The 144,179-nt window shown below is 33.0% G+C and overlaps 2 protein-coding genes and 1 pseudogene across 4 annotated transcripts; 2 read left to right on the top strand and 1 right to left on the bottom strand.

The window, feature by feature from the left end:
- Positions 1 to 24,832: 24,832 nt before the first annotated feature.
- LOC143231768 (polyubiquitin-C-like) lies at positions 24,833 to 29,229 on the top strand (annotated as a pseudogene). The gene is made up of 2 exons (XR_013017172.1): positions 24,833 to 25,114; positions 26,976 to 29,229. The product of XR_013017172.1 is annotated as a polyubiquitin-C-like (transcript).
- A 133-nt stretch (positions 29,230 to 29,362) lies between these two features.
- LOC143231770 (uncharacterized) lies at positions 29,363 to 99,338 on the top strand. 2 transcript variants are annotated; one of them, XM_076466412.1, is made up of 13 exons: positions 29,363 to 33,314; positions 35,761 to 35,871; positions 39,152 to 39,274; positions 57,490 to 57,560; positions 58,578 to 58,660; positions 67,581 to 67,633; positions 70,450 to 70,520; positions 74,171 to 74,379; positions 74,798 to 75,009; positions 86,752 to 86,889; positions 87,910 to 88,158; positions 91,757 to 92,097; positions 97,669 to 99,338. In XM_076466412.1, the coding sequence occupies exons 1-12, from the start codon at positions 33,204 to 33,206 to the stop codon at positions 92,018 to 92,020; spliced, it is 1,695 nt and encodes a 564-aa protein (XP_076322527.1). In that variant the 5' UTR covers positions 29,363 to 33,203; the 3' UTR covers positions 92,021 to 92,097; positions 97,669 to 99,338. The 2 variants fall into 2 exon arrangements, with proteins under 2 accessions (XP_076322527.1, XP_076322526.1); XM_076466411.1 differs by having other exon boundaries at positions 74,798 to 75,060.
- An 18,557-nt stretch (positions 99,339 to 117,895) lies between these two features.
- On the bottom strand, positions 117,896 to 127,369 carry LOC143231767 (lysosomal alpha-glucosidase-like). Its single transcript, XM_076466410.1, has 2 exons — positions 126,967 to 127,369; positions 117,896 to 120,968 (listed from the first exon to the last, which is right to left on the bottom strand). The coding sequence occupies exons 1-2, from the start codon at positions 127,176 to 127,178 to the stop codon at positions 118,406 to 118,408; spliced, it is 2,775 nt and encodes a 924-aa protein (XP_076322525.1). The 5' UTR covers positions 127,179 to 127,369; the 3' UTR covers positions 117,896 to 118,405.
- Positions 127,370 to 144,179: the final 16,810 nt, after the last annotated feature.

Here is a 144,179-nt window from a genome sequence, read left to right as displayed (position 1 = left end):
TTCAGGCATGGTGAAGAAGTTGCGACAATTACCCATGCCAAAATTTGGAAAACTAATAAAATATATCTTCGTTCTCTGTTTGTTTTTTGAATTTCGCGCAAAGCTACTCGAGGGCTGTCTGCGCTAGCCGTCCCTAATTTAGCAGTGTAAGACTAGAGGGAAGGCAGCTAGTCATCACCACCTACTGCCAACCCTTGGGCTACTCTTTTACCAACGAATAGTGGGATTGACCGTCACATTATTCGCCCCCACGGCTGAAAGGGCGAGCATGTTCGGTGCGAACAGGATTCGAACCCGCGATCCTCGGATTACGTGTCGAACGCCTTAACACGCTTGGTCATGCTGGACCCCTTCGTTCTCTAATGTGGGAAATTCATCAATAGATCAGTTATACTACATGTATATAGACTGTATATGTCTCAAATTTTCTGGTTTTACTTAAGTCTACGGATTTACAACGCTAAAATCAAAGGTTCTATCCCCTCAGTGAACTCTGCAGATAACCTGATGTTATCACACACACATACACATAAAATATTAATGTGTTACACTCAACCGGTCTATTCTAAAATAATGGATATTATTCATAGATAGCTAACGCGCATAAAAAAATAACCTTAATGGTCAAAACTCACGTAGGACAAAAAATTAAACGACTCTCAAATTAATAAATCGATCTTTCGGAAGGCAGATTATCCTTCTTGAAGGAAGAATTATGGACGAGTAACGTCGTATTTTGAAGTGTTTCTAGTCACAGACAATAATCATATATTTAAACAGAAAATGCGCAGCACCAATACTGTTTATTTTTATCAGTTATTCATCCAGAAAAGTCGTTTATAGTATTTTAAACTAAGCCTAAACCTAACCTGAATGCAAGGAGATATTGAAGTGACTTCATTCGACTCGTTTTCTGTCAAGTAATAAGTATTATAATGTAACATTTTACAGTTACTTGACACAGACAATTTACATATTTGAAGACCAATATTTTGCTTTAAAAAAATAAAGAGAATTTCGTAAATCCGAGTCTATTATAATTATTTTCGCGGCTGGGCGTGGCCTGGTGGTTAACATCGAGTTTCAAAACCTATTGCTTTCACGAAATGCACTTCGCACTTTGTAACCATTAGCTTGTTACAGAAATGACAATCAAATCCCACTATTCGATCAGGCAACAGTGGTTCAATCGTTGATGGCGGGTGCTGTTGACCAAGTGCTCACTATTTAGTCTAGCATTTCAAAGTAAAAGATGCGAGTTTCACAAACAAGCAGAGATTTCAGTCACCAGCTTTGAAGTTTGAACAGCAACTTTTAAATTCTTGTTTTCAATTTTTTCTCTCATTTCTAACTTGTGACAAAATGAAAAGTTACCTTTTTGTTTGTCATAACACGTTTGTGAAAACTTACAAAACCACAGAAACAGTGTGAGCTTGCAGAAGCAAACAATCCCCCCCCAATAAAAATCATGTTTCTCCTATGTAGCTCTAGGAGAGAAGATTTCGTCTATTTAATTTCTAACTAATATTTGTTTACGAAATCGGTTTCGAGACTTTTTCGCTATTTAAGTTTTTATGGAAACTGTCAGCATAAAATATCTCGGAGCCAAAGTAACAGTGTAAATCCATTTGTACATATATATGCTCACCATTTCAGCCGTGGGGGCGTTATAATGTGACGGTCAATCCCACTATTCGTTGGTAAAAGACTAGCCCAAGAGTTGGTAATGGGTGGTGATGACTAGCTGCCTTCCCTCTAGTCTTAAACTGTAAAATTAGGGACGGCTAGCGCAGATAACACTCGTGTAGCTTTGCGCGAAATTCAAAAACAAACAAATAAACAACATATATAAGTATATATATGTATATATATTAAAATGTTTTATTTTATCAGATAGAAACTCTTATCAGTCTAATAACGTTGAAGATAATCAAGTAGCCGAGTAAAAGTAAAAACTTTAAGAAGACATTAATTTTGGGTAATTAAACCTCTATACTCACAATCCCCATCTCTAATATGTTCGCCCTTTCATTCCTAGGGATGAAATAATGTAACGGACAATCTCACTCTTTGTTGGTACAGAATAGCCGAAGAGATAGCGGTGGGTTTTGTTTGCTCGCTGCCTTCCCTCTAGTTTCAAAGTTAATGAAGGTAGCCAAGCTGTGGCGTAAGTAATCGTAACTATAAATTTAAATCTAGGGGCCTAATTACTTTTTATACAGGGTGACACCTTTTGTAATTTTGGGCAAAATTGAATAACCACTGACTTCACTGACCCTCTGTTGGTATGACTGTCTGTGTCATTCTATCAGTTATACAATACGTGACAATCCCAAATCTTTAAGCGTTAAGCCATTATAGTTTGCTGCTTAAAAAATCAGATAACGTGGTATGTTTTAAAAGTTTCGTAAGCTTATGGAAACTCATTAAATCACAATTCATTGCACACGTGACTCGTTTGTTTCCACTTCATAGTTTCCCTATTCAAATGTTGTCGTTTTTATATAATATAAAAATAAAAAGCTTTTTTAGTCGTGTAAAGTTTCCATAACACTGCACAACAATGTTTTTGCTTCTTGAACACTGTTGGGTGGTTCCTTATAGATATTTGGCTGCTGATCACGAAAATCACATCCAAATTTGACCATCACGTACCGTTTCATCGAAATCTTCAGTTTTGCTACAATGGTAAAACGATATCAGGGCAACTGGAATCCGTCAATGCTTGCTGACTACTATTGGACACTGTGACGTGATGCACCGGACATTGAATACAAACGAAAATCAGGAGCAAAACACTTTTAATTATGTTGAACTTAATAGCGTATTAGAAACATAAACGCAATTAAATACGTTATTGCCAGTAAACAGTTAACTGTTTATTTCTCAGAGTTCCTACGTGATGAAGCAAAACCAAAATTGTTGTGCAGTGCAATCAATTAATATTTGTAATTGGTTCTGATTTCTCCCTTTCTACCTTGAAAATACAGTTAAATAAATATCACGTAACTGTAACGCATGACACGAATAAATAATAATAATAAATTAAACAAGACAACCTGATACGCTTCATATTGCTTCGGGTTGGAAACGAGTCTTTGGATAGAAAGATATTCTAAAGTTTATACAGATGTTGAACCTTGATGGTTCTTAAAAGCTGCTCAAGGGCTGGTAATTTTTACTGTGCGTTTGTTTGTTGTTAAGCAAATAGCTACACAATGGGCTATCTATGCCCTGCCTGTCGTGAATATCGAAACCCTATTTTTAGCGTTATAAGCATCAGAGCAATTTATACTATTGTTGTTTAAAAGGCTAAATATGTCTGTATGTAACTAAAAACCAGATAAGTGTTTTCTCAATCTTCGCCCCTCCTCTGGTAACACAACAGTGTATCTGTGGACATACAACGTTAGAAATCGGGGTTCGATACATGTGGTGGGCATGGCACTGATAGATAACCGACTGTGTAGTTTTATTCTTAATAACAATAAAACAAGCTATCGCTCTGTTAACAAATCAGACAACATTTAATATTACTTCTAATTCTTAAGTACACGTTTCTCTTAACAGAAACTGAAATTCAAACGCGTAAAAGAAAAGGCAGGGTCTATCCAAAAATACAACACTTGTATAACGATTGTTACTAAAATAAATATACATTAAGATATAAGTTGTTTTTGGCCAGACGAATCACGCTATGCTAAAGCGCCCTCTAAACATAATATACGTAAAAACGAAAAAAAAATGTTGAAGCCCCAGAATAAATCACTGATAACTGATGAAAAAAAGTGTTAACATAGTAACCTTAATGCCATTATTTCTGGTTTAAAGATAAGTTACTTATTAATGATTTACGATATTTGATTTTACGTATTTTCATTTTAAATACTGGTTTCTCTGTTCTTGTTTTGAACTCCAACAAAAAAGAAAAGTTCTGTTTGTGATTCGATTTATCGCCATGTTACACGAAAATCCATCCCGTCGTTAGAATCCCCGGACAACTCGAGAAATAAGAGAGAAAGAAACAAGATTACACTTTTATTTAGTGATCTGTAAATATATACGTGCATATTTAATGATTTGTAAATCACACGTATCTTTAGTGATCTGTAAATCACGTGCATTTTGAATGATCTGTAAATAACGTGTATCTTAGTGATCTGTAAATCACGCGCACTTTTAGTTATCTGTAAATAACATGTATATGTTAGTAATCTGTAAATAACGTGTATATGTTAGTAATCTGTAAATAACGTGTATATGTTAGTGATCTCTAAATAACGTGTATATTTTAGTGATCTGTAAATCTCGTGTATTTTAGTGATCTGTAAATAACGTGTATATGTTAGTGATCTCTAAATAACGTGTATATTTTAGTGATCTGTAAATCTCGTGTATTTTAGTGATCTGTAAATAACGTGTATATGTTAGTGATCTGTAAATAACGCGTATATGTTAGTGATATGTAAATAACGTGTACATGTTAGTGATCTGTAAATAACGTGTATATTTTGAGCTGTAATGAGTAAAGAGCAATTCCAACACCATACACATGATTTAAAACATTGCTTTACCTGCTTTACCATTACGAGAGATTAAGTAGCATTTTAGAATAGTTTAAACATAATTAGTAATTAATTGGTTAGTAAGTAGTATATAACGATATCTTTTAAATTAAGAGCTGAACAAGTTTGATACTTCTAACAATTAAAACGTGGTCTTGTGAACGTGAACTCTTATAACGGTTACAGTTATACCTCTTTCTTGTCTGACTGTATATACAGATTTGCTTGTTGTTTGTTTGAATTTTTGTCTTGACTTTCGTGCAAATTTACTCAAGGGCTATCTGCTATAGCTATCCCTGATAGGGAAGTGATAGACAAAAGCAAGGTAGCTAGTTAACATCACTCACTGCCAATTCTTGGGCTACTCTTTACCAATAAAAAGTGTTATTGCGTCAAGTGTTATTGACTGTCAAATTATAACGCTCGCAAGTCTGAGAGGGGGAATATGTTCGATGACTGGGATTCGAACCCGTGACCCTCAGATTGCAGACCGTGCATGCAGCTGGCACGTAGTACATAGAGACTTGCAAATTATTAAAGCAAGACCTGATGCAATACTAACAAATAAAACTGATTCTTTTCTATTACGTCATAAACATAATTTCTTAGTATATACGTAAAAACGGCTGCTTTGGGTTGAGAAAATTTTTATGTCGAGGAGCGAACAACGTTTCGACTTTTTTTAGTCATCGTTTCGAAGAAGGTCGAAACGTTATTCGCTCCTCTACATAAAATTTTTTTCATCCCAAACCAGCCGTTTTTACATATATACTTTTCTCTACAAGTGGGTTTTCTCGTCATCACTGATTGTAATTTCTTAGTGTTTAGGAAAAACACTCAATTTCAACAAATACATTAGTCCATCGAATAGTAGATTTTATAAGCATGTTACGATTTAAATCATAAGCTTTAATAATACAGACATTAAGATAAAAAAAACGTGTAATTGTCTATAATTTAACTTTTTCTCTCTACAACTTTCCTTTTAATATAAAAACTGAACAAATTTGAGTTAAAATCACTATCTTCTAATGTCAACATTGTTCCTTCTTTCGATTTAAACACACTCCATTCTCACTGAAGTTAGCAGTTTGTTTTCTTCTACTTACCAAATATTTACTTTGTGGAGTTCCTTTCTAATGATTTCACTTCCTCCAAAGTTTATCATACTTATAGAAATAACAAACTTCTATCAGTCTACTTTCCTCTGAGCTGGAAAAGACTAGTGTGTTCTGTTAAACGATAAGAAGATCCCATTTAATGAGAATTGAAGTAAATCTCCATAGATCTGTTCGTCAAGTTGTGGCCACTATTAATAACCTAAAAAATTGTACAAAAATTGTACTGCGAAAGAAATGGAAAGTAAAGCCTAATTAGCTTTGATTGTTTCAAAGGACTTTTGTATAAATGAAACAGTCAGTCTTCTATACCTCTTCATCGATATAGGTTCGTACAAAATAGGACTCTTTCGGTAACTAATGGGTCTCGTTGAAATTTCACGTGTCATAGGGCCACGGCTTTTCAAGGCTACCATCCAAAACAACAAAGGAAAATGGGTGAATTAGGATGTTGTTCTGGGTAAAATAGCACACTATGGAAACATAACAGCACATTATGGAAACATAACATACTTAACTTTGTAAATATTATTATTTATCTAAATATCCGTACTGAAACTGAGTTTCAGTTATTCCATTGCTTGGTTCCATGTGGGCCATGTTGGACCATTCATGCTTTTCACGTCATGTTTTATTTTTGTGGGGAGGGGCTGTTGTTTTTGTTGCAAAACTATGGCATGTGAAACGTTTTTTTTTTTTTTAATTTGCTTCTAAATATTTCAAATAATTACGAACATTTGGAAAAAAAAACTCTCTACATAAATTACTGCCAATCAGTTTTCATTATTCGGTTCCCAGAACTAACCTGAGATTTTATATCTCGAAATTAATTAACTTTAAATAACATATCAATAATAAATTAAGTTAAGAGTTGTACATATACACCACACAGCCAACAAGTCAGTTCGTCAAATTTCTACCCTGCCAGAGCTACCCCAGTCAACTCTAAGTGCTATTATTGTGAAGTAAAAACGTCTAGGAGTAACAACAGCTCAGCCACGAAGCGGTAGGCCACACAAGTTCACAGAACGGGACCACAGTGCTGAAGCGTGTAGCGTGTAAAAATCGTTTGTCCACAGTTGTAACACTTCCTACCGAGTTTCAAACTGCCTCTGGAAGCAACGTCAGCACAAGAACTATTTGTCGGGAGCTTCATGAAAGAGGTTTCCATGGTCGAGCAGCCACACACAAGCCTAAGATCACCTTGTACAATGTCAAGTGTCGGCTGGAGTGGTGTAAAGCACACCGCCATTGGACTCTGGAGCAGTGGAAGCACATTCTCTGGAGTGACGAATCATGCTTCACTATCTGGCAGTCTGACGGACGAATTTGGGTTTAGCAGATGCCAGGAGAACGCTACCTGTCTAAATGCATAGTGCCAACTGTAAAGTTTTGTGGAGGAGGAATAATGGTCTGGGGCTGTTTTTCATGGTGTGGGCTAGGCTCTGTAGTTCTAGTGAAGTGAAATCTTAATGCTACATCATACAATGACATTCTAGAGAATTGTGTGATTCCAACTTTGTGGCAACAATTTAAGGAAGGCCCTTTTTTGTTTCAGCATTACAACACCCCCGTGCACAAAGCGAGGTCCAATAAGACATTGTTTGCGGAGGTTTGTGTGGAAGAACTTAACTAGCCTGCACAGAGCCCTGACCTCAACCCCATCGAACACCTTTGGGATGAACTGGAACGCCGACTGCGATCCAGACCTTCTCGTTCGACATCTGTGCCCGACCTCACTAATGTTCTTATGGCTGAATAGGAGCAAATCCCTGCAGCCATGTTCTAAAGCCTAGTGAAAAGCCTTCCCAGAAAAGTGGAGGCTGTTATACCAGAAAGGGAGGACCAACTCCATATTAATGTCTATTGTTTTGGAATGAATTGTTCAACAAGCACATATTAGCGTGATAGACGGGTGTACACATACTTTTGACCATCTGGTGTACTCTTATGTTTTCTGAGTGACCACATAACATAGATGCCAAGCGATGAGTGGATTAGATTTGAGATCTAATGTGCGACCACCATATATGTCAGAGGACATTACCTCGGACATTTGTGACTTTGAAGTGCTTCTATGTAAATGAAAAGAACGGGTAGAACACTATTTTTTATTACGCCACCTATGTCTATTCTCGTACTCAGTGCTCTAAGAAACCTAATACAAGGTGAACACATTCTCGTATAACACTGTAGTTTCAAATCAATGATAACAAGAGACAATCTATGTATTGTTTATTCCATATTCAATCAGGTCATTTCTCGACCTTTCGATACATTTTAGAAGCATTGACGTCAGAAGAAAACAAAATTTGTGCAAAAAGCGCTTATAATAAAAGGAATGATAAATACAACATACAAACAGTCGTTTGTGTTTTGAATTTCACGCAAAGTTATATGAGGGCTATCTGCGCTAGCCATCCATAATTTAGCAGTGTAAAACTAGAGGGAAGACAGCTGGTCATCACCACCCACCGCCAATTCTTGGGCTACTCTTTTTACGAACGATTTATTGCAATTTTTGTAGATGAATTAAAGAAAATTATGAAGTTTTGCTTTTAAACAAAGGAATTTTGATATTTTCTCTTACTCTATAAAATTCAGAGTAAGGGACCAGAAAACATTCGATTATACAGTGCGCGTTGATAACGCAACGAAATAGAATACACGATGTTTTGGTTGTAAATTATGAACTTAATTACCAGCACAATATCTCTGTTTAAATAGCGACGACGTTTATTGATATTTAAGTATCGATAAGTAGTTGGAAAATAGATTATTTCGATCACGTTTAAAAAACAAATAATCGAAATCACGTTAGGTCATCAAATATATATGTCTATATAAAGAAATTCTTGAGAAGTAACGTTTATTGTAATCATTAGAATCTTTTCGACTAATTCTACGCCATAATACAGTGATTCCTTCAGTAACAAATCTCAGTGTGCATAATGGAGGGGCTGTCTGGCCTCATTCAAGTTGGAATTTAATGGTCCGCTGGTTTGCTAACAGCTTCGTTCCGTAGTTAGCGGATGAGTCAACAGTAATCTCTCGTGGCGTGATCACAACCAAATATATGATTTATCGAGACAGGGGGGAACCATTTACTGGCGACCTTTTGATGGCGTTAGGCTGAGAGCCACTAAGCCTCTCTTGTTCCGAGGAACTACAACAAATAGTGACTTGTAGCTGTCCCCGTCCTCAGGTGTCATCATCCACTACAACAGCCATTACTGCTATTCTGGAATGTCTCTCAAGCTGAGACTTATATCATTGGCTTACTATTTCCCAGACAATTCTCTTCTTTCTTCGCTTAACATTAAAATATTTTATTTGTGAAATAGCAGAGTCGTTATGGAGCTTAATGACTGTCAAATTTCTTTTAAATGTCCTTTCCCGTCCGCACAGAATATTTATGTCTCTTGAGATTTCATGAGAGACCAGTAATATGGATCGTTTACAATTCAGGATCTTTCTTCAATGTAATCTCCTTTACTGGTGTATCGGTAACAGAAGTCGAAGTGTTATAACCACGTGTTCATAACATGTCTTTAGTTTTCGAACCAAACAGAGTGCATAGCGTTGTGTAGATTTCAAATAGTTTTATATTAGCGAGGAGACCCTTGAGTATCTTTATTTTTGTTCATTATATAAACTCGTCGGTCACTCATTCATCACATGACCTGCTCCAGACCACAGAGTTTAAGTCAATACTGCTTCAATTTCTATGAACTGAGGTTTTTTTTTTGTTTTACGTTTTTATTTGGTTTGATTTGTTTTGAATTTCGCGCAAAGCTACACGATGGCTATCTGCGTAAGCCGTCCCTAATTTAGGGACTAGAGGGAAGGCAGCTAATCATAACCACCCACCGCCAACCCTTTTATCAACGAGTATTGGGACTGACCGTAACATTATAACGTCTTCACGGCTAAAAGAGAGAGCATGTTTTGTGTGACGGAGATTCGAACCCGCGACACTCGGATTACGAGTTGAGTGCCTTAACCACCTAGTCAGGCCGGACCGCCACTAGAGGAAGGTAATGTCTGCAATTTTCTTTTAAAAGGCGCATTTCTAATGTACTATTAAATAAAAACTTAGCCCTCTAGTGGCGGTCCGGCATGGCCAGGTGGTTAAGGCACTCAACTCGTAATCCGAGTGTCGCGGATTCGAATCCCGGTGGCACTAAACATGGTCGTCCTTTCAGCCGTTAGGGCGTTATAATGTTACAGTCAATCCCACTATTCGTTGGTAAAAGAGTAGCCCAAGAGTTGGCGGTGGTTGGCGATGACTAGCTGCCTTCTCTAGGGACGGCTAGCGCAGATAGTCCTCGAGTAGCTTTGCGCGAAATTCAAAACAAACAAACAAACAAACCTTCCTCTACGGAATTTGAAAATCGCTGGAAGAAATAAACTGAAATTGACTCTCTTTCATGTCACACCGTTTCGTCAGTTTCGCGTATCGCAGGTAAGTCGAAAATTATGGAATTTATCTGAATTAAGTTTATGTTTCCATGAAATCGTTTGTTTTATTGTCGTATATTTGACTGGATGTATTTTTCCTTAGTGAAGAAAACAAATACATTGGACATAAACTTTTCTTCGTTAGTTTCGAAGGAAGCCAAAAATTATATTTGATTAATTCCAATAACGTTTGTTGTTCAAAGATCAAATGAACATTTTCAAAACGTTATATAACCCTCATATTTTCTTTTTTTGCGAGATAATCAACATAAGATAAGATATCATACATAATATCAACATAATATTAAGATATCAACATAAAGTGGCCGGTAGCTTCCCCATACAACTTAAATTTTCTGATTGAACTTTGTCGTCAGAACACATTGCAAGTGAAAAGGATGAAACAATATCACTACACCAAAAAAAGGGATCTATCATACAGCTCTGTTTGAACGTTGTTAAAACGATATTACGTCATTTGACAACTTCGTGGATTTCTTTGCGTTTAGTATATGTTAATGAATGTTAGCTCGCGAACTAATATTAAAATGGCTAATTATAGGCTAAGACTAGTCTGCTCCTATTAATATTACCCTCGAAATCGGTCTTAGAAAGTCAAAGCGAGTATTATTTTATCGTTTTCGAATTTTGGCGCAAGATTACACAAGGATTATATGGTGTAGTGTGGTTTTTCTGTCACTTTCTTAGCGCACTCACCGTGGGTGAGTCAGAAACTGTAAATCGAATAAAAAAATCCATACATACATGATGAATAGACGCTCATAGCGCAACTGGTTTCAAAGTAAAGAACGTGATTTTGTATCATTGAGGTGTTAAACTTGAATTCTCGGCAATACAGTTCATGCACACTAGGCCACGCTCAGCCCAGGACTACGACATAGCTGTCGAAGTGATTGTGAGTTCCTTTAATATATATATATATTACAACGCGAACGTCATAGAAAACTACAGCAATGCCATTAAATCTGATGCTGAAATGTTGTAAAGCGACAACTAATTCGTTAAGCATGGACATAATGATATAATTTTAGAAGTAAAAATAAAAGAATGCTACATCGGTGTTAGTTTATATTAGAAGAGAAGGAATTACATCACGCGAGCTGTCACGCTGTCTAGTAAATTTTATGTGTATTACATTCAACCTAGCGTGAGGACATTCCGATAACCACTGAGTAACATGATCCGCTCTCCTTGTCTATGTATCAGCAGTTCAAGTCAGTATTTCGCCCACTTCTAACAGCAAAATAAAAGGCATAATTCATCAGAAAGTATTAACGAAATATTTTACACGGATGTATATCACGCTGGTTTTAATCTCCTATTAAATTATAAATCATACAGAAATATCCTCATAGAATTAAGTACTAGCACAGTAAAGATATGCACATCCGTCGTGGGTGAATATAGAGGTTTGCTTGCTTCATACCAAAATTATTTTGAATAGGCAAATAACCAAACCACGTTACAATCACAGCCGTTTTTATATGTTACTAAACGCAAAGCTGCACAAATAACTACGTGTGCTCTGCCCATCACAGGTGTAAAAACCCTGTTCCTAGTGGTATAAGTCTGCGGACATACCACTGTGCCACTGGGGGACCAATCACAGCTAATGTAAAGTCGCGGTGGAACGGAATGTATCAGAACTATATGTTAGGATTGTGTAACATTTCACAGATAATGTTATGCTCACGAAAATCCATAGCTTTTCGGATGGGTATATAACAGCCTGGTCCGAAACATGATATTTATGTATTTAAGTTGTAAAATAAAGAAGAAAATGTTGAAGTTGTAGATTCAGTGTTTCCAACAGGAGGATATCTCTCGTATTTAACTGTATTCGAAAACAAAGAAATGTGGATCAGTTTGAAAGACCATGGTCTTACTCAAAAAACCCCTGCAGCAAGTCCTACTCTAACCATTGCTAAGGTAAGAAAAGAGAAGCGTATTGGAACAGGTTAGAGTTCTCGAACATAAATGTCAGTAAGCCAAAGCCGTCTTCGTGTCTTTATAACGATACGTAAAGCTTGTATTTCTTCGTACTGAGCGTATCTGAAGAAGACAGACCAATGTTCTCTCGGAACACATAGCATGTTCCACATCAACAAAACTCTTCCTTACGCCTGTAAATCCTTTTCTGGCCACCTGTTAATATTTACCAGTGTACTGCCCATGAAAAATGACGGAGCAAGTACAACCACCCCCAACCCATAGTGCACCCTAACCTCACATTTCATTGCTAAGTGAAATAAACAGGCCCGGCATGGCCAGGTGGGTTAAGGCGTTCGACTCGTAATCTTAGGGTTGTGGGTTCGAATCCCTGTCACACCAAACATACTTGCCCTAATTATGTCTAAATTATGCGATAATTATTACATAAATAAATCTTCCTAGTCTGGCACTGAACAAAAGAAAACATTATTTTAGTTGTATTTAAACTAAAATATTAAGTTAAATTACGTTTACACAAATAATTAAATAAATTTGTTGTTCGTTTAACTGAACATTTTCTGTATTGTTTTGAGCTCGTAAGCGTTAACTCACAGTCGGACGTTTGCACTAATTTTTTCAGTCAGTGGTGAGCACAGGAAATACACTCTTGAATGTTGCAGTTATACAAACTTCACGGTGAAACCGTTGGGGGGTGTTGTGTTAATGATGTCTACATCCAATCGTGTTGCACCACACGAAACCGTTTGAGTAGGCCTACAAGCGACTTACGTATGATACCATCAATCAAGGAGCCTCACGCTCGTTAAGTCAGACTCCAAGACTCGACTGAGTCCGATAATATCCAATTAGATATTGACACGTTTTAGATATATCTCGTGCTTGTTATTCCACACCGATGAACTTTCCGCATGGTGACGCAGTGACGCTATAATACAAAGACGTTTATGGATTTGATTTTAGGTAATATAAAAACCAATTTGCCATTACCGGGGTTTATTAAAAGAACTATAATATGCCATAATCAGTTAAAACAAACGGCACTTGAAAGCTAAAAGAATCATATTAACATAATTCATAAAGAAACGAACAAAAGAATTTAATTTTAATTACTGAAGGAAAAGAAAACGTAAAAAGCGCATTTCGTTAATCATATCTAAAAATAATAATTTTATGTGGAAGTACAAAAAATTAGAAAAATATAGTATAGTCCAATATTCTGCATTACTTAACATTGTAAGATAATTGTAAACACCAAGAAACGACGGCCCGGCATGGCCAGGTGGGTTAAGGCGTTCGACTCGTAATCTGAAGGTCGCGTGTTCGAATCTCGATCCCACCAAACATGCTCGCCCTTTCAGCCGTGGGGGCGTTATAATGTTACGGTCAATCCCACATGCCAGGCCCATGATGAACGCTTCTAGTATTCCATTTAATCATTGTGTAATAATTATGAGCTATACGTAACAGTATTTCGATATAATAAGTGAGGCGTAACGTTTGGTTCGTAAAGAAATATTATTAACATAAACAAGGAATAGCTTGTGTGATCAGAGACCCTCCAGGAATATAACGTCTGATGCGCATAACTTTTAAAAATTAGAACGTTTATTAACTGTAAAATAAGTTTGTCGAAACCCTTACACATTCTAACTGCAACCAACCCCACTTCGGGCACTTTTACTCCGAGTAACATCATGCTCTGCCCGAGATGTTTGAGGAGGGGCTTGATTATCAATATTCTGATACAGGATATAGTAGTGCCCTTTAGGGGTGGAAATTCCTAGTCAGGGAGGTGTGTTATTAACTAGTTTCTCGTAGGTGTCTAGCGTAGGTTATCTTCAATGTTATTTTAAAACTGACCCGTTTGTGGGACTGAGAAATATGTGGTTTAACCTCGCGAATCATTATCTTGAATGAAAGAAGCAAAAAACCTGGGTTTGTAAAATTAATTCCTAGATACTGAAGTTGTTTCCTTGAAACCAAGCATAGCGTATAGGTTTTACAATGAAGAAAAGTGTTTTTGTATACTGTTAAATTGTTAGTGTCTTAACTGGACATTGTCCTATACTGCTTACCGTTGATGTAAGTTAATTCTCTCACTGAAAATGTCACTGAGAAGCGAGGTCAACAGTGTAGAAGAGACCTAGGAGTTTTGTTATCCTTATTTTTAGTGATGACCAACAATGTCATGTATAATTCATGTGCTTTTCGAAAGGTCAAACTGCTCATTCTCTCTTCAAATTTCAGCTAGTATTTTTCTCAAGTCTCTAGAGAAAATTACTCTCTGTCGTTTCACATAAGTAAACTCCTGAAACGTGTGATAGATAATTTATTGTTTTCGTCTAAAATTTTTCATCCAGTCGTTCCATTCAATTCATTCCACCAGTTATTGTGACCACTATTCTTACCTACAAAGTTATCAGTGAATCTAAGAGGTTTAGAATGCCACAAGGTGGAGCTGAAAGCAAAAATTAAGAAATCGAATATTAAAGCTACTTTCTTAACGAAATAATTTGATTAAACTAAATTTAAACAAAGTGTAATATTCTTTAAAGTGAAGTTCGCAACGTTAACACTTCTCCGTCAACAAACAAGCACAAAGTAGTTTCTACTGTCTTCAGTCCTATGGACAAAAGACGACAATTACATTTACTTAAAAACGCAATCAGATAATCAGTTGTTTTCAGATTTTGATAAAGTGCTCTGTCATTATGGTAAAATAAATTGTAATTTCTTTCTCTTTCGACTCCAAGACTTGAAACTCTCTAATATGATGAAACACACACAAATCTTCAGAATCTTCAAGTGATATACACGGTAAATCGAAAGATAAACAGGTTAAAATTCATTGACGTGTTCGTCTGTTTATGTTTCATGGTCGCTCATCTTTCTGCGACGTAGTATATACATATTTAAGGATATAAACGCAGAATAGTATTAGTTAATAATGAAATAGTTTCTAGTTAGTGAAGTTTCCTATACGTCGGTGTTCTTCTTTTGTTTACTATATTAAGTTCCATTTTTTTTTCTCAGTTTATCCATTATCAATTTCAAATATTTTGTTTGAATTAAATACAGTGAAGACGAGATAGAGTTTAGCTTTTTATTAATCTCAAAGCCACAAAATAGGTTGTCTGTGCTTTGCCCACCGCGGTATCGAAACTCGATTTTTAGTGTTGTACTTATTACTGAGCCACCAGAAGACTTTTTTAAATGAAGATCTATTTCATTCAAGGAAAAATAACTTGCGAGAATTTTCCGCATGTGTTGAAATATATATCTAACTGGTTGCTACTTATCACTGTATTTATTAGGTTTCTAAACAATCTAATTTATAATTATGATTAAAAAACAAAGATGAAAATAGAAACGTCAGTTAGTTCAACAACAGAAATATTTATTAATTCTAGACTAACTTACAAGTTCTTCTAAAATTCTCACTTTCCTCACCATTTCTTATTGGGTGAGAGGTTTCTAGATATGATGCCTTATTTTTGCATGCGCTGTTGGAACACTAACCGCAGATTTTAAAAGGTTTTAGCCCTTAGGCTTACCTGAGCCACCGGGAAACAAACGAATGCGAATAACCACCGAAAAAAAAACACAATAGTCTAGTAATTTCTCTAGTATTCACCATTCAGATATTTTTCGTTCCTTATATTTGATCAGTCTGAATTTGGAATATCATGTTCAGTGGATATTTTTCGAATGTAGATATTCGGTTTAATAAAGTGAGACAATGATTTTTTTATTTCTTTACTAAGTCACCAGAGAGCAGCACTATACGACTAAGACTTGCAGTAACCAAGAATAATATAATCACAAATGATGTGCTTTAACTCATCACTAGATAGCAGCACTATACGAATAGGAATGATATTAGTTGAGAAGAAAGACAAATATTGAGTGTAAATCTATTATTAGATGGCAGCACTATACAATAGAAGTTGCCTGAGTTAAGGCAATAATTATTAATGATTTAATGAAAGCCATTAAAATTTATCACTCATTAACTGTTATAAAGAGTGAAATTTCATCATTTCGGATACAACTTTTGTCTAGTTTAAGTCTCTTAAAATTACATAAGCCTAGAACTGTTTTATTGTTTTGAATATTTTTACTGTTTTGCAGTCATTCCTGTACGCTGAATCCGAAAATAATATTCATTTTTTTCTTTATGACTTTCATAGTTTCTACAAAACGTCATATGTACTTTTACATAATTGAATCATTTTCATAGAAATCGAGTCACTTTTTGTTATGTTTAAAATGTTGACAACCACTAGCTATAGATTTCTCTAGACCAATAACGACGTGAGGGTCTTGTCGATCGTTCTCGAACACAAACATGATAAAACAAAATGGTGGTTGTGGTAAACAAAATAATAATATAATCTAAGCAAGAGTTGTTGTTTTTTCTTCCCGATTTCTAGAAAATTCTTACATTATAGAAAAAAAATATTTTCAAAATCTGCGTAGCTCTGTTATTAAAACCAAAACAACTTTTATGAAGATCAAATTCGCAGGCTTTTATTAGTAGCCTTATATTGACTGTCCTACAAAACTATCATAAAATGTCAAACTATAATTTGGAGTTTGCGAACGTCAATAAGGTTCTAACATTTTGGAGATTCGGACCTTATGAGATTACTAAATCATATATAAAATTTATCAGGCTTCTGTGTCGCTATTTTACAAGGCTAAGTCTAACGAGCACTATCGATACACGATCAAAATGTTTTGTTTTTTTATCAAAATATGAGCATTTTGTTGATTCGTTACAATGCAGTATTGTTATAATTTATATATGACCTCACAATTCGCTACTGAGTATCAAAGGTTTGAAAAATACGTACAATTTCAAGCATAGTTCATAATTTAAATTCCATGTTGCAATTCCTATTTGAAATGAAAACTAAAAAAATAGAATTCCACACCTGAAGAGCTTCGAGTTTGTTCGATCCTCCATATTACCTCACATGGTAATATTTTACATTCGTTTCATTTACTATAGATTCCATGGGGTATATGAAGTTTATTTTACGTAAGTATAAAACGCGGCGCGGTATGGCCAGGTTAATTAAGGTGTTCGACTCCTAATCCGAGGGTCGCAAGTTCGAATCCCCGTCACACCAAACATGCTCACCTTTTCATTTCCTTTCTTCCCCACTTACGCCTTCAGTCTCGTGAAAGCCCTTCCAAAGATGAAGCAACATTTCAGCAGTTGTTTCCTTGACACCAACGATTCAACAGTTTATTGACCCTCTTTTACCCCCAATTTCCTGTTTAGTTGTAAAGTATATTATCTTGCTGATAACTGCTTTGGTCTCAATTATGTTTTTGCTTTTCTGTATTTTTCAGTACTGTCCTCACACCAAGCCATTTCTGATTTTTTTGTTCTTACTTTATCTAATTTGTTCTTTTGGATAATTAAAGTTTTACACCAGCATTTCCTTTTATGGAGTGTTGTTTTCTGTACAGTGCGAGGAAACAAAAATAATTTTTAAAATATGTAATAATAAAAACTAGATTTTATCATAGAAATAAATAAAATGAACCAAAATCACATTTAAATCGAGCGGATAACAATGTGAATTCGGTCACTGGAAGATAGACTAGGCCTTTCGGTCGTGGGAAAACAGATATACTTGTTCTATTCTCACTTCTTAGATCTTAAAACGATACGAACATTAAATTAGAAGATTTCATGAACTAATGAACAAATATTAAAATGATAATAGTAATAAGTTTATAAACTAGAACCTACAAACACTAAGTATGTTAAAGATATCAAGAATATATTTTAATTCGATTCTTAAGTTTCTAGCCAAGTTTCACACTGACATCCTTCACTATAACTTTGACTGAGTTTACAAAGAAAGATGTGGAATTTAAGTATACTAAAGAACGGCAAGTCGCATGTGAGAAACTAAAATATTCGTTCAAACAAGCACCCGTACTGACTCATTCAGATTTCAGTAAGAACTTACATTAATCCTAATTCATCAGGCTTTGCAGTAAGAACAGGTTTACCTTAGATATACCAGGTGGCACACGATCTTCTCTGTAGTGAACGATTGAAAAAAAAATTATTTATTAATAGCAAGAACACCCAGGAACAGAGTACAAAAACATGTAGATGTTATTGATATAGGAGATAATTTGTTATTAGTACAGATCATATCCTACTAAGTTGTGATTGATTGAATTTGTTACTACAATACAACAATTTTGAAGTTATGCAAGACACTTTAAGTGGGTTAAGATATGATATTACTAAAATAAGTGGAGTAAGAAAGGGTGACACAAACCATGAATTAATGTGGGATGTAGACACAGTTGTAAAATCAAGACACAAAGATATACAGTTACTGAAAAATATATAATGAATGCACAGCGTGAAAGTCCAATATGCTATGTAAGTTAGAAGGAATTAATTCTAATATCATTGTGCCTAAAAGTCGAAAAAATCAAGGCAGTGATTATATACCATGTTAGTCCAGTTACGACATACTTAATAATGCTAAAACCTACACAGAGATAAATTAAAGATCATATTAGATACCAGAAGAAAATATATAACATAATTCATGAACCTTCTTAGGATGTTCAGAACTAGCCCTCATTTGAAAATAGACTTGTTTGTTCCAAGAATCAAAGAATTTGAACACTAATAGCACGATTCAACTAGTCGTGATGGGTATATTTTATGTACTAGACACTTTATCGACTGATATTTTAGAAACAAATATATTTTAGTTTGTTCACATTATTTGGCAACATATGTTTTAAAAAATAATTTACCTGATCATAAAGCAAAAACAAGAATTAATCTTTTGAAAATCAGGTGGTAGGAAGACGTGAAATACACAGATTTATAAATCACAGATGTGGATTACTGGGAGTGAAAAAAGGAACGATAGCATACCACTTAGCAACCCATGGATAGGTAGGAAGTAAGATAAGAATGATGGCATATCATTCAGCAACCCATGGATTGGTAGGAAGTAAGATAAGAATGACGGCATATCATTCAGCAACCCATGGATTGCTAGGAAGTAAGATAAGAATGATGGCATATCACTTAGCAACCCATGGATTGGTAGGAAGATGTGGAATACACATAATTTATAAATCACAGATGTGGATTACTGGGAGTGCAAAAAGGAACGATGGCATATCACTCAGCAACCCATGGATTGGTAGGAAGTAAGATAAGAATGATGGCATATCACTTAGCAACCCATGGATTGGTAGGAAGATGTGGAATACACATAATTTATAAATCACAGATGTGGATTACTGGGAGTGCAAAAAGGAACGATGGCATATCACTCAGCAACCCATGGATTGCTAGGAAGTAAGATAAGAATGATGGCATATCACTCAACAACCCATGGATTGGTAGGAAGTAAGATAAGAATGATGGCATATCACTTAGCAACCCATGGATTGGTAGGAAGATGTGGAATACACATAATTTATAAATCACAGATGTGGATTACTGGGAGTGCAAAAGGAACGATGGCATATCATTCAGCAACCCATGTATTGGTAGGAAGTAAGATAAGAATGATGGCATATCACTCAGCAACCCATGGATTGGTAGGAAGTAAGATAAGAAAACTTGGGACAAACAAGTCCATTCCATAACTTGTACTCGCTCATAACAACACAGGTGACGAGTTAACCCCAGAAGTTTCTTTTTTCATATTACGTGGACGATATCTGACACTACGTATGTAAGAAACATTGGCATCTGTGGCGTTTAACTGTGCTTTGGGTGAAAATTACAAAGCTGATATGCTTACTTGCTTGTTCTTTGTGGGTATTTGGGTATGTTAGAATTTTAGATACCCAGGAAGGTCAGGTACAAAAGACCTCTTCCCCTACCCCTAACTTACATTTCAGCTTATGCTATGTTGTACTTGTAGTGCTTTTGGGTCAGAGTAACCCACAGTACTCTGACTCTTTTTCAGGCTAATGTCCATATATTGTCTTGAGTTACCTTTTTTTTTAATTTATGTATTTTTTAAAAATCTATTTACATATGTATATATATATACATATACATATGTAAATAGATTTTAAAAAAATACATAATACTCTTCAAATACTCTTCAAAAAAAGAAACGCAAAAGGCAAAATTTGAGACATTGTTAACCAGTTTATTCCGGGTAGTTCTGTATGACATGTGTGAAACTTTGCACATTCACTGCTGAACATCCAAAGTCTGCAAAGGCGAAGTCCACGCTTACTAGTTGAAGTTTAACGTCATTCAACGTCAATAACGAGTATGCTCCCCGTGAGCATCAATAACTGCTTGGCATCTCCTGCCCATGGAAGCGATGAGATGACGAATCACATTCTGTGAAATGGCTTTCCACTCAGCCTGCAAAGCTGCTGCAACTTGAGGTAGAGTCTGCGGTTGAGGTTGTGGCCGTCGCAGACGTCGTTCCAACTCGTGGCAAAGATGTTCGATGGGGTTTAAATCTGGTGAGCTGGAGGGCCAGAGAAGAACATTGATGTTGTGGTGTCTCAAGAAGATAGTGGTGAGTCGGGCTATGTGAGGACAGGCATTGTCATGTTGAAAAACGTCGTTGACGTTCACCATGATGGGTTGCACATGGGGCCTAAGAATCTCGTCGACGGTTGCGTACGGTCTGATCGGAAATCCAACGCAGCCCTGGTATGGTTGAGGCAGTAGACGTCGCAGTGGTGGTTCTATCCCGAAGGTGACGTAACCGGATGTAGCGATCTTGTGCGGGCGTGGTCACACGAGGTCTGCCAGATCGTGGACGGTCACAAGTTGATCCATGTTGTTGGTGACGATTCCATAGCCTTGTGATGGTGCTTGGGTGGACATTCACAGCTCTCGCAATATTTGATCGAGATTCGCCTGCTTCCAATCCATCAATGGCGTTGTTGCGTTGTGCTTCAGCCAGTTTTGGCGTAACTGTATTGCGTGTCGGTGGCTTAACACTGAGCTATGGAAACCGAAAACCAGTCACTTTTATAGGGATTTTGCACATGTTGCACTTGCAGAACATGCAGATCTCTCAAACAAGTTTATTGGACACGAATGCGTTTTGGCGAAAAATCCGATGTTTTCCTCCGTTTTCAAAGTTCACAACTTTTATTGTCATTTTGGTCTGACAATCAGTGCCTTAACACGTGTAACATCACATACTCTAAGCTTGTAACGTTATTGCATATATTTCTCTTTAAATTAACAAAAATATCCCTTTTGCGTTTCTTTTTTTGAAGAGTATATATATATTTAACAAATAAAAAAACTATGAATATTATACTAATTGTAAACGTCTAATGCATGGTGACCAGCTTGATTTATGTTTCTTAAATATATATTTATAGGAGAGAGGTACTTAGGACTATGTTCATCATGTACGTAGTATCTGTCGAGATCACACATTAAGTCATTTTAATACCAATTCTTATTAAAATAATTTAGTGCATTATACAAGAGTCTTACAGATATTGTTTCTATGTTTGCATACTTGTACATGAATGCGGATGAGGTATCACGTGGTACTTTATAGGCTGAGGTTAAAACCGAATTTTATATATTTTTTTGTAGTTTGTGTATTTTTGTGTTATGTTTATCCAGGCAGGAGATGCGTATTCTATAATGGGTCTAATATATATTTTGTAGATTTTTATTATATTATCAGGTGATGTGTCTTGACTTTCACTCGATTGGCTTCTTGCATAGTTTGCTCTTTTCCAGATTCTAGTCAGGATATTGTTAGTATGCTGTATCCACGTTTATTTGGCATCGTAAGTTAATCCTAAAAATGTAGCTGAAGTAGCAGTCAGTAAAAATGATCCGTTCATGTATAATTTAGGTGGATCTTCTTTTAGTTTACCTAATCTGGTGAATAGTATTACTTGGTTTTTCGGAATATTTATTTTTATTCTATATTTCTGGCAGTATTTTACTATATTATTCAGGACTGGTTGGAGGTTTGTTGCTGCTATTGAAGGAGTGGGGGCACTTTTCCAGACCGATACATTGTTAGCAAATTGTGACGCTAAACCTAAATTTAGGCCCGACAATGGCATATTACTCGCATACATGATAAATATGATAGGGCTAACTACCCCTCCCTGTGGGACTCCAGAGCCGATATGTTTCAATGAATGCAACTGGTATTTGATTTGGCAAATAAAAATTGGACACATATTGCTGAATGGCCACAGAAAAATGAAAAAAAAAAACACCACACTCTTAGTATACATTAAAAAGGCTAAAGGAAACATATATAGAAACTCTATGAATACAATACGTTTACTAGAAAAATAAAAAATAAGTAAAAATGGAACGATAAGGTAAAAAAAAAAAGACGGATTTAACAGATACTAAATCAATATGAGCACGTGCTATACGTAGAAACACACAACCCTCATAACAATGAGTAAATAGTAGATATTATATCTGATAATGTTGACGCAATAACCATAGATCAAAAAGCAAGGTCACAAGAAGCTGGCACAAGTGCAGAATTTAGTACAGAGCCAGTTAGTAATGACACAACAAGCAAACCAACACAGATGACTACTTTTATGGTAGCTTAAACACAACGTTTATGGTATGGACTTACTTACCTGAAAGGTTGGCAAACTTTCATCACAGTTTTGATGTAATGTGCAACTGATGGAAATATCTATGGTATTATTGAGTAAAAACTGGCCTCAACAGGTGTTAATTCTATAAAACAGACAGTTTGGCAATTTTGCAGATTTTGAGATAAGTCAAGAGAAAAATGAGACCGAGATAAAAGGTTTTTTTGAAACATTAAACACCTTTTTTATTATTATTATAAAAATATGTCTGTGGTTAGTAAAGAAACTTCTCTTTTTTGTACGTTAGCTTTACCGATGTTAACAGAAAAATACGATGCAAACTTTGAAATAACTTCAGTAAACTGGTGTAAAGGGAAATCTGAGAGGGAACAAAGTTTGAATTACAGTTAACCTAAGTATATTAACGTCCCAGAATGTTACGCTATCGCATAATAACTAAAACAGAAATGCGGTTCTCAAGCTCCTGACCTTAACATATAATTAACATGCTACGCAGTGTGCTGAGATACATTCAACAAAGTACCTAGTAAGCTCGCCAGGTGTGAAGGAGAAACTTGTATTAGGCTTAAGCCTAAGAATATCAAAGACAGCTCTCAAGAAAAATGTGAGTTTAAAGCTGAAGACGTCCTACTCATCTAGAACTTGTAACTGAGTGAAGAAACCTATTCAACTATTTTAAAATAGTGTGAATAAAGATATATTCATATACAAAATTATAGAGAGAGATTCAGTTCATGTGTTTTCAGAGCACCCTTTCTCCTCATTACTAGCGAGTAACAAACACTATAGTTAATAATCAAAACTTAGAAACAACTACGAAAACAGTAAATAGACAAGCCATAAACTTTGGAAACGTAAAGGAGACAATATCTTTCCACAATGTGTACTACCACGTGATAGAATGTCTGAAAACGCACGAGCATTTTCGCAACAAAACACGTGAAATTTACAGAATGCTAGTGAATTACAGGTATTCCTTACTTTCTGAATGACACCCAGATTAAGTTTTTAAAACTGCATTAAAAGTTTGTCTTCTAAAATTCTATCAGTGTTAGTTGAAATCTCTAGAAAACTAAAAACATACGAAAAAAGTTCAAAGTCTTTGGCAACATATATTTAAAAAGAGAATTGAAATGGACATTTTCAACGTAAGGGTACCTTATAAGTACACGGGCTTTGAGATAAACGGCTAAATCAGAGACATCTAGGTTCAGGTATGGCATTAATTTTGAACTACTTGACCAGAAAGAAGACAGTTAGCCGGCAACATCTTCCAACACAACAGATTTGTCCGTTTTTGTTTTGTTTTTTAGCCAAGTAACAGAAATATTTGGTGCTTTTATATGGCATTTATAGCTGAAAGCAGCCTAGCGTCTAAAATCCAAAACTTGTTACAGTCCAACACGCAAAGTGCTTCACCACTCCTGGCCCAAAATTCACTTACTGAATAAATTTCAAAGACCATTGCAGAGTACATGATGTAATTTTTTCTCTAACTATCGAATCGAATTCAACTGGAGAATTAATGTGAGCTTTATCCACGACACTCACAAACCAAATAAACACTCAAGGAGAGAGGTGGAAAGTCCACCATGTATCTGATCCTCTCAGCACACTTAATGAAAATATCGATCAGAAAATTTTGGTATGAATTTTGCACAAAGCTAGACGAGAGCTAGCTGATCCTCTCAGCACACTTAACGAAAATATCGATCAGAAAATTTTGGTATGAATTTTGCACAAAGCTAGACGAGAGCTGTCTGCGCTGGCCGTCCATAATTTAGCAGTGTAAGACTAGAAGAGAGGCAGTTAATCATCACCACCCACCCGCCAAATCCCGGTCACACCAAACATGCTCGCCCTTTCAGCCGTGGGGGCGTTTTAATTCGACGGTCAATCCCACTATTCGTTGGTAAAAGAGTAGCCCAAGAGTTGGCGGTGGGTGGTTATAACTAGTTGCCTTCCCTCTAGTCTTACACTGCTAAATTAGGGACGGTTAGCGCAGACAGCCCTCGAATAGCTTTGCTCGAAATTCAAAACAAACAAAGCAAGCCAAAAGAGCGATCAAAGAAAAAAACAAAAAAATCATATAAGATTAACTACTTTTAGTTTGTTTATCTGGCATCTAAATTACATAGTTTAAACTTTATTTGTAACCGCAATGAAATCTCTGATATTAACGCCTGTCCTTGAGAAATAAATATTTTAGTTTACTTGATGCACTCGAAGGTTATTATCTAACATTTAACGTTAGTGCAGTTTAGAACTAACCAATCAGAGAGACGTAAATGGGTGGTATAAATACTTTGTGACGCAGTTAACGAATATTTCGTAGCAAGTTCTTGTTAGTTGAGTTTTGGAGTTCTTGAGCAGAGCTTATAATACTAAGTGGTGAGTTAGTATTAAACAAAGTTATTAGTATTAATTAAGTATAAATGTTTTTTAACTTAAATTTATATTATTCTTGGAGGTTTTTAATGTACTTGCTTGGGGGAATAAGGGCGTTAATGGGTTTAGGGGTATAGCCTAATAATCTGTTAAGCCTAATCTGTGCATGAGGGTCAAATAAACCTGTTACTTTTATTAGTGTCGTATAATCTTTATGTATACTATAGATTAACTAGAAGTATGATTAATTTGAAAATATTCTTTTTTTTTCCATACAATCGCTTGAGTTCTTTTGCTATTCATAATAAATAAAATAAACTTCAAAAATGAAATAAGAATAATGCTGTATTATTACTTGTGTAGGATGTCTTTGTTACTGTAGTTGAAATATGTAAATTGAGTTTTATTTTTCCTTTTAAGTGCAACTTGTAATTATAGTCAGTAATTACATTTACACTTGTAGGTTGGTTAAATTTTTCTCGTATTTTTGATGTATACAACGGTATGTTATTGGACATGACTGGAAAAAATAGTTAATGAATAATGAAAGAGACAGTGAGTCATAATAAAAGAACTGACTTATTGAATGTAATGTGAAACACAAACTTAAATTGCCCTCTTAACTGATGTTTTCTCATCATAGGTAAGTTCAAATGATACTGTCTGTTATGTGGTAGCAGTGAATTAAGTTTGTGTGGGAAACTACCTGTGTAGGACAGTGTTGAGCTGTTGCATTGCTAAGAGTTCAGATATAGCCACACACACACACACACACACACACACACACACACACATGCTTGTAATTTTGAATTTATTTAGTTACCTAATAATTCACTTGGTATTTGGGGTTTGGGAGTGTTTAACGTGGTTATGTCTACAGGTTGCAGGATTGAGTCCTACTGTTAAATATTAATTTTTCAAGGATGGTTGGCCTTTGAAACATGTTGCTTTCATATGTTGTGAAGGTAGTAAATTTAAATGAATTAGGTCTAGTAGATCTGTTATTTTGGACTATAATGAATGTTGAAATTGTCGTGTTATCAAAACTTTTATCTGGCTTTGTGGTTGGATGGTCATTTAAATTTTCATCCCATAATATGAAAGGATTTACTTGTATAATATTGAAAAATTGAAGTTCACACTACTGAGCATGGAGTAAATATCTGGTAACTTGACATCTACAGTGGTTGAGATCACATGCAAAACTATAATGCTATACAGCTACATATGATAGCTTGATTATTCTTTTTTAGAATTTTGTTACTTTTTAAAGATCTTGAAATAGTTTTACAACTTTGTACTTACATTTTTTGACAACATAAAGCCTTGATAAAAAAAATGAATAAAAACCCTTACCCTTAATGCTTTCAAAAGCTGCACCTTTCTGTAGGGGTAACTGAAGGTTCTGTTTACCTCTGAAGAGGAAAGATGCAAATATTCTAGGACAAAATCTTAAAACAATGAAAACGTGCATGTACTTCTGTGCACATCAGGTTTTACTATAATAATGTCTTCATGTTCATTGTTTTAAGATTTTGTCCTAGAATACATTTATATGGATAAAGGATAATTTGATAGTTGTAATAGTATATGCATTATTTTATTGATTAAATTTATCAGTTATAATGCAATATAGTGCTAATTTTTTTATGGGTCTCAAAAGCAAAACTTTTCTATTGCTTGTTTTTGAAATGAGTTATTTGAAAAATAGGATTAATGTACTTAATGCTTTTTGTTTTGTAATTTGCATTACATATTTTCCTTGAAATATACAGAGGTAAGATATATACACTTATCTAAGTCTTACGACTTCCAGTTACTTTCTTAGTTCATATGTTAAGATTTTAAATGTTTTTGTTTTTAGACCATCATGCAGATATTTGTGAAGACCCTCACTGGAAAAACCATCACTTTGGAAGTGGAACCAAGCGACACAATAGAGAACGTAAAAGCAAAGATCCAAGACAAGGAAGGCATCCCACCTGACCAACAAAGACTGATTTTTGCTGGTAAACAACTGGAGGATGGTCGAACACTTTCGGACTACAACATCCAAAAAGAATCTACCCTACATCTAGTTCTGAGGCTGAGAGGAGGGATGCAAATTTTGTAAAACCCTCACTGGAAAACCATCACTTTGGAAGTGGAGCCAAGCGACACAATAGAGAACGTAAAAGCAAAGATCCAAGACAAGGAAGGCATCCCACCTGACCAACAAAGACTGATTTTTGCTGGTAAACAACTGGAGGATGGTCGAACACTTTCGGACTACAACATCCAAAAAGAATCTACCCTACATCTAGTTCTGAGGCTGAGAGGAGGGATGCAAATTTTTGTAAAAACCCTCACTGGAAAAACCATCACTTTGGAAGTGGAGCCAAGCGACACAATAGAGAACGTAAAAGCAAAGATCCAAGACAAGGAAGGCATCCCACCTGACCAACAAAGACTGATTTTTGCTGGTAAACAACTGGAGGATGGTCGAACACTTTCGGACTACAACATCCAAAAAGAATCTACCCTACATCTAGTTCTGAGGCTGAGAGGAGGGATGCAAATTTTTGTGAAAACCCTCACTGGAAAAACCATCACTTTGGAAGTGGAGCCAAGCGACACAATAGAGAACGTAAAAGCAAAGATCCAAGACAAGGAAGGCATCCCACCTGACCAACAAAGACTGATCTTTGCTGGTAAACAACTGGAGGATGGTCGAACACTTTCGGACTACAACATCCAAAAGAATCTACCCTACATCTAGTTCTGAGGCTGAGAGGAGGGATGCAAATTTTGTAAAACCCTCACTGGAAAAACCATCACTTTGGAAGTGGAGCCAAGCGACACAATAGAGAACGTAAAAGCAAAGATCCAAGACAAGGAAGGCATCCCACCTGACCAACAAAGACTGATCTTTGCTGGTAAACAACTGGAGGATGGTCGAACACTTTCTGACTACAACATCCAAAAAGAATCTACCCTACATCTAGTTCTGAGGCTGAGAGGAGGGATGCAAATTTTGTAAAACCCTCACTGGAAAACCATCACTTTGGAAGTGGAGCCAAGCGACACAATAGAGAATGTAAAAGCAAAGATCCAAGACAAGGAAGGCATCCCACCTGACCAACAAAGACTGAATTTTGCTGGTAAACAACTGGAGGATGGTCGAACACTTTGGGACTACAACATCCAAAAGAATCTACCCTACATCTAGTTCTGAGGCTGAGAGGAGGGATGCAAATTTTGTAAAACCCTCACTGGAAAACCATCACTTTGGAAGTGGAGCCAAGCGACACAATAGAGAACGTAAAGCAAAGATCCAAGACAAGGAAGGCATCCCACCTGACCAACAAAGACTGATTTTGCTGGTAAACAACTGGAGGATGGTCGAACACTTTCGGACTACAACATCCAAAAAGAATCTACCCTACATCTAGTTCTGAGGCTGAGAGGAGGGATGCAAATTTTTGTAAAAACCCTCACTGGAAAAACCATCACTTTGGAAGTGGAGCCAAGCGACACAATAGAGAACGTAAAAGCAAAGATCCAAGACAAGGAAGGCATCCCACCTGACCAACAAAGACTGATCTTTGCTGGTAAACAACTGGAGGATGGTCGAACACTTTCTGACTACAACATCCAAAAAGAATCTACCCTACATCTAGTTCTGAGGCTTAGAGGAGGGATGCAAATTTTTGTAAAAACCCTCACTGGAAAAACCATCACTTTGGAAGTGGAGCCAAGCGACACAATAGAGAACGTAAAAGCAAAGATCCAAGACAAGGAAGGCATCCCACCTGACCAACAAAGACTGATCTTTGCTGGTAAACAACTGGAGGATGGTCGGACACTTTCTGATTACAACATCCAAAAGGAGTCTACTTTGCATCTTGTCTTGAGACTGCGTGGTGGATCAAATTGATAAATTACAAAACCCTTTATGAAAAAAAAAAAGCTGTAATCTTAAAGCATGAAGTGTTAATTGAGCTTGCCATGTCGATTTTAGTTTGATATTTAGATTTAAATGCACTTTTATTATTTTTTATTTCAAATGTGAAATTGCAGTCGTTAAGGAAAATTTCTTTTGTATAGCTCTTGCAATCAATAAAGTAGTTCAGCATCTATGTGAGCACTGATTTTGAGTGTTGTAAAGGTTAACTTGTTAAATTACTTATGGACACTGAACGACATGGAAATACCTTTTGAAAATAAACCGCACTAGATTAGTTTCGTTTTTTACTGTGGTTGGCAGTCGAATTACAAGTCATGGTTAATGTGCTTGTCTCTCTGGAGAAATAACACTAGGATTGACTGCACATTACAATGCACCAGGGCTGAGAGGGGGCGAGTATGTTTGGTGTAGCAGGAATTCAAACCCGCGGTCATTAGATTACGACTCGGGCGCTTTTAACCATCTAACCATGCCAGGCCAAAAAAACCTAAGTACACTATTTCAATAACAAGACCTTACCCAATTTACGCCTTCTGTTTGTCACATATCTGGTCGAGTTTATACAAATGAAGTGGTTTAGAAAACGTTAAAATGTCAGGGAGTACTGCTACTATTCTTTTGCACAAGTTTTGTGTAACTGTTACAGGCGAGATAAAGTAATGGGTATATATCTGTTAAACGATTACTGGAATGTGAAAAGTGAACTTGATATGGCAAAATCAATGGTTTAACGTTAGAGGTAAAGATTTTAAATGTGTACAATCTGTATGAGAAGGAATGCACATCATTACAATTTTCCATATCATTGAAGTGGAATGACTGCATGTGGAATACATGGTAGGTTTGACAGTTAATCCAGCAGAGGTACCCCTCAGTAGTACAGCGGTATGTCGTACTCGCACTGGTGGAACCCGGGTTCTGGTACACGTGGTGGGTAGAGTAATCCGTTGTGGAACTTTGTGATTAATCCTAAGACAATCCAGCAGAAATTGTCCATTTATAAGCGGACACAAGGAACTGTATGGACTATAAAGTTGCGCTTAAAAGGTTGGACTCTTTAGGCAGGTGTTTTTAATCCAGCGTATTAATTTATTAGGCTTTTATTTTAAAGACTTTTCTTTAACAATAAAATATTTAAATAACCACAAGTAAATCGATTGTGGTATTCTGGGGTTAATAGTTGGGCGTTAGTGTTATCCAAATTACATATGTGGAGTTAACTGTCGTAAATCGAAATTTCTTTATCAAATTTAGGTGAAGATGGTTGTTTTAATTTGGTAAATATTTTCCAAAGCATTTACAACCATAAATCAACCTAAAGCACGTAGTTTTCAGCTCCGTCACACCACACTGCTAAAAAAATTGATTCGAAACGTTTTATGGTTAACTCCCTTTGGTTTCGTATTCTGGAGTTTTGAAGGCTTAGGTTTCTGTTTTATCGTGTATCAACAATCTGCAATGGCCTTGTTTGAAGATGTGATTGAGCTTAAGATATATCAGTTACATGGAACTATAACATTAAATAGAAATGTTATGTACATGTGAGGTCTGGAATTTGGGATGGTAGAAAGGGGTTAGATGCGAGTACGTCATCACAAATAAAAAGAACACATTCCTAAATATGAAAACTTGACAGAACTGCGTAAGGCGTGCGACTCGTAGGGTCGCGGGTTCGCGCCCGCATCGCGCTAAACATGCTCGCCCTCCCAGCCGTGGGAGCGTATAATGTGACGGTCAATCCCACTATTCGTTGGTAAAAGAGTTGGCGGTGAGTGGTGATGACTAGCTGCATTCCCTCTACACTGCTAAATTAGGGACGGCTAGCACAGATAGCCGCGACCCTCGGATTACGAATCACACGCCTTATGCGCTTTGCCATGCCAGGCCCCCCCAGCGCTCTAACCATTAGGCCATATGAAAATGAATATGTGAAATACCAAATATTATTAGTCACCATCTCCCAGTGATATTAAAACTTTCAGTTAAATTTATTTTTTCAAAACTATCTTTCATTTCGACTAATAATAAATATCAATATTTCCTTTGTATTCAAGAATATATCTATTATTAGGTTCTCTGTCACGTGGTGCTTAGTTTTTGGAATTCTGCCCACAGGTTTTTGAGGGGCTATCTGTATTAGCCGTCCGTGATGTTGGAGTGATAGACTAGAGAAAAATAGATAACATTACTCACTATCAACTCTTTAGCTACTCTTTTCAAAGGATATTTGAAAGTATGTTTGGTGTGAGGGGGATTTGAATCTGCGACCAGGTCGAACGCCCTAATGACAAATTGAACAAACAAGAAAGCCGAGTAACTTTTTGTATGGGTTAATTGTAACTACCAGAAGGAAGAATTTGTGATTTAGATGTGTGGCCACAAGCGTTATAGTTTGTCTATTTCTAGCGCAAGGTTACTCGGATTTTGTCTACTGCAGGGAATCGAATTTCTGATCTTAGCGTTCTAAATACGTGAACTTATCGCTGACTCCGTTTATTGTACAGGTATGACTGACCTTGGGTGTACACGCCCTTTTATTATTTTTCATAAGTTTTGATCAGGAATTTCACACTAATTTGTATTAAAGATTGAAAAAATTAGTACATTACCCATAGGGCCTCCTGGTGGCTCACCGATAAGTCTGAAGGCTTATAATATTGAAATTCAGGTTTTGGTTCCTGTACTTGGCATAACTCGGCATATTATGCAGCTTTATATTTATTATTTATATCTTTCATATAAAACCGTTTGCTTTCTGAAAAACAACAAAAACACTCTTTAGTTTATAAAGTCATCAGGTAAAGCTCAAATTCACAGCTCCAATGAGGTGGGGCCACCAAAGTATCTTACTTCGATCATTTGGACCCGGCATGGCAAGGTGGTTAAGGCATTCGAATCGTAATCTGAGGGTCGCGTGTTCGAATCCCGATCCCACCAAACATGTTGGCCCTTTCAGCCGTGGGGACGTTATAATGTAACGGTTAATCCCACTACCCGTTGCTAAAAGAGTAGCCCAAGAGTTGACGGTAGGTGGTGATGACTAGTGCTTTCCTTCTAGTCTTGCACTGTTAAATTAGGGACGGCTAGCGCATATAGCCCTCGTGTATTTTGCACGAAATTCAAAACAAACCAAACCTAAAATAACTAATATACATGCTCATAACAAGTTAACGATGCATGACGGTATCTATGGTTTCCTGAAATGGAGCTTAGTACACGTAATTCTACATATTAGTGTTTCTGCAAACAAGCAAATAAAAATACCCATTACAACGCATATGACAGTGTGGGTTCGATCGAATCCATATATTTGTGATGTAAATAAATTATGTTTATACAGTTACAACACAGCTCATTATGGTATTTAACGATTTTTGCATACTATGCGTTCTTCTGATTAGGATTTTTTAGCTTGAAATAATTGTGGAATTTTATATTTATGTTTCAATTTATTTTGTCTTTTACAGTTACAATATAAATGAAGGACTATTAAAGCCTCACTTATAAGTAGTAATTCAAGTATTACTGCACAGAATTAAATTACACTTGAGAAATGAGTTTGTGTGTGTGTTTTTTTACAGCAAAGCCACATCGAGCTATCTGCTGAGCCCACTGAAGAGAATTCAATGTCTGATTTTAGTGTTGTGAATCCGCACACTTACAGTTGAATAGTACGAGCCAAAATTATTTGAATGTTCTTTGATTTATCAAAATAGAAGTTCCTCTGTGGGACAATAGTAAGCTTACGGACTTACAGTACTGAGATCCGTGTTTGATTCGATTCTCCATGGTAGAAACAGTAGATAACCCTATCTAATTTTTTATCTAAAACAAAAATAAAATAACTTGCTGCGTGAATTTTATTTCTGAAAACGATAATACTTTTACCATGTGCTATATTTAGCTCTGTTAAACATTATATAGATTTGCTCCACCAGATACCGCTGTTAAATTCCCTGCAAAAATGTTTTGATCGCTTGAGTTTTTAATTTTTGAGTTTATCAACAGTAGTATTTTAGAAGATGTTTTGCATTTATTGACTGTCATTTGGAATATATGTGATGAAGATTTGAAATGTTATTGTTTTATAAAAAGTAACGTAGCGACGTTAACACGTTTTTAAATAATGTAATTTAAATTAAAACGATGTCAAATCCAAGGAAATTTAGTGAGAAGATTGCGCTTCATACACAGAAGCAAGCAGAAGAAACTGCAGCGTTTGAACAGGTTATGCGGGAAGTTCTTGGAGCAAAAACGGTTTGTTAAGCCTTAAGTTTCATGATTCATTTACTTTTTTGTGGCAAATAAAAATTAGTAAACAACAATCACAAATATTCTTTTAAGATTTAAAATTTCGTATTATACTTATGTTGTATTGTAGAACATTAGTTTTGTATTTAATAACTCAGTATAAAGAATTAAGTAAGATTGTCATCAAGAGAATAAATCGGTTTAAGATCCATTATTTAAGTCATAATAAGAAGTTATGAATACAAGGATAGCTAAAGCGTTTCAGTTTTTTCAGAATTCCATAAGAATTCAGTAGTTGCGATCAGAAGTTCCACAGTCTTTTGATTTTCATAAGTTACACTACTATTCACTAGAGTATTTTTCAGTCTTGAACTTTTGAACTTCAAGTTAAAAGAGAAATATAAATTTTATATTTTATACATAGGGTAATTTATAAAAAGAATTATCTAAATTCATGAAGCTTAAACTGTTCAAAAGAAGTAACATTAGTTTTTGAGATACAGTTTAAGACTTTGTTGTTATAAATGTTTATAGGAAGTTAAGTTTTTCTAGATGACAAGAAAACCAATTGAAATAAAAATGCATCTCAGAAAGGTCAAAACATTGTTCTCTGCTCGTCAATAAAAATGTTAATACACATACCAGCTGTTCTGAGATACAAATTAAATTTTTATATCAGTATTAATATTATGCAATGAAGTGTGAATCCTTTTTTACAAACTTTACATTTGTTAATATGAATTATTATTTTATAAATGAAAAAGGCCACTCAGGTCAGAGTGCCAGACTAGAGAGCATCTATTAATGTATATACTAAATTTATAATTCAGTATGCTGCTTTTAATTCCTGTTGTAAAATTGATATATTTTTTTATTTTACAAACATCCATGTCTAAAACCTTTTTATAAGGTAAAATATGCTAAGGGTAAACATTTTGTTTGTAACTATTCAAATTATCAAAGTAAAACTTAACTCTTGGGTTTATCATTTTGTTTTTAATTCAGTGATTGTTTTTTTTTCTTCTTCAAGATCTTAGAAGAAGGTCGTAATATGTTTTGTGTTACTAGACACTGAGACAATATGCCAGATTCCATCATTGGAAACCATGTCTTGTTTTAAGGTCATAATCAAGTTAGAATTTGTATAAAATATAACAGTAATAATGACTAGTTCTGTAGCTGTTGAAGGCTAACCATAAGAATATAAATTTTAATGGTATTCTTTATTAAGGGTATTTGTAGAAAACATATAGAAATATGTTATTAAGAGACCAATCCAAAGAAAATGTTATCTGTATATGTCATAGAAATCTACATCAACATGCATAACTGAAAAGGCTAAATATAAAGTCATGATTGGCTTTTCTATCAGCGTTTTATAAAATTGCTATTGTTACTTTTGAAGATCAATCAAAATGTTTTTTTTTTAAATAGGGCTTGCTTTTAAGACATACATAAATTCAATTTTCATCAGGTGATAAATCTTATGTGTAGGGTCCTGAATTTAATAACTTGTACAATATTTTAATTTTCATAATGTTCTCAGATGTAACATTATACATATATTTTATTAAGACATGCATGTAACATGTAAGTTGACATTAAAAAGAAATTTAAATGGCACAGTATCTTAGATAATTCACAATGATGTTTATGATATACTTGCAGAAGTGTAAGAATTTTATATTATGTAATTACACAAGAGGAATCTATAAATGTGGTCTTGAAAAACATTTTATATTTATATTTATTTATTTATATTTTATTTATGTTTATCAAATCTAAAATTCAAGAGCCGAAGTGCATAAAGCTAAAAGTGCATTCTTTAAGAATTTTAATTCTGGCTTTTGGTGAAAATAGTTGAAATTCTGTTGAGGGTTCTAAGTTCCATGTTTAAGTGATCAAAGCTCCTATTGTAGGTTATATGTTTTTAATAAAGCTTATGTTTTTGTGGTCTTTGAAATCTCTAGCAGGTTTGTTTACTCTTTGTAAACTTCCTTAAATTTATGATCAGTGTGTTAACTTATTGACTGCATATTTTTAGTATTGAATTAATATAGTTTTAAAGAACATTTCTCTCTGTAACAGTTTGAAAAATTTTGATATTTTAGTATTATTAATATTACATTTAAATGTATTGTTAATTTTATATTTTGAATATAAATTAATAAAAAGTCATTTATTTAATGTTATTAGCAGAGAGTTGGGTGATTAATTGATGTAATTCATTATCTATGAGTGTGAGTTTTATCTGTTAGTGTTACATAGAATAAATAAACAAAATTATGATTGAATTAATAAATGTTGCATAATTTGTTACTGTGTTTGATTATTCTAACTATACAAGTAATTTAAATGTTGTCATTAGCATTTCTCTCTATTTTTGATTGATTCAATATTGATCAGCTTAATCATAACTTGATGAGTAAATAAAAGATTCTGATGTTTTCAGGTTGTTCATCAGAAACAACAGCTACTGATTAATCAGTCTCTTGGAGCTTATAGAGGAGGTTCTTTGCCAAATGTTAACCAGATAACCAGCACTGGCTGTGCTGAGCAGCAGGTAAGAAAAACAACAACAAAACAAATTCCAATAATTTGTTGTGCATTGTCTTTCATGTCAATATGTAACTGCATGATACATACACAACTACTGCTTGGAAGAACATTTGATAATTTGCAATAAACTGTGTAGATAAATATTCCAAAAGTTCAGCTATTGAATGTGTTTTTTATTATGTTGAAAGGAATTCACTTCAACTTTTATAGTAAATGGAGAAATGTATTGTGAATTCTTAAGTGGGGCTAAAGAAGTTTTTGTAACTTTGGCTTATAAAATTTTTATACCATCAGATCACTAAATGACGAACCAAAAGATAATAAATGAAATGATTCAACTGTTTTCCATAAAAATTTAATTATATTCATTTGCGGCCCAGCATGGCCAGGTAGGTCAAGGCATTCGACTCATAATCTGAGGGTCGCAGGCTCACATCCCCGTCGCATCAAACATGCTTGCTCTTTCAGCTGTGGGGTGTTATAATGTGATGGTCAATCCCATTATTCATTGGTAAGAGAGTAGCCCAAGAGTTGGCGGTGGGTGGTGATGACTAGCTACCTTCCCTTAGTCTCACAGTGCTAAATTAGGGACAGTTAATGTAGATAGCCCTCCTGTACCTTTGCATGAAATTAAACAAACAAACAAACAAACAATATTCATTTGCATAGTCTGATGTCATTAGCTGTCATTATATCTTGTGATTCTAATACTTGGGAGTTTAGGACAATCTGTGTCATGGTTGTGTCCTACAAGTCTTGATTTGTATAATGTCCTGTAATTGCAAAAAATGCTTCAGTAAGTTTGTTATGATAAAGACATGCAAAAAAAATCGGTGCACATTTATAAAAGAAATATAAAGCATGTTTCACAAGTATTTATAATTTGTTTTGTTAATGTTTATATTTTAATGGTTTTGACAACCAACATTGTAACAATGTAGAACAATTTATTTATAATAACATAAAATTATTTGCACCACAATTCCTGTGTGGAATGGAAGCAATACCTATAGATAGTGCATCAGGCACAGAATTCATCATGAAACTAATTACACAAACAGAATTTATAAGACTAATCAAAGCACTGAAGAACCCTGCACCAGGTAAAGATGGTATGAGAAATATTGTACCAAAAAAGGAATAAGTACAACATTTAACAGTCTTCTCTTCAGCCTTTCCTTAAATTCCAGATACCATTCCTCCTAATGGAAATCAGCTATAGTTAAAATCTTGCTGAAAACCAGTCTAGCCACCAACAATTATAGACCAACAGTATGGGCAATTTACTAGAGAAAATAATAACTCGTTTACTGTGGTATTTATATGAAAAAAAAAGTCTTGTGTCAGATATATGAGATGCGTCTTAGAAAAACAGATGGACAGCCTGTCATTTAGATAGGTGAACAGAATCAATAATTCAGTGATTCAACAAAAATCACCCTGTGATAAGCTTATTTCTTGATATTCAGCATTCATTTGACTAAATAAGGCCACCAAGGATTAAGTTATAAACTGCTTAACCTATAATAATGAGATTATTTCAAGCTTTCTATGAGACAGAATGGCCACGGTTAAAATTAATAAGTACATATCTGACCCAGTAACATTATCAGCAGGTGTGCTTCAAGAGGCAATATTAAACCCCCTCCTGTACATTCAGTTTGTTAATGACCATATCACTCCTAAAAGTAGCCTGTGCACACACACACACCTCTCAATAAGTTGATGATATTGTCATCTGGAGCATATCTCAAGAACCCCTGTTAAGAGTGTTGCAGACTGGTGTAATACATGGAGAGTAGCACTTAATACCTTTCCTGAAAGTTAAAATAAGAATGTATGACATAAAGTAAAATTTTCAAGGACAGTGAAATTTCTAGTAATTATATATAATAATAAACTAATCTGGGCAGACATCTTTATAATCATAATGACCAGCTCCTGTGAAAGAAGCCATTAGTTAAGGAAGATATAAGGTATAGTTGAAGGATGCCTGTCAGAAATAATAATGACAGTATACAAAGTGTACATATGCTCTGTAATATATTAATATGGTTACAGTTAACATCACTCATACCCAGTTTAGTATCATTCATAGAGCAAAAAACAAAGTGATTAGTATTTCAGCTCCCACATTACATGCCACGTATTTACCAGAAAATGTATAACAACAGTGGTGAGTAGACGTATTGAAAATTAAGAGTTGTACAGAACTGAGAAAACAATTACCATCACTAGCTGCCTTGCCCATAACCTGGTAATGATACCTTCCACTCCTAAACGTAATACATACCATAACTGATAATGTCTAATCAAACATGTCCGATTTTTCTTATAGCTTTGGGCAATGGTGGGGTAGGATATTTGGCACTCTACCAGTGAAGGTGGGATTTCTCGGCATACTTTAATTTCTTCCCACAACAAAATGGTTTGGATTCAGTGATACCACCTCTGAAAAGAACTGCATTATTGTATGCTTAAAGCAAAACTTCTTTTTGTTATTTTAAATAAGTTTAATGAGAGTATTTAATCAATTTATATAAAACCAGTGAATTAGACCTAAAAGTAATGAGTCAAGACAGTCAGTTCAGTTTTAGATATTGGTCTTACAAAGTAGGTTTAGTAACTTTTCAAACAGAAATGTATGTACTCTGCATCTCTACCCTCTCCCAGAAACAGTTCAAGCACCACTTCATATCACCTCCGTGAGTAAACACGAGCCACGTGTCTCGACAAACACACGTTCTTTATTTACAACCACCTTGTTGTGTTACAGCAATCAAAGTCTCAAGAAATAACTGTGTTGTTATCAAAACTCTCCTTCATTTATTTATTTTTAAATGTCCCCACATCTTCTTCTGATATCTTGAGGCAATCTCACGAGTGAGCTCAGTATAAGAACTTAAATGAAAAACAAAACAATCTTGCAATGATCCAAACTTCTGTTAAAGTTAGGTGCCACTTAATCTTGACTCAGTATAACGAAGAGAAATTAAAGTTTCTTATCTTCTCTGGTTATATTTCATTTCCCTTTGAGGAATGAGGTGTCTGTTAAGTTACTACAAGAGATGAATTGGATTGTTTGAGGGAAGTTAGATTAATGTAATTTTATCAGTTAAAAAAATAACTTATACTGTTTACACTTTTTTTTTGAGGTACGTAAACAGATTTGGTTATTATTTTCTCATATTTACTAATTTAATGGCATTTTGTCAGTGAAGTCTGACTATGGACGGTTTCTTAACCTAGAGGAAGAAATATTAAGAATATAAAATTTATTTCAGGGAGTAGCAATAAGGTTGGAAGATGGAAAGAAAGCTTATGATCCTCTAAGTGAAAGATTGGATGTAGACCGAACTAGGCAGTTTTCTACACAGCCATTAAGACAAATTGGAAATGATAAACAGGTATTTCAAAAAATGTTTTAATAATTCTTAAGCATTTCTGTACACAAATAATAATAAATTTAACCCGGTAATAAACCTTATCACAATACAGTGCGATTTCAACCAGTGGTTTTTTCGAAGTTATGGATCATACAATTGAAAATTTACTATAATACTATAATAGAATTGCACTGTTTAGTGGCATAATTTACAAATTATAAACTTTAAGCCATGTTTTAGTGCCAATTGTAGTTTTCAGATATATTTATTAATTGAGAAGAAAATTACACTTCACATATACTTTCTGATATCTATCAGTATTTTCTACATATTTCATTAATTCATGTACACAAACTTGCTGACATCTGTCAGTATTTTCTACATATTTCATTAATTCATGTACACATACTTGCTGACATCTATCAGTATTTTCTACATATTTCATTAAGTCATGTACACATACTTGCTGACATCTATCAGTATTTTCTACATATTTCATTAAGTCATGTACACATACTTGCTGACATCTGTCAGTATTTTCTACATATTTCATTAATTCATGTATACATACTTGCTGACATCTATCAGTATTTTCTACATATATCATTAATATCATTAATTCATGTACACAAACTTGCTGACATCTGTCAGTATTTTCTACATATTTCATTAATTCATGTACACATACTTGCTGACATCTATCAGTATTTTCTACATATTTCATTAAGTCATGTACACATACTTGCTGACATCTGTCAGTATTTTCTACATATTTCATTAATTCATGTACACATACTTGCTGACATCTGTCAGTATTTTCTACATATTTCATTAATTCATGTACACATACTTGCTGACATCTATCAGTATTTTCTACATATTTCATTAATTCATGTACACATACTTGCTGACATCTATCAGTATTTTCTACATATTTCATTAATTCATGTACACATACTTGCTGACATCTGTCAGTATTTTCTACATATTTCATTAATTCATGTATACATACTTGCTGACATCTATCAGTATTTTCTACATATATCATTAATATCATTAATTCATGTACACATACTTGCTGACATCTATCAGTATTTTCTACATATTTCATTAATTCATGTACACATACTTGCTGACATCTATCAGTATTTTCTGCATATTTCATTAATTCATGTACACATACTTGCTGACATCTGTCAGTATTTTCTACATATATCATTAATTCATGTACACATACTTACTGACATCTATCAGTATTTTCTACATATTTCATTAATTCATGTACACATACTTGCTGACATCTGTCAGTATTTTCTACATATTTCATTAATTCATGTACATATACTTGCTGACATCTATCAGTATTTTCTACATATATCATTAATATCATTAATTCATGTACATATACTTGCTGACATCTGTCAGTAGTTTCTACATATATCATTAATTCATGTACATATTCTTGCTGACATCTATCAGTATTTTCTACATATTTAATTAATTCATGTACACATACTTGCTGTATTTTCAGTTTGCAAGATTATCAAAAAATACTTTATTTCTTGAGTTTTTTGCTAATTGTCACAGTTTTCCTTACTTAGTTTCGAACTGCATTCTCTGTAATATATATTCCATTTCTGAATTGTAACTAATAAAGTAAATACCTTTCTTTTCCAATGAATTTTGAGGAGCTGTGTTATTGTATTTTTTAATAGCATGAGGTTTGCAATACATAATGGTTATGCAATTTAAATATATTGTACAGTGGGAAAGGGATTTTTTTTTTATCACCCTTTGTTAATGTTAAGTGTTATGTTATCCTGAGCAAATCAGTTAGTGATTTTAGTATAATGTGAAGTTGTGATCTGGAAGTCAAACAAATAATGTAGTTTTAAATTTCGTACATGTAGGGTTGTGTGGTGTAGGTCTGTTGTTTAAGTGCTTTGTTCAAGTTACATGACTGAGAATGTTGAGCTGTATCTAATGGCTTGTTTTTATCCCAAACCTTGACTGTAATGATATACTGAGTGTTGCTTGATTACTGTTTGAAAGTTAAATTAATAAAATAATTAAATTAACAGTTGTTGTTTTGGATGATAGCCTGTATAATCACATACGTGTGTTTATTATAGTATATAATTTGTTTTTTATAACTATATAGTAATGGCCAAGTTGTTTTTATTGTATATTTTAGCTACATGTTTTGTTTCTTTCAGGGAAGTCTGGTGGAGGACTGTTTCTTTTTCAGTATTGGCTATTTTCAGGGTGGTCTTAATGGATGTCCAGAGTATTATTTACTATACTGAGGTCTCTCCATTTTGTTTCAACAACGTATAGGCATACCTGCTGTAAAGTACAGAAAAATGACGTTATACAATTGAACCTCTTAGTATGAGGCCCAGTATGGCCAGGTGGTTCAGACACTCGACTCGTAATCTGATGGTCGAGGGTTTGAAGCCCCGTCACACCAAACATGCTCGCCCTTTCAACCATGGGGGCCAATATAATGTGACAGTCAATCCTACTAATCATTGTTAAAAGAGTAGCTCAAGAGTTGGTAGTGGGTGGTGATGATTAGCTGCCTTCTCTCTTGTCTCACACTGCTAAATTAGGGACGGCTAGTTCTGATAGCCTTCATGTAGCTTTGTGTGAAATTCAGAACAAACCGTTTCATTATAATATGAAGGTTTTCCCATAGGAACAAAGTTAGAGGTCAGTGATGCATACCTGCAAAATAATAATGGTATAAACCACTTTTACAAGATATGTTGATACACGGTGATGTAAAGATACAAATATTACAAGAAAGACATTTAATTTGGAAACAAATTAAGACAAAAATATTTTTAAAAATTTCTCTAAAGGAGGAGTCCAATACTTGTTGTTTAGCATTCCAGGAACTCTTATGTTAGAACTCCTTCTAGTTTCACCTACGTAAACTTTCTCACAGGATTGGCATGATAGTTTTACAGGGTAATAGCTGTTTGTTTTACATTTTTTAAATATTTTAAATGTAATTATAATCCACGTAACTGAAAATCTTGCAGTGCATTATAGCTGTTCTGGTGCTAAAACAATAAATTGCATAACTCCTTCTAAGTCTTATAAAATATCGAGTTATGACAGGTTTGCCTGTATTTCAGTGTTTTGAAAAAAGGTATTTATGTTCTGTTGACTTCTATACTAGGATTACTCAGTGTTTATCATTTTAGCTTCTGTTGACTTTTTGTTGTTGTTTATTTCATATACTGTTATTTTGCTGTTAAATTATTTGTTCGTCCCTGATATCATAGGCTATTTGATGAATTGTTTATTACAGTCTTATGTCTATTACATTCCTCAGTTCTAACATGTTGGCCTGTTTGTTTGCTTCTCCAGTCTGTTGGTACCTGTATTCACAGTGGATGCTGTGTACTTCCTCGTATAGGATTCTAATATTTACAATGTTGACTGTGCATGTGCTTTCATTTGTTTTTGTGTTAGTTCCATATTACTGTAATATATATGTTCTATTGTAAAGTTTAAAATAATAAGGTGGAAGGTAGATATCAGGTCATCCTTTAAGTAATGTCTGATTTTAGGTTCATAAAAAGAGAAAAGATTTCAAACACTTTTAATGTTATTTAATCAATAATGTTTGTTCCATTATTATTAATTACTTCATGCCAACGGTTTACAAACTTTAATGTTATTTAATCAATAATGTTTGTTCCATTATTATTAATTACTTCCTGCCAACGGTTTACAAACTTTAATGTTATTTAATCAACAATGTTTGTTCCATTATTATTAATTACTTCATGCCAACGGTTTACAAAGTTTAATGTTATTTAATCAATAATGTTTGTTCCATTATTATTAATTACTTCCTGCCAACAGTTTACAAACTTTAATGTTATTTAATCAACAATGTTTGTTCCATTATTATTAATTACTTCATGCCAACGGTTTACAAAGTTTAATGTTATTTAATCAATAATGTTTGTTCCATTATTATTAATTACTTCCTGCCAACGGTTTACAAACTTTAATGTTATTTAATCAACAATGTTTGTTCCATTATTATTAATTACTTCATGCCAACGGTTTACAAACTTTAATGTTATTTAATCAATAATGTTTGTTCCATTATTATTAATTACTTCCTGCCAACGGTTTACAAACTTTAATGTTATTTAATCAACAATGTTTGTTCCATTATTATTAATTACTTCATGCCAACGGTTTACAAACTTTAATGTTATTTAATCAATAATGTTTGTTCCATTATTATTAATTACTTCCTGCCAACGGTTTACAAACTTTAATGTTATTTAATCAATAATGTTTGTTCCATTATTATTAATTACTTCATGCCAACGGTTTACAAACTTTAATGTTATTTAATCAATAATGTTTGTTCCATTATTATTAATTACTTCCTGCCAACGGTTTACAAACTTTAATGTTATTTAATCAACAATGTTTGTTCCATTATTATTAATTACTTCATGCCAACGGTTTACAAACTTTAATGTTATATAATCAATAATGTTTGTTCCATTATTATTAATTACTTCCTGCCAACGGTTTACAAACTTTAATGTTATTTAATCAACAATGTTTGTTCCATTATTATTAATTACTTCATGCCAACGGTTTACAAACTTTAATGTTATTTAATCAACAATGTTTGTTCCATTATTATTAATTACTTCATGCCAAAGGTTTACAAACTTTAATGTTATTTAATCAACAATGTTTGTTCCATTATTATTAATTACTTCATGCCAACGGTTTACAAACTTTAATGTTATTTAATCAACAATGTTTGTTCCATTATTATTAATTACTTCATGCCAACGGTTTACAAACTTTAATGTTATTTAATCAACAATGTTTGTTCCATTATTATTAATTACTTCATGCCAACGGTTTACAAACTTTAATGTTATTTAATCAACAATGTTTGTTCCATTATTATTAATTACTTCATGCCAACGGTTTACAAACTTTAATGTTATTTAATCAACAATGTTTGTTCCATTATTATTAATTACTTCATGCCAACGGTTTACAAACTTTAATGTTATTTAATCAATAATGTTTGTTCCATTATTATTAGTTACTTAATGCCAACGGTTTACAAACTTTAATGTTATTTAATCAACAATGTTTGTTCCATTATTATTAATTACTTCATGCCAACAGTTTACAAACTTTAATGTTATTTAATCAACAATGTTTGTTCCATTATTATTAATTACTTCATGCCAACGGTTTACAAACTTTAATGTTATTTAATCAACAATGTTTGTTCCATTATTATTAATTACTTCATGCCAATGGTTTACAAACTTTAATGTTATTTAATCAACAATGTTTGTTCCATTATTATTAATTACTTCATGCCAACGGTTTACAAACTTTAATGTTATTTAATCAATAATGTTTGTTCCATTATTATTAGTTACTTCATGCCAACGGTTTACAAACTTTAATGTTATTTAATCAACAATGTTTGTTCCATTATTATTAATTACTTCATGCCAACGGTTTACAAACTTTAATGTTATTTAATCAATAATGTTTGTTCCATTATTATTAATTACTTCATGCCAACGGTTTACAAACTTTATTGTTATTTAATCAACAATGTTTGTTCCATTATTATTAATTACTTCCTGCCAACGGTTTACAAACTTTAATGTTATTTAATCAACAATGTTTGTTCCATTATTATTAATTACTTCATGCCAACGGTTTACAAACTTTAATGTTATTTAATCAACAATGTTTGTTCCATTATTATTAGTTACTTCATGCCAACGGTTTACAAACTTTAATGTTATTTAATCAACAATGTTTCTTCCATTATTATTAATTACTTCATGCCAACGGTTTACAAACTTTAATGTTATTTAATCAACAATGTTTGTTCCATTATATTAATTACTTCATGCCAACGGTTTACAAACTTTAAAGTTATTTAATCAATAATGTTTGTTCCATTATTATTAATTACTTCATGCCAACTGTTTACAAACTTTAATGTTATTTAATCAATAATGTTTCTTCCATTATTATTAATTACTTCATGCCAACGGTTTACAAACTTTAATGTTATTTAATCAATAATGTTTGTTCCATTATTATTAATTACTTCATGCCAACGGTTTACAAAGTTTAATGTTATTTAATCAATAATGTTTGTTCCATTATTATTAATTACTTCCTGCCAACGGTTTACAAACTTTAATGTTATTTAATCAACAATGTTTGTTCCATTATTATTAATTACTTCATGCCAACGGTTTACAAACTTTAATGTTATTTAATCAACAATGTTTGTTCCATTATATTAATTACTTCATGCCAACGGTTTACAAACTTTAATGTTATTTAATCAACAATGTTTGTTCCATTATTATTAATTACTTCCTGCCAACGGTTTACAAACTTTAATGTTATTTAATCAACAATGTTTGTTCCATTATTATTAATTACTTCATGCCAACGGTTTACAAACTTTAATGTTATTTAATCAACAATGTTTGTTCCATTATATTAATTACTTCATGCCAACGGTTTACAAACTTTAATGTTATTTAATCAATAATGTTTGTTCCATTATTATTAATTACTTCATGCCAACGGTTTACAAACTTTAATGTTATTTAATCAATAATGTTTGTTCCATTATTATTAATTACTTCCTGCCAACGGTTTACAAACTTTAATGTTATTTAATCAACAATGTTTGTTCCATTATTATTAATTACTTCATGCCAACGGTTTACAAACTTTAATGTTATTTAATCAATAATGTTTGTTCCATTATTATTAATTACTTCATGCCAACGGTTTACAAACTTTAATGTTATTTAATCAATAATGTTTGTTCCATTATTATTAATTACTTCATGCCAACGGTTTACAAAGTTTAATGTTATTTAATCAATAATGTTTGTTCCATTATTATTAATTACTTCATGCCAACGGTTTACAAACTTTAATGTTATTTAATCAACAATGTTTGTTCCATTATTATTAATTACTTCATGCCAACGGTTTACAAACTTTAATGTTATTTAATCAACAATGTTTGTTCCATTATTATTAATTACTTCATGCCAACGGTTTACAAACTTTAATGTTATTTAATCAATAATGTTTGTTCCATTATTATTAATTACTTCCTGCCAACGGTTTACAAACTTTAATGTTATTTAATCAACAATGTTTGTTCCATTATTATTAATTACTTCCTGCCAACGGTTTACAAACTTTAATGTTATTTAATCAATAATGTTTGTTCCATTATTATTAATTACTTCCTGCCAACGGTTTACAAACTTTAATGTTATTTAATCAACAATGTTTGTTCCATTATTATTAATTACTTCCTGCCAACGGTTTACAAACTTTAATGTTATTTAATCAACAATGTTTGTTCCATTATTATTAATTACTTCATGCCAACGGTTTACAAACTTTAATGTTATTTAATCAACAATGTTTGTTCCATTATTATTAATTACTTCCTGCCAACGGTTTACAAACTTTAATGTTATTTAATCAATAATGTTTGTTTCATTATTATTAATTACTTCATGCCAACGGTTTACAAACTTTAATGTTATTTAATCAATAATGTTTGTTCCATTATTATTAATTACTTCATGCCAACGGTTTACAAACTTTAATGTTATTTAATCAACAATGTTTGTTCCATTATTATTAATTACTTCCTGCCAACGGTTTACAAACTTTAATGTTATTTAATCAATAATGTGTGTTCCATTATTATTAATTACTTCATGCCAACGGTTTACAAACTTTAATGTTATTTAATCAACAATGTTTGTTCCATTATTATTAATTACTTCATGCCAACGGTTTACAAACTTTAATGTTATTTAATCAATAATGTTTGTTCCATTATTATTAATTACTTCATGCCAACGGTTTACAAACTTTAATGTTATTTAATCAACAATGTTTGTTCCATTATTATTAATTACTTCATGCCAACGGTTTACAAACTTTAATGTTATTTAATCAATAATGTTTGTTCCATTATTATTAATTACTTCCTGCCAACGGTTTACAAACTTTAATGTTATTTAATCAACAATGTTTGTTCCATTATTATTAATTACTTCATGCCAACGGTTTACAAACTTTAATGTTATTTAATCAACAATGTTTGTTCCATTATTATTAATTACTTCATGCCAACGGTTTACAAACTTTAATGTTATTTAATCAATAATGTTTGTTCCATTATTATTAATTACTTCATGCCAACGGTTTACAAACTTTAATGTTATTTAATCAACAATGTTTGTTCCATTATTATTAATTACTTCATGCCAACGGTTTACAAACTTTAATGTTATTTAATCAATAATGTTTGTTCCATTATTATTAATTACTTCATGCCAACGGTTTACAAACTTTAATGTTATTTAATCAACAATGTTTGTTCCATTATTATTAATTACTTCATGCCAACGGTTTACAAACTTTAATGTTATTTAATCAATAATGTTTGTTCCATTATTATTAATTACTTCATGCCAACGGTTTACAAACTTTAATGTTATTTAATCAACAATGTTTGTTCCATTATTATTAATTACTTCATGCCAACGGTTTACAAACTTTAATGTTATTTAATCAACAATGTTTGTTCCATTATTATTAATTACATCCTGCCAACGGTTTACAAACTTTAATGTTATTTAATCAACAATGTTTGTTCCATTATTATTAATTACTTCCTGCCAACGGTTTACAAACTTTAATGTTATTTAATCAACAATGTTTGTTCCATTATTATTAATTACTTCCTGCCAACGGTTTACAAACTTTAATGTTATTTAATCAACAATGTTTGTTCCATTATTATTAATTACTTCCTGCCAACGGTTTACAAACTTTAATGTTATTTAATCAATAATGTTTGTTCCATTATTATTAATTACTTCCTGCCAACGGTTTACAAACTTTAATGTTATTTAATCAACAATGTTTGTTCCATTATTATTAATTACTTCCTGCCAACGGTTTACAAACTTTAATGTTATTTAATCAACAATGTTTGTTCCATTATTATTAATTACTTCATGCCAACGGTTTACAAACTTTAATGTTATTTAATCAACAATGTTTGTTCCATTATTATTAATTACTTCCTGCCAACGGTTTACAAACTTTAATGTTATTTAATCAATAATGTTTGTTTCATTATTATTAATTACTTCATGCCAACGGTTTACAAACTTTAATGTTATTTAATCAATAATGTTTGTTCCATTATTATTAATTACTTCATGCCAACGGTTTACAAACTTTAATGTTATTTAATCAACAATGTTTGTTCCATTATTATTAATTACTTCCTGCCAACGGTTTACAAACTTTAATGTTATTTAATCAATAACGTGTGTTCCATTATTATTAATTACTTCATGCCAACGGTTCACAAACGTTAATGTTATTTAATCAACAATGTTTGTTCCATTATTATTAATTACTTCATGCCAACGGTTTACAAACTTTAATGTTATTTAATCAATAATGTTTGTTCCATTATATTAATTACTTCATGCCAACGGTTTACAAACTTTAATGTTATTTAATCAATAATGTTTGTTCCATTATTATTAATTACTTCATGCCAACGGTTTACAAACTTTAATGTTATTTAATCAATAATGTTTGTTCCATTATTATTAATTACTTCATGCCAACGGTTTACAAACTTTAATGTTATTTAATCAATAATGTTTGTTCCATTATTATTAATTACTTCATGCCAACGGTTTACAAACTTTAATGTTATTTAATCAACAATGTTTGTTCCATTATTATTAATTACTTCATGCCAACGGTTTACAAACTTTAATGTTATTTAATCAACAATGTTTGTTCCATTATTATTAATTACTTCCTGCCAACGGTTTACAAACTTTAATGTTATTTAATCAATAATGTTTGTTCCATTATTATTAATTACTTCATGCCAACGGTTTACAAACTTTAATGTTATTTAATCAACAATGTTTGTTCCATTATTATTAATTACTTCATGCCAACGGTTTACAAACTTTAATGTTATTTAATCAATAATGTGTGTTCCATTATTATTAATTACTTCATGCCAACGGTTTACAAACTTTAATGTTATTTAATCAACAATGTTTGTTCCATTATTATTAATTACTTCATGCCAACGGTTTACAAACTTTAATGTTATTTAATCAATAATGTGTGTTCCATTATTATTAATTACTTCATGCCAACGGTTTACAAACTTTAATGTTATTTAATCAATAATGTTTGTTCCATTATATTAATTACTTCATGCCAACGGTTTACAAACTTTAATGTTATTTAATCAACAATGTTTGTTCCATTATATTAATTACTTCATGCCAACGGTTTACAAACTTTAATGTTATTTAATCAACAATGTTTGTTCCATTATTATTAATTACTTCATGCCAACGGTTTACAAAGTTTAATGTTATTTAATCAATAATGTTTGTTCCATTATTATTAATTACTTCATGCCAACGGTTTACAAGCTTTAATGTTATTTAATCAACAATGTTTGTTCCATTATTATTAATTACTTCCTGCCAACGGTTTACAAACTTTAATGTTATTTAATCAATAATGTTTGTTCCATTATTATTAATTACTTCATGCCAACGGTTTACAAACTTTAATGTTATTTAATCAATAATGTTTGTTCCATTATTATTAATTACTTCCTGCCAACGGTTTACAAACTTTAATGTTATTTAATCAATAATGTTTGTTCCATTATTATTAATTACTTCATGCCAACGGTTTACAAACTTTAATGTTATTTAATCAATAATGTTTGTTCCATTATTATTAATTACTTCATGCCAACGGTTTACAAAGTTTAATGTTATTTAATCAATAATGTTTGTTCCATTATTATTAATTACTTCATGCCAACGGTTTACAAGCTTTAATGTTATTTAATCAACAATGTTTGTTCCATTATTATTAATTACTTCCTGCCAACGGTTTACAAACTTTAATGTTATTTAATCAATAATGTTTGTTCCATTATTATTAATTACTTCATGCCAACGGTTTACAAACTTTAATGTTATTTAATCAATAATGTTTGTTCCATTATTATTAATTACTTCATGCCAACGGTTTACAAACTTTAATGTTATTTAATCAATAATGTTTGTTCCATTATATTAATTACTTCATGCCAACGGTTTACAAGCTTTAATGTTATTTAATCAATAATGTTTGTTCCATTATTATTAATTACTTCATGCCAACGGTTTACAAACTTTAATGTTATTTAATCAACAATGTTTGTTCCATTATATTAATTACTTCATGCCAACGGTTTACAAACTTTAATGTTATTTAATCAATAATGTGTGTTCCATTATTATTAATTACTTCATGCCAACGGTTTACAAACTTTAATGTTATTTAATCAACAATGTTTGTTCCATTATTATTAATTACTTCATGCCAACGGTTTACAAACTTTAATGTTATTTAATCAATAATGTGTGTTCCATTATTATTAATTACTTCATGCCAACGGTTTACAAACTTTAATGTTATTTAATCAACAATGTTTGTTCCATTATTATTAATTACTTCATGCCAACGGTTTACAAACTTTAATGTTATTTAATCAATAATGTTTGTTCCATTATTATTAATTACTTCATGCCAACGGTTTACAAACTTTAATGTTATTTAATCAACAATGTTTGTTCCATTATTATTAATTACTTCCTGCCAACGGTTTACAAACTTTAATGTTATTTAATCAACAATGTTTGTTCCATTATTATTAATTACTTCCTGCCAACGGTTTACAAACTTTAATGTTATTTAATCAACAATGTTTGTTCCATTATTATTAATTACTTCCTGCCAACGGTTTACAAACTTTAATGTTATTTAATCAACAATGTTTGTTCCATTATTATTAATTACTTCCTGCCAACGGTTTACAAACTTTAATGTTATTTAATCAACAATGTTTGTTCCATTATTATTAATTACTTCCTGCCAACGGTTTACAAACTTTAATGTTATTTAATCAATAATGTTTGTTTCATTATTATTAATTACTTCATGCCAACGGTTTACAAACTTTAATGTTATTTAATCAATAATGTTTGTTCCATTATTATTAATTACTTCATGCCAACGGTTTACAAACTTTAATGTTATTTAATCAACAATGTTTGTTCCATTATTATTAATTACTTCCTGCCAACGGTTTACAAACTTTAATGTTATTTAATCAATAATGTTTGTTCCATTATTATTAATTACTTCATGCCAACGGTTTACAAACTTTAATGTTATTTAATCAACAATGTTTGTTCCATTATTATTAATTACTTCATGCCAACGGTTTACAAACTTTAATGTTATTTAATCAATAATGTTTGTTCCATTATTATTAATTACTTCATGCCAACGGTTTACAAACTTTAATGTTATTTAATCAACAATGTTTGTTCCATTATTATTAATTACTTCATGCCAACGGTTTACAAACTTTAATGTTATTTAATCAATAATGTTTGTTCCATTATTATTAATTACTTCCTGCCAACGGTTTACAAACTTTAATGTTATTTAATCAACAATGTTTGTTCCATTATTATTAATTACTTCATGCCAACGGTTTACAAACTTTAATGTTATTTAATCAACAATGTTTGTTCCATTATTATTAATTACTTCATGCCAACGGTTTACAAACTTTAATGTTATTTAATCAATAATGTTTGTTCCATTATTATTAATTACTTCATGCCAACGGTTTACAAACTTTAATGTTATTTAATCAACAATGTTTGTTCCATTATTATTAATTACTTCATGCCAACGGTTTACAAACTTTAATGTTATTTAATCAATAATGTTTGTTCCATTATTATTAATTACTTCATGCCAACGGTTTACAAACTTTAATGTTATTTAATCAACAATGTTTGTTCCATTATTATTAATTACTTCATGCCAACGGTTTACAAACTTTAATGTTATTTAATCAACAATGTTTGTTCCATTATTATTAATTACTTCCTGCCAACGGTTTACAAACTTTAATGTTATTTAATCAACAATGTTTGTTCCATTATTATTAATTACTTCATGCCAACGGTTTACAAACTTTAATGTTATTTAATCAATAATGTTTGTTCCATTATTATTAATTACTTCCTGCCAACGGTTTACAAACTTTAATGTTATTTAATCAACAATGTTTGTTCCATTATTATTAATTACTTCATGCCAACGGTTTACAAACTTTAATGTTATTTAATCAATAATGTTTGTTCCATTATTATTAATTACTTCCTGCCAACGGTTTACAAATTTTAATGTTATTTAATCAACAATGTTTGTTCCATTATTATTAATTACTTCATGCCAACGGTTTACAAACTTTAATGTTATTTAATCAACAATGTTTGTTCCATTATTATTAATTACTTCATGCCAACGGTTTACAAACTTTAATGTTATTTAATCAATAATGTTTGTTCCATTATTATTAATTACTTCATGCCAACGGTTTACAAACTTTAATGTTATTTAATCAACAATGTTTGTTCCATTATTATTAATTACTTCCTGCCAACGGTTTACAAACTTTAATGTTATTTAATCAACAATGTTTGTTCCATTATTATTAATTACTTCCTGCCAACGGTTTACAAACTTTAATGTTATTTAATCAACAATGTTTGTTCCATTATTATTAATTACTTCCTGCCAACGGTTTACAAACTTTAATGTTATTTAATCAATAATGTTTGTTCCATTATTATTAATTACTTCCTGCCAACGGTTTACAAACTTTAATGTTATTTAATCAATAATGTTTGTTCCATTATTATTAATTACTTCATGCCAACGGTTTACAAACTTTAATGTTATTTAATCAACAATGTTTGTTCCATTATTATTAATTACTTCATGCCAACGGTTTACAAACTTTAATGTTATTTAATCAACAATGTTTGTTCCATTATTATTAATTACTTCATGCCAACGGTTTACAAACTTTAATGTTATTTAATCAACAATGTTTGTTCCATTATTATTAATTACTTCATGCCAACGGTTTACAAACTTTAATGTTATTTAATCAATAATGTTTGTTCCATTATTATTAATTACTTCATGCCAACGGTTTACAAACTTTAATGTTATTTAATCAATAATGTTTGTTCCATTATTATTAATTACTTCATGCCAACGGTTTACAAACTTTAATGTTATTTAATCAACAATGTTTGTTCCATTATTATTAATTACTTCATGCCAACGGTTTACAAACTTTAATGTTATTTAATCAATAATGTTTGTTCCATTATTATTAATTACTTCATGCCAACGGTTTACAAACTTTAATGTTATTTAATCAACAATGTTTGTTCCATTATTATTAATTACTTCATGCCAACGGTTTACAAACTTTAATGTTATTTAATCAATAATGTTTGTTCCATTATATTAATTACTTCATGCCAACGGTTTACAAACTTTAATGTTATTTAATCAATAATGTTTGTTCCATTATTATTAATTACTTCATGCCAACGGTTTACAAACTTTAATGTTATTTAATCAATAATGTTTGTTCCATTATTATTAATTACTTCATGCCAACGGTTTACAAACTTTAATGTTATTTAATCAATAATGTTTGTTCCATTATTATTAATTACTTCATGCCAACGGTTTACAAACTTTAATGTTATTTAATCAACAATGTTTGTTCCATTATTATTAATTACTTCATGCCAACGGTTTACAAACTTTAATGTTATTTAATCAACAATGTTTGTTCCATTATTATTAATTACTTCCTGCCAACGGTTTACAAACTTTAATGTTATTTAATCAATAATGTTTGTTCCATTATTATTAATTACTTCATGCCAACGGTTTACAAACTTTAATGTTATTTAATCAACAATGTTTGTTCCATTATTATTAATTACTTCATGCCAACGGTTTACAAACTTTAATGTTATTTAATCAATAATGTTTGTTCCATTATTATTAATTACTTCATGCCAACGGTTTACAAACTTTAATGTTATTTAATCAACAATGTTTGTTCCATTATTATTAATTACTTCATGCCAACGGTTTACAAACTTTAATGTTATTTAATCAATAATGTTTGTTCCATTATTATTAATTACTTCATGCCAACGGTTTACAAACTTTAATGTTATTTAATCAATAATGTTTGTTCCATTATATTAATTACTTCATGCCAACGGTTTACAAACTTTAATGTTATTTAATCAACAATGTTTGTTCCATTATATTAATTACTTCATGCCAACGGTTTACAAACTTTAATGTTATTTAATCAACAATGTTTGTTCCATTATTATTAATTACTTCATGCCAACGGTTTACAAACTTTAATGTTATTTAATCAATAATGTTTGTTCCATTATTATTAATTACTTCATGCCAACGGTTTACAAACTTTAATGTTATTTAATCAATAATGTTTGTTCCATTATTATTAATTACTTCATGCCAACGGTTTACAAACTTTAATGTTATTTAATCAATAATGTTTGTTCCATTATATTAATTACTTCATGCCAACGGTTTACAAACTTTAATGTTATTTAATCAACAATGTTTGTTCCATTATATTAATTACTTCATGCCAACGGTTTACAAACTTTAATGTTATTTAATCAACAATGTTTGTTCCATTATTATTAATTACTTCATGCCAACGGTTTACAAACTTTAATGTTATTTAATCAACAATGTTTGTTCCATTATATTAATTACTTCATGCCAACGGTTTACAAACTTTAATGTTATTTAATCAATAATGTTTGTTCCATTATTATTAATTACTTCATGCCAACGGTTTACAAACTTTAATGTTATTTAATCAACAATGTTTGTTCCATTATATTAATTACTTCATGCCAACGGTTTACAAACTTTAATGTTATTTAATCAACAATGTTTGTTCCATTATATTAATTACTTCATGCCAACGGTTTACAAACTTTAATGTTATTTAATCAACAATGTTTGTTCCATATTAATTACTTCATGTTATTTAATTATATTAATTACTTCATGCCAACGGTTTACAAGCTTTAATGTTATTTAATCAATAATGTTTGTTCCATTATTATTAATTACTTCATGCCAACGGTTTACAAACTTTAATGTTATTTAATCAACAATGTTTGTTCCATTATATTAATTACTTCATGCCAACGGTTTACAAGCTTCTGAATGTCACTTCTATAAAATTCTTGGGGTTTGGGGGGAAAGAATGTAGAGAGGGTAGTTTTGACGTCTTCATGTGTTCCAAGTTCTTTTCCATCAAGATCGTTCTGCAAACTTTGTAATAGATGATAATCAGATGAAGCAGGTCTGGAGAATAAGGAAGATGTGGAAGTTTTTCCCACTCCAGCTGGTCAGTCTTTACAGATGTGATTCTTGTTGTATGAGGGCGTGCATTATCCTGGTGCAACACAACACCTTTATGATTGCTGGCCTCTTTTCTTTCAGTGCAATATTCAAGTGCTGTAACTGTTGACAATGGAAGTCTGATGTAATCATTACATTGAGTGGCAGCAACTCAAATTGGATCACACCAACAATATCCCATCAAATGCATAACAAGACTTTCCTAGGATGGTTGTCCATTTTGGGCTGTGCTTTAGCCAGTTTACCTGCAGTGAGCTATTGTTTGCAGGGCTTATCAGTTTTTATAAAATATCTATTTTTCATCTCCAGTGACTAACCTGCCCCAAAAAGGTGAGTTACGTTTACGAGAATGCAGAGAAGTGCAAAATGTCTACTCTTGCTCTAAGGTTGGCTTTTGTCAAATCATGGGGGACCCATTTTCCAAGTTTTAACACCTTTTCAAGCTGTAGCAGATGACAGTGAACTGTTTATTGGGTTGATTTAAGCTTCTGTGCTAGTTCTTCAACTGTTACAACACAATCTTCATCAAGTGCATCCAGCAGCAAGTCATCATTAAACTCAACAGGACGACCTGAACGTGACGCATCACTTAAGATGTAGTCACCTGATCTGAACTTCTGAAACCACCTTCAACATTTACTTACATTGAGAGACTCCACACCATAGTTTCTGCTGCACTATTGCCTTTTTTAAACTCATAAAGCATTATATGCCTAATGTGCTCCTCGGACACATCCATCTTCATAAGGGTTTGTTTGATTAATGATCTGAAAAAGTGGAGTGGGTCAGTTTGTTTTATTTGTCCGAACATTTTTATACACATCCTACTACATAGTTTAGTCATTAAATCCTTCTACAAAGACAGAAATGATGATGCACTTTCTGTATTAAATGTTTGGACATTACTTATGGGATGACCTGATATTTAAGGTACAAAATACAAAAGTAGTTATTAAATTATGAAACACTTTACAAAATTGTATTAATTGAATAAGATACATACTTAAGACTGATATAGGAAATGCATTTCTAATATATTTTTAATTTATCTGTTTATTAGTTTCAAAACGTGATAGCATCTTGGTGTCATGAGATTTGGTTCAGTCCACTGTTGTAATTTTGCTTATCTGTTGACTGTTTTTGTTACATATTTTGATCAATGATATAATTCAAAGTTTGGAAAAACATACTTAGCTACTTCTATATAGGTAACTTATTACAGAAATGTCTTATTGTGATAAACAAACAGGTAGAGCGAGTTCATGTGTGTGTGTAGAAAATACCTGTATAAGACCACAGAATCTCATGATAATAATAAAAATAAGTGGCCAATATAACATGTTTACCTTTATACATTTGATATTAAGGTTTAGACGTGTATTCAAAAACCACTGTTAAATGCCCATGTAAAATTGGAATAATTACTGCTCAGTTGTAATTTCAATAAAAATATAAACTTTTATGATATTTTAGGCTGGACTCAGCCTTTTCATTAACATAGGTTTGCAGATACCAGGCTTCATCATTTGTGTTCCATTAATGCAAAAAAAAAAACCCACAAAACCTGACATTCAAAAGCTGCTGTTTGAATAGAATAGCCTAATAATTGAATGTGAATACTAGTCTGTCTGTTGAAAATTAAAAGATTGCCAACACAGGTAATTCTTTTGTAACTTTGCATGAATATCCAAAACAAACAAACAAACCTTATTTTTCAGATGAATGATTTTATATTGACAAGTGGAGGCCAAGCCTACTTATCTCCACCTGTTGATTCAAACTGGAGACGGTGAGAAATATTTTATATGTACATACTAGTTTTGATGTGTGTAGTTTCTTTTCTAATGATAGAAGGTTTTATTTGTCAGTCCAAGAGTACAATGAATAATGTTATAGATGTAATCCTACTTGTCTTTTCAGTTGTACTTCTTGTTTGACTTGTACACTTTATATTTAGAAGTTCAATCTCTAGTGTAATCAATATGATAGTTTATAAACTATCACATTGGCCCAGTTATAGGATGATCTCAAATATAAAGTGACCCCATACTTTCGAAACCATGGAAAAGAAAAAAAAAGTATCATAACATCGTTTTTTCCAGTTTCCTGATACCAGTAACTAATTAGCCTGCAGGTGGATTATTTGTAAGAATTAGCAGTGATATTTAGCAAACATCTGGTAGGCATGTGTTGGTGGATGTTATCTGGACATCCAAGAATGTGATGGGCTAGAGTGTGGGGGCTGTGATTACAAGGTGGCTCTGAATTTTACAGCCTGATTATTAAATAAAGAACACTGCCTTATAATTGAGTCAATATGGTAATTCAGGCCTCAACAAAATATTGAATTCTGGGATTAAATGGACATTCTTTATACATTTAATTTGATATATTGTGGAAGTATTTTTCCATAAAGTTTGGTCTAGTTTTCAAACGTTTATCTAGTTTTATTATTTCTGTGTATTGGTTATTTTTTCCAATGATCACCTAAGATGAATTAAAAAGTAATGAATATAATTTGTTCATTTTTTTCACTCAAATTATTTCAAATATTAAATAATGCCAAATGCACAACAAAGAGAGAAACTTGGTTTCGTAGATTGCTGGTTACTGTGCCACATATAATCATATCATTCAAATGCTTTTTGATGTATATTTATTCAGTTTCTTTTGTTACACCCAACAGAAACAGTGTTTTGTTTGTGTCAGCAATGTTTGTTTTGCCCTGCTATTTATATTTCAAAAGTAGAAATATTATTCCTTAATAATTATGTGTTGATTTATGTTTTTTTTTCTTTTTCTCTAGAGCTACTTCTGACTCGGCCCTTCACCAAACTGCAACACATTTACAAGATATCGCCCAACTAGTGGCCCAGAAAAAGGGAGCGCGTAAGTAAGAAATTGTTGTTAAAAATGTATTTCAGAGTAAGATACTTATTTTCAATTAACACTTATCAAATTAGTGTATTGTCCCTAATTAATGTCTTCAGGATCAGTATAAACAGCATTAAAGAGGGTACTAATTAGAGTTTAATTTTGTCCTATGATAAAACCTTTATTATAAACAAACATATGTATAATAAGTGGTAGCAAACATAGCCTATTTATTTCGAACTTTTCTGTAAACACTATATTACAGTAAGTATGGTAATCTTTGTTTTTAAGTGTCAAAAATTCGTGAGATGTGTCCTGTCAGTGTTTTTAACTTTGATACTACAACAGAAAAAAGTGGGAAAATTGTGGTCTTCGTGACATTTCTCGATTACCAGCACTGGTTGCTGATATCTGTGACCAGTGAGTTGGTGGTAGTTAGAGAGAGAGAAAGCTTTAACTAGGGGTAACATATGATAATCAGGTCTGTATAGAAGTTCACTAATACTCTAAAGATTTTGCTGTGTGGTATTCAGTTGTAAGGTTAACTGCTGAAAAGGTTTTGGATTTAGCAGTTTTCATGTAAATTAGTAGTGGCATGAAGCATTACTCATTTTCAGGAGATGATGATTCATTTTACTGGATGAAGCTATCTTCCTTTTATCACTTCACTAGTAAGTAATTAATTTAAAGAAATCTTCAACCAGTAATTATTTGTCAGTTTCACGAAATGTCTTATTTAACTTCATAAGTGGTATCATAGTTAATGAGATTCAATTCTTATATGTTCATCTGTGTATTTGAAGGTGATAAGATGTGGTATTACTATGTATTTGAAGGTGATAAGATGTGGTATTACTATGTATTTGAAGGTGATAAGATGTGGTATTACTATGTATTTGAAGGTGATAAGATGTGGTATTACTATGTATTTGAAGGTGATAAGATGTGGTATTACTATGTATTTGAAGGTGATAAGATGTGGTATTACTATGTATTTGAAGGTGATAAGATGTGGTATTACTATGTATTTGAAGGTGATAAGATGTGGTATTACTATGTATTTGAAGGTGATAAGATGTGGTATTACTATGTATTTGAAGGTGATAAGTGGTATTACTATGTATTTGAAGGTGATAAGATGTGGTATTACTATGTATTTGAAGGTGATAAGATGTGGTATTACTATGTATTTGAAGGTGATAAGATGTGGTATTACTATGTATTTGAAGGTGATAAGATGTGGTATTACTATGTATTTGAAGGTGATAAGATGTGGTATTACTATGTATTTGAAGGTGATAAGATGTGGTATTACTATGTATTTGAAGGTGATAAGATGTGGTATTACTATGTATTTGAAGGTGATAAGATGTGGTATTACTATCCATTTTTATCAAGTGAACATTATAATTTTTATATCAAGTTTCATCAGAAATCAACTCTAATTTTGTAGTATGTTAATTTTTAATTTTCAACTGACCAATGGACTTATCAAACAGATATGTTAATGTACATATTGTCTGTAAAATTGGTGCTAAAAAAAATAACACTTATTATAGTTTTGGCCTAAAAAATATTCAGGTCAGTTCAGTAATAATAAACTCAAGAGAAACAGTGGTTACAGACAGATTTGTAACTTAAGCTGATTATGTTGTAGTATTTATTTTATAATTAATATGGTATTGTTTCGATGTACATTGTTTAAAATTCAACTCTAATGAATACATTCTTGATGGGAACAAAACTTGCAGTATTCACTGTGAGAGCTTCTTTCTTCTTATGTACCTGAGTGCATGTTTTCATATAAAAATCAAAGAAGCACTTTTACTAATTTTTTTATAAAACATTTCACAGAATATTTAGCATTAAACATCATGATAGAGAAATCTGATACTGTGGTACATTCAAATTTTATTCCATAATATGTTATATTGGTGTCTTACCCATTCTTATTCTATTTGTGTCTTACTCTGTTCTGGTGTGTGATGTAAAATCAAACAAGAAAGCAGGTTAGTAGTATACAACATGGAATAAATCAGTATAAATGAGTACTGTTTGTAGTGGTGTACACAAAACTTAGCAGTATAGATCCATATGTTAAGTTTGATAATGTGTATTTAACAGATATATAAGTTTGGCTTCATTTGCCCTATCACCCCGGGTATCTTTTACTGCATATGACACAAAGCTTTAGTGTCTTACATTCAAAATATTATTAAACTACTTTTTTGTTTATGTTATACCAATTAGAATAGAATAAAATCCAAGCTAATAACCCACATTTTAAAAGTATATGTTTTACATTATTAACTCTACAAGGCAATATTTAAAAAAAATCCTGAACTTCACCTAATGTGACACACACAACACATTTTCTATTAGTGTGTCATCGTCCTTATTTTATCCACCACCCCTCGAGAAAGTACAAGATTAAACCTAAATTACTACATAAAATTGTCATTGCTCAGATAAACCACATTTATTATAGTCTTCAACTTTGTTTGGTTACAGAGCTATCGAATAGAAAATCGGACCTCTCCTGCCACATCCATCTCTCTCATCCTCTCTTTCATAATTCATCAAAAGTTCACTCTTATGTTTAATTATATATTACCTATAACCAATAGGAACCCCATGTTTTCATCTATTAAATGACGTGTTGTATAGTAACATTTTGTTCTGAATGGTTAAATGTCGGTTTCACTGAGAGAACGAACAGCATTTCTGTGAGAAAGTTAATAACTTGCTTGGATGAATTTATAACAACTGTTGTCGCAGAGCTAGAAAGTTAGAAAAATTTTGAGAGGTAAGGGGATTTTTCTATGTTTTGCTTGTTATTAGTCTACATTGCTTGGAACATTATTTAATGAAATAAAAATTATCAGTTACAATACTATGAATAGTATAAAAATTATGATTATGTCTCTTTGACAATCAAGAACAAGAAAAAAAGAAGATTGGATAAGTGTTTTATTTCTTGCTTTTAATGTTTATTTATGTATAATTATAAAAGCAATTGAAATGTAAAAAGTAAGGATATTTTTTGATTACTTAAGATTAGGTTAAGTAAAATAAATAATAATAAACTCAAATGTTTCACGAGGCACATGCAAATTTCTTGTGCTAGTTTGTGGGTGATGTAATTGGATAGTGTAACATGAGCTGTGAGTTAATTCTTATTCATCGTTCAAAGGGCAATAAACCAATAAAATTTAATTATAAATAGATATATATTGTTACGAATTTAGAGCTACTTAGTGTGGTTTCATGTTACAGTATGAAGTGAGCTACTTAGTGTGGTTTCATGTTACAATATGAAGTGAGCTACTTAGTGTGGTTTTATATTACAATATGAAGTCAATCTAGAAAGAATAAGAGAGTAATTTAGATTTAGTTTGATTTTTTTTCGGTGGTTACGAGGTCGGTCAAATTGGTCAATCTCATTTTAAGTTAGGGTGAAGAAAATAACAGGTAAACTGCAAAGTTTAACTGAAAAAACAATTGAAATATATTTAAGAAGTTTCAGATTTCTGAGATAAGAAAAAGTATATTTAGTTTTAACATGAAAATTAATTTGTACACATACTATTAAAGAAAAACTATATATTCATAGACAAATCTTTATTTTATTTTATTAAAAATACTTTACTAAAAATATGATTGTTTGAATATTAAAGACTTATAATATTAGCTGAAATACTACCAAATTTTGTATATATACACGTTATATTGAAAGTTAAGTATTAAATCTAAAGACTTTAATCTAGTACAAAGAAGTCACATTGTTAGTCATTTGAACCAAGCCAAGCTAGTCTTGAAAAATTTAAGATGTGTGCTTTTATTTCAGTATCATCTATTACATTGAATAAACTTTGGTCACTGAGAGAGAAGAATAAAACGTGGCTTCATTAACATTGTTGCTAAGGGCTTTTCTATGGTTAGGTTAAAGGACATGTCTTTCTGTTTCTAGACAGTCATTCTAAACTTTTTGATATACTACTTTAAAAATGTACTCCCATAAGTTCGGCATTACATCACAGATTGTAATTAAAATTTAACATTATATGTTAGGTTTTTTTAAATTTAAAAGTAAGTGTTTAAATAAAAATTCTAAATATCAATTTTTGTGTGTCACATGGTATGTTGGATGTTGCTTTGATTTACATTAGATGTTTGTGATATCTAAGTATAAAATCTATAGTTTCTTAAAAGTTAGAAATGCAAATTACTGATATTGACAAGCTAGAATACAAAACAAGAACCTCCTGTCTTCTGTGTTTACTGAGATATTGCTACATGTAATCAACAAACATAGTGGTCCCACCCACCTCTTTCCATTTTTGGAAATACTTGTTTACATACTCCTACTTCTGTATATGATGTGCAAATAGCTAATCAAAAGCTTAGAATGTATCCCACATGGTTTTTCTCAGCCAATTGAAGGAGTCTTTCCCAAGATTAATATTTTTATTCCAAATCATGCAATATGTTAAAAAAACAAACAGTATTTCTGAGAATTAATGTAAGAAGGTTATTGTCATTTCCAGTCATATCCTTGAAACCATAATGGAAATTGTCTGTGGTGGTAACACCCAAAAGTGTTAGGGTTATCAGACAAAATGCAATTTCATATAAAAAACAAGTTAGCAATAATGGAAGTTGAATTAAGGAGGTAGAGCAGAGTGTTTATACCCACACGTACCATTTCAACTCTTACTGTTTATACCCACACGTACCATTTCAACTCTTACTGTTTATACCACTATGTACCATTTCAACTCTTACTGTTTATTTCCACTCTTACTGTTTATACCCACACGTACCATTTCAACTCTTACTGTTTATACCCACACGTACCATTTCAACTCTTACTGTTTATACCCACACGTACCATTTCAACTCTTACTGTTTATACCCACACGTACCATTTCAACTCTTACTGTTTATACCCACACGTACCATTTCAACTCTTACTGTTTATTACCATTTCAACTTACTGCGTATTGCCATTTCAACTCTTACTGTTTATACCCACACGTTTATGCCATTTCTGTTTATACCCACTCATTTACTCTTACTGTTTATATACCATTTCAACTCTTACTGTTTATACCCATTTCAACTCTTACTGTTTATACCCCACGCGTTGCCATTTCAACTCTTACTGTTTATACCCACTCGCGTTTATCGTACCATTTCATTTCAATCTTGCTGTTTTATACCCACACGCATTCATTTCAACTCTTACTGTTTATACCCACACGCATTTCAATCTTACTGTTTTCAGCGTACTCATTTCTTACTGTTTATACCCACACGTACCATTTCAACTCTTACTGTTTATACCTACCGTACTCATTTCAATCTTACTGTTTATACCCACAGTTATTTCAACTCTTACTGTTTATTCTTTTATCGTTTCAATCTTACTGTTTATACCCACACATTTCAACTCTTACTGTTTTTCAACTGTTTATCTTACGTACCATTTCAACTCTGTTTATATTTCCTTCAATCTTACTGTCTATGTTTCAACTCTTACTGTTTATACGTACCATTTCAACTCTTACTGTTTATACCCACACGTACCATTTCAACTCTTACTGTTTATACCCACACGTACCGTTTCAACTCATTTCTGTTTATACCCACACGTACCATTTCAAATCTTACTGTTTATACCCACACATACCGTTTCAAATCTTACTGTTTATACCCACATGTACCATTTCAACTCTTGTAACTTTATTAAAGTATAACACAGAATAGATGAGATAGGCCCAGCTGCTTAAGTAAGCTTTTCTAGTTCTGGTTATATCGAATAAATTTTACTTTTAATTATTTAAAGGTGGATAGCTACCTCTAGTGAAAAAAAGGGTTTTTCTGATCAAAAGTTTATGTAGTAAAATATTTTCATATTTAATGAAAAATGTTTTTATTCAACAATGTTTGTAAAATAACTTCATTCAGGTGGTTAGGCATAACAATTAAATCGTCTATCTAACAAAAAGTACATGTACATAACTTAGAACGTGACACCTGTTTCTGAAATGCGTTTTTCATCAAAGAATAAAGAAATTGGCCATATTAGAAGTCTGTTACCATTAGAATACTCATTGTTTGTGTACATATCTGTTCATTAAAAGTAATATAACTGTTATAAACATAGAAATGAAGAATAATTTTACATTGGACTTTAGTAAATTTAAATTTTGGAATATCTATTTCTGTATCTATTAAATTATTGAATAGTTCAATGAATACTCTGATTACATCTTTCATGTAAAATCGTAGGTGAAAACAGAACTGGCCAAACCTGAACTACTTATATTACAAACTTGGAATGTTATTTCTAATATTCCAAAAACACTTATCTGGATTATTTAAATGTAGTGTTTTTATTTTTAAAACACAATATCTTAAATATTATTAAAAATATATACATATTTACTAACTGTATTTAAAGAATTAGTTATAAACCTAAACTTAATAGGAATTTTATGTAAATTTTGAATAGTATATAGTAATGGCCAGTGAGAAAATGAATATATAAAGTAAATTCTGCTTTTCTATCGCTTTCTTAATATTATAAATAATAATTTTTAAAGTACCTTTGCTAAATGTACTTGTATTATTGATTTCTTAATTTAAGATTTGTGCATACAGTTTTTTACATACGAAGTCCACCCTGTATTATCAGTAGGGGTAATAAAGAATTGTTCTTTCAATTTTTTTATTTAAATTTTGAAAATATAAGTGAAATGGGACTGTTTTACAAAATACGAGTCTACTGGAACACAGCCAAGACATTCGCTTTTTAAAGGTCAATTTTATGTTCTTCAATATGGTAACATGGGTGTGAATGTGCCGTGTCATTGTAACTTCTGTAATACTAGCCAGGCACAGCTGCGAAAGTCAGTATGACAAAAGTAATAAATATATATAAATATGTAATGTTGTGAGGTTTAAGCTATTTAGACTAAACATTTGTGGTTTGATGTTATAATGTATAGTCATTTTAGAATAGAAAAAGTGTAAGCTGTATTTATTTACTAAATTTATTGGTGGTTACAAGGTTAGGCAGAGTGATCAAGCCTTATGTACATATTTAGAGCAGAGAAAATAACATAAACTATACAGTGCTGGCCAAAATCTTAAGACCAATGAACATGAAGAAAAAATATGCATTTCGCGTTGTTAGATTCAACTACTTATTTTAGTAGAGCTTAGAAAGATGAAAATAAGAAAAGGGAAAATAAAAAAAAACAAAAAAAACTTTTTTCAACAATTAATAAGGAAAATGTGAACATTGTGAAATTAGCCTGAATACTAGCTGATCAAAATTTTAAGACCATACCAAAAAGAAGTCCCAAACAGGGTAGGAAATGCCAAACAAGAGGTCTCAGTAATGAGTTGCATGATCGTCATTGCAAATAACTGCAAGCATTTGCTTTGGCATGATCGATATGAGCATTTTCAGAAAGTTGGCTGGAATTTTATTCCAAGTGGTGATGATGGCTTCACGAAGATCATGCACTGTTTGAAATTGACGTCCATTGCTATAGACTTTCATTGCTATCCACTCCCAAACATTTTCAGTGGGGTTCAGTTTGGGCAAACATGCTGGATGGTCCAAAAGAATCATGTTATTTGCCATGAAAAAGTTCTTTATCCTGCAGACATTGTGGATTGCAGCATTGTCCTGCTGAAAGATCCAGCCATTTCCACACAAGTGAGGGCCTTCAGCCAATAATGATGCTCTCTCCAACATGCCAATGTAGCCAGCCGATGCTTGACGCCCCTGTATAACTTGAAGCTCCATTGTTCCATGGAAGGAGAAAGCACCCCAGATCATGATGGAACCTCCTCCACTGTGTCATGTAGAAAATGTCTCCAGTGGGATAACCTTATTGTGCCATTAACATTGAAAGCCATTTGAACCATCCAGGTTAAATTTTTTCTCATCTTCCAATTTTCTACATCCCATGTTTGGTGCTTCTCAGCAAAGTTTAACAGCTGTTTCATGGTGTGGAAGGATGTGTGGCCTTTAAAGACGTTTACGGTTTTTAAAGCCTTTCTCTTGTAGATGCTGTCTTAATGTTCTTGAGCTGCATTCTGTGTCCGTAAGGGCCTTAATCTGGTTCGACGATCGGGTGGTGTCTTGCTGGACAACCCATCAAATCCTCCTGCTCAACACCAGCAAAATTTTCTTGGGCCAACCAGTTGAAATTCTCATTCCGTATCACTCTGGGTCTTTTAAGAAATTTGCAACAGCAGTTTTACTACTCCCAATCTCACCAGTGATGGCACACTGAGAGAGACTTTGCTTTTGCAGCTCAACAATTCTGCCACTTTCAAACTCTGTTAACTTTTTAGCCTTTGCCATGTTTTTACTCAATGTAACACAGGAGATGTTAGTGGGAGATGTTGACAACGCTAATGCTTGAACACAAATGACTATATTTTGTTGTGTGTTTACCGATTAACGCTTCATTTCAGTATGATTTTAAACTTTTGACCAGCTAGTATTTAGGCTAATTTCATAGTGTTCACATTTTCCCTATTAAATGCTAAAAATGTTTTTTATTTTTATTTTCCCTTTTCTTATTGTCATCTTTTGAAGCTCTACTCAAATAAGTAGTTGAGTCTAACAACGAAAAATGCATATTTCTTCATGTTCATTGGCCTTAAGATTTTGGCCAGCAGTGTATATACTGCAATAAAAGTTACAGTATGAATAGTTACTGTGTGTTGAAATGTATACGAACTCATGTATTCTATATCAAGCCCATTGTGAAAAAAATACAGTAGACAGTTGTGGTAGTTAATTTTCACCTCAATATAACAACTTATACTTTCATTATATTATCAGCATGTGTTTTTAAGAAGCTTTAATTTAATTTTTGTTTTAATTAATTTTTATTATTGTTGAAAGGTCATGAAATGGATTATGCACATTTGTCATCAAATATTTGGGATCCTAAAAAGGTAAGCACCATTAACCCATATATTTATTTAAGTTTATTTAGATGTATTATTTGTTTTACTCTGTAATTTTTTTGCCCATTATGGCTGTGTACAAGATAGAATGAGTTTGGAGTGTGAAAGTTTTCTAAGTACTGTTTGAGAAAACTGCTGCTTATGCTGACTTTACCTTGTGCTTCTGTACCATTTTCATTCGTCCTTATATATTAGTAACTAAATTGTATCTATTATACTTGAAATATACAATTTTTTTAATGCTGATACAAAAAAATCAGTTTATAATTTCATAATAAAAGTTACTGTTTTCCAAATTTCACTTATAGTTCCATATAAAACATCCAGATCTCACTTGTAGCCCCAAATAAAACATTCACTGGTTATTTCTGAAATGGTTAACATTAGCAAATTTTTAAAAATTTATATCTACGTTATAAACTTCTACTGTTATTATTTATTGAATGTTAGAGTAGACAGACTACCTAGCTTTTATTTCAATGGAAAAAAATTAGTTTGAGGAGTGAATAAATAGTTTACTTAACATAAATGTCTATTGTTTCAATTTGAGGAGTGAATAAATAGTTTACTTAACATAAATGTCTTTTGTTTCAGTTTGAGGAGTGAATAAATAGTTTAATTAACATCAATGTCTTTTGTTTCAGTTTGAGGAGTGAATAAATAGTTTACTTAACAAAAATGTCTTGTTTCAGTTTGAGGAGTGAATAAATAGCTTGCGTAACATAGATATCTTTTGTTTCAGTTTAAGGAGTGAATAAATAGTTTACTTAACATAAATGTCTTTTGTTTCAGTTTGAGGAGTGAATAAATAGTTTACTTAACATAAATGTCTTTTGTTTCAGTTTGAGGAGTGAATAAATAGTTTACTTAACATAAATGTCTTTTGTTTCAATTTGAGGAGTGAATAAATAGTTTACTTAACATAAATGTCTTTTGTTTCAGTTTGAGGAGTGAAAAAATAGTTTGCATAACATAAATATCTTTTGTTTCAGTTTAAGGAGTGAATAAATAGTTTACTTAACATAAATGTCTTTTGTTTCAGTTTGAGGAGTGAATAAATAGTTTACTAAACATAAATGTCTTTTGTTTCAGTTTGAGGAGTGAATAAATAGTTTGCATAACATAAATGTCTTGTTTCAGTTTGAGGAGTGAATAAATAGTTTACTAAACATAAATGTCTTTTGTTTCAGTTTGAGGAGTGAATAAATAGTTTACTTAACATAAATGTCTTTTGTTTCAGTTTGAAGAGTGAATAAATAGTTTGCATAACATTAATGTCTTTTGTTTAAGTTTGAGGAGTGAATAAATAGTTTACTTAACATAAATGTCTTTTGTTTCAGTTTGAGGAGTGAATAAATAGTTTACTTAACATAAATGTCTTGTTTCAGTTTGAGGAGTGAATAAATAGTTTACTAAACATAAATGTCTTTTGTTTCAGTTTGAGGAGTGAATAAATAGTTTACTTAACATAAATGTCTTGTTTCAGTTTGAGGAGTGAATAAATAGTTTACTTAACATAAATGTCTTTTGTTTTGATTAATTCAAGATTATTTATCTTAATTGATTAATGTCACGATTTTTTAAAGAAATCAACAAATTAGTATTTCTGATTATTAATATTTTAAATTAATCCAACTATCCAAATCTTGTGTGAGAATAATCGATTAACCCTTTGGATATGACACAACGTCCTTATATAGTGAAGTTCAAAATTTGAGTTATAGTTAAAATACTTTATTACCAGTATGTTTGAATAAAGTTTGAAATTTTTATATTGTTTAAATTTTAATTTCTTAATTTCAAAAGAAAATATTTAGATAATTTATTAAATTTCACCTGTTTATGTTATGTGATGGACATGTTTCAAATCACCTATTTTAAATTTTTTTCTCCTTTGTATGATTTTATCAAGGTTTAAGTAAATTACAAGCACGTACTGTTGATATTTAGTAATCAAATTTGGAACCCTCCAAACTTCTTGCTTTAGTGAGATCTAAAGAAAAATATCAAACTCACATAACATTCCACTTGTTATCATTCTGTCTTTTAAAAAGTCAGTACTTTTCTCTGATACAGTTATTGGATTGTATATAACCAACAGAAAGAGGAGGTTATTTTCATAAGAGTTGTTATACAAGTTATTTCATTTTGATACTTGTGAGTAGATATTTAGCATCAGTTTCGTTGTTCACAATGGTGGTGTTCAGTTCAAAAAGCTAATGAAAACTTTATAACCTGTTTGTAACTTAGGTAGAAAGGCAATTTAAATTATATTAGTTGTAGAATATTCTGATTTAGTGTAAGATAATTACATTTCTATCCTGAAATGCATATTTGAAATAAAAAGTAATAACTTTGTGGACAACTAACATTGTTACAAACAAGTTGCTTTAGAGTGCATTGCTCTTTGATGGCCCAAACTCAGGCATAAGTACTGAAGACTTTTTTTGTTTTTATGTATATTTTTATAAAAGTCACCAAAATGTAAAAACTAGAAATTATGAGGTTAGATAAGAAAACATAATTGGAAATTCAAATACAAAAATTTCTGGTTCTTGCCATATGATAAATGGTTTTAATGTACTGTGACATGGTCTAAGTACAACTTGAAATCAGTGAAACTAAATTGCACAAGATATAGTTTTATATAATCTTAGTGCTTCATTTATAGTCACTTTGACAACTGCACGTCACTACTAATGATGTTATGATGTCTTGAATATTAGTTTATCTTGTTTCCTTTGTTAAGTGTTTGTTTTGTATTAAGTTATATATCTGAGATGTAACAACTTTTATTTTATCAGCAACAAGAAGACAATATTTTATCTCATTTGTCTCGGTCCTTGCCGAAATCCAGTGAAGTACCCGCTGTAGAGTAAGTGTTGTTCATGTTTCTTGCTGTTTTTCTATCACGCATCAGAGCTATCGTAATAACATTTCAGGTTGCATGAAACTTAGTTAAAACTTAGTAAATAGTCCTTTGGTGTTTTGGCAGTAAGCTTGGGTGCTTTTAACACTGAAACTCAGGGTTTGATACCTGCAATAAACACTGTATAGATAACCTATTATGTAGCTTCATGCTTAAATGCTAGCACTTACTAAATAGTTTTTAGTTTTAACTTAAATTCCTACAGTTTTGTATGGCACACATTTGAGAAAATGTTAAATGTTTTCTTTCATCTTAGAACCTAAGTTTTTTTCTCATCAGTGACCAGAACATTTAATTTTATACATTCAGTCAGTTTCAACTTGGTTGATATTCGTTAATATATTTATGTTACTGATTGCAGTAGTTATCAAATCTAGTTATAAAAAATAACATCAAAATGCTACACAATTAGATAAAGATCTGTTGGTGACCGAGGTCTTGATTTCTTGGCTAGAGATATCATGAACTTTGATGATTTTGATTACAAATATTATCCACGTATTTGCAAAAAATACAGTTTCTCTACAAGTAATGAATTATCTATGTTCAGTGTTTCAATATAATAAACATTACAGTATTCAAAAAATTGTTTATCATTTCTTCAGATAGAATTTATTATATAAACATTTTTAGGAATGAAAAGAATGGTTAAAGAAAATCTCTGATCTGTGCTTTGTTTCTGAGTCTTCCAAATATTCCTTTGTTCATTACTAAAAGAGGTCCATCTAGTCACTTTTTTGCGAGAAACCCTAAATCACTAATCAAATCGTTTTACATTCTCTATTGTTATTAATAGTAGTTTATGTCCAGTCGTATTAAAATGTTGCACATAGCTGGTCTTCATTAGTGATTGTTCAGACTATGTGCTATAATGTCATATGAAGTAAGTTAGCCACTAATAGAGAGAGAAAATTCACATAAGGAATAAGACAAGTATAATAATTTTCTTAATGAATGATAATTGTTCAAGAAATATAAGCCTATGGTTTTAGGATAGACAGAAAAGTCAGTAAATGTATTATTTATAGGCGACACTCCTCTGAACTATGTAGAAATGATAGACAAAACAGTTTTTAAAATTTTCTTCACAAATTACAGTAAATGCTATAAACTAACAAATACTGATTTTAAAACATTTTAAAGTTAAAATAAAGCTAGAATTATTATTTTTATTTAAATTGTGAAGTTTGATCAGCAGGTGTTTACTAGACACTTCAAAAATGGGGTGATTACTATTAGTACAATATATAAAAAAGTTTGGAGCACCTAAGATGATGATGTGTTTCTATTTTCATATTCTAAATTCAGAACTGTATTTATGTAACCAAACATTTCAGGTTTAGTGCTGGATTATACTGTGATATGTTATCTAATTTGTATGTTGCAATTATATAATATTTATTTTTAGCTGATTAAAGATTGTGCCAAAATATTCATGATGGCTGTCTTGTTTTTTTTTTATTCCTTTAGTATATTAATTGTTTAACTTTGTATAGGTCATAGTTGAGTGTGACATTTATAGTCCTAAAAGTAGCCCTTCACATTCACACAGGAAGGGTGTGATGGCACCAGGGTAACCTGAAACAATAAGTAATGAAATATACCCCTTTTTACTGATTGTCTGAAAATATATACAGAGAGAGAAGTACAATGAACTTTGAAGTCTTCTGAAAGATGCATGTCTGCTAACTGCTCAACTGTCTTGTAAATTTTATAGAAAGGGCACTATTATATGAGGAATCCAATGAGTTTATCAACCCAGAAACTAAAAAAACAACAACAAAAACTGAAGGAGATATAATGTTTTTCCTTTTTTGGTAGATGGAGAAACGTTTTACTAAGCTTGCATGAGGTCATGCTAAAATTATGTTACAACATTTGTAAAGGTTTTCACCAGTTATCATCAAGATTTGTTAGGACAACCAACTGGTTTTCTGTAAAGATTGCACATAACTCAGTGGACAGATGCCAGAAGCATCATATTGAAAGATCATTTGTGAGTATGCTGCTTGTGCAATAGGTGTAGATGTGCTTATGACTGGATATCAGTTCCAGTAGTCCATGGGCCAGATATGGTTGCTGTGTTCCCCACTTCCCCCACAACGGTATGACAGGGGTATATGTTTGTCACTTGGAGTCTAGTGATCAATATATGTGATATTAGTAACAAATAAACTGGGATGAACTATCTGTTTGACCTGTTTTTTTATAGGTGGGGTTTTTTTAATTTGATTTTTGTCCTTCCAAAAACCAAGGAGTCATGTTAGTACCTGACCTTATATGCCTGTTTTTATAAAATCTTTCATTGAAGGCATTATACCATATAAAGATGGAATGAATTTCCTTTGATGTGGTTTGTTATAAGTACATATTTTTAACTAAAATCATTTTAATTGGATTTGTGGAAAACTGCATGTAAAAACTGGGTATGACCGTTATATGATAAAAAGTAAATATTGTTATGTGAAGTCTGTATTCTAAAGATGTTTTCTTTCCATAAATCATTTGAGTATGGTTCTCTTGTGAAGACATACCTCAAACTTTTTTTAAAAATACCCTAAACTTTGGTTTTCAGGTGAATATTTGCATTTGTTGGCCAGGTAATGAGCACCTATTCTGGATTTCCCATCTACGTATTTTGAACTTATTCAGCGATGGTTTATAATCACATTAAGATAAATATTCACAATGTATTTGCTCCCAGTTGTTTTGTAACATGTTAGTTGCTGTATGTAACAAAGTAAACAGAAAATAAATCATTTCAATATATGATGTAAACGGAAGTTTTTGAAAGGACGTAAACGGAAAGTGATGGATGGATCATCATATACTAGTACCACAGCAATATTAATATTCACTTCAGAAACTGAAATTGTCATACAAGAATGTTGGCAAGAAATATAAACAATAATTAGTCATCAGACACAAACAAATGTAGTCAACTAGAGTATATCACAAATGGAAAATAAAACAAATGGACTAAAGCACAATTTCCTACTTAGTTTGCACATAGAAGCACTGTATTATGTGGACCAATATGCATTAAAATAGTCACTGAACAACAGTCTACCAGACAAAATCCATATATTAGATGTAATTATTTGCCAGAAATGGATGTAGCATAATGAAAACGAGTAATTTACAAAAGATTTGCCACAAGTGCTGTAGCTGGCTGTGGGCTCAATGTGAACCATACAATGATAAGGATACTTGTGATTAGTGTGGTGAAAGTGGTTAACCTTGAGGAGATAGGGAAGCATTAGAAAGAAAGCCTCAACAGGTGAGTTCTGGGATCAAACCTTACAGATCCCTGTATTTTATTCCATCTTTCAAATCCCATGCAAACTTTAGTTTATTACCAAAAATTACACAATTGGTCTACTCGACTCAGAAATTTAAAACCATCAAAAAACATCTTTTTAATGCTTATTGATACTGATGTAAAAAATTAATAAATAAAATGTAAATGTATATTAAATAATTTTAACTTTCTTTCAGACTCTTGATGTATTTAGTTGGTTTTGTTTTGTAGCTGAACATATAAGAGCTAACACCATTCAAGTAAACTTGTTTTTCTTCTATTTGTTTTGATGTAGTATTTTTCCTTTGGTTGATGAAAGCAGCTTGATGCATATTGCTATGTCCACTAACACTGGTTCTCTGCCAGATTTAACCAATCTTCAGTTTCCTTCACCCCTTGCCACACCAATTGACAATGAGGATCATACAAGAAGTTCACCACAGACTATGTCTGGGAACCTCTCTTTAACCTCGTCTCCAACTCAGCAGCACACGCATGCAATTGGTACGTGTGTTTTTCATTGCCTCCTCAAAGCTTTAATATGGAAAAAGTAACATTAAGAAATTACTGTCTATTTGTTAGATGCTCAAAGATGGTACAAAAACTGTATTGTAGTATTCTGGGCCATGTAAAATAAATGGCTGTAATATAACTGAGTTAAGGATGTAACAGTATTTGATATATTTATTGTGTAGAAAAACCTAAACAAGAATTTTCTGTTGTCAGGTGAAACTTTTCTTGTATTTATTTCAGCAGGAATACATAAACGTTGTGAAAGCTAATGTTGTTTCCGACTCTCATAATTGTATGTATGTATATTAAAGGTTTAAGTTTTTCTGTTGTCAGTTGAGATTTTTTGTTTTTTAAGGTGTTGTTAAGTTTCCCAAATTTGAGAGATAACTTTTGATGTATATATCAATAGAAACTGGACTGAGTGAAGTGGGTCTGACCCCTCTAACTCCTGGTGTTGGACACGGTGGAGAACGAGGGGGAAGCCGTCATTCTAGCCCCGGTCCCTCTCCTTCACCCTCATCTCGATACCGTCATCATCATAATCAAAACGTCTTGGTTATTGGTAGTGGTGGTTCTAGAAGTCGAGTACACCAGCATGGTTCTCATATGTTGAAACAACAAGTAGGTTATACTCGGCCTACGAGACATGACCAGGTTCAAATGACAGTGGAGGTAGGGTAAACACCAGGATCCTAGGGAGTACCAGTAGTTGATACTAAGTCTACATAGTTAAATCATTAAAGATGTTCTGATTAAAGGCAAAGTAAAGAAGTTTGCATCTTTCTTATGTGACAGTTTTACAAAATAACATGCTGTTCATGGATTTATATTTTAAATACATTTGTTGCTGAATCTGGTAAGATAGGTTTCTTTGCTGAAACTTGCATCATATTGTTGTCATGTGTGTCTACTTGCATGGAGATGTATGTATAGCTTTTATTTTTTAGTGTAATTTTTATCTTTTTTTTTTCTTTGCCATTTAGGAATGTTAATGGTATTTGTGGTGATGTAAAAAGAACAAAAAACAAATTCCCTTTAATGATTGTATACTGAGTTACATGTACATCTAACAGCTATGTAAATATTGTTTACTTTATGAATATATGTTGTTTTATCTAAAGGTATATTTTTTGGTTTATTAATTAGAAGTTGTTGAGATATTTGTTTTGTAAATAAACAAATGTTTGGGAAGGGCATCTTGTTGTTTGCCCGTATAAGGATGGCTATTTTTCCTGAGTGTAATAAATGTCTTGCATCTTTTTCACATTCTTGAGCCAGTAGTAAACTTCAGATAGCAAAGAAAGTATGAAAAAACAACAAGAAGTAATTACATACATGTAATTAAAAACTGTAAAATTATAAAATATCACACTTAAAATGTAATGATTTATATTAGCATGCTTCTCACCATGTCATCTGCACTTCATTTGACTGATATTCAAACAGTTTCCCAAATGTTAAAATACTGCTTAATGCACAGAGATATCATATTATCAGTTTTACATGTCCAGTGGCATTGCTTACTACTGAAACCTTTCTGGGCTGGGGCCGGTAGAAGCAGTTACCACTAAAAATAATTAAAGCATAAATGCAAAGTATTATATTGAAATTTATGTCAGGTAAATTAAGGTCACTGTGAAATATATTTGGGGCATAGGCCTAGTGGGCTGGACACCCCATCGTTACTTGGTGTGGAGCCAAAAGTTGTTCATGTACAGAATTTTGAAGTATATGTAATGTATCGTTGTTAACTTTTTAAATGTTATTGATATTTATAAATTTGTTAAAAAATTGCATTAAGCATTTCAGCCGATAAAAAAAGAAAAAAGTTGAGACTTGATATTATGAAACAATTGTATTTTAAGTATGTAAACCCATAGTTTAACAATTTTCTACAAGTTATGTGTGTCAAATTAAATTAATTTGGATTTAAAATTGAAAAAATAAACTGAAATTATTGAAAGTGATAAAGTGGAATCTGGAATTCAATAACAGATTTTTTTTCATGTAGTTTTTAAAGCCTGGCTCATGCTAACACCTCATATTTAATTTGATAATGAGGCATTCTTTATATTATGTATATGTGGACATATATCCATAGGTACAAACCCAAGTTTCAGCTATTCCAACAATAAGGAAAGTTATTTTTTAAAAAAAGTCTTGTCAAATCATATCAAAATTACAATGAAAAAAATGTAATATGAATTGATAGATTGTTTAGGCAGAGTATTCATGATGAAACTTTGTAGAATGGACGGCAACTGCCTGTTGTGGAGACACAAGTGTAGAGGACGACGTTTCCTGAAGACTTTCGAAATGCCAGCCTCTACACTTGTGTCTCCACAACAGGCAGTTGCCGTCCATTCTACAAAGTTTCATCATGAATATAAAATACTAAAAGGAGTCATTATTATAATTTAAGATTTACAATAAAGCAGAAACTCATTTATCTAATTAGTTACTAAATATTGTTATTTAAGTTTCAAGTTAAGAGAAAGTTGAACATTAATATGAACTGTTGTATATGTGTAAACTAAACTTTAAAAGTTACTTCATTGCTTGTACTGAGTCAGCTGGATGTGAACAGATTTCTTCAGTACAGAGACACAATTGAAATTATGTCTGGATTGCACGTTGTCAATCTCAGTCTTCAACCTGTAAACATGTGACATTACATAACTGGAGGTAACAATGTTCTGACCCTGGGTGAAATCTGAAAAGTACGTTTCAGGGTACAAGTATCTAGATCATGCAACTTCTCTTGAAGAATCTTCAATAAAGACTTAATCATCTTAATTTCTGAGTTTTATTGCATTGATGTTACCAAGTGAACTCTGACCTCTTCCTCAAGTAGATCAGTTGATTTTAGAATGTAGGATACAATGGCTGATGCTTTAGAAGTTACTTTCCTCAGTGGGTCCGTGTTCTTTCATGCCATTCTTAGCATATGGGAAAATCATGGGTCATGTTTAAGAAGAAATTTCAATAAATTGTCTGCTGATTAAGATTCACCAAAAAATTCATCATCAGAATAACTGTAGACAAACTACCACCACCTCTCACACTAGGTGGTGTTTATGGTTCATATCCAGGCAAAGTCTTGATCATGTTGTATGCATTATAATATGTCACATATGATACCTTGTTGTTGATGTTATCAGATGTGCCATGACCCTTGGGATGCTGACATGCCAATATGACTGGTTCCATTTTCCAGTAAAGCATAAAGAGACCAGTGACTCCAAGAAAGCTGCATGTTTATCTGGTGTGCCAGATATGCACAGTGACATTGATATAAATTGCAATAGATAGATGACTTTTTGTTGGACTGCAACAAACTTGTTCTTAATTAACACTGTGGACAAATGTTTGCAACTTGGAAAAATATAAAATGTTTAAGTTTTTTTTTTATATAGTGGTGTGCTTCTGACGAGAATGTGTAGACTTGTATTTAGTTGATTCTGTCAAGTACGCTGTGCTATTCTAGGCTTCTGCACCTGGGCAGAAGTACCAGAGCCAGATGTAGACTTCTGTAGTTGTGTCTCATGATTATGCTAGAAAGACAGAAGTGTTTCTTCATTATAGAATATAGAATGTATTTTATATTGAAATAATTAAAATGCATATAAGAATAAATAAAAATGATGAAATATGGTTCAAAATATGAAAAATATAGTTTAACATGTATGAGAAATGTAGCTTACCTACATTGTATAATTTATGTAGAATATAGTTCTTATTTACAGAAATAATTAAAAAGCTTACCTTCTGAAATAACAGTAGGTTAGAAGCCATTGCTCCTAAAGTAGAAATCGTTTGCTCACAACATTTGAACTTTGTCCTGATGTTTCCAGATCTAGCAATAAGAAATTTAAAGTGTTCATGAACCACTAAAGGTACTTGAAAGCCATCTCAACTTCTCTCAACTGATTTGACTGGTTTAAAATCCATGTAATACAATAACTTTTGAGGTGGTTATAGAGTAATGACCTCATTTGATCCTCTTGCCACGGTCATCCTTTACTACACTTATCACAATGTTTGTTGTAGTTTTCATTCAAAATTTAAGTAAAGTACTTTTTATTCATGTTGTATCTTTATTATAAAATTAAAGCTAATAATCCATATTTTAATAGTGTACAGGTTCAAGTTCTTAATTCCATTAGGCAATATTAAAACAAAATCCAGAAACCTCCCCTCTTTAATTTATTTACCACCCCTCCATGAAGCATGAAATTTAACTTAAATTACTTATTATAATGTTGTTGTTGCTCAGGCAAAGCATAATTTTCATAGCATTAAATCATTCAACAAATACAAATACTGTGTCATTGAATTTGAATACAACTACGAACACTCCCAATACTGTATTTCAGGAGTGATGTATTCAGGTTGGGATATTAATACAAGTTACATGACTGAGTTTAACAAATTTTACTTCACATTCAGTGATTGTAATTGTACTTCTGAATGGAAAGATTGTTTGAAAATCTAACTCTGCCTGTGTTTGTTTTTGTGCATGTGTATGCTTATATAAAACTTTGAACTTTGTGCACTTCTGTTCTATTATGATTTTAGAACGTTTAAATTTGCTGGTCATTAATACTGCTGTGTATGCTTTGTGTTCTTTCAGCAGTAATTTTTGGTTTGGTATAGAAATAGAATGGTAGAAAGATGCACACACACACACACAAGATTTGTTTTTAGCAGCAGAGAAGAGAAGAGGTGTTGATTAGAATGCTACTATGGTATCATTTTGAAATTGTGACATGTATTTGTGAAATTCAAATACACATGACTGTATGGAAAAGTAAAAATGTTCCTCGGGTAATTTCCTGTGTGGTTAGGTATATTGATATATTCATGTGTTATTTGAAGTTCAGTGTTTGAGTCGACAAGTAAGACCATATTTAAACAGTTTTTAGATAGATCATGAATTACACTGCACTAAAAACTTGAACTATTTTTTTTATGAATGAAATTATTTAAAGAATTCGTGATAAAATGACGTATTGACAGTTATGAATATTTTATTTGATTTCAGTTTTAACTTCTCATAAATATAAATTTTAAGTTTTGTCAGGTAGAAATGAATTTCCTTTAGTATAAATTCTAATATTTTCTATATTACAATTATGTTAATTCATGACAACAATTTTTGTTTTAAAAGAAACTTTGTTCTTGCAGTGAAAAGTAAAAGATAATATTCAGTTTAATATTTTCATTTCTAACAATATTCGGGCCGGTCAGTGGTCAGTATATAGACTTACAATATTCAAGTCTAAGATTTGATTCCTCATGATCAACTGAATTCAGTTAATTTATTTTGTGTCTTTACATTAAAAAGAATTACTGAAACTTATCTCCTCGTGGCTCCACAGTAAGCTTGGTTCCTCATGTGGGAACAGTAGAGAGCTTGTTGTGCAGACTTAAGTGAAACATGAAAAGAAATATTTTATTTGCTTTACTTCAAACAGTTTTTATTTTATCAAAACTATTGTAGTTACCTTTCAAAAAGGAACTATTGAAGAGCAAAAGTTCTTTGTAAGTAATGAAGGAACTTGGCTGTTATGAAAGTAGTACGTATTTTGATTTGTGTACAGTTTGTACTCTGATCCTCTCTGCTGCTATTATGTTAATGAAAAAGAACTTAAGCTGGAATGGAATAGATAATCCAAGCATGCTGACCTAATACCAGTCAGCACCACCTCCCACTAGTCAAATGGCACAACTATCCTGGGCTTTCTTTACTTCCACTGCTCCGGTCTCTATTTTTATTTGTTCTATCCAGAGACAGTGTTATAAGAATGTGTTCAAACTGTAGAATTATATGGAACATGTTTATTTTATGGTGTATATAACATTTAAAAATTGGAAGTAATAGTTCATATATTTTTATGAATGATGTTTACCAATTATTATGTTTTTTTAAAAACTAAAATCTGTGGTCATATTTATATGTTAAAGTAACATTGTGTAATTAGGTAACTTTGATACCAACATTTAACTTTGTGAAAGGACAAAAGTATTAAAACATAGTTTCCAGCAAGTGGATTAGATAAATTAACAAGTTACTTAGCAACGTGGTAATTTAAGATATGTAAGTTTGGTAACGTAATAATTTATGATATGTATGTTTGGTAACGTAATAATTTATGATATGTATGTTTGGTAACATAATAATTTAAGATATGTAAGTTTGGTAACATAATAATTTAAGATATGTAAGTTTGGTAACATAATAATTTAAGATATGTAAGTTTGGTAACGTAATAATTTAAGATATGTAAGTTTGGTAACGTAATAATTTAAGATATATAAGTTTGGTAACGTAATAATTTAAGATATGTATGTTTGGTAACGTAATAATTTAAGATATGTAAGTTTGGTAATGTAATAATTTAAGATATGTAAGTTTGGTAACATAATAATTTAAGATATGTAAGTTTGGTAACATAATAATTTAAGATATGTAAGTTTGGTAACATAATAATTTAAGATATGTAAGTTTGGTAACATAATAATTTAAGATATGTAAGTTTGGTAACATAATTTAAGATATGTAAGTTTGGTAACATAATTTAAGATATGTGGTAATTTAAGATATGTAAATAATTTAAGATATGTAAGTTTGGTAACGTAATAATTTAAGATATGTAAGTTTGGTAACGTAATAATTTAAGATATGTAAGTTTGGTAACGTAATAATTTAAGATATGTATGTTTGGTAACGTAATAATTTAAGATATGTATGTTTGGTAACGTAATAATTTAAGATATGTAAGTTTGGTTTATAGACATTTCATATTTCTTGTCTTTTCAGGTGTTCATGTAAATTTTGTAATTACTGCAGCTTTTAGGCTACTTTATAAGGTCTTTAGTGTTTTGTTTACTGATGGATCTAATCCTATGTTAGTTTAATATACATGAATATTGAACATTTAATATTAGCTTCAAATCATGTAGGAATAGCTTCCATGTGTATTTATTTTCTCAGGTAACACAGAAGGTTTTTAGACCATACACATTGTGTTATAGCAACCTAAAACTAGAAAATCCAGAGCATAACCAAACCTGTGTGTGTGTAACATAAAAAACAGTAGTACAGTACACTGATCCTTTAAGAGTAAAATGAAACATGGACATATCTTTCTAAATGGTGAGCAGTGAAAAGTATTTTTGTACTAAGAATTTGAAATAACCTAAGTACCAATAACTATAATGATTTTGAAGAAATATTTCTTGAAGAGACAATATTGGTTCAAAGATGGGAAACAAGTGGAAGATTAGTGAAAAGCTTTAAGGCTAGTAAAAACAGATGTTTGATGAAGTAAAGATGATAACTGGATATTTGAAAACATATGAATTAAAAACAGATGTTTGATGAAGTAAAGATGATAACTGGATATTTGAAAACATATAAATTAAAAACAGATGTTTGATGAAGTAAAGATGATAACTGGATATTTCAAAACATATAAATTAAAAACAGATGTTTGATGAAGTAAAGATGATAACTGGATATTTCAAAACATATAAATTAAAAACAGATGTTTGATGAAGTAAAGATAACTGGATATTTCAAAACATATGAATTAAAAACAGATGTTTGATGAAGTAAAGATGATAACTGGATATTTCAAAACATATGAATTAAAAACAGATGTTTGATGAAGTAAAGATGATAACTGGATATTTCAAAACATATAAATTAAAAACAGATGTTTGATGAAGTAAAGATGATAACTGGATATTTCAAAACATATAAATTAAAAACAGATGTTTGATGAAGAGCTGTAAAGATAGTAACTGGATATTTCAAAACATATAGATAACAATAGTAGAAAACAAGTTTGTTGGGATTTATCTAAGTAATGCCATACAGTAGCTTTGTCACAGAAAAGCATGTTTCAGTCACCAAAGATAAAGACTCTCAGCTTGTGTTGGCATCTGTCATGTCTTCACTCACCTTAAACAATCTGCTACTTAACACTTGCCCAGAGGCTTGGTCCCATCTAAACCTGTGAGAAATAAATGTTTCTGAATATCCTGGGTCATCTTTCAGGTCCCCAAACAAATTTCTTTTTGAGGCTTGAAAGATATTAAACTTTAATTCCTCATGTGTATTTGATTTGGTAAAGGAGGTAACAAGACATGAAAGAAATTTATATCAAATAAACTACATAAGTTTATATAATATCTTCATCATACAGGATGTGGCAGTTGGTCTCAAACCTGTTGGTATAAGTAAGTTGTTTGATCATTTGTATAAAAGTTAGACTGATATAAATCAGATATAGTTACAACTACTAGTGCAACAAAGTAAATTCAAGTTGGACCTTCGAAAAACATCATGTTAACAGTTTTAACTGGAAAGGAAGGAGTTTATTGCTTAATAAGTTATTTAGCAAAACCACTGGTTATTTATTTAAAAAACAAGAGGCAATCATCAGTAGCCACCACTGTTTGATCTCAAATCAGTCAAGAAATGGAAGTAAGACCTAAAAGTATGTACTTCAAAAAAACAATTCAGAGTTCTTTTATGAGCAACTCTGCCATGGCTATAGAAAAGGAAGAACGTTTTAGGCTACCAGAAATATTGATATTGGATTTAATATGTTTGAAAGAAAATGAACTCTTGGAAAATGAACAGTCAGAATGTGTATAGTATCATATATCCTTTGTGTCCTAGGATGGGTATTAGGATATTAGAAAGATTACAAGCATTTAATGTTTTGCTTTCAGACAAGTGGAAAAGCAAAATAAATGAATAAAACCTTTAACTCTTCACATTAAACAAAGTTATAAAGAAGAACAAGAATTTAATATATAATTCTCTAAATTAGTGGAATATGCAGTGGAAGGTAAAGTGGTACAAAAGAACCAGTGAAAGAAAGGCATATTAGAAATCAAAGTTAAAATTGTTAGAATATTCAGGACCAACCCGGCATGGACAGGTGGATTAAGACGTTCGACTTGTAATCTGAGGGTTGTGGGTTCAGATCTCCATCACACCAAATGTGTTAGCCCTTTCAGCCGTGGGGGTATTATAATGTATGGTCAATCCCACTATTCATTGGTAAAATAGCAGCCCAAGAGTTGGTAGTGGGTGGTGATGACTAGCTGCTTTCCTTCTAGTCTTGCACTGCTAAATTAGGGACGGCTAATGCAGATAGCCCTCCTGTAGCTTTGTGCAAAATTAAACAAAACATTCAAGACCGTAGAAACTTTTCTCATAAATATTTTCTGCTTGTCATTAACTTACATTTTGAAGAAATACAAATAGCGTAAAACAATTTTATTAATTGTTTTTATTTGAAACTCTAATGATCAAACTTAACACTGTTATGTATAAGTTTAATGTCAGCAAAATCTGCAAAGAAAATATATAAATTGAAATTTGCTTACTGCATAAGTCAGTACTTGATGGAAGTACTTTAGACAGCAATTACTGTTCTGAGTAGTTTTTAGTAGGTTTCTTTCAGCGTTTATTAGTTGTATAGTGTAATTTTTGCTCGTTCTTTCTTACAAAATTGCTCTAATTCTAACAAGTTTGTTGCAGATTATTGATTAAATGCAGTCTTCAAACCTTGCCATACATTTTATATTGGATTCCATTCAAGATTTTGACTGGTTCACTCCAGGACATTCAAATTCTTTTTTTGAAACCAAGTATAACTTTGGCCTTATCTTTCTGGTCATTGTTCTGTTGAGATGTGGATTTTCAACTCAATTTTAGATTCTTAGCTGATTTAAGCAGGTTTTCCTCTGGGATTTACCTATACTTTGCCCTATCCATTTTCCCTTCAATCTTTGTGGGCTTCCTGATCCCTGCTGATGAGAAGCATCCTGGTAACATGAAGTTGCTGTCACCATGATTGATAAGTGGAATGGTGTTGGCTAGATGATGTGCTGTTTTTGGCTTGCACCAGATGTAATGCTTTGAATTTAAACCAGAAAGCTTAATTTTTGTTTGGTCTGACCACAAAATCTTCTGCCACATGTCTGCAGTATCATTTACATTCTTTGTCACAAACTCCATATGAGTTTAAGATTATTTTTTTCCAGTAATGGCTTCTTACCATTTTCCCATAGAGGCCAGTTTTGTGTGGGAACCAGGATATTGTTGATGTATAAACACTGACTCTCATCTCAGTCGTGGAACTTTGTAAATCTTTCAAAGTCACTGTTGGCTTCACAGCAGCATCCCTGCCCACTTTTCTGTTTGTTTGACTTAAATGGCAGACTGATCTGGGTAATGACTGGATGGTATCAAACACATTCCACTTTCTAATGATGGACTTGTACTTAAAAAGGATAATCAGCAACTTTGAAATTTTCTTGTAACCTTCTCCTGATCTGTGTTTCTTTAGCACTTTATCCCTGACTTGTTTGGAAAGCTTCTGGCTTCATAGTTGGTTTGTCATATTGTTTTGTGAATTGTGGCTTGAACAGGTGCATTTATTCTGAAGTGAAGTTAAACCACTTTGATTACATACAGAGAGATTATAATACCAATCTTTTACACCCAAACTGATTTACAGTTTCCATAGCAAAGGGGTGTAATACTTATGCAATTTAACATATTATAATTTTCTTTAAAAATCAAACTTTCTTATATAATATTAGTGTTTTTTAGGTTTCTCAATTTGAAGTAGTACAATGCTAAAATCAGGGGTTCGATTCCCCTCAATGGAATCAGTAGACAGCCCAATGTGGCTTTGCTATAACAAAACAGACAGACAGACAGTATGAAGAAGATTGGGTAGATACAAAATATAAAGTCTTGTTTGAAAATTTCATGACTGCAAGCTCGGATGGAAATAAGTGTAGACATTTTGTAGGGGAGGTTTTAAATACTTTTGCAAGACACTGTACAGACGAAGAGATGGTAGTGTTTTTTTTTGGCAATTGTGCCAACTCTAGGCTCTTAAAATATTTTGAGTAAGGTGCTACTGATACATGAAAGCCCCAAAAATCACAATTCCTATGAATAGTAGAAGGTGAATATAAAGTGTAATAAGTTGGTTATCTCTCTACTGGAAGTACATTAATAAAGTTGAAAAACAAAAAGGTTTTAAACAGTTGTTCCTAAACATAGAAACGGGAAAGTATCCACTAAGAAGAAGTAACATTAGCATTGTTGAAGATGAATACAGGTTAGATGAGGATTTTGTATGTATTTCTTTAAAGAAGACCTGTTTTCAGATGGACAAGGTATAGCTGAGGTATTACCAAACAGCTAACAGGAGTGATGGAAGTTACTAGCAGTAGAATTCCTGTATCATAAAAAGTTTAATATGTGGTGTGTTTTTGTGTGTCTGTATACATATATTATGAAGCTAATACGTTACAGTTGTAACTCCTTGATATTATAGTGGCTGTGCAGTTTGTATGGAATTAAAAACAATTCAGAAATGCAGAAAATATAATTATTGAAGTACTAAGGAACTTGTTGATTTGTGATAAACATGAATGAATAAGATAATGATGGTACTGTTGATATAAAAACAGGAAGGAAACATGTTATGATTGCTGCTCACCTTACAGGTTCATTATGATTATTTATAGTAGTTTAGAAGCTACCTTTAACAGGTTCATTGTAATTACTTGTAGTAATTTAGAAGCTATGTTTAACAGGTTCATTGTAATTACTTGTAGTAATTTAGAAGCTATGTTTAACAGATTCATTATGTTTACTTGTAGTAATTTAGAAGTTACCTTTAACAGGTTTGTTATGATTACTTGTAGTAGTTTAGAAGCTACACTTGTAATAATGTAGAAGCTTTGTTTAACAGGTTCATTATGATTACTTGTAATAATTTAGAAGCTATGTTTAACAGGTTCATTATGATTACTTGTAATAATTTAGAAGCTATGTTTAACAGGTTAATTATAATTACTTGTAATAATTTAGAAGCAATGCTTAACAGGTTAATTATAATTACTTGTAGTAATTTAGAAGCTACATTTATGTCCATGCATTTGCTGCTGTATAAATACATAGTGTCCATTATCTGTACAAATAATCTTTGTTTTAAGGGATTATTTAAAACATGTTACTCCATGTAACACTTAGGTCATTCCTTTTAAAAATATAATGTCTGTGGCACATTAGTCGAATCCCTTCTTTGCCGAGATGGCAGATGGGTTCTGATGCGGAACTTCTCAGTTAGCACTAACAATATTCCAAACTCTAAATATGTAAATTTATTTTTGCGCATGTCACTGTTTGCTTGTAGTTTTCTTAGTTTCTTTTCTACACATTTTTATGTTCTAGAATTACAACTGTTATACCAAAGTAGTAATAATTTGTACATTAGTAAACATCAACAGATATCCTACAATACATTATTTCTCTAGGGCCTGGCAAAAGAAACTAAAGGTCTCTCTTTAAATAATTACTCCTCACAACAACCTGAACTTGGTGTTTACCTTGAACAACAGGCATACACCACTTCTCATAATATGTATGGAAACAAACCAGAAGCCTTGTCTCAGGTGTGTTTACGTTTTGTATATTTATTGTTAGAATAAAGAGATGTATATTGTTTGTATAGGTGTAATAAATAATTGTTGTGTATTGTATTTTCATGAAAATATTGTTGCTTACCTAATTATTTTGCACCTGTTAGAATTTTGTGACAGTATTTTTGTATTTTATTATTTTTTGTTGTTTTTAGGTACATTTTGTTCAGATGATGTTTTCATGTGTGAACTTTATTTACATTTCATTAATCAATCACAATTTATATAGGAAGATGAGATTAGATTAAGCAGAATGTTTTAAGATTTTTGTAATAAAGTAAATTTTTATTCTAACACCTGTTTTTTTTATTAAACAATCAAAAATACCTATCCTTGGTGGGGAAAGTGTGAATTAATCTGTCAGTTTAAATTAATTAATGGACTATAATAAGTTTTAACTGTGTAGCACTCATGGTTTTACTCAGAATGAAAGCTCTGAACTACTTTTAACCAACCATTGCTGAAAGTAATTGCTGAGCATTTCAGTCATCCTAAGAGCTAATTAATAGAGTAAATCTACACTTTAATTCTATAAGTTCTGTTACATTTTGAATGTGAATGATTGTGCGATTAAATCTTAATAATTTAGTGTAAAATATCCTGTTTGTTGTGAACGTTATTCATGCCTGTTCTCCTGTCATTTCAGAAGCAAATGTTGAGCTTTGCATGCACAGCTTTTTAAAGTGGATACAGATTAATACTTTAAACAGACACCACGCTTCGTAATATGTACAAGATTTTTACCTAATGACATTTAACTTGTATGCTTGAGTATATTAATTACTAATTTCGCTCATGTGTACTCAGCTGGTTTATTAGTGCAAATTTCTTTACCAAACGTTTGATATTAATAACACACTTGTGGCAGATGCATAAACTTGTCCTTAGATTTTAGACATTATATAATAATAAATCTATAAATAAATAATAAATGTCTGTGAGTGATATTACATGCAAATAGAGTAAGTGTGATATATCTTTATCATCTTGTAGATTTCTGCAGGCTTGTATCACAACAGTGGACAATCTGACCATTCTTTCAGTGCTCCAACATCTCCTGTGGCACACAGTATTTCTCCTGTTGACTCTCCTGGTTTAGGAGTTAGTCTTCCCTTGAGTAAAAGTCCTTTTACTGACACAGACTACTATTTTCAACACCACCAAGCCAAATCTCTTCAGCAGCAACTGGAACAGATTAAAATGTTAAATGAAATAACTGAACAGAATGATCAGCTGTCGGTGGTAAGATTTCTTTAATACAGCCCTCGGAAATTCTTGTAAATGAAATAATAAAACCTTGGAAAATTAATTCAGTTCTGTTTTCTATCATTCTATATTAATGATATTTTGATAGATATAAATTCCTAACAAAAAATTCCATTTGTCATGACTGTGACTTGTGTGATTAAATTTCGTTAAACTGACTTCATATTTGAGTTATTGGAAATTATAAAACCTATACAGTGCGTACCGTATTGGAAATTATTATGGAATATTGCATGTCGCACATACAGAAGTAAAATTATGTGTAACTGTAAAACGTGAAATAAAAGTGAGTAATTTATTAAATGCACCAGTATTTTACATCTTTTTTTATACTGAATTGTGTTGATGCTCGGTAAATATAATCCTAAATGCCCTGTATAGTTCAACATACTTAAGCTATTAGACCTTATTATTAATAATATTTACTGGTGCTTAGTGCAGGCCTAATCATCCTCCGATCATGTGCTTCCAGGTGTTAGCAGATGGTAATTAAATTTTGGAAGTTAACATTTTACTAAACTGAAAATGTATTTCCTGTAATACTTACTTCCACTTACACACTTACACCCTATCTCCACACTAAAAGCCAGTTAATATTTCTAAAATGTGGTTACATTATCAAGATGAGGTGTTTATAAACAGCACCTATATAGATGGCACATTGAAGTAGGTGGTGCAGTGTGTGAATTAGAATTTGCTTCAGGTATTTGAGTGGAGTATGGAAGACTAAAGCAAGTATTCTCAGTGTTTAGATGAGTCGAAACCCTGGAGATTGAGAAATAGCTATAGTGTCAGTGGAGGTAAATATTATTGGACATACATTTTCAGCTTAGGAAAATGTTAATGTCTCGGGTATTGAAGGTGTCAAAATGTAGAGAAATTATTAAGTTTTAAAAATCAGAGATTTTTATAGGAAATTATAAAAAAACAGGTGGAATAGTGGGATTAGACCTTGATTGTGTTCTCTCTCCTGTGTTAGGATTAGACCTTGATTGTGTTCTCTCTCCTGTGTTTGAAATTTGTTTAATGATGTTGGAAGCTTTTAATAACAAGTATGTTGCTATTGATCAAGAAATGCTCTCAAAGCATGACAAGCATCCATATGTTCTGATGAGGAAGAAGTGCTAATTACATTACTCCATCTTAGGTGGCTACATATGGATGGTCAACATATGTCTACAATGTGCTCTTTATGAATCTAGGTATTTTAAAAGGCTGAGGTTACAACCTTAATATAATATATAGAAATATACAAGTTGTAACAGTGCTAAGTGTATGTTTAAGAGTCAGGTATGTAAGTAATTTGATTCACAATTTTTATATGACCTACAAAAACTGTAGTGGAAGCAGTTGTGATTTGTGTGATGGACCTACTCACATTTCCTGTATGTATAACTATTTCGATGTAAATGTACTCTAGTGGCTGGGACACTATTCTCTTGAAAATGTTTTAATATTAAGATATTTATTAGTTATATGATATAAATAAGTTTATTTTAACATCTATACTGCAGAGAAAACCACGAAACATCTGTCCACCATTAGTGAATGTTTTAAACAACCAGACTTATAATGCACATTAATTATCTTCATTAAACTACTTCTCTGTTGTCATTTTTATTTATTTAGCAGCAATTATCCATCCATATGTATTACTAGAGTGAGTAATAAATTAGATATGGGATGTTGTGGGTTTAATTGTCTTTTCTGGTGTAATTAATGCCATTGTGTCTTAATTTCTATGTTGGTTATTTTTCTTAAAAGCAAATAAACGTACATTTAGTTTGGTTACAGTCTTATGGTTAATTTCATCTCATAAGAATGATCTTCAGGTGTCTTGGTGTTGGGTCTATACATGGAACCATGGACAACATGTTTAACACCTGTATTATTATCATGGGTAGACACATGGCTGGAAATATGTATTTCATATTTTAAAAGAGTTGAAACTATTAATTATTCTGCTAAATGAATTCTCTGTAAGATAATGATTATAACTGTTAGAGATGGTTAGTAAAATATAAACCATCTCAACAATATCCCACAATATTCAAGACTGCTGACTATTGCTTTAGTTCATTCTAGTCACTACAGTCATTACTACCAAGTTATGCATATCTTGACCATTAGAACTGTTAGAGATGGTTAGTAAAATATAAACCATCTCAACAATATCCCACAATATTCAAGACTGCTGACTATTGCTTTAGTTCATTCTAGTCACTACAGTCATTACTACCAAGTTATGCATATCTTGACCATTAGAACTGTTAGAGATGGTTAGTAAAATATAAACTGTCTCGACAATATCCCACAATATTCAAGACTGCTGACTATTGCTTTAGTTCATTCTAGTCACTACAGTCATTACTACCAAGTTATGCATATCTTGACCATTAGAACTGTTAGAGATGGTTAGTAAAATATAAACCATCTCAACAATATCCCACAATATTCAAGACTGCTGACTATTGCTTTGGTTCATTCTAGTCACTACAGTCATTACTACCAAGTTATGCATATCTTGATCATGAGAACTGTTAGAGATGGTTAGTAAAATATAAACCATCTCAACAATATCCCACAATATCCAAGACTGCTGACTATTGCTTTGGTTCATTCTAGTCACTACAGTCATTACTACCAAGTTATGCATATCTTGACCATTAGAACTGTTAGAGATGGTTAGTAAAATATAAACCATCTCAACAATATCCCACAATATCCAAGACTGCTGACTATTGCTTTGGTTCATTCTAGTCACTACAGTCATTACTACCAAGTTATGCATATCTTGACCACGTATGTTCAAGGTAATTTATAAAGGAAGCATGCACACTCTATTCCTCAGAGACACTGGTGAGAAAAACTGTGGAGAAGTACATGAAAAACAACTTGTGCCTGGGAGACAAAACTATGAATGAAGTCTGAACATACTTTATCAACTTGTACAAGAAATGAGTTAATTTCTAACATGGAATAGAAAATGTAAACTTCTTCTGACATTATGGTTGTCACAGGTTTCTCCTAGGATCAGAAATTTAAAGATCACATAGATGGCTCTAGTTACTGTCCTGCAGGATTTTATTATATCATTAAAAGTAGGTGTGGTTACATCAAAACAAGGTGTCAAAGATAAGTTTGCAGCCATATTTCCATAAAACTGGTGTTTGTGCTTTTCTTATCACAAACATACTTCATCACTGTGCACTTGTGGAATTATGTGCTGGTTGTTTGTTTAAAAAACGTGTGTTTTAGAAGCAATCTAATATCATTCTGTGGCGAATGATACGATGTTTTGTTTAAGGGTTAACCTCACAGAAACAAACTTAGAATCGGAGCCTTGTCTGATGGTGATGAAGAAAGAAGTTTTACGAGCTGTACAGAACACTATTTGTATGAAGAAAGATCTAGCTTCAGTAAAAATTACTTGCATATCTAGCATCACATACATATTATGTGAAACATTCTGATGAAAAGTGTGTAGGTTAGGAAAAGATACAACATGTTCGCTATTGGTACGCCATACGTCGTTTCACTTTTAATATATAGTAATATGTTGATTTTCTTTTAGTTCAGGGACAACAGCTTGCCAAGTATTGGGAACATCCCTCCGTCACACACTAGTTCTGGCTCTGGTTATGCAGCTGTCGATGTAAGATCAAGTGGTAAGAGTGAAACACTTGTAGAAGGTACTAAATTCCTTTACCCTGATGTGTTAGCCCAAGGTATGATTGGTAATATGGACACACTAGAGATGGCCATCCAGCTGTATGGTATGGGTTCAACAGGGTTAGACACTCAGCTACAGTCTCCTTCGTTTTTTGTCCACTTCTAATGTGTTGTCTTCAAGTCATCCACCCACACCTAAAACTCCACAAACACCGACAAGCATTCCTGATATTGTATTAACAGGTATATTTTACTGTAATCACTAATAATGTTATTATTATCAGTGTCTTATTTTTCAGGGGTTTGACTTTTTTTACCCTTTATTACCTGTAGGGATCTTTGCTAACCCTTCTTTTCTGCAGAGTGCATCTAACACACCCACTACCTACATATGAAATTCTTGAAAAAGAACTACTGAATATATCATGAAAACTTAATAACACCATTACAGGAAGTTTAAATGAATATCCTTCAGTTTAGTTTAGTTTTCTAATTGTTATATATGTTTTTAAACATCACAAGTGATTCAAAATCATTTAACTTCTTACCGTGATAAAATAAAGTTATATTAGTACAGAAAACCTTCTGCATTACAAGATTAAGTTAATTGCTTTGGGCCAATAAAGCCAGCTTCTACCTTCAGTTATGTTTTAGGTTTCTTTGTGTGATAACTAGAACTCTTTTGAACCTTTCTTTGAATGTATGCTTTACACTATTAGAACAGACGTCAGGTTCAGACTGCCACCAAATATTTGTGTTGAATTTTCCAGTCTTTTGTCAAAATCTGAAAAAAATACATAAGGAACCATTCATTTTGCGTTTAGTATTTTCCGTTCGTATACTTTTTAAAATATTTGAATGAGTCTGTTTTGTTTGTTTTTAGTCAGTTTCATCTAATAGATACTTCTTTCATGTAGGAATTGTTTTTTTTTTATAATGATGGTAATTCTGAGAGAATTCCAAGTTATTTTGTTATCATTTCATAGCTAGATAATATTAGATTACTAAGTGTTATGGTTACAGTCAGTTTAGAGACTGATTAATGTTTAGATTTGGACTGAAAGACAAAGATAGATTGTAGTGAAAAGCTTGGGAGTTTGTTTAGTTAGAAATGATGAGATAGTTTATTGAACATAAGTATCATGTATATATGTGTGGTAACAACTTTAATCACTGAATTAACAATTTAGTTGCAAAAAAAAACAACACAAAGTTTTGTATATTCTTGTATTTGTAAGATTGTTACTGATTTAGAACACTTTTGGTAAAATGTCTGTTGGTAGTTCTGGTTAAGGGTAAACAATTCCAAGCATGTTATATTGTTGACTGGTGTTTATGTGTGTGAGGTGTTTTGTAATTTCCTTTACTCACTGTAAATGAACTATTATAATGCATATTACTTGTAGTTGTTAAAAACACATTACAAACACCCCATATCTATTTTCTGTTGACTCATTGGCTCATGAAAAATTTAAGGAGTGCCATTGTTTGTATTGTTTGTGAACTTGTTTACCTGTAACTGGCTGTGTACCTTATCTAAAGTATTTAATCTACTTGATAGTGAAATCAAAGTACAGAAAAATGATGTTTGTTTAGGAATATATGAAATATGTGAGGTGATACTGAGTACATAAGAATTTTTAGAAGGAATATTGGATATAAGATAATTAAATTAGAAAACAGTTCATCTTTTTGGTTACACGTAACAGATGTTCCTTATTCAGTGACTGTACTCTTTTTAGTTGAACAAAAATACATTATAAACAAACTTAGAAAACATGCTACTTTATTGTCAGGTAGCCAAATCTGTGTGGAAGTCGACAAGAACTAGTGTCATAATAACAGCCAAAAACATAAAAACAAAGTTATTTTAATCAAGTAACTAGTTTTTAAAACATAAAATGACATTTAAGAAATTAGACAAGTTTTCTGGATAACATAATTCAGGTCAGCATTTCATAATAATGCATTCCTTCTCTCAGCACACACTATATTTTTATATTTTAATGGCCCTCTATGAAAAAGCTTTCAATTATTTATTTTAAACAAAGTTTCTAGTTTCTAAAAGCAAAACGTTATATTATTTACTTGTAATGTTTAGCTACTAAGTTAAGAGCCATGTGAATCAATTATTTTAGATTCATTTTTCATTCCCAGTAAGATGACTTACAGTTAGTGTTTTTATTTATGGAATTAAAACAGTTTATTGAAGTGATATTAGGGAAAAATTGATCAGGGACAGGTTAATCATACTGGTAAGAAATGTAAACTGAAAGTTTAATCATTTTTTTCTGTGCATCTGTTATGTGTAATTTTCTCCTTTCCCATATAGGTCTACTGTTTCTTCATTTAATATTGTTGACACAATGCACAACAACATTTTCTGTCATGTTTTTTCTCTGAATGTCAGTTAAAATGTGAAAAAGACATCTGTTAATGAATGGCTGAACACTTGATATAGGAGGCCAGTTGTACCTGTTAACTTTGTTTGGTGTCTCCCTGTAATTATTAGGTTGAAAACTCTTAAATATCTTAACTTACCGATAAACTTCCATGATGACCCATTCATTGCTATTAAAACATTGGCAACAGCAGTGTTATAAATTCATTACATATGTGCTTTCAGCATTATAAAGCAGTTAGGTTTACATAATTGTATTTTGTGGTATTATATGGTATATTTGACTGCCCTAGACTGTTAGTATATATATATTTATACCGTAACCTTCTGATGGGTCATGCAACACTGTAATAATATATTTCCTGTGTGCTGCTTGACCTGCTAGCAGAACATGCTGAAACTCATCATGTGTTTTCTATAGCAGTTTCATTAACTCACTGTTCTTTTCTTTTTAGATTGCAACGTCTAACTCAATATGCAAAAATTTAGTTCTATATGAATATACAAAAAAGCTCATTTACATATAAATCATTTTATGGATTACTATCTCAACAAGGTTCAGGTAATGATAAGCCATTTTGTTCTTTTTCTGATACAGATAGTTATGTGCCATCTAACCCTGACTCTATTAAATCTACCATGTCAGATAATGATTTTCAACTCTGAATTATGTCAGATGTCTATAGTCAACTGGAATCTCCTAGTCAGAGTTGACAGCATTGACAGCAAAAGTGATGATGCTGCACTTCCAACCAATGATTGGCACAAAGTAGATGGAATACATCGCAAAACCTCTCTTTTACTGGCAGTCCAAGCATACCAGGAATAAACACCTATCGACAACAATTCCTCAGGTTAATAGATGCATTTAATCTTATCGTTACTTGTTTATCAGGCAAATTCCAATGCTGAAAAATGGCTTCTGAACAACCAAGTACATTGAAGATCTTGTGTGAAAGAGTGGAAGATGACTGATGTTGCAGAAGTCAAGAAATTCCTGTGTATAGTGATGTTTATGGGACGTGTACAGTACCCAAAAATTTCACTTTATTGGAGTAAAAAGAAATTCTACAAAAAGTTTTATTTTCAAGTTTTTGGGACAAAATTGATTTCAGCTCTTAGTGAGATTCATGCACTTTGGTGACGAATAGGCTGCTGGCAATGATCAGTTGGTGAAAGTTAGAGATTTGGTTGTATCGCTTGAAACAGATTTCACCACAGCTAAGATTCCAGGAGTTGATGAATTTGTGGTTACCTGGTGAGGACGCCTCATATTTAGACTATGTAATTCAGGTAGATAGGTATAGCGTGAAGGTATGCAAGTTATGTGATCCAAGTGGCTACATGTATACCAGCTGTGTGCACGTTAGGAAAGAAAACTCTGGACAACAAGATGGACCAACTGATGAATAGTGCATAGTGTTCAAGTGGTAGGAGGTCTTGCAGAACAGTACTGGAAGTAATGAAGTATTACTATAGATAATTATTACGCTTCTGTCTCTGTGGTAAAGGCATAACTTGAATAGCAAACACATCTTCTTGGAACTATTTGCCAAAATCGAAAGGGAAATTCAAAAGTTATAACAATAACAAAGCTGAAAAGAGGTGAAATCATAAGCCGTGAAGACAATGATGTAATAGTTGTAGTAAAATGGGAAGTTCTTATGCTTTCAACAGAACATAACTTAAAGGTATTAAGTATTGGAAAGCAAAACTGCAACAACAAAGAAATAGTGAAGCCAGAAACGATTGCCACTTATAGTTCTGCAAAGCATGGTATAAATGTTTCAAATCAAATGGCGAGCTACTTCTCGCCTCTGAGAAAAACCATTCAGTGGTTCTATAAAGTTGCAACTGAGTCTTTTCTAAACACATCTGTTGAAAACGTACTTATGATCTGTAAAGAAGATCAGAATAAGGGTGAATAAATTCAGACAATCTGTCATTGAAACTTTATGTCAAGAACAAGTTCCTCATCACAAAGGATTCTTCTGCTAAACACATGCTAAAAGGTGTGAAAGTAAGGACAACAGAAATAGAAGAATATGCAAATGAAACTATGCAGAATTGAAAAAGAGAATTGGCAGGGTTGAGACAATGACAAAAATGTAAGAAAGTGAATACCTGTTGTGATTCGTGCAAAGAGAATCCTGCTTTTTGCTCAGAATGCTTTGTTAAAAAGCATTATAAATATTTTCTGATCGAAAGTTGCATTTTTTGTTGTCTTTTATGATGCAAAATAAAATTTTTTTTACATTTTTCACAGACTAATTCCCAGTTTTGTCCATTATTTTTCTTTTTCGTGTAAAAATTCATTTTTTTTACCATACCATATAAATATATGTATTTTTTCAGTGCGTTTTTGACTTTTTTTGATAGAAAAATATTGTTCATTAATTTTCTCCATTCAAAAGATATGATGGGAAAATTATAAGCTGTAAAAGATGAGACATTCCTGATGTTTTGTATGTGGTTCAAGACGACTTTACGTTACGTGCCAAGGAGAAAATTACAATTGAAATTAATATGTGGTGTGGACTGCGAGCAGATCACGTGGCACATCAGTACAAGCTAGGTGTGACACACCGGCAGGTCACACGGCAGCCTGTGTGTTAACTGTTAATGTGTAAAGGCCTTCGATATAAATAGTAATAAAATTTAAAACAAAAAAAGAGGAAATAGGTATAAGTACTGGAAATAAATGACATTTTATTAAATCCCGATGGTGAACGTACCATTTGGTACTCAGAGGTTGACTCCATTACATTTTATAGTGAAGTTTTAATCTGTTTGTGTTCAATTTTTACTGCAAGATAGCTTTGATGGTGTCTGAATTGTGATTTTTTTCTGTTCTGTGTGTGAATATTTTTCAGCACAGAAAAGTCTTTTTACGTGCTATGTGCCCTCCGCTAGTACAGCAGTAAGTCTATGGATTTACAATGCTAAAATGAGGAGCTCGATTCCCCTCGGTGGACTCAGTGATGTGGCTTTGCTATAAGAAAAAACAAATGTGCTATGTGCCAATGTTACTATGGAGCAACCAGAGCAAGACAGCTTCAGTCAACTGGGTGTTGAAATCAGGTCTTGCTAAAAACGTAACTTTTCAGTAAGGCTGCTGGTTTCTAAACATTTTTGATGTTTGTTCACATCAAAGAAGTTTGATGCTTTAACTTTATTGTCATAATTGCATGAAATGTTTGGAGAATGAAATACTTGAAAGACAAAAGAATTATGAAAAGAATGAAATTCTGCTAAAAGAAAACAAACTTAGTTTGACCTGTTGATTAAGTAACCTGGTTTAATTATATTAATGTTTTTGGGGAAATGTTCACTAAGAATTGATATTACAACATGCTACAAGAGGTGTCTAAAGCATTACAAATTTATGATACTTTTTAAATTTTATTCCACAGCTCCTGGGGTTGAGGAACATTTAATGAAACAAGACTTTGCTAGTGGTTTGAGTTCAGCAATGGCCAACCTCTCTGGTTCTTTGGACACTGATTTATTTCCTGTAGATGAAGCATTAAGGGCGGGACTAGATCCAATTGATTTGGATGGATTGCAGATCCTTACAGATCCAGATATATCCATAATTACTGATCCTGCCACAGAGGAAACATTTCGTTTGGATTGTTCGTAGTATGTTTTTGGTCTCAATGAACTGTTGTAAGTTGGTTCAAGGAGCAGTAAACCGTACATTGTTATAAATATTGTGCATTTATAGAGTAACAATAATGATTAATAAGTGAAAGATTTTTTTATTATTATTATTAACATTCTATGGAATACGATAAGTGAGTGCCAAATGAAAAAAACAAAAATTACATGGATGTTCTCATGTGAAAAAATGTAAATATTTTGACGATACATCTAGTTTTCGGAGTTTATGAACATCAAATGCATCTTCAACTTTAGTCACATAAAAACATTTTAAAATAGAAACAACTGATTATTACAATCAAATATATTTATAAATGTTAATATAAATTGTAAAAATATCAGCTGTTTGATAGACTAATTACAAAAAACTATTCAGTTAACCATTAAAACTAAATAATTTAAAAATTTCTCACCAAAATATTTGTTATTGTGTTAATTTGTTTTGATATTCATTGATGCTCAGTATAATTTGAGTTTTATCAGTTATATGACAAAACAAAGATTTGTGTTTTATGTGCTTGTTATGTAAATATTAATTATTGTTCACGTTGGAACACTTTATGTAAACTGTGATTGTGCACATCTCGTTCAGATATCTCTTTCCTTGATCAATAGGTTCTCAAACTAATAGTGTGACATTTTATTAAAATCCAGTCTGATTCTAGTCATTTAGTTACACAGAGCAAAATGCTATAGGCTTGCAATGTTTCAAGTGCAGAGAAATTTAATAGATTGCTTTCATGACATTTCCAAACCAATGATCAGACCGTTTAGATGTTGTGAAATGATTGAAGTTGATTATTCAAAACTATACATTATTTACTATTATTAGTATTATTTACTATTATTGTTTGCTATTAGTAAAATCTGTATATTTAAGTATATTATATTATCTAAATGTTTTTTATAAATGTTTAAAACATTAGGTGTATGTAGACAAAGAGAAGCAAAGCTTAAGTTAAATATTAGAAAATTCTGAAAATATAGTGAGATGCAATATTTTTATTTGTAATTTATTTTACAAGAGTGTTTTACTTATATTAAAGTTACATGAATTTATTTTACCAGAAAGTGGTATGAAGCTTTCTCATTTAAAGATTCCAACCTCTTTAATTTAAAAAAATTGTTAGATTTTAATACTTTTAATACGTTGGCTCCCACATGACCCATTGGTGAGCTGTGATAGTCTTCCAGTAAGACCCAGACGACCCATCGGTGAGCCGTGATAGTCTTCCAGTAAGACCCACATGACCCATCGGTGAGCCGTGATAGTCTTCCAGTAAAACCCACATGACCCATCGGTGAGCTGTGATAGTCTTCCAGTAAGACCCACATGACCCATCGGTGAGCTGTGATAGTCTTCCAGTAAGACCCACACGACCCATCGGTGAGCTGTGATAGTCTTCCAGTAAGACCCACACGACCCATCGGTGAGCTGTGATAGTCTTCCAGTAAGACCCACATGACCCATCGGTGAGCTGTGATAGTCTTCCAGTAAGACCCACATGACCCATCGGTGAGCTGTGATAGTCTTCCAGTAAGACCCACACCACCCATCGGTGAGCTGTGATAGTCTTCCAGTAAGACCCACACGCACCCATCGGTGAGCTGTGATAGTCTTCCAGTAAGACCCACATGACCCATCGGTGAGCTGTGATAGTCTTCCAGTAAGACCCACATGACCCATCGGTGAGCTGTGATAGTCTTCCAGTAAGACCCACACGACCCATTGGTGAGCTGTGATAGTCTTCCAGTAAAACCCACATGACCCATTGGTGAGCTGTGATAGTCTTCCAGTAAGACCCACACGACCCATTGGTGAGCTGTGATAGTCTTCCAGTAAGACCCACACGACCCATTGGTGAGCTGTGATAGTCTTCCAGTAAGACCCACATGACCCATTGGTGAGCCGTGATAGTCTTCCAGTAAGACCCACATGACCCATCGGTGAGCTGTGATAGTCTTCCAGTAAGACCCACATGACTCATCAGTGAATTATGCTCTGTTTTCTTTTTTTAAAGGGCTGCTTCTTGGCTGTGACATAACAGCTACATATACAAATGGGAGTGGGACATCAGGACAACAAGTTTTTTCTTGACCCTGGAAAGTATTGGAAAAATAGTCTTGGGAGCCAACGTGTTAAAATAAACTTTTTGTGTATTTTTTTACTATCTTTGAAAGTTTTATTATATTTATTTTGTCTAAAGTTAATACATTAAAAGGATGTTCAGCATGTGATATTAAATTATGATGTTACTTAGCTTGTTTTAAACATTAAATGTTTTTGTGCAAATTAAAATATTTTAAAGAAATTTACTAAACTCTAGTCATTAAGAACTGCTAAAGTTTGAGATATACTATAATTCATTAATTTGGAAATTCAATCAGCAAAAGTTTTAAAAGTGAAAACATCAGACAACTTGTCACTTGAATATTGTAATATCAAAGACACAGATTTTTATAACACTAGTGTTGAATAAGGAAATATTGCTTTATCTAAGTTACTTTGATGTCTATAGTACTTTTGTGTGGTATAAACATATTTGTTATTCATTTTTCATTTCAAGATGCCATCACCTGTACACACAGATTTAGCTATCTTCCTCATGCATCTATCTACCAAATAGACTTGCATACCCGTAGTGTTGAGTCAACCCCACCTAATTAATGTGATTTAATGTGAATTGTTCTACTGTATGATGATACAATCATGTGACAAAGCTCTCTGCTAGTAGGAGGGTTACACACTTCAATGTACAATAATTTCCCCTGTGAATTTGCATTTTTGTCAACTGTTCTTTTTCCCCGCATTATGATGCTCAGATAAGCTCAATGTTCTCATCTGGGTTCCATTTGTTGAAATTTGCATCATTAACAAAACTCTGAATTTCATTTTTTTGGCTCTTGTTTCAAAAGCTGTAATTTTTATTGTGCGTTCTCAAAGACAGTGATTTGTACTTAGTACTGAGTATGTGACATGGTTCACACTTAAACTTTATTTATGCTGTGTCTCCAAAAAGTTCTTTACCATCAGGGTTGTTGCAGCCAATGTTTGACTTGTTGTGGATAATCATGTACTTACTGGGCCTCCTACTTTCATGCCATTGGCTAAATTTCGTTCTTGTTGGAAATTATCTTTTGGAATGTGACTTTCACTGGTTTGGTTTGGGCAGTACCTTATCATTTGTGATGCAACCTTAATCTTCCTTTCTGTGTGTGGGTTTCATTCTCATGTGTGCTTCTGTCCTTATACTTTGCATATATTCTTTATCAATTCTTATTTTATGACTTCCTTTGTCCTGTTTTGTGGATTCTCTTAACATATGTTTCTTTTTTCTTGGCCTTGCTCCTTTTCTCTTAATCTTCACTTGATTCAGTCTCCTCCTCAAGTCTTCATTTCAGGTTCTAGCCCTTCCTTTTTTTCTTATATTTGCTTTTCCAGATGCTTAGTTTATCACTCTTGTTGTCAGTTGTCATCATGCATGTATGATTCTGTGGGTACCAGTCTCTTTTCCTGTTGGTGGTCTCACTTTCAGCTAGCATTCATTTTCTCCACCTTTGTTTCTCTCCATTTCCTTTTCCATTTTATTTTAGCCCTACCATGATCTATTGCATCCAGTCTATATCATTGGTTATATGTCAGGAATCTTCTCACACTTTCTTCTCTGCTAACCCTCCTTTGTTTTCTATGTTTTCTCCAACCTTTTCATTTCTTTCCATTCTTTGCTCATCCATTTGCATGAGTGTCAGCCCCTCATTTATTCTTTGGTATGGTGCCAGTTTTTTGTTTTTTTTCATATTCACAGAATGGGGCTGATGTTCCTCTATTGATTTATTTATTTCTATTAGCCCATCTTGACCCTTCCATCTTCTCTACTTCTTTTCTTTTACAGTGGCTACTTGGCTGGAGAGAACTTACCATCAAATCTCAATCCTTTCTCATACTCAACCAGTGTTTGGTACTTTTGAGTATTTTCTTTGTCTCGTGTCTCAATTAAGTTAAGCCTCTGCTTCTTTACCTACAAGCTATGGCATGTCTGGTTATTGGACTTCACACATCTCTTTCTCTATTTCTGAAAGATGTTCCTTTGCATCCAGGGACTTTGGCTTACCTGAAACTGTTCTTCATATTGGAGTGTCCATTTGTGTCTCATGCAGTGGACCTTGTAGACCCAAGGTTTTATTCTTGAAGTCTATTGGCCTCTTTTGTAAGTTCCTCCTTGAAAGACTGGACCATACCCCACTACTTTCTGCATTCCCTCTCAATCTAGACATCACCATTATTTTATCTCTCTCTTTTTGATTGAAGTATATTTCTAGATGTGGGAAGGATTTCTGACCTTTGAACACAAGATGGATATCCACTCCACATCACTGTGTTCAACATGTTTACTACTTGTCATACATGTTCCAATTCCTGTCCCTATTGATGTATCACATGGTGAAGTTCCACTAAGTCTATTCCACCATTGCTTCTTGTTCTGCCCATTTATAAGACTTGTGCTTTTGGCCATGGTACATAACCTTCTGGACCTATTTGCATCCAGTTAATTATCATGCATGTCGTTTACCAGGTGCTTACGTCTTGGTGGCAGTCCTCTTATCTTATCCAGCCGATATTCTATCAACAGTGTGGTTTCTACAGTCCTTGATCTTCTATGAGTTTTGTTGTTGGTTGGGCAATGCTTCACTTGGATGTCCTTGCCACCTTTCTCTACTCTAGGCTTCTTCTCTTTGACTGACTTTGTCTTGATCCACTTATCATCAGACCCCCATTCTCTTTCCTTATTATTTTGTTCCATTTTCATATGACCCCTTTTCATCAGAGGATATCTTTTCTCCATCCTCACAAAGACACCTTGTCTATCTGTTACCCAGTGGATCAAACATTCTGTTTCTGTGGAATTGTTCTTGTTATTTTTGTCCCATGTCTTTGTCTATCAACATCACTGACTGATCTGTTATCACCACCTCTTACCTCTGATGTTCATTCTGTTATCGCCACCCCTTACCTTCTGATGTTCATTCTGTTATCGCCACCCCTTACCTTCTGATGTTCATTCTGTTATCGCCACCCCTTACCTCCTGATGTTCATTCTGTTATCGCCACCCCTTACCTCCTGATGTTCATTCTGTTATCGCCACCCCTTACCTCCTGATGTTCATTCTGTTATCGCCACCCCTTACCTCCTGATGTTCATTCTGTTATCGCCACCCCTTACCTCCTGATGTTCATTCTGTTATCGCCACCCTTTACCTCCTGATGTTCATTTTGTTATCGCCACCCTTTACCTCCTGATGTTCATTCTGTTATCGCCACCTTTACCTCCTGATGTTCATTCTGTTATTGCCACCCCTTACCTCCTGATGTTCATTCTGTTATCGCCACCCCTTACCTCCTGATGTTCATTCTGTTATCGCCACCCCTTACCTCCTGATGTTCATTCTGTTAACCACCTGACTGTTTCTGATGGCTTGTCAATCTCTTTTCTTGCTCATTTTTAGGTGACCCTAAACAGAGCATTTTCCATTCCCAGTATCTGAAGGTTTTTTTACCCTATTCTTTCAGTTCTACTCCTTTGTTCTTTTCTTTCCTTCTTTCTCCTTAACCCTACAAATACAGGTATCCTTTTCTGTGTATGTCATGAGGTGTTACAGAGTTACATTCAAAATTTAATTCAAGCACTTTATTAATTATGTAAGTTTTAATTTTCTAAAAAAGTACTTAATTTCTACTAGTATGAAAATTGTGACATTTCCTTTCTAGGTATTCTATCTTCTCTAATTTATTTATCATCATACTGAAAGTATGAAATTTAATATAAATTGATCATTATAATATTGTCATCACTCAAACAAAGCATAGTTTTTATAGCTTCCAATCCTGATTGGCTACAGAGCCAGAAACTAGAAAATCAGACCCGTCTTACCATGCCAACCTATTGCATCCTCTTTATCAAACCTACCAACAGTTCTCTTGGACACTGAATACAACATATAAAGCTAAAGTTTTATTATACCAAATGCCATGCTGTATTGCATTGTTTTTTTGTACAAAGAATTGTCTGTTTTACTTCCAGTTCAAACTTTATTCCCATGGGAAACACAACAGTGAGATTAGCTGAATTTTTAATAGCTCTTGCCACATAGTTAGAAAGCCAGAAAAACTGATAGTTATAGGATATTATCTTTTTTTTATGTGTTATCTCATCCCATGTTCATTGGTGGATTATTTGATTAAATAAAATTATTCAGTGTAGTAGTACCATTAGTATAAAAAACTAGGTTTAAGTTTCATCAACAATATAAAGAAAAGAAGACCCAAGTGAGAGTTATATTGGATTAGGTAAAATTAATTTTTCATGAGATATACTTGTGATTAGCCTTTGTATTACATAATGTGTTGGAGTAGCATGAGCTACACATTCCCCATGTGGTTTACAATTTATTTTGTTGGGTTATTAGTTACACATAGCTCAAAGAACAATAAATCTTTAAGTAAAAATACATGTTTACTGTTAGAAGTTTAAAACTATTTAGGATAAACAAATGTTGTTTTGTGTTAGAATTTTGAGTAATTATTGAAAATAATGAAGAATGTGGGATTATTTTGTATTTTTTGTTGTTGTTGTTACGAGATTGGTCAATTTAATGAACCTCATTTAGAGTTATGATACAGAAAATAACAGATGAAATGTACAGATTTACTAAAAAGTCTTTTTAATTTATTTAGGAAGTTTTAGAGGTTATCTAAGTGAAATTTGACAATTTTCAGAGGAAGAAAATGTTTTTAATCATAATATGAAAATTGTTTTGCATTCAGAACAGTCAAAACTTTGAGTCCATATATTCCTGAAAAATCTTTAGTTAAAGTACTTCATTAAAAATTATGAAATTTGTTATTTCAACCTTACAGAAATCTTCAGAAATTTTATGAAAATACATAAAATGTATCAAAGTTGTAGTATTGAAACTGTAAAGGCCATGCCACATTCAGCCAATCCCTGTGACACAGGTTTGGCTTCTCTGTCTCTTCCTATTTTCATATAAGAGTGAAGAGTATAACCCGGATGAAACATGGTCACCCACAGGTGTGACCTTATGGACCTCTGGCCATTGGGTGTCACACCCCATGGGCTTCCTTTTGGTGCTTTCTGAAGGAAGCTGAAGTAGATAAGTTTTACACCACTTCAGTATGGGATTCTAGCTAAATATTTGTGAAGAGATGTTATTATCAAGGTGAGGATTTACTTTACAGGAAAATATATTTCCAACAGATGCTCATTGAATAACCCATTCCTCACCATTTCAGTGCATGTTGTCTTGTTAAAGAATGAAGATTGCATGAATGCAACTTCATGGGGGAACTGTTGTGCATAGATGTTGTCACCCTCCTTTTGGTGGAGGTTTTTGTCACATGATTTGTCATCATACAGTAGCACAATTCATGGTCAACTTAGGTTAGAGCTGCTTCATTGCTAGTGGCATGCAAATCACTCTGGTGACAGACATATGAGAGTGTCTATCAGAAATACGTATTTCAGGTTGGAAGATGTTAACTTTTGGCAGTGTGGATGTTTTATTTTATGGTTGAAAGGTGTAAAATAGAAAAGCCCATTCACTTCTGAAGCTCACTATAAGTTATTAAGCATTAGAATCTGGAAGTTGCTATCATGGGTTGAATATATGTGTGATGCTTAAGGTACTGGATAAAAAGAGCTTTGAATGTGTGTCGTAACTGTCGTCTCAGTCGTTTATACAACCTGCTAAAGAAAGTCAATAACTGTCTTATTTGAAAGTGGAATGTTTTGTTAAATACATTTTTAAACTATTTTTTCATGTATGAAAGGCTGTTCATGGTACGAACGAGGAAAGTTTACATGTTTTAAGAACTAATGCTTGTTCTGAAAAAGAAACTATTGTGTGGAGTTCTGGGCTGTTCATTAAAGGAAAACTCTCTTCAATTTGGTGATAAAAGTGTGGTGTACCATGTATCATTAACACTTTGTTCAAGTGTTTTTAAAGTAACTAGTGCACGTATAGAAAACGAATCATAAACATTGTATGTTGCTTCAAATCTCCCTTTGAACTGAATGCTTAGAAGAATGTACGTCTCTGTTAACATGTGTCACTACATGTGTATCTTGCAAGGTAACTTGGAATTAGGCTGTTTAGTTTCTCAGATTGTTATAAACACAAATTATCTCTTTCATTTGATTTAAATTGTTCTATTTTTACAACCTTAGATGATTGATACTGCTTAATAGTTGGTTATAAGTTATGGTTCAGGAATAAATGTTAGAATAGCATTGGCATCATGCTGGGTCAATGTGCTTGTGTACTCACAAGCTATAATCATGGTAGGTTATTTTTTTTACAAAATAATGGATGACAAAAATAAACAAAATACGTGAGGCTGAGTTATAAATGCACACAAAAGGTCTAGTTTATTAACACTATTTATTTCCGTAGATTTAATAAATCCATAAAAATATTTCTGTTATGCGTTCTAACATTAATGTACGATGAGGATTTCCCATGTTCTTTGTGAAAAAACATCCAGAATGTACAACGATTCTGTAATCTTCAAAATATTTTAAATGACTTATTTGATAGCAGCATAAAACAACAAACTTCATTGATGTATTTGTTCAATGCAGTATTAGGCTTTGTAGGAACAATTAAACTTGTTTCATGCAAAAAGAAAACAAATTTAGGTTTACTTTGGATGTTGAAAAAGTGAGTGATGTAGGACAGATAAGACTTACCACCTTAAAACTATCCTACTCATTTCTAACAGTTTGAAGACATCATTAATTTTACTAATTGAACTTAAATTTATTTCCTTTTATCAAAGTTCACATAAACATTATTTTTGTGAAAAAACAACAACAATGCTTGCATACAGAATTGTCTAGACCTACCAATCTTGGTTAAAATTTGCCATGCAAATCTGTTGTTGTCTTTGCATAAGTGTAGCAGGTTTAGTCTGAGAGTACAAAACCAGGGAAGTATTGTCTTGTGTAATGTCATACAAAACAGGAGAGTATGGTCTTATGTAATGTCATACAAAACCAGGGAAGTATTGTCTTGTGTAATATTATTAAAAAACCAGGGAAGTATGGCCTTACGTAATGTCATACAAAACCAGGGAAGTATTGTCTTGTGTAATATCATTAAAAAACCAGGGAAGTATGGCCTTATGTAATGTCATACAAAACCAGGGAAGTATTGTCTTGTGTAATATCATTAAAAAAAACAGGGAAGTATGGCCTTATGTAATGTCATACAAAACCAGGGAAGTATTGTCTTGTGTAATATCATTAAAAAACCAGGGAAGTATTGTCATGTGTAATGTCATACAAAACAGGAGAATATTGTCTTATGTAATGTCATACAAAACCAGGGAAGTATTGTCTTGTGTAATATCATTAAAAAACCAGGGACGTATGGCCTTACGTAATGTCATACAAAACCAGGGAAGTATTGTCTTGTGTAATATCATTAAAAAAACCAGGGAAGTATGGCCTTATGTAATGTCATACAAAACCAGGGAAGTATTGTCTTGTGTAATATCATTAAAAAAAACAGGGAAGTATGGCCTTATGTAATGTCATACAAAACCAGGGAAGTATTGTCTTGTGTAATATCATTAAAAAAACCAGGGAAGTATGGCCTTATGTAATGTCATACAAAACCAGGGAAGTATTGTCATGTGTAATGTCATACAAAACAGGAGAATATTGTCTTATGTAATGTCATACAAAACCAGGGAAGTATTGTCTTGTGTAATATCATTAAAAAACCAGGGGCATTATGGTCTTATGTAATGTCATACAAAACCAGGAAGTATTGTCTTGTGTAATATCATTAAAAAACCAGGGAAGTATGGTCTTATGTAATGTCATACAAAACCAGGGAAGTATTGTCTTGTGTAATATCATTAAAAAAACAGGGAAGTATGGCCTTATGTAATGTCATACAAAACCAGGGAAGTATTGTCTTGTGTAATATCATTAAAAAAACCAGGGAAGTATGGCCTTATGTAATGTCATACAAAACCAGGGAAGTATTGTCATGTGTAATGTCATACAAAACAGGAGAATATTGTCTTGTGTAATGTCATACAAAACCAGGGAAGTATTGTCTTGTGTAATATCATTAAAAAACCAGGGACGTATGGCCTTACGTAATGTCATACAAAACCAGGGAAGTATTGTCTTGTGTAATATCATTAAAAAACCCAGGGAAGTATGGCCTTATGTAATGTTATACAAAACCAGGGAAGTATTGTCTTGTGTAATATCATTAAAAAAAACAGGGAAGTATGGCCTTATGTAATGTCATACAAAACCAGGGAAGTATTGTCTTGTGTAATATCATTAAAAAAACCAGGGAAGTATGGTCTTATGTAATGTCATACAAAACCAGGGAAGTATTGTCATGTGTAATGTCATACAAAACAGGAGAATATTGTCTTATGTAATGTCATACAAAACCAGGGAAGTATACTAAGTGGATTTTTGTGATAGTAAATTTGTATTAAAGTGTGTTCTGAAGTGACCACATGTGAGTGAATGATATATTGTCCTATTAATGTAAGATAATACATTGTATTAACGTTTAGTGACTCAAGTTTCTCTGAATTTCATAGTACATTTAACAACAAACAGTAGCTAAGCATTAAAACATTTTAGATCTTACAAAAACATAATATTTGTGATAAACCTGTAAATGTATGTATATATACCAGTATAATAACATAATAAAGAAGTTCCCATAATTGTGGGTAGATTTCAACAAGTGTTGTACCCGTAATATCTCAAGGGAAAAAGTTAAAAATGAGTTTTGTGTATGTATATATCTAGTAGTGTGTTATTCTATAAAGTGTTGTACCCATTCCCTCGTATGTAAAGGATATCTAACATTCTCCACAGATTATTGTAACTATTATGAAGGATTTATGGTCAGTGTGTGTGAGAGCATTGGTTGTAAACATCATATTGATGTCTTCCCCATTTTAATGAAAGAAATCCTTACTATCCAGCACCATTCAATTAGATGGAAGTGATTGTTAGTTTTAGGTGTTTGGTCCGTGTTTGTAACCATAGCTTCAATCTTTTACACAAAGGTTGTTTTTTTCCCTGATTAATTCGACATATCATTTCATCTTATTGTAAAATGTTTTGCCACTAATATTGTAAAGAGAGTAATTACATCATGTATATTACTCAGTGCAATACCAAAAGCGTAAAGGCCAAGGTTAAAGAAGGTAAAACCTAAGTCCTTAATGAAGGTTTATGTTACTTGTAAAAAAGTAATTTTGTAAAGGCCCTAGTGTTGATTTAACTTTTATTTGTGTAAGTAATGACAACGTGTCACTGTGTTATTGTAGGCTTAAGACAACATTGTGTTATCAAGTGTAAAAAATATGTTGTGTTATACTACTGTTGTGTGTCTGTGTTACACATAACACTATGTAACACAGATTTTGTTCCTGGATAGTATGTGTTATTTCTTAATTGCTTTTTTTGTAAAAGTACAAAAAATGACCATTATTCCCTTCAAACTTTGCTTTTGTGACCTAGAAAATGAAATTTAGAAATTAACTTATCTTCTATGTGAAAACAGGCAAATTTGCACATTTTCATTTACATAAGGTCTGAATAAAACAACATATGAATCAAGATTTACATGTATTTATACTAAAGTTATACAAAAATGTTTAGAAGTGAGTAGTTTTTCGAGATTTGCGACTGTAATGTAAATCACTTTCACGTATCAGACCCCAAATATAGTCTCCCATCATGTTTTTGTTATATGCTCCCAGGTCACAAAAACAAAGTTTGAAGAGAAAAATATGTCTTTTTTCCATTTACTTTAGTCATAAGTAATTGGGAAATAACACTTTCTGTCCAGGAACAAGAAAAAGTAAAAATTGTGTTACATGGTGTTATTAGTTTAATGTTATAGGTATTTGTGGGAAAACAAACCAAACATTATGTAGCTGTTATATTATACATGGAATCTAAGTCTTGTGTTTATTGTAGAACTGAAACTATTTACAGACAAGCCAGTAATGATGGTCAGTAAACATTCTTTACAGACAAGCCAGTAATGATGGTCAGTAAACATTATTTTTGAGTTTTGATGGTTCATATTCTTCTTCTCAGTTGCGTTTAGGGCCCTGGCATGGCCAGGTGGGTTAAGGCGTTCGACTCGTAATCTGAGGGTCACGGGTTCGAATTTCGGTCGCACCAAATATGCTCGCCCTTTCAGCCGTGGGGGCGTTATAATGTGACGGTCAATCCCACTATTCGTTGGTAAAAGAGTCGCCCAAGAGTTGACGGTGGGTGGTGATGACTAGCTGCCTTCCCTCTAGTCTTACACTGTTAAATTAGGGTCGGCTAGCGTAGATAGCCCTCGAGTAGCTTTGTGCAAGATTGAAAAACAAACAAACAATCGCGCTTATATGTGTACATATGCGTGTGTATATATATTCACTTAATGAACTTGTTCTCCTGGAAGTGTTATCGCTCACTCCTTGTTTTCTTTGATAATATCACTGCTGTTTGTAAAGGAACATTTATGATTTTCGTTATACTTTACCAGAGTTTCCACTGAACACAAATATTTGTTAGAACGAAAAAGAAACACGATTTTTGCGTACAAGTCTATCTTTATGTATAAGTGTTGCTATTTTAACTTTGTCACATCAATCTTGATCGTACACGAGTGTACAATTTGTATGGTGTTAATTTTGGGGAACTTGTTTTCTAGCACGTTTTCATTTTAATACACAGGGCGTGGAAGTACTACAGAAATGGATGAAAGGCTTCTGTTTTGTTTTGGTTCAATTCTGCATGCTGTCAGATGTACAAAACCTATAATACCCAAATATTATATAGATTTTTATTTTCCTGCAAACATAAAACCCTTCTTTCTGATGTGGAGAATGGTAGTTAAGGTGCTGAATTCGTAACTTGTGGATCGCGAGATTGAAACATGTCACTGTTATAATGTGACAACCAATCCCACTATTCGTTACTGAAAGTTCAAAAGTTATCGGTGACTGATGTAGACTAGCTGTCTTCTCTCCACTTTCATAATGTACGGGGAAATTGAACGAATCCCCTGTCTTGGCGAAAATGTGGAACTCTAGAGATTGGCTAAACAGTTAAACTAGTTACAGTTACGTACAATTGGCTAAACATTAAAACTTAAAATACGAGGCCTAGGCTTAAGTGAAGAAATTATCCTTTTTTTTTTTACAATATACCTCGAGTTTTCTGTACCCTCTGTCGTATTTATATGCTCTTTGAAAGGTTTTTTAAAACACAGTTAATGTTTTTATGTACCCTGAATGTCATTTGTGTACGTAGGTAGTTACATTAAAAGCTGTCAGATGTTTAATATATTGTTAAACTATATATATAAACGAAAATTCCTGTTTTTGCCATTATTTAAAAAGGCTGTTTTTTATCATTGTGTGTTGATAAATGTTATTTGCGTTATAAATTTGTTAGTAGTGACTCAGTGGTGGAACAAGGTCACAATGCCCTGATGGGAGAGATGGTGTGACTATGAGTGACCCCATTTGTTAAAATTCTGAGGTAAAATTTGAAAATGGCGGACACCCCCTTCCCTTCAACCATTTCTGCCCGAAGTGTTTTTATATATTTATTTTTTTCAGTATTCCCTCTCAACGAACATACTCACCTTTTCAGCCGAAGGGGCGTTAGATATGGTGGTCAATCACACTATTCGTTGATAAAAGTTATCTTATATAAATGGCCCGGCATGGCCAGGTGGTTAAGACACTTGTAATCCGAGGAGCTGTGAGGGCATTATAAAGTGACGTTCAATCCCACTATTCGTTGATAAAAGAGTTGTTCAAGAATTGATAGTAGGTGACTATGACTAGCTGTTCTCCCATTAGTCTTTTACTGCTAACTTTTGAATGGTTAGCTCAGACAGCCCTCGTGTAGTTTTGTGAGAAATTCAAACAAGCAAGCAAGCAGACGTCTGTTGCTTAGGAAACTAGAAAACCATTGCATAACTATTATATGGACTTGGTTAATCTGTATCCTAGGTCGTTGTGCCAGGTGCAGTCGAAGGTTTTTCTTTGTCAATGAAAAGATCATACTTTTAAGTGTTTTTTTATGGACTACTTGAAAGACGGGATTCTGTGAGATGGTCCACGGTTTGAGATTTTGTAAATAAAGGTTATTTTTTCTAATTTTGATTTTAGGGTGGGCTATCTTGTGAGAGGGGAAGATAGTTTTGGACACTGTTATTGTATTATGTATTGTTTTGTCTTTGGTCTGTTTTTATGGGTTTGTATTGTTGGTATTTATTTTTTCCAGCTTTTACGGGCTTATATTATTGGTACTTATTTTGACCAGTTTTGTGAGTTTATATTATTGTTACTTATTTTGACCAGTTTTGTGAGTTTATACTATTGGTACTTATTTTGACCAGTTTTTATGGGTTTATATTATTGGTACTTATTTTGACCAGTTTTTATGGGTTTTTATTTTTAGTACTTGTTTTGGCCATTTTATGGATTTATATTGTTGTTAACTTGTTTTGGCCAGTTTTTATGGGTTTGTATTGTTGGTACTTTGGTAATAAATGACCTAAGTTTGAAACAGTTTCTATCAATCAAAGTCGAATAGAGGGTTGCTGAAGTTGTATATATTTATGGCGGATAGTTGGGAAGTTGATATGAGGTCGTCTGCGATGTTTTTGTGAACTGCAAAATTTCCTTTGACCAGATACGATGACCAGATGCGATGATGATGTCAGTCATGCCACTGATTCGTCGTGGTGGGTGTGAACATAAGAGTTGTTTACAATGAACATATTGGTCGGGTATGTAAATTTCTGTAATTTGTTTTCGACAAGTATTTGTTTTTAAATAGTTGTTTTTTTTTGTTTCTTTTTTTTTTGGGGGGGGGTGTGCCTTTCCTGTGTCTTGGCCGAGCCCCTGTACTTCGCCGGCTGATAGGAAGTGTCCCTCTCACATAATTGATAATCTGCAAACGGTGTGTTAATATATTATGTGATTAAAGACTTCCAATTCCACTGCTGAGTATTGTTAAGTGATAAAGATATAGTTAATAACTGGAGTTGTACTCAGTGTTAGAGTCTGTGCATAAAGAACGATCGCTCAACTTGAAGTAAATATAACCGTTCATTTATGGTTTTATGGGAAACACATTTTAATGGTCCAGAGCAGTTTTAGAAATCTTTTTAAGGGTATGGACTTTGGATAGTTACACTTTTATTACTGGAGCATTGATTTCAAATAGATCCTTGACTTGAACTGCTGTATCGGCGTTTAGATCTTTGGTAAACCTGGGAAAGTCAGGTTCACTCAGTCCTCTGTTTCTTCCCTGCATTTGTTAGTTTACAACTGTAGAATATTCTCCTAATTGTAACATGAAGATCAGAGGTTATGTTATCGCAAGGTCATCTGAACCCTTTCGAAGCCACGTCTATTTATAGTAGCCAAGGAAGCATACATTATGAAGAGCGCACTTTCTCTTTGTTTGTTATCATATAAAAGTCACACACATCGCCAACAGTTCCAGTTCTGTTTCCTTTTTGAAGGGAATCCTTCATTTCAATAAGCTTGGGCCGTGTCTTTGAAGATTCCGCAAGTCCCACAGTTAGACGCGACTTGTTTTAAATGTCATGTCACGAATCGCTGGGCGCACACTTTGTTGTTGTACATAATCAGAGACGTTTATGCATTGTTGAAATTTCGGATATACTGTGTAACTATTGCATATAAGGTATTGTTAGTGACATTAGAAATAAAAACATTGTAATTTCATTGTTGGTAGAAGTAGATTCCATTGTTTCGACTAGTAATCTTTCTTCGGTTTTATTTTCAATGTACAATATCTTGTTTAAAGCATTTACTTTTAATTAATAAATATTATACATCAGTGAAAATGTAGATATGTTTTGACGTTGCAAGTGTTCGTTTTTCTCTTGATTACTTTAATCGAAGTGTCCTCATATTTGTAAGCCTTTCCTCATATTTGTAAGCCTTTTTGAAAAACAAATAATCGTATGAGCTGTTAGACATTTCAAGTTTGTAACTATGAGTACAATAAAAATGGTGGCACACTTCGGTTTCAGTTTGTTTTTATTGCGTGGAAACAGGTGTTTTCTGTGGATTTTAGAAACAACCATACATTAAAGGCACGATTAAAATGAAACTTTTGGAAGTGAACACTCTCACTCACGTGTATGTAATGCATATGACGAATAAAATTACATGTACTTCGTTACCGTATAATGATCCTTCTTGAAAGAATGGTGAAATATTTAGTATAATTGTTGAGGCCTGGCATGGCCAAGCGCGTAAGGCGTGCGAAGCGTAATCCAAGGGTCGCGGGTTCGCGCCCGCGTCGCGCTAAACATGCTCGCCCTCTCAGCCGTGGGGGCGTTATAATGTGACGGTCAATCCCACTATTCGTTGGTAAAAGAGTAGCTCAAGAGTTGGCGGTGGGTGGTGATGACTAGCTGCCTTCCCTCTAGTCTTACACTGCTAGATTAGGGACGGCTAGCACAGATAGCCCTCGAGTAGCTTTGTGCGAAATTCCAAAACAAACAAACAAGTATAATTGTTCCCCTGATGGTAAGTTCGCGGAGTTACAACGCTAAACTTCCGGGCTCGATTCCTCTTTGTAGACACAACAGATAGTTCTAAGTGGTTTTGTTCTAAAACATAATTATTGTACTTTTTCGTAGTAGAGATGTTCCAGACTCTTCTCTACACCCTTTTGCAAATTAATTGAAACAAGACGGAAAATTACGATATTTTTTCAATTTTTTGCGTTTTATTTCTGAGAATCCAAAATTTACTCACAAATTAATACATGATATGACCACCTTTATTTTTCAGATCATTAATCCGCTTTGTCATCGAGTCCACGAGTTGACTGCAATCTTTACTAATTTTGGATCGCGTTACCACACCTCAATTATGGCCTTAATTAGCTTATCTTTTGTAGTACAGTCTTTTCCCCGAAGTCTTTCTTTACAAATCGCCCAAAGATTTTCAATAGGATTTAAGTCCGGAGAGTTTCCAGGCCAGTCCAGCACCTTCATTCGCGTTGTAGTTATAAAATTTTTCACAAGTTTCGATGTGTGGCACGGAGCCAGATCTTGCTGAAAAATCCATCTGGAAATCTCTTTTTCAATTCTAGATCGACTCTTCTCTGCAAAACTTCGATGTACTGTGATCCTCGCATCATACCTTCTACGATATGTAAGCCTCCGACGCCATAGTAGCTGAAAAAGCACCAAAACGTCTTCTTCAAGGGATGTTTTACGAACTTATTGATGTGAGATTCTCGAAGTTTCTCAACTGGAGATCTGCGAACATACAGACTTCTTTGACCCTGTACGAAGAAATGAGTCTCGCCACTGAATAACACCTTCCTCCATTGTTTTTGTGTCCAGTTATTATATTTCAAGCCCCATTGATACCGTTTTTTCTTCATTGAGTTGGTAAGAAGTTGTTTTTTGACTGGTCTCCTTGCCCTTCTAATGCAGTTTCGAATGACGTAATATTCCTCAAAATTTCGTCATATATCCCAAAAATAGATCGACCGTACTACAAAACACAGCTAATGACGCCGTCTGTGTGAAAAAAAAAAAGACTATTAAAGGAAATCAGCGGGTTCAGCGAGCCTACACCGGCCGCCATGCTGAAAATATTGTAAAATGACCATTTGTTTCAATTAATTTGCACAAGGGTGTAGTTGTAGTAAAGAGACAAAAACTAAATATTTTAAAAAAATTAAACGTTGAAAATCTTGCGGTAAACATTAAAGTAAAACTCCGAACATATTTCTTTTTTGTCGAGCACAAAGCTAAATAATGGGTTATCTGTGCTGTGCTCACCACGGGCATCGAAACCACGAATTTTACTGTCATAAGTCCATAGACTTACCGCTGAGCCACTAAGAGGGAACGCTATTATTGGAAGTATTGAAGACGAACAAAGTGTTATTTCTTGAGTAACTAGTAAAAATAGAGTGTCGTGTTATAAGTACAAAGTAACAAAAATTTATGGTTCCACAGAAAGACTGTGTCTGTGTAATTATACCATGTATGTAGCTGTATGGACTATAGAGCAGGGATGGGCAATTCCATGGCCACTGGTCACATATGGCAAGTGAATAGCACCATTGTGGCCTGCTCGAGTTTAGGAATTTATTTTTTTCCATATGGTAAGATGATCTCTTGGTAAACTGGATCAAAAATCTATCTCAAAAATTAGTTTTTGTTGTTTTTTTAAATTTTGCGCAAAGCTACTCGAGGGCTATCTGTGCTAGCCATCCCTAATTTAGCAATGTAAGACTAGAGGGAAGGCAGCTAGTCATCACCAACTCTTGGGCTACTCTTTTACCAACGAATAGTGGGATTGACTGTAACATTATAACGCCTCACGGATGGAAGGGCGAGCATGTTTGGTATAACTGTGATTCGAGCCCGCGACCCTCAGATCACGAGTTGAACGCTTTAACCCACCTGGCCATGCCATACCTCAAAAATTAGAATCACGTTTCTCCGAATTTAAAAACATTTGAACTTGATATTTGAATTTTTGCATGATCCATTTCAAATTCACTTGGGAAATTTCAGTAAGGAAATTACACCTTTTTTGTCTTTGGATAATTGTGGATTTGAAGACGAAATGCTTACCCTGTCAAGTGTCGAACACATAAAAGATAAACATCTCCGAGAGATGTGGCTCACTATTCTGATAAATGAGAGTCTTCCAAATTTAAAGATAGCAATTTCAAATTTTATTCCATGTTTAGATCCAGATGTGTGTGTGAGTCAACATCTTCTACGCTAGGTTTTCTCAAGTCTAGATACAGATCTAGGCTTACTGACATAAATTTAGAGGCAGAGATAAGATGCTCATTGAGCATAGATATTAAGCCAAATTTCAAAAAAAGTTGTTGATGAAAATCCCTGCCAATTTTCACATTTTGTTAAAACTAACAACTTTCAATTTTTTTTTAATAGTGTGGCCAACGTTGTTTTCATTAGCCACAGTTGTGGCCACTGTGCGGGCTTGGCATGGCCAAGCGCGTAAGGCGTGCGACTCGTAATCCGAGAGGCGCGGGTTCGCGCCCGCGTCGCGCTAAACATGCTCGCCCTCCCAGTCGTGGGGGCCTATAATGTTACGGTCAATCCCACTATTCGTTGGTAAAAGAGTAGCCCAAGAGTTGGCGGTGAGTGGTGATGACTAGCTGCCTTCCCTCTAGTCTTACACTGCAAAATTAGGGACGGCTAGCACAGATAGCCCTCGAGTAGCTTTGTGCGAAATTCCAAAAAAAAAACAAAAAAAAACAGTGGCCACTGTGAAAAATAAGTTGCCCACCCCTGGTGTAGAACATTAATGTTTCAACTTTTCGTACAGAAATATTTTGTAACTTAAATATAGGTTAAGTTAAAGCTTTTAAGAAAACTAGAGAACAATAATTAGATGTAGAAAAAAGACAAATCTAGGCTTATTGTGTAATACTTGGAAACCACAAAATGACGTTTATGGTTTCCTGCTGACGTAAACTGTGGTGTGTTAATGTTTCGTTTCTTAATTATTGTATTTAAATTTCATTTTGGTGTTTCTGCGTTGTGTAGTCACACGTGTTATAATTTAGTGATCTAAACGCGTCCAAGAAAAGCGTTAATTGGTTTTGCGTTTTGATTTAATAACATCAAATCACATTTCAAATTCCTTACAAGTGAATATTTTATTAGTATAGGAATATAATAAACAGTCTAACGTAACAGTATATCTTAATGTTTAAATAACAAGCTGAAGTTAATGTAGTAAAAGTATATGGAAAATTTTGGGGTCTTTCTGACTATTCATCTACGATACAATTATATCTTAATTTATGACATGGATGGCAAATTAGAAAAAAAAAACACAAGCCATTCAAATAGTGAAATATGTATTTATTTCATTACATTTTCATGTCTACCATAAGATTTCTAGTGGCAAATATGAGGACATATGAGGCTAAAAATGTGATAGCCTATTCTAATCTAAACTGATGAACTAGACTGTTGGTCGTCAACACCTATTGAGTAACAGAATTTGACCGCCAATCTTAAAATGTATTCATGGCTCTGAGATGCCGAGAGGGATTTTGTGGCAAAGGAATGCAAACCATTAACCCTAGGGTTCAGCAAGTTAACTACTAGGCCACGCTTGACCCATTTTGGATATAAGATGATCGAACTTTTCGGTTTAGGAATAAAAATTTCAAGCGAAAGACAGCTATTATAACAGGAACTTAATATATCTTGTTAAGAAAAGCTGGTATTTAGATCCAAGAAACTATTATAACCACAAGTATACTTTCACTCGTCAACTTACCAGGAAAAAAGTATATACAAGTCATATTTGTAATGGTAAATTATAGTTTAACACCAAAACAATATCTATTTCCAAGTGATTGTGTGGTTTTCTAGAATGTTGACCATCAGATTCTTTATTTCTAAATATCCTGATCTATCGTCGTATTTGAAAGTAGGATGTTTCTCATTATCCACGTGGCATTCTGATGGCCTAAAACGAACACCAAATATTCTCACTGTTTCTACATATGTCGAAACACCATTAATACATTTTATATCTAAATTCGAGCCAGAATAAGAAACATTTAAGTGAAGTGTTGAACTGTTTACTTTCATTTCAATTACAGCATGGCATCCGTCGTCTTTAATCCTCGACTCTCCATCATCAATAAAGAGGGAACCGTAAGCAAGAACTGGTTTGTCTTTTGCAAACTCTAAAGTACAATCCATTGCCACAGTCAGGGTGAGATTAGTATTTCTCGTGTCACTGATTGTCACTTTGGCAGTTTGGGAAGGTATAATACTTCCCCCGAGAACGTGTATGTTGATTTTGTTTTCCAAGGCTAAAACGTCTAGTGTTGACGCAGAGAAACCACGGCTGACAGTCTTCCCATCGTAAAAATCATACCAGCAAGCTTTCGGGAAATACAGCCTAACGTTCTGTATGTCTTTTTTAACTATGGGTGATATCATTAGACCTGAACCCCAGAGGAACTGTTCGTCAATGTCTACAGCTTTGGGATCCTTTGGAAATTGAAACCATAAAGGGCGAACTACGGTGGAGCCGTCACGATAAGCAAAATAAAAGAGAGTGTATAGATAAGGTAATAGGGAATACCGAAGTCTTATTGTAATGTTAGCAATATTTGTAGTATATTCACTGAGAGTTACCGGATCTGCGAGTTCTTTGTCTTCTCCTCGAAATGTCAGCATCAGAGGTTGAAAAGCTGCCATCTGCATCCATCTGGAGCAGAGTTTTTCATCCAGATGCCCGGTGAACCCACAAACTGGATTTCCATTTAATGGTATACTGTACAGCGCGAACTCTAGACTTTGAACGAGAGAGTGTTTCAGAGTTTCCCACGAACTTTCTTGTACGGTTCCCCAGTGACCACCAAATCTGCCACTCCCTGTAAATGTTGAGAAGCTTGAGATGAAAGGTCGCTTGGAGTTCTTCTTCAAAAATTCGTTATACAATGCCTTGTGATGACTGTAACCATAGATATTGTGCACATCATAGTGTAACGTGTGGTCCAAATGTTGAACATCCATACAGATAGTTTCGTCGGTAAGGTTTTGTCGATTATTAGGCACGTATGGCGGATTATTCCAATTATTATTGGAGCATTTATTTTCAGAAGAATGGTTTTCAAAAGGTGTGTTCATGTTAAGAAGCATTCCAAAATCTGTGGTCTTTCCACATATTTGGCAGTTTAAACATTCGCCAACGTTTGGATTTAATACATCTGGATATAAAACATCACCGCTGGATCCTTTGTAAATCTTGTTGTCTATTTCAAGTAGTTTGTTTTTACACTCATTTGGAATGGGAGATATCGAACTGCGAATTTGTGGATGTTGAACAACAAGAAGGTTTCGTTTATTTTTCTGTAGTATTTCAATTAGATCACAAAATTCCGTCTTGGTCGTATCTTGAGTACCGCTGTCACAGAAACTAGATGTATATAAAGCGCTCACACAGTCAGATTCCTGGGGAATATTCTGGTTGTACATCTCGCTTATGGAATTATTTGCCAAGGTAAGGTTAGAAGTTGTTCTGCACACGTGGTACCCCAAAGCCCAGTAAGGTGGCATAGCAGGTTTTCCAACGAAACTTGAAACCTGTTTCACAATGTCTTCTGGCGACGAACCCAAGAAAATGTGAAAGTTTAAATCTCCACCTAAAACTCGATACGTGAGGGACGGGAGGCTTGATGTGATAATCTCCATTGGGTTACTGTTGACCAACAGAACACCGTGTGCTTTGCCTGTTTCTTCCAGACAGAGATAAAATGGATGAACACCTGCTGCGTTTTGCGCTTCTCGACTAAATAGGAACCTACTTCGTTTCTTGTCCAACTGAAGTTTAAGTGTCGAAGATAGTTGTTGTCCAAGCCCAAAAACATTAAAAGAACCAAGGATAGTAGAAATTTCTATATACTGGTCACAAAATACGAAAGTTCCGACAGCATTATTGAAAATATTTCTACTTTCTCCTTTTCGTTTTACTTTGACATAAAAGTTCCCTTTCTCCGGAACTTCCACTGAATATTCTGTATTGTCCCATGTAACATTTTCACTTTCTTCCACTTTATTATAATTCAGTGAGAAAATGGCTTCGTGATGGCTCTTTTTAAAGTCGTAAAACCATAAGCGGAGATGAGTTGCACTGAGAGCGACTACTTTCATTCCGACTTCTCTAATAATTGTAATATTGGCAGCCGTTGCATTTCTGTATGTGACCAGAAGCAGTTCTTTTGTTCGTGTGCTTTCATTAATGTAAGCTTCAATGAAATAGTCATAGGAAGATGGATACCTGTGATAACAGGCTGATACATTCGGGTTATGATTGTCCCAGCAACACTCTGCTTCTCTGCATTGTGTCTCATTGAGTTCTTCGTTAGAGAGTCCAGGAAAGCAATTGAATCTGTTGGATATACGATAACAAATTGGGTTGTGGTACCTTAATAAACATTACTTAGAATACTTACATTATTAATGCACAAACCAATTCTTATTGGTATCATTATTCTCATTCTAAAATATCTTAATTTATTGTCAGAATTTTAAGTAGCCTGTAGTGTAATGTTCAAATATTTTATTAATTTTCAAAGCTTCTAGTGGTCCTTGAGTGTAATATTTCAGGACTTTAGCAAATTACAATTAATCCCAATACCTTCGATTTGACACGTGGAAAAATATTTTCACTTTTAAGACTTATAATGAGAGATTTAAAAGCATTCTGGGCTTGCTACTTGTATATATATATATATAGACAGAGGGTTGTGTACATTCTGGGCTTGCTACTTGTATATATATATATAGACAGAGGGTTGTGTACATTCTGGGCTTGCTACTTGTATATATATATATATAGACAGAGGGTGGTGTACATTATACTAAAACAATCTTGAATATGAAAATCATCAACCCATTGGATAACCCCAGGTAAAGTTGTTACGAAAAGACATCTTGTTAGTATTTACATATCACCAAAACCTGTTCGATTTTGGTCATTGTTGTTTTCTCAATGCAACGCTACACAATCGACTTTAGTCCCCGCAAGGAATTAGCGTTGTAAGTTCGTAAACTTATAGCTGATTCACACGGGGAACTCGCATCTGGAAAAGGTATGTAACACTTATTTCTGACGAAACGTTTTCCTACTCTCAGATCATAAAAATGTGCTGAGATCAAGGAATTAATATTTTTCCGGATGGGAATGTACCTAGCATTTAAAGAAATTGGTAAATGTTGAAATATGAATCAACCTGGGGTATCAGGAACATTCAGAAGTAGACCTACAACAAGTTACACCTCAGCTGAGGTGACCAAAGTGTGGTATCTTATATAACAGATAAGAATCTATTAACATATCGGTCAGCAGCAAAAGCTGTCTACGTTTACAGCTAATAGTATGTAACATTCTGGAACAATTTCTGTCTTGAAAAACGACACGTCACGTGTACGTAAGTTGATTTCAAGTCACATATGTTCTGTGTTAATGAACGAATTTCATAAGAACGTATTAGACATTAAAATAATAATAATAAAAAGATCCTCTCTCTTTTCAATTCAATATAGTTTTATTTATCACAACGTACGCTCTCTTTTAAATTTTGACCTGATAACAATAGCTTATGATCTTTTTGATTCGAAGCTGATGTTTTAGGACTAATAAACGAATGTATTATGTACTAAATTCATCAATAACTTATTATCATAAACAGAAAAATAAATACATAGATCAACGAACACGATATGGTTTCCAGTTTAAGAACACATTTACAGTTGATTTGAGGAACGAAATATTATATAAACGTAATTATTCATATGGTTCAAAGAACTTTGAAAATAAATCGATTTGACAGAAACCTAATTATTAGTCACATTTAAACAATCCTTATGGTTTTCTTGTTTCAATACTTTAAGAGGAATTTCTGATTAATACATAAGAAAACATTAAATTTGAAAACAAAACACAGACATGCCTTCAATCCAGTTAGTAACTTGATTATAACCACGTCAAAAGTCGATTTGTCAGTGTACATCAGTACTGTAGAGTTTCCATAATAACTTATTGTTTAATAAAGGTTTTTCTTTTTTGAACGTCTTGTAGAGAGAGGTACTCGATACCTATTTCCACTGGTTGTCCATAATTTTGAAATGATAGACTAAAGAAGGGAGGCTGCTTGTCAGTATCACTCATTTCCAACACTTCGGATATATTTTACTGTCAGATAATGAGAATTACAGCAACTTTAAAACTTCCTCACAGCTAATAGAACGAGCATGTTCTGTGACGAGAGTCATACGTTCTAACCTGAAACCTTTTGATACAGAAATAACAACGAGTGTTTGACCCTCACAATAACTTATATTTAAACATGTTCTGTGACGAGAGTCATACGTTCTAACCTGAAACCTTTTAATACAGAAATAACAACGAGTGTTTGACCCTCACAATAACTTATATTTAAACATGTTCTGTGACGAGAGTCATACGTTCTAACCTGAAACCTTTTAATACAGAAATAACAACGAGTGTTTGACCCTCACAATAACTTATATTTAAATATGTTCTGTGACGGGAGTCATACGTTATAACCTGAAACCTTTCAAGAGAGGAATAACAGCGAGTTTTTGGACCTTCACAATAACTTATATTTAAACATATTCTGTGACGAGAGTCATACGTTCTAACCTTAAACCTTTCAAGAGAGAAACAACAGCGAGTTTTTGACCCTCACAATAACTTATATTTAAACATGTTCTGTGACGAGAGTCATACGTTCTAACCTTAAACCTTTCAAGAGAGAAACAACAGCGAGTTTTTGACCTTCACAGTAACTTATATTTAAACATGTTCTGAGACGGGAGTCGAATGTTCTAACCTGAAACCTTTTAACAGAGAAATAACAGCGAGTTTTTGACCCTCACAATAACTTATATTTAAACATGTCATGCGACGGGAGTCGAATGTTCTAACCTGAAACCTTTTAACAGAGAAATAACAGCGAGTTTTTGACCCTCACAATAACTTATATTTAAACATGTCATGCGACGGGAGTCGAATGTTCTAACCTGAAACCTTTTAACAGAGACATAACAGCGAGTTTCAGTTTAATCGCTACTTTTAAGCACAATGCTGCACCGCTATTGTTGGTTTGCTTAACGCAGGTACACAAACTAGGATTTTAACGTTATAAACCTTTTGACTTACTGCTGAGAAGATGAAGAGTTGGATATTGGTATGAGACAATGGTTAGAGAGCACAACAGAAAATATACAATAGCAAGTAACTTAATCAAAGTCGTAAAACACCTCCAGACTCAGATATAAAAGGTTTTCTTTATAGTTGACAAGGCTAATACGGTGATGTAACGTTTCCATTTTCTCCCATTTTGTTAACCTGAAGGTGACCTAGGAAGGTCGTTGTTCTGTACTTTATTTTAATTAAAGTTTTAATACCCATACCAGTTGTTTTTACAATACATTTTTACTTTAAGTGGGTTTCTAGAATTACCTAGTGCTACAAGAAAACGTAGTTTTAAAGTAACTTAAAAGTCTATGTCTAATAGATAAACTAATATCAGAGTACGATGGATGACAAGAACATGTTGATTAGAAGATCATTTAGTCACTTATACATTAGCTGATAACATATTAATGTGCAGTATAAAATAACTCAGTTATATATTATTTACATCTCTTTCATTTAAGAGTCACGGGCTCGAATCCCCGTAACACCAAATATGCTCACCCTTTCAGTCATGATAGCGTTATGATGTGACGATCAATCTAACTATTCGTTGGTAAAAAAGTAGCCTTGCAGAGCACATAGCAGCACAAAGGGCTGTTTGTGTTGCGCCTACCATAAGTATCGAAACCCTGTGTTTCGCGAGGTACTTCCACTAAGCCAATGGAGATTCGAAAGAATTGGAGGTTTTAGTAAATTGAATTTTTACAATATATAAAAATGGCCAAAATTTCTGTAAAGGTTTTGTGTCTTTGCTGTTAAGCACAAGGCTAAACATTAGACAATTCACATTCTTCCTACTGCAGGTATCGAAACCCGATTTTTATCGATGAATCATTGAGGGTCAGCTACAACAGAGATAACTTTGTGACGAGCTCTTCGATATATGAAGACACTAGTGTTTTGAATTTCCCTATATTTCTGGCTATTAAGAACATTTCTGTACAAAAATTGACCAGAAAATAAACACGGTAAATAATTTTTGATACACAGAACTTCAGAAAGAAGTCGCTAGGTGTATACAAATTTTTGTGGCTAAACTTAAAATGTTACAGCTATACATTTCTTGACGAATAATTTACTTTTCTGGATACAAAGTTTGGCGCATTGGCCTAACTGCCAAAGATGAATCCTCTGCATTTATTCCCCTTGTCAGCAATTCATTGCTCCTTTCGGAGTTGTGGGGGCTACGGGGTATAGCTACACCACTGGATTGGAGACGGTTTGAATAGACAGTAAAAGGTGTCTTTTTACTACAAATTTACAACGTTTCTACAATGTAATACCATCACTAAACAATGATGTACATTTGTAATAATGTATTTTCCACTACCCATTCAACATTTCTCTACACTTTATCCCAGCTATAACTAATTCTGTCACTATCTAAGGATTATATTGTAACTGTACAGCTTTTAGAAACATACTTCGTGGATTAAAGACTGTATACTTTTTTAATTAGATGCCAATAAAGATTCTTAAATTTCTTATTAGTCGTCACGTTTCAGCTATTGTATGGGAGATGTCCTGGACGGACAACCATGGACGACGCTTATGCATGACGTATTAATACTGGCTGCACAGAAACAGAATGTGTGCAATAAATAAGTATTTTAATGATACATAAACTCAAGCACATGAATTTTAACAATTCCTTAACTACGTTATGTGTTTTAATCGTTAAGAACATTAAAAATTCACCATTAATACGCCATATCAAAAATCCAAATTTTGTCACTTAAGAAAAAAACAAAACAAACTTACACGTGTTCCATGCTATATACATTTTATTGGAGTGAAATGGGGTTATATACCTTTTACGAGATTGGGGTTGATTTAGTAATATACTTGCACAAGACCGTGCCAACATTTTTCTCTACAAGTGGGTTTTCTTGTCATCACTGATCAGAAATCGTGTTAGTAAATTCCAATTAGTCTTAGTATAGATTATTGTTACGCTCGAAATTGACTTTTTAATGATCTAATAAAGTAGTGTTTTAAACCAATGGTCCCTTAAGTAATAAATATTAGTCTTCACTCAGTTTAACGCGTAGCTTTAATACTGATAGCAAATCTGAAAGGAAAGGATTGCACGTGTCCATTTCCAGTGTTAAAAAGAACTGACGATCATTAAAATTATTCTTAATAAACCTGGCAAGCGATGTTTTATGAAATGTTCCTTTAAAGAGGGCAAAACTATGCTGTACAAAAGATGCAAAATTAAGCAGAATTTTGAGTATCCCGATTTTTATCCAAATAATGGGGTGAAATATAGCAAAATATAAAGAAACTTTCAAATGTACTAAGAATCAAGTGTAGAAATGTTCTCACTTGAAATCGAAATGGATACAGTAGGAAGACACAAAATATTATGATTAAAGCAAAACGCGACGCTACAGATGAAACTGTAAAGTAACCGAAGACGAGGAAATTCAAACAAACAAACAATAACAAGAGGTAAATAACCCCTGGAATATGTTTTTAAAAGAAAGAAGTGTAAATACACGGATATATGAAGAGCTAAAATTCAATCGACACAGGAGAAGGAAATTGTTTAAGCATCTTAAATATTTTGTGTTCAAGTCCTTCTATTTTGGATTCAGATATTAAAATAAAAGGAAACCACCTGCTGAGTCATGACTCTAGAAAAGAATGTGCTACTGAGTAGACACCTTTTCCAAGTGAATCCTTTTGTGTTGAACCTAAAGATGTAGGCCTAGCATGGTCAGGTGATTAAGGCACTCGACTAGTTATCTGAGAATCCTGGGTTCGAATCACTATCACACCAAACATGCTCGCCCTTTCTGCCGTAAGAGCGTTATAATGTGACAGTCAATTCCACTATTCATTGGTAAAAGAGTAACCCAAGAGTTGGCGATGGGTGGTGATGACTAGCTACTTTCCCTGTAGTCTTACATTGCTAAATTATGGACGGCTAGCGCAGGTAGCCTCAGTGTAACTTTGCGCGAAACTAAAACAAACAAGATGTATGCTGGGTCATTTCTAATGATAATTTTCGAAACATAAGACAACTCACTTATTTATGTTATATTTCATTGAAAGTATAATAGACAGCCGTGTTTGCAAACTTTTATGATATGACGTAATATGTGTCGAAATACGTAAAACAAAATAATTATCACATAAATATATCATGTTTACTAACCTGATCTCGTATTCTAAGTCGCACTTTAACATTCCTTCGGAATCATACCATACAAAATAGAACAATGCTAGGGGCAAGGCTATCCCGATTAGGAGACAGGAGGCTAATACTAGAATCACCCTTGTTTTTATATCTAGGCAGACTTTCTGTAAAACCGTCGGTTTCTGAATCTTTGATGAATCTTCCAAGCAATCTATATCTGACGTCGACATTTTCTTCTTTTGTGTTCTCGAGAAAACTTGAAAACTTGTCTAAAAAAAGTTGGGCAGTCTAAGTGCTAATAGTCCAATGCTGACTTTCTAATTATTTTTGGGCTTCATGTGTTAAGCCTAGACCATTTCTAAAAACCACACGTCATACAACGAGTCTAGTTGTTGTCAAAATGTTATCGATGTTGTTATCTATGTGTATAAAGTCTGAGCTTATTCTCAATATAATCATATTTGATAATGTAAGTCCTACCTATAACTGATAACACACAGGCTTTATCGGTTCCGTTATCAACTACAGAGAGTTGCGTACTCTGTTCACTTTGTTTTGTATTCTACGGAGAATTTTACGTTCAGATGAAAAAAATTTATAAAGTTTTATTAGTTCGACGGAAATGCAAGTACAGTGAGATTCATACTATTAATATCTGCTTTACAATTCGTAAAAATCAATTAATTAATCATTTGCTCAGTGGGAGGAGGGGAGACATTGGTCAAGTTCCCAAACGTTGACGGGAAGTAGTGATGACTAGCTGCCTTCCCTCCAGTCTTATATTGCTAAATTAGTAGCTTTGCGCGAAATTCAAGAAACAAACCAAACCAGCGGAAAGTTTACCGACTTAAAAACGCTCAAATGTGAGATTCAATTCGTGCCGCGTTGCAAATGACCTAATGTGAGTTTTCTGTAGAAGAAATAGACACTTTAAACTATGTTTGACATCTCTTACACAAACTGATAAAACAATGTGTGTTATCTTTCGTAGAAACTGCTTGGTTGTAAAGGCTTTCTAGGAACACTCGGTCTGTTGTAGAAATACGTAGAAATAAAGATGATAAATGTCGCCTCAGTGCATGCAATCCATTGTTCTTTAGCATTTATTAACAGTAAGATTATTTGTTTGTTTATTTTAAATTTCGCGCAAAGCTACACGAGGGCTATCTGCGCTAGCCATCCCTAATTTAGGAGTGTAAGACTAGAGGGAAGGCAGCTAGTCACCACCACCCACCGCCAACTATTGGGCAAATTTTTAACCAACGAATAGTGGGATTGACCATCACAGTATAATGCTCCCACGGCTGGAAGGGCGAGCATGTTTCGTAAGACGGGAATTCGAACCCGCAATCCTCAGATTACGAGTCGAGCGCCGTAACCACCTAAGAAGAAACAGGTCACAATTTGCACAGATAATTCAGTAAAATGTTACTTTAAAAAAATTGTTCCTCAAATAAGGACATATTTAAAGATTATTTTTATGTCGAAGCTGCCAAATACACATGATATAAATGGGGGGGGGTCAAATACAAACATGGGTTAACTTTTAGATACATGTATATTTTTATTTTTCAGTTATAACTATAACTACACTTTTTAGCGACAGGAAATTTGGACCTGGCATGGCCAGGTAGTTAAGACGTTCGACTCCCTGTCACACCAAAAATGCTCACCCTTTTAACCGTGGGGGCGTTATAATATCACGATCAATCCCACTATTCGTTGGTAAAAGAGTAGCCCAAGAGTTGGCGGTGATGACAAGCTACCTCCTTTCTAGTCTTCTAATTTAGTCACTTCTAAATTAGGGACGGCTAGCGCAAATAGTCCTCGTGTAGCTTTGCGCGAAATTACAAAACAAAACAGAAAACTTGTTAGAATTGTGTAAATTCGTTTGTGATGTCAAATATAACTGGATGTCTGTGTTTGATGATCTGCAGCTGTTTCAACTGGTCTTTGGTCATCGCTTTTAGAAATACTAGGTCTACAGATGTTAACGACTGTACTTGTAGGTGTGGACAATGACTTGGTTGTTACTGTGTTAAGGTCTTTGTTACCATGACTGAAATACTGTTTACATCCTTACTTTAAACAATTACAGCAACAGATGGTACTTTTGGTTGTTCCCCGTTGGTACAGCGGTAAGTCTACGTATTTAGAACGCTAAAATCAGGGGTTCGATTCTCCTCACTGGAGTCAGTAGATAGCTAGATGTGTATTTTCTATAAGAAAAAACACACGTCTACGGATTTACAACTCTAAAATCAGAGGTTAGATTCCCCTCGGTGGACTCAGCAGATAGCCAGATGTGGCTTTGCTAAAAGAAAACACAACATATTTTTGGTCCAGATTAAATATGGTCGTAAAACTATAAACAGATTTGTAAAATAATGAAATAAATCTAAAGATTTGTGTTTATTAAGAAGGGTGATATTGTACTTTTATTTTAAACACTTTTTACGTTAAAGTAATTAATTATATACAAACTGTACACAAGTGAATGCATATTACTGGTACAGTGATGGTAATATGTCGTTTTCGTGTTTCGTTTCGTTTCGTTGGTCTTATTGTATGAGATGAATTCAATAAATTACAAGTTATTTATTTTTAATAACCAACATTCACATATTATGGGCTGTTTGTGCTGTGCAAATTGTGGGTATTAATACTCGACTTTTAACGTTACAAGTCATGAGTTATAGCGCTGGTTTGTGTAACTGTAACCAAGCCAGGCGTGCTTTTTAAACACAAATTTTTAAATTAAAAGTAATGTTATTTCTAAATGACCTTCAGAAACTGCTTTATTTTAAAGATTATTTACAGCTAAAAATCAGTTTGGATACCTGCTAAAGACAAAGCACAGATAGTCCACCGTGTAGCTTTGCGCTCAACAAAATAGAACATACTTGTTTTTTTAGTCTTACATATTATTTACGGTTTCGCTTTGTTTAGTGCGTCGATTTTCTTTTAGATAAAGCAGAACAAATACAAGGTTAAATCAATGTATTATTAGATGTTACTTTAAAAACATACAGTGTTTTATCACACTTGTACGACGTCACAAAACAAGATATTTGTATAGTTTTCTAGTAAAGGTTGCTGGTACTTAAATGTATGCTTTCTGAGCTAAATCTTTTCATCTTCGCGGGCGACGACTTGATATGATATATGTATTTGTGTGTATTAGAAAGAGTCTATTCTATTTCGTATATTTATTTTTAATATGGTAATTTATTTTGACTTTTCCCGTTCCAGCTGAATTTCTTCAAAACACAATCAAATATTTTAAAGGTTCTTATTTCTAGCATTAGATGGCGCTACTAAATATAGATACTGCTTTTGACCCCTCGTGGCTAACGCTGTTGATCCTTTTACTGAACTAAATTGCACAAATCGTGGTCACCGTTTTTACATTTAACATTTGTTTTAGAGTAAAGATACATTGGACTAACTGATGTGTCAATCGCGAGGAATCGAAACTCAGATTTCAGCATTCTTAAGTCCGTAAACTTATAACTGACCCACGGGGAAACTACACTAGACGTCACCATATAGCTGTGCCCTAAATTGTTGAGTGTCGTCATAAAGTGACGGTTGGTTAATTTGTAGTAATCATTTCACTCTTTCAATTTCAGTTATTTAACTTTTTATTTTTGGTAATGTATTTAGACCCGGCGTGGCCAGTTGGTTAAGACGCTACTCGTAATCTGAGGGACGCGGGTTCGAATTCCTATCACACCAAACATATTAGCTCTTTCAGCCTTGGGAGCGCTATAACGTGACGGTCAATCCCACCATTCGTTGGTAAAAGAGTAGCCCAGGAGCTGACGGCGGGTGCTGATGACTAGCTCTCTTCCCTCTTGTTTTACACTGCTAAATTAATGACGGCTAGCGCAGATAGCTCTCTTGTAGCTTTGCACGAAATTAAGAAACAAACCAAACCAAACTTTCAGATCTGCATGCGTATAACATATTCTAATGCATGTGATGTATATATGTTTTCAAAGAATTTTAATACCGACAGAGTTAAGTAAATTAAAACAACTCAAAAAGAAGGACTGTTTTCAGAACAGCAAATCTAAACCTCTGATTAATTAAACTATATTAGTTTGTTGTAACCAGAAATAATGCAAAAGAAAAATAAAATAAAAATTAAAACGCTACACTAATGGAAAGAATCCCAGAGTACATGCTATAATGTGGGATATGAAATGTTCCTTAGGTTTTGGATGTGACTGCTGAAGTAGGACCCACCGCAATGTGGGTCCTGCTTCTGCAGTCTCCTCTAACACCTAGGGTACATTTTATATCCCACATTATAGCATGTACTCTGGGATTCTTTCCATTAGTGTAGCGTTTTAATTTTATTTTTTGTTTCGACTTGTTTTTGGTTATAACAAACTGATGTACGTGTATATAGTGTAACGTATTTGTGATATAGTCTAATGTACCTGTAGAATGGCTAATAAGTAATATTTAACCTTTTGTTACAAACAAAATTGGTGTAATTTGAAAATATACTAATGATAAAAACTCGCCAAATTAAAATAATTTTATTGGTAAACACAAAAACAGAGTTTCCAACAGCCGTCCTTCATTGGGTTTCCAAGTCACTAATGTTTTTTGTCATCAACCTTTTAATATAAGAAATGAATTTCTAGTTAATACGACACTAGGTGGACTCAGCCGACAGCCCGATGTGGCTTTGCTCTAAGAAAAACGCACATTTTATACGACACGAAAATAGCTGGCGACGTAATTTAAAAACTATTTAATTTTGTTCCTGTACTAAAGAATTTTTTTTCTGGTTATTCTGATAATTTCAATTAATGACCTTTAATTTTTTATTGGAGTGAAATTCAGAATTAAATATTAAATATTTCCATTGCTTATATTTGAAACTTATTATATTTTTGTCTCGTTTTAGCCATCGCATTTTATGTCTTTTTCCGAAGTTTTTTCTCTTACTATTGATTTCATCGTATCAACAACAGAGGTCACTAATGTCACTGTGACTTACGCTCGACAAATAGAAACTAAGATTTTTATTGTTGTTCCTCTTTAAGACAACTACAAGACAAATTTATTTTTCTTGGTACTTGTCTCTCGATGGAGCAGCGACGAGTCAACCGACTTGAAACGATAAAATTCAGGGTTTGATTCCCTGTAATGGACACAACAGATATTCTAATGCTGATTTTTTTTCTAAAACAAGCAGTTATACAGTCATTGATATTTTAAAACAAACAGTTATACAGCCATTGATATTTTTAGGGTTCAAGCACTGTGTTACAGAATTCTTCACTATCAAAGTGCAGAGCACAATGTTGCAGCAAGGGTAGGGAGTTATAAATACTATAATTCATTAAAAAGACTTGAAAAATACAACAAAAACATTTCTGTTGTATTAGAGTGACACATGTCAAGAAAGGCAGATTTCAATGATAGCTAAACTGAGCAGAGAACGCAAAGAGGTGGAGATGGATGCTGTTGTCTGTCAATTCAGAAGATGTAAGATCTGTATTGTTTATATTACCCTGATTCGTGAGATGTCGTACAGCAGTCTACAGTAATATAAGATGTAAGATCTGTGTTGTTTATAATACACTGATTCGTGAGATGTCGTACAACAGTTTACGGTAATATAAGATGTAATATCTGTATTGTTTATATTACCCTGATTCGTGAGATGTCGTACAGCAGTCTACAGTAATATAAGATGTAAGATCTGTGTTGTTTATAATACACTGATTCGTGAGATGTCGTACAACAGTTTACGGTAATATAAGATGTAATATCTGTGCTGTTTATATTACCCTGATTCGTGAGATGTCGTACAGCAGTTTACGGTAATATAAGATGTAATATCTGTATTGTTTATATTACCCTGATTCGTGAGATGTCGTACAGCAGTTTACGGTAATATAAGATGTTAGATCTGTATTGTTTATATTACCCTGATTCGTGAGATGTCGTACAGCAGTCTACGGTAATATAAGATGTTAGATCTGTATTGTTTATATTACCCTGATTCGTGAGATGTCATACAGCAGTCTACGGTAATATAAGATGTAAAATCTGTATTGTTTATATTACCCTGATTCGTGAGATGTCATACAGCAGTCTACGGTAATATAAGATGTTAGATCTGTGTTGTTTATAATACACTGATTCGTGAGATGTCGTACAGCAGTTTACAGTAATATAAGATGTAAGATCTGTATTGTTTATATTACCCTGATCGTAAGATGTCGTACAGCAGTCTACGGTAATATAAGATGTAAAATCTGTATTGTTTATATTACCCTGATTCGTGAGATGTCATACAGCAGTCTACGGTAATATAAGATGTTAGATCTGTGTTGCTTACAATACACTGATTCGTGAGATGTCGTACAGCAGTTTACAGTAATATAAGATGTAAGATCTGTATTGTTTATATTACCCTGATTCGTGAGATGTCGTACAACAGTCTACGGTAATATAAGATGTAAGATCTGTATTGTTTATATTACCCTGATTCGTGAGATGTCATACAGCAGTTTACGGTAATATAAGATGTTAGATCTGTGCTGTTTATATTACACTGATCGTGAGATGCCGTACAGCAGTCTACAATAATATAAGATGTTAGATCTGTATTGTTTATATTACCCTGATTCGTGAGATGTCGTACAGCAGTCTACGGTAATATAAGATGTAAAATCTGCATTGTTTATATTACCCTGATTCGTGAGATGTCATACAGCAGTCTACGGTAATATAAGATGTAAAATCTGTATTGTTTATATTACCCTGATTCGTGAGATGTCATACAGCAGTCTACGGTAATATAAGATGTTAGATCTGTGTTGTTTATAATACACTGATTCGTGAGATGTCGTACAGCAGTTTACAGTAATATAAGATGTAAGATCTGTATTGTTTATATTACCCTGATCGTGAGATGTCGTACAGCAGTCTACGGTAATATAAGATGTAAAATCTGTATTGTTTATATTACCCTGATTCGTGAGATGTCATACAGCAGTTTACGGTAATATAAGATGTTAGATCTGTGCTGTTTATATTACACTGATCGTGAGATGTCGTACAGCAGTCTACAATAATATAAGATGTTAGATCTGTATTGTTTATATTACCCTGATTCGTGAGATGTCGTACAGCAGTCTACGGTAATTTAAGATGTAAAATCTGTATTGTTTATATTACCCTGATTCGTGAGATGTCATACAGCAGTCTACGGTAATATAAGATGTAAAATCTGTATCGTTTATATTACCCTGATTCGTGAGATGTCATACAGCAGTCTACGGTAATATAAGATGTTAGATCTGTGTTGTTTATAACACACTGATTCGTGAGATGTCGTACAGCAGTTTACAGTAATATAAGATGTAAGATCTGTATTGTTTATATTACCCTGATCGTGAGATGTCGTACAACAGTCTACGGTAATATAAGATGTAAAATCTGTATTGTTTATATTACCCTGATTCGTGAGATGTCGTACAACAGTTTACGGTAATATAAGATGTAAGATCTGTATTGTTTATATTACCCTGATTCGTAAGATGTCGTACAGCAGTCTACAGTAATATAAGATGTAAGATCTGTATTGTTTATATTACCCTGATTCGTGAGATGTCGTACAACAGTCTACGGTAATATAAGATGTAAGATCTGTATTGTTTATATTACCCTGATTCGTGAGATGTCGCACAGCAGTTTACGGTAATATAAGATGTTAGATCTGTGCTGTTTATATTACACTGATTCGTGAGATGTCGTACAACAGTTTACGGTAATATAAAATGTAAGATCTGTATTGTTTATATTACCCTGATTCGTGAGATGTCGTACAACAGTCTACGGTAATATAAGATGTAAGATCTGTATTGTTTATATTACCCTGATTCGTGAGATGTCGTACAACAGTCTACGGTAATATAAGATGTAAGATCTGTATTGTTTATATTACCCTGATTCGTGAGATGTCGTACAGCAGTCTACGGTAATATAAGGTGTTAGATCTGTGCTGTTTATATTACCCTGATCGTGAGATGTCGTACAGCAGTCTACGGTAATATAAGATGTAAAATCTGTATTGTTTATATTACCCTGATTCGTGAGATGTCATACAGCAGTCTACGGTAATATAAGATGTTAGATCTGTGTTGTTTACAATACACTGATTCGTGAGATGTCGTACAGCAGTTTACAGTAATATAAGATGTAAGATCTGTATTGTTTATATTACCCTGATTCGTGAGATGTCGTACAACAGTCTACGGTAATATAAGATGTAAGATCTGTATTGTTTATATTACCCTGATTCGTGAGATGTCATACAGCAGTTTACGGTAATATAAGATGTTAGATCTGTGCTGTTTATATTACACTGATCGTGAGATGTCGTACAGCAGTCTACAATAATATAAGATGTTAGATCTGTATTGTTTATATTACCCTGATTCGTGAGATGTCGTACAGCAGTCTACGGTAATATAAGATGTAAAATCTGCATTGTTTATATTACCCTGATTCGTGAGATGTCATACAGCAGTCTACGGTAATATAAGATGTAAAATCTGTATTGTTTATATTACCCTGATTCGTGAGATGTCATACAGCAGTCTACGGTAATATAAGATGTTAGATCTGTGTTGTTTATAATACACTGATTCGTGAGATGTCGTACAGCAGTTTACAGTAATATAAGATGTAAGATCTGTATTGTTTATATTACCCTGATCGTGAGATGTCGTACAGCAGTTTACAGTAATATAAGATGTAAGATCTGTATTGTTTATATTACCCTGATTCGTGAGATGTCGTACAACAGTCTACGGTAATATAAGATGTAAGATCTGTATTGTTTATATTACCCTGATTCGTGAGATGTCGCACAGCAGTTTACGGTAATATAAGATGTTAGATCTGTGCTGTTTATATTACACTGATCGTGAGATGTCGTACAGCAGTCTACAATAATATAAGATGTTAGATCTGTGTTGTTTATATTACCCTGATTCGTGAGATGTCGTACAACAGTTTACGGTAATATAAGATGTAAGATCTGTATTGTTTATATTACCCTGATTCCTGAGATGTCGTACAGCAGTTTACGGTAATATAAGATGTAAGATCTGTGTTGTTTATAATACACTGATTCGTGAGATGTCGTACAGCAGTTTACAGTAATATAAGATGTAAGATCTGTATTGTTTATATTACCCTGATTCGTGAGATGTCGTACAACAGTCTACGGTAATATAAGATGTAAGATCCGTATTGTTTATATTACCCTGATTCGTGAGATGTCGCACAGCAGTTTACGGTAATATAAGATGTTAGATCTGTGCTGTTTATATTACACTGATCGTGAGATGTCGTACAGCAGTCTACAATAATATAAGATGTTAGATCTGTGTTGTTTATATTACCCTGATTCGTGAGATGTCGTACAACAGTTTACGGTAATATAAGATGTAAGATCTGTATTGTTTATATTACCCTGATTCGTGAGATGTCGTACAGCAGTTTACGGTAATATAAGATGTAAGATCTGTGTTGTTTATAATACACTGATTCGTGAGATGTCGTACAGCAGTTTACAGTAATATAAGATGTAAGATCTGTATTGTTTATATTACCCTGATTCGTGAGATGTCGTACAACAGTCTACGGTAATATAAGATGTAAGATCTGTATTGTTTATATTACCCTGATTCGTGAGATGTCGCACAGCAGTTTACGGTAATATAAGATGTTAGATCTGTGCTGTTTATATTACACTGATTCGTGAGATGTCGAACAACAGTTTACGGTAATATAAAATGTAAGATCTGTATTGTTTATATTACCCTGATTCGTGAGATGTCGTACAACAGTCTACGGTAATATAAGATGTAAGATCTGTATTGTTTATATTACCCTGATTCGTGAGATGTCGTACAGCAGTCTACGGTAATATAAGGTGTTAGATCTGTATTGTTTATATTACCCTGATTCGTGAGATGTCGTACAGCAGTCTACAGTAATATAAGATGTAAGATCTGTATTGTTTATATTACCCTGATTCGTGAGATGTCGTACAGCAGTTTACAGTAATATAAGATGTAAGATCTGTATTGTTTATATTACCCTGATTCGTGAGATGTCGTACAACAGTCTACGGTAATATAAGGTGTTAGATCTGTATTGTTTATATTACCCTGATTCGTGAGATGTCGTACAGCAGTCTACGGTAATATAAGATGTTAGATCTGTATTGTTTATATTACCCTGATTCGTGAGATGTCATACAGCAGTCTACGGTAATATAAGATGTAAAATCTGTATTGTTTATATTACCCTGATTCGTGAGATGTCATATAGCAGTCTACGGTAATATAAGATGTTAGATCTGTGTTGTTTATAATACACTGATTCGTGAGATGTCGTACAGCAGTTTACAGTAATATAAGATGTAAGATCTGTATTGTTTATATTACCCTGATCGTGAGATGTCGTACAGCAGTCTACGGTAATATAAGATGTAAAATCTGTATTGTTTATATTACCCTGATTCGTGAGATGTCATACAGCAGTCTACGGTAATATAAGATGTTAGATCTGTGTTGTTTACAATACACTGATTCGTGAGATGTCGAACAACAGTTTACGGTAATATAAAATGTAAGATCTGTATTGTTTATATTACCCTGATTCGTGAGATGTCGTACAGCAGTCTACGGTAATATAAGATGTAAAATCTGCATTGTTTATATTACCCTGATTCGTGAGATGTTATACAGCAGTCTACGGTAATATAAGATGTAAAATCTGTATTGTTTATATTACCCTGATTCGTGAGATGTCATACAGCAGTCTACGGTAATATAAGATGTTAGATCTGTGTTGTTTATAATACACTGATTCGTGAGATGTCGTACAGCAGTTTACAGTAATATAAGATGTAAGATCTGTATTGTTTATATTACCCTGATCGTGAGATGTCGTACAGCAGTCTACGGTAATATAAGATGTAAAATCTGTATTGTTTATATTACCCTGATTCGTGAGATGTCATACAGCAGTTTACGGTAATATAAGATGTTAGATCTGTGCTGTTTATATTACACTGATCGTGAGATGTCGTACAGCAGTCTACTATAATATAAGATGTTAGATCTGTATTGTTTATATTACCCTGATTCGTGAGATGTCGTACAGCAGTCTACGGTAATTTAAGATGTAAAATCTGTATTGTTTATATTACCCTGATTCGTGAGATGTCATACAGCAGTCTACGGTAATATAAGATGTAAAATCTGTGTCGTTTATATTACCCTGATTCGTGAGATGTCATACAGCAGTCTACGGTAATATAAGATGTTAGATCTGTGTTGTTTATAATACACTGATTCGTGAGATGTCGTACAGCAGTTTACAGTAATATAAGATGTAAGATCTGCATTGTTTATATTACCCTGATCGTGAGATGTCGTACAGCAGTCTACGGTAATATAAGATGTAAAATCTGTATTGTTTATATTACCCTGATTCGTGAGATGTCATACAGCAGTCTACGGTAATATAAGATGTTAGATCTGTGTTGTTTATAATACACTGATTCGTGAGATGTCGTACAGAAGTTTACAGTAATATAAGATGTAAGATCTGTATTGTTTATATTACCCTGATTCGTGAGATGTCGTACAACAGTCTTCGGTAATATAAGATGTAAGATCTGTATTGTTTATATTACCCTGATTCGTGAGATGTCATACAGCAGTTTACGGTAATATAAGATGTTAGATCTGTGCTGTTTATATTACACTGATCGTGAGATGTCGTACAGCAGTCTACAATAATATAAGATGTTAGATCTGTGTTGTTTATATTACCCTGATTCGTGAGATGTCGTACAACAGTTTACGGTAATATAAGATGTAAGATCTGTATTGTTTATATTACCCTGATTCGTGAGATGTCGTACAGCAGTTTACGGTAATATAAGATGTAAGATCTGTGTTGTTTATAATACACTGATTCGTGAGATGTCGTACAGCAGTTTACAGTAATATAAGATGTAAGATCTGTATTGTTTATATTACCCTGATTCGTGAGATGTCGTACAACAGTCTACGGTAATATAAGATGTAAGATCTGTATTGTTTATATTACCCTGATTCGTGAGATGTCGCACAGCAGTTTACGGTAATATAAGATGTTAGATCTGTGCTGTTTATATTACACTGATCGTGAGATGTCGTACAGCAGTCTACAATAATATAAGATGTTAGATCTGTATTGTTTATATTACCCTGATTCGTGAGATGTCGTACAACAGTTTACGGTAATATAAGATGTAAGATCTGTATTGTTTATATTACCCTGATTCGTGAGATGTCGTACAGCAGTTTACAGTAATATAAGATGTAAGATCTGTATTGTTTATATTACCCTGTTTCGTGAGATGTCGTACAACAGTCTACGGTAATATAAGGTGTTAGATCTGTGCTGTTTATATTACACTGATTCGTGATATGTCGTACAACAGTCTACGGTAATATAAGGTGTTAGATCTGTGCTGTTTATATTACCCTGATTCGTGAGATGTCATACAGCAGTTTACGGTAATATAAGATGTTAGATCTGTGCTGTTTATATTACACTGATCGTGAGATGTCGTACAGCAGTCTACAATAATATAAGATGTTAGATCTGTGTTGTTTATATTACCCTGATTCGTGAGATGTCGTACAGCAGTTTACGGTAATATAAGATGTAAGATCTGTGTTGTTTATAATACACTGATTCGTGAGATGTCGTACAGCAGTTTACAGTAATATAAGATGTAAGATCTGTATTGTTTATATTACCCTGATTCGTGAGATGTCGTACAACAGTCTACGATAATATAAGATGTAAGATCTGTATTGTTTATATTACCCTGATTCGTGAGATGTCGCACAGCAGTTTACGGTAATATAAGATGTTAGATCTGTGCTGTTTATATTACACTGATCGTGAGATGTCGTACAGCAGTCTACAATAATATAAGATGTTAGATCTGTGTTGTTTATATTACCCTGATTCGTGAGATGTCGTACAACAGTTTACGGTAATATAAGATGTAAGATCTGTATTGTTTATATTACCCTGATTCGTGAGATGTCGTACAGCAGTTTACAGTAATATAAGATGTAAGATCTGTATTGTTTATATTTTCCTGATTCGTGAGATGTCGTACAACAGTCTACGGTAATATAAGATGTAAGATCTGTATTGTTTATATTACCCTGATTCGTGAGATGTCGCACAGCAGTCTACGGTAATATAAGATGTAAGATCTGTATTGTTTATATTACCCTGATTCGTGAGATGTCGTACAACAGTCTACGGTAATATAAGATGTAAGATCTGTATTGTTTATATTACCCTGATTCGTGAGATGTCGTACAGCAGTCTACAGTAATATAAGATGTAAGATCTGTATTGTTTATATTACCCTGATTCGTGAGATGTCGTACAGCAGTTTACAGTAATATAAGATGTAAGATCTGTATTGTTTATATTACCCTGATTCGTGAGATGTCGTACAACAGTCTACGGTGATACAAGGTGTTAGATCTGTGCTGTTTATATTACACTGATTCGTGATATGTCGTACAACAGTTTACGGTAATATAAGATGTAAGATCTGTATTGTTTATATTATCCTGATTCGTGAGATGTCGCACAGCAGTTTACGGTAATATAAGATGTTAGATCTGTGCTGTTTATATTACACTGATTCGTGAGATGTCGTACAACAGTTTACGGTAATATAAGATGTAAGATCTGTATTGTTTATATTACCCTGATTCGTGAGATGTCGTACAACAGTCTACGGTAATATAAGATGTAAGATCTGTATTGTTTATATTACCCTGATTCGTGAGATTTCGTACAGCAGTCTACAGTAATATAAGATGTAAGATCTGTATTGTTTATATTACCCTGATTCGTGAGATGTCGTACAGCAGTTTACAGTAATATAAGATGTAAGATCTGTATTGTTTATATTACCCTGATTCGTGAGATGTCGTACAACAGTCTACGGTAATATAAGGTGTTAGATCTGTGCTGTTTATATTACACTGATTCGTGATATGTCGTACAACAGTTTACGGTAATATAAGATGTAATATCTGTATTGTTTATATTATCCTGATTCGTGAGATGTCGTACAGCAGTCTACAGTAATATAAGATGTAAGATCTGTATTGTTTATATTATCCTGATTCGTGAGACGTCGTACAGCAGTCTACAGTAATATAAGATGTAAGATCTGTATTGTTTATATTACCCTGATTCGTGAGATGTCGTACAGCAGTTTACGGTAATATAAGATGTTAGATCTGTGCTGTTTATATTACACTGATCGTGAGATGTCGTACAGCAGTCTACAATAATATAAGATGTTAGATCTGTGTTGTTTATATTACCCTGATTCGTGAGATGTCGTACAACAGTTTACGGTAATATAAGATGTAAGATCTGTATTGTTTATATTACCCTGATTCGTGAGATGTCGTACAGCAGTTTACGGTAATATAAGATGTAAGATCTGTGTTGTTTATAATACACTGATTCGTGAGATGTCGTACAGCAGTTTACAGTAATATAAGATGTAAGATCTGTATTGTTTATATTACCCTGATTCGTGAGATGTCGCACAGCAGTTTACGGTAATATAAGATGTTAGATCTGTGCTGTTTATATTACACTGATCGTGAGATGTCGTACAGCAGTCTACAATAATATAAGATGTTAGATCTGTATTGTTTATATTACCCTGATTCGTGAGATGTCGTACAACAGTTTACGGTAATATAAGATGTAAGATCTGTATTGTTTATATTACCCTGATTCGTGAGATGTCGTACAGCAGTTTACAGTAATATAAGATGTAAGATCTGTATTGTTTATATTACCCTGTTTCGTGAGATGTCGTACAACAGTCTACGGTAATATAAGGTGTTAGATCTGTGCTGTTTATATTACACTGATTCGTGATATGTCGTACAACAGTTTACGGTAATATAAGATGTAAGATCTGTATTGTTTATATTATCCTGATTCGTGAGATGTCGTGCAGCAGTTTACGGTAATATAAGATGTAAGATCTGTGTTGTTTATAATACACTGATTCGTGAGATGTCGTACAGCAGTTTACAGTAATATAAGATGTAAGATCTGTATTGTTTATATTACCCTGATTCGTGAGATGTCGTACAACAGTCTACGATAATATAAGATGTAAGATCTGTATTGTTTATATTACCCTGATTCGTGAGATGTCGCACAGCAGTTTACGGTAATATAAGATGTTAGATCTGTGCTGTTTATATTACACTGATCGTGAGATGTCGTACAGCAGTCTACAATAATATAAGATGTTAGATCTGTGTTGTTTATATTACCCTGATTCGTGAGATGTCGTACAACAGTTTACGGTAATATAAGATGTAAAATCTGTATTGTTTATATTACCCTGATTCGTGAGATGTCGTACAGCAGTTTACAGTAATATAAGATGTAAGATCTGTATTGTTTATATTACCCTGATTCGTGAGATGTCGTACAACAGTCTACGGTAATATAAGATGTAAGATCTGTATTGTTTATATTACCCTGATTCGTGAGATGTCGCACAGCAGTCTACGGTAATATAAGATGTAAGATCTGTATTGTTTATATTACCCTGATTCGTGAGATGTCGTACAACAGTCTACGGTAATATAAGATGTAAGATCTGTATTGTTTATATTACCCTGATTCGTGAGATGTCGTACAGCAGTCTACAGTAATATAAGATGTAAGATCTGTATTGTTTATATTACCCTGATTCGTGAGATGTCGTACAGCAGTTTACAGTAATATAAGATGTAAGATCTGTATTGTTTATATTACCCTGATTCGTGAGATGTCGTACAACAGTCTACGGTGATACAAGGTGTTAGATCTGTGCTGTTTATATTACACTGATTCGTGATATGTCGTACAACAGTTTACGGTAATATAAGATGTAAGATCTGTATTGTTTATATTATCCTGATTCGTGAGATGTCGCACAGCAGTTTACGGTAATATAAGATGTTAGATCTGTGCTGTTTATATTACACTGATTCGTGAGATGTCGTACAACAGTTTACGGTAATATAAGATGTAAGATCTGTATTGTTTATATTATCCTGATTCGTGAGATGTCGTACAGCAGTCTACAGTAATATAAGATGTAAGATCTGTATTGTTTATATTACCCTGATTCGTGAGATGTCGTACAGCAGTTTACGGTAATATAAGATGTTAGATCTGTGCTGTTTATATTACACTGATTCGTGTGATGTCGTACAGCAGTCTACGGTAATATAAGATGTAAGATCTGTATTGTTTATATTACCCTGATTCGTGAGATGTCGTACAGCAGTTTTGATTTTACTTTTGTGTAAAAGCCTGGGGTTTCTGATAGTTCAGACCATGAGTGCTTGTTCACGGATTCATGTCCATCTGATGGAAGCAGTTTGTTAGTTTGACTTCTGTAAAGAAAGTGAATGTTTCTCGTGTTTTCCTCAGTTCCTTGCTTTCCAGTTAAATTGTTGAATTTTGGCTCATAAAGGAAAACTAGATATCCGTGTTAAAATATGATAAAGGATAAGGGCCACAAATATTGTGATAAGTTTGAGGGGGTCTATATCGTTGAAATTTCCCGTTCGATCCCTGTAGATTAACCCATTGTACTTTTTTTGCGACGAAAGAAACAAATTTTAAGAAAATGAAACGTTTGATTCTGGACTCAGCCAGAAACACTTGAGCAAGTGCCTCTTTTTATTGAAAGCCACTAAGAAAGTCACCAGTAAACAAGGATGCAAAGTAACGTATCACACACCTAACAAATCTAAAGTCTCTCTCAGTTTCTCTTTCAGATGAATAACGAAATTTAATTGGATGCAGATCTTAGTTAGATAATAAGTTTAGGTCGTTCGCACGTGCTCCTAATTCTATAAAGTTTTTGCCTTGTCCGCTAGGGTTATCAAAAACGTCGTTCATTAATTTTCAATCCACAACTTCTGCATGAACGAAGATATCTGGAAATATGCCCTTCTTTTTATCTTCAAGAACGTTTCTATGTAAGTATTTCGAAACTGGCATAATAACGTAAGCTTTTATAACGTTTGATTGTGTAATACCAGTGTAAGTAA

Source organism: Tachypleus tridentatus, chromosome 11, assembly GCF_004210375.1.
Source record: "Tachypleus tridentatus isolate NWPU-2018 chromosome 11, ASM421037v1, whole genome shotgun sequence".
NCBI lineage: Eukaryota > Metazoa > Arthropoda > Merostomata > Xiphosura > Limulidae > Tachypleus > Tachypleus tridentatus.
Note: the sequence above shows the minus strand (reverse complement) of the source record. Positions and strands in the feature narration are given on the sequence as shown.

Bases quoted from the DNA above. Each gene is read 5' to 3' on its own strand.
- LOC143231770 (XM_076466411.1), top strand. From the start codon at position 33,204: ATGTCAAATCCAAGGAAATTTAGTGAGAAGATTGCGCTTCATACACAG. The intron at 39,275-57,489 runs GTATTTCAAAAA...CTTATTTTTCAG, and splicing joins AAATTGGAAATGATAAACAG to ATGAATGATTTTATATTGAC. The intron at 75,061-86,751 runs GTAGGGTAAACA...TTATTTCTCTAG, and splicing joins AGGTTCAAATGACAGTGGAG to GGCCTGGCAAAAGAAACTAA.
- LOC143231767 (XM_076466410.1), bottom strand. From the start codon at position 127,178: ATGTCGACGTCAGATATAGATTGCTTGGAAGATTCATCAAAGATTCAG. The intron at 120,969-126,966 runs GTTAGTAAACAT...TATATCCAACAG, and splicing joins GACTTAGAATACGAGATCAG to ATTCAATTGCTTTCCTGGAC.